Source organism: Apodemus sylvaticus, chromosome 21, assembly GCF_947179515.1.
Source record: "Apodemus sylvaticus chromosome 21, mApoSyl1.1, whole genome shotgun sequence".
Classification (NCBI taxonomy): Eukaryota; Metazoa; Chordata; class Mammalia; order Rodentia; family Muridae; genus Apodemus; species Apodemus sylvaticus.
The window spans coordinates 5354708-5475217 of NC_067492.1; the positions used below are offsets into that span (position 1 = coordinate 5354708).

Sequence of the window (120510 nt, forward strand, 5' to 3'; positions counted from 1 at the left end):
GGGAGGTTCAGAATTTTGCTTGGAGTTGCTGTATCCTTCCAGTCTACTTTATTAGAGAAATAATTAAGAGTTGTTTATACCAAGAGATGGTCTACATTGAAGTCCTCACTTATGTAGGCAAACAGTACAGATAGGTTAGGATAGAAGAATTGAGTTTATTTTCCATTTTCAGAAAAATGTGGTAATACTTTGTACCATATTGTATCAAACACACCTACAGTGTGTGTGCACCAGTCTTGGCGATACACAGCTGGGATCTCCGTCTTTGAGAGGCAGAGGAAGGAGGACTACTGTAAGGCCAGCTTGGTACACAGCAAGATCTCTCTTAAAAAAATAAAAAAAAAAAAAACTGGGAAAAAAATAAAATCGGGAATTCTGCTCTTTTTTTTTTTTTTTTTGTCCTCTTGCTTACACTCTCTTGGTTGCATGGAAGTCTGCTAAGTGTGTAGACTTACAATTTTGTCTTATTTCAAACTGATCTTTTAATAATGTAGATTAAAAGGACAGTCTGTACGTAGCCTTTCATGGTGCCATGTTTTAGTGGAATCCTTATTTTCTACACCAGCACACCTGTCACTGACACCCTGTCAAAAAGGAAAAGTGTCCACTATAGAATTTTGTAGAACTAAGGATTAAACCCAGAGTCTTGCTGATGCTAGCACCGCCTTACCCCTACCATGACATGTAACGGATACAGGTACTCTGTCCATTTGAGTCACTGGAGGACAATTTAGTTGATTGCAAGTATGTGTTTCTCTGTGGACCAGAATTTGTATTCGACGGTTATACTGTGGTAAGCAAAACTACCACCATCTCTAACCCAGAGATGGTTAAGTATCATCAGTAGTAGGGTTTCAAGCTGTCAGTGCAATACTCTATATGTATCCGTCAAACGGGACCCTGCCTCTCAGGGAAGCTGTTGGCTCTAGATTGGAGCATCCCTTTTTAGGAGAAGGCAGAAGTTCTCATGATCCTCTTCCGAGGTCATAAAGAAATAGTTGCTGGAGAGGGGTGCTGTAGCTGTCTACACACACTGCATAGAACTCCAGGGATGGCAGCTTTTGTGAAGTCTTCAGCTGGGCATGGTGGAGCACACCAGTAATCCCAACACTCAGGAGGCAGAGGCAGGCAGATTTCTTGAGCTCAGGGCTAGCCTGGTCTACACAGTGAGTTCCAGGTAACGAGGGTAACACAGACAAACCCTGTCTCAAACCAAAGAAAAAGAAAAGAAATCCTCTTTGGGGTGGGGTTTGGGTTGTAGCAGCTGCCCAAGTCACCCGTGCTCCTTTAAGTCACCTCTAAAACCTGTTCATCAAGTTGGACTTGAATAGCTTCTAGGCTGTCTCTGTTCTATCAGGGGTGAACAGAAGTAGACTTGCAGGAAGAGGCACCACACCTTAAAAAGTATGATTAACATTACTAAATGTTAACATAAAATCCTTTTAAGTTCTAATTTTGAGCACTCCTGTGCTCGTTTCGCTGTCAGTAAGAGATGTTAGGGTTAGGACAACTTGCCTTCCTTATTAAGAGCTGGTAGGCTCTTGACACCCATAGCTCCCTGTCAAACAGCCTGCAAGAGTTTGCTCATGCCAGTACTGCAGTTTTGAGCACATCACACACGCCTGAAGAAACCACACAACCACGGGTTCTTTGGCTCCTGAAGGTATAACACAATCCAGGACTTTGAAGTAGTCCTGGGGTTTTTGCTGTAATCAGATTCACTGAACTCCGGGTAATCCCAAGTCTCTCCACCTAGGTCAGGGTGAGGAACGCTCTGCCTAGTAGTAGCAGAGCCTCCTGGGTCTGATCTAAAAGAGTGCTGTGACTGGTACAAATACAAAGCTTCATTTGCATACACAGTCTCCTGTGGCTGGTGCAGTCACCTCAGGCTAGCTATATAAGCAGTCTATTCAGCTCACCTTGTTTGGTTTGGTTTGGTTTTTTGAGACAGGGTTTCTCTGTGTAGCCCTGGCTGTCCTGGAAGACCAGGCTAGCCTCCAACTCAGAAATCCACCTGCCTCTACCTCCCAAGTGCTGGGATTAAAGTGTGCGCCACCACTGCCCAGCTCTGCTCACTTGTTGGGCATGTTGCCTAAGAAGAGGCAACTGAACAGCTCTAAAGAGAGTGGGCGGGGCCGGGAGCCAGAAGGATGGCAGAGTTGGACTTGGTGGTGTGAGTTTATATAGTCCCAGCAGCCCAGAAGGCTGAGACAAAATTACCCAAGCTCAAAACCAGTCTAAAATAAAACACTGGAGAGATGGCTCAGTGATTTGGAGGGCTAATTACTAGCACCACATAATTACCTGTAACTCCAGGTCCAAGCACCTGACACTCTGGCCTCCCTGATCACCAAGCATGCGTGTGGTACAGACAGATATGCAGACAAAACATCCACATAAAAAGAATTAGATGCTAAAATTAAAAAAAAGTTAAAATTCCATTCTGCAAATGTTACGGAGCATAATGTGCCTCAGTGCTTAGCTGATTCAGGGGGATTACCACAAGTTTGAGGCCAGTCTGAGCTACGATGGGAGAGTCAGTCAACATCCAAAGGGGGTGGGAGGAGACAGCAGAGGGAGCAGAGAGCTGGTGTTAAAGATAGAAGGGAGTGAAGGGCACAGAGAGGAGCACTCAGCCTGGTTGCTGTAGAGTTTACGGGTCGGTCAGTGCTTTAGAGACAAGGGTGGCAGACAGTGTGGACCCGGGAGCTTCAACGCTATTAGCAACTATTTAGTGCTAAGGAAGGTTGAACTACTTCCTAAGTCTTCAGAAGAGCCTGTAACACTAGAACTAAGGGTCCTGTTCCCAAGGTCTGTGCAGAGCATAACACAAGAGGGCGCCATCTGTCCACAGTTTCCCTCTGCCAATCGCCACCGCTCGTCTGCTGGCAAATACTGAGTGAAGGACAAAAGCTACTCAAGAACCCCTCCAAGAATTCAAATTTGTAGGCAGTCTGGAAAGCAGTATGGTGTCACGACAAAAAGTACGGCCTGTGTACCTTATGGTGTTGAGTGTAAGCAAACAGACAAATTCCTGAACAGTGAGTCCATACAGAGTTCCGAATCAACACTGCGTTAGTTCCTTTTTCCATTGCTGTTAAAATGCCTTATTTTTGATACTAAAGATTCTTGCCATGCTTTGTGCATTTGTAGTGACCCTGACTAACCAGAAGGCAGAGAGCCAGCTGTCCTGGGGATCTAAATGCTCACAGGCCTTAAGAGAATCCACTCAGGAACACTGGATAAAACCTTTACTCAGCTCCAGCTGAAGAGGCTGTAGTGGCGCAGGAAGAGCAAACCAGTGCAGCGCCTGGCTCAGGGTGGTCGGGCCGTGCGGGGCCTGGCTCAGGGTGGTCAGGCAGTGCGGGGCCCATTCATACCCACTTGGGATCATGATTTCACTTGAGCAAATGCAGACACCTGTGTTTCTGTATCTGTGACACACAGCTCCTTGCTAAGCCATTGTCAAATAATTGTGATTGCAGCCGGGCAGTGGTGGCGCACGCCTGTAATCCCAGCACTCTGGGAGGCAGAGGCAGGCGGATTTCTGAGTTCGAGGCCAGCCTGGTCTATAGAGTGAGTTCCAGGACAGCCAGAGCTATACAGAGAAACCCTGTCTCGAAAAAAACCAAAACCAAAAAAAAAAAAAAAAAAAAAATTGTGATCGCAGGACTTGGGTCTGTCAGATGTCTGCGTGGTTGGACCTTGATGCACTCGATAAATGACGTTCATCTCAGGCTTCCATTTCCTCTCATGAGTTGCAAAGTGAACGCAGGCTCTCATTTCAAAAGCCTGTCTGGGAGTTCGAGGCCAGCCTGGTCTACAGAGTGAGTTCCAGGACAGCCAGGGCTACACAGAGAAACCCTTTTTCGAAAACAACAACAACAACAACAACAAAAACCCTGTCTGGGTCGTGTTGAATATCTCTGACATTAAGATCACTACCAGTGGGCATCTATTGTAACTCTTCCTTTGTTCTAGAATGTAGAAGTATACTTTCCTGACAGCAATGTAAACTGATTCCTGGATTTCCCGTGAGATAGCCCATGCCTGGTGACTGTTATGCTGCTGGTGCCACCTAACAGAGCACCTCATTGCCAGGTTTCCTCCACTGAAACTGATCTCACAGTTCCAGAGACTGTAGGTCCACCGTCAGCAAGTCTAGGGATGGCTTCTCTTGAAGCTGGGTTTGTAGATACCGCCTCCTCCCTAAACATGGCCATGCTTCTGGGTGTCTCATTACAGATGGTTGTAAGTCACCGTGTGGTTGCTGGGAATTGAACTCAGGACTTCTGGAAGAGCAGTCAGTGCTCTTAACCACTGAGCCATCTCTCCAGACCCTAGGTGTCTATTCTTATTTCCTCTTACATAGAGCTGGTTGTATTAGGCTAAGACCTGCTCAGATGTCTTTGTTTAATGTTAATTGTCTCATTAAAGCCTTATCTTCAAACAGTCCCATTCTAAGGAATTGTGGAGACTTAAGATTGCGACATGAAGCCAGGCTATGGTGGCGCACACCTGTAATCCCAGTACTCGGGGAGGCAGAGGCAGGCAGATACTCAAGGGTTGTGTGTATATGTGTGCAGTGTTGGGTTGAAGTCAGGTCCTTATATGTACTAGGCAGACACTATCAATGAGCTACATCCCTAGCCATTTATGTATTTGAGTTTTTAGATAAAGTCATACTGAATTGCCCAGGGTATATTTCCCTTGCAAGGCACTGAACTGGTGATCCTTCTGCCTCACATTCCTGGGCAATCACTGGCATTTACCACCAAATGGCACAGGGGCCCTTTAATCACCATTTCTATGCCTTAAAATGATAACATCCCCTGGTTCTGGAAAGACTCAGTGAAGCAGTATAGGGCAAAACCAGAACAGGGAAGGAGGAAGGGTTGGGTGGGAAAACGGGGAGGGAAGGGGGCTGATGGGACTTTCGGGGAGTGGGGGTCTAGAATAGGGGAAATCATTTGAAATGTAAATAAAAAATGTATCGAATAAAAATAAAAATGGTAACATCAGAGCTTTTGATAGCTTGTAATGTATGATAATCTCACAGTGAGGATATTGAAGTAGAATAAAATTTTAAAAATTACTAGATACCAGGGCTGGAGAGATGACTCAGCTGTTAAGAGCACTGATTGCTCTTCTGAAGGTTCTGAGTTCAAATCCCAGCACCCACATGGTGGCTCACAACCATCCATAGTGAGATCTGACTCTCTCTTCTGGTGTGTCTGAAGACAGCTACAGGGTACTTACAGAGTGAGGACCTGTCTTTAAAATAAGCAAGACAACTGAGAGGACCAGGCAGCAGTGGCAGCTGGGCTATAGCGGGCCTCCCTCCACAACTTGGGGCCTTCCGAGGCTTGAGGACAAACAGAGGCAGTACTCAGGGTTGTTTGGTTCGGGTTTTAAATGGCCCCAGAGAAGCTGGGCATAGGGACTCTTACCTGTGATCCTGGCATTTGGGAGGTGGAGGCAGGAGGGGAAAAAGTTCAAAGCCAGGTTGGAAAACACTTGAGTTTGAGACGAGGCTACATGGCACAGAGTTTCTGACTGGGGAAGAAGAACCCCCCAAAACTCCAGGCAAAATGATCACTGGGGTGTCTCGCTGTGAAGTCAGACAGACTCTTGCAGGCCTTCTAGGAAACGTGTGTTTGTCCTGCTGCTTGCAGCTGATTAGGTCACCTCCAGCTAAGAGAGAAAGATAAGGAAAGCGAACCGTGTGGTGGATGGTATTTCAGAGTTATCAGGCACTGCCATGTTGAAAGTTAACTAGGTTTGTATGTGATGTATGAGTTTACTGTATCTTCGAAGTAAAGATCTTTCCCAACTAAAATGTGAACAGCTTTCTCACGCCCAGCATCTGTTGGTCCCTCGTTTATTACTGAGTGACAAATCCTCCGTGCATCATGACTTCGTGTTTGCAGAGTCAGTCCTGCCCTGCTGACGTTCCCAATACTTAATTTGGTTAAAAAACTGTCAGCGTTTTTTAATTTCCTTTGGTTTTTGTTTTGTTTTGTCAAACAAGATTTCTCTGTGCAGCTCAGCCTAGCCTGGAACTCAGGCTGGGGTTGAACACACAGCAGTCTTCCAGCTTCAGCCTCCCGGTCCTGGTGTTGTAACTGTGAGCTACCGCACTCAGCTCCTAGTGTGATGTTATACAGTCCCATGGATACCAACCTCCCTTCTCTATCCTCAGTCCTAACACAATTGCCTGAAATTAAGAAAGATGCTGGCTTTAAATGAAAAAATGCACTCTTCATCGCATCAATTCACAGGCTGCACAGCTGCAGTTCCAACAGTCCAGAGGCAGCGGCCGGAGAGTCACTGAATCTGAGGACAGCCTGAGCTTACATAGGAGTCCAGGGCAGCCTGGACTGTACACGGAGATGCTGTCAAAACCCAAAACAGTAACTATAACTACATAGAGACATTCTGCCAAACAATAACAAAAACCAACAGTGACGCCATGTCTCAACAAACCACCACAATCCCCCCTAAACAACCCACCACCACAACAGCCGTGTGTCCATCGGGGGTTATTCTCAAGTGGTTTTCATATTTTGTTGGTTGTTTTTTAATAAGAGTGGTGTTGCTCCTTCCCTCCCTCCCTCCCCACCTCTCTCCTTGTCCCTCTCTTCCTCTCCCTGCCCCCAGCTCCCTCCCTGTCCCTCTGTCCCTCTCTCCTTTCTCCTCCTCCTCTTTGCCCTTCTTCCTCCCTGTTTGTGCCCTCTCTCTCATTCTTTCCTCCCCACCCCCTTTTCCTCCCCGTGGTGTGGTGACTTCCCTAGCCTTGGTCCTTGGGGCCAGTGAACTCACCAGAGAGCAACTTCCCAATAAGCCTGCCTTTAATATATTGCCTTGATAATCTGTCTTGAATTGGCTCATTTCACCAATGGAAAAATAGCCTATCCTACCACCAAAGGCCGCGTAATGAGACCTTAATACATTCCCCCAATAAGATGGGATTTGCGGAGTCCTGGGGCCACACCCTGCACTGGGTAAGGCACAGAGCTTCTAGCTCTCCTCAGGCCCTTTCCTTGCCCCTCTTTCATTTGCATTCCTGGATGTATACTTTAGGGCTGAGACTGGGACTTAGTGGTAGGACTTTTGCCCAATATGAATGAGGCATTGAATTCCATGCCCAGCAAAACACACACACACACACACACACACACACTAGTGGTGTTGATTTGTCAGAGGTTTTCAGATTTTATGGAAACAGTCATTATTTTCCATTCAAGTGCATTAAGATGATATATTAATGCATTTACAAATATCCAGTCACTTATTCCAGGATCAAATTATGTGTGTGTGGTGTGTGTGCACGTGAGCACAGCCCCCCACCCCCACCCCAGAGACTAAAGTTATCAGATTCCCTGGAGCTGCCATTACAGCAGTCCCGAGCTACCTGGTATGAATTCTGGGAACTCAAGAGCAACAGGATCTTCTTCATTTTTTTAAAGACAGTGTTTCACTATGTAATTCTGGCTGAACTAGAAGTCATTATGTAGACCAGGCTGGCCTTGAACTCAGATATCTACCCACCTCTGCCTCCCTGGTCCTGGGATTAAGGGGATGTGCCACCATGCCTATCGAGTGTGCCATCTATCTAGCTCTGAATGGTTTTTTATGTGAATCTCCCAAGTGCTGGGATTAAAGGCGTGCGCCACCACCGCCCGGCACAGTCAGTGCTCTTAACCACTGAGCCATCTCTCCATCTCCCATTTGTCTCCTTTTAAGTAAACCGCATCTGCAATCCCCGGGTTCCTAACTGGGAGTTAGCATTTCAACAGAGCCATCTGAAGGGACCAAATGTCAACCCTCCTGAGGAATGGCGAGACTATCAAAACCAGCAAAAACCGTGCTTCCTGATGGCCCGAGACTGCTGAGATAGGGCTCGAGCTGCAGCAGTCTTGGAGAGCAGTGTGGACCCAGAAGCTTCAAAGCAATTTCTTTCTGTTTTTTAAAGATTTGTTCATTTATTTTATGTATGTGAGCACACTGTCACTGACACACCAGAAGAGGGCATCAGATCTCATTACAGGTGGTTGTGAGCCACCATGTGGTTGCTGGAATTTGAACTCAGGACCCCTGGAACAGCAGTGCTCTTTACTGCTGAGCCATCTCTCCAGCCCCATTATTTGTTGAAATGCAGGGTCAAGTTAGTTTCTATACTCTTTTGCTTGTCTGGTTTGCTTCTACCAACTCAGGGTCTCAATGTGTAGCTGTCTGGCTTGAAACATGTACAAACCAGGCTGGCCTCGAACTCACAGAAACCCACCAGGCCCAACCCTAAGCTTGAGTGCTGGGGGACTCTGTACTTTAGCTTACGCACTTCTAAGTAGCCTGCTTCTTCCTTGTCAGCGTACAGTAGAGAATTTCTTGTGCTTCTATATAGGCCAAGAAAATTGTTGGGCCCATCCTTAAGGAGAACTAACACCCTCTTCTGGGGTGTCTGAAGAAAGCAACAGTGTTCTTACATATAATAAACAAATCTTTAAAAAAAAAAACCAAGTTTCTTAGAAGATTGTCCTACTTGCTGGGGTAATCCATGTCCTTCCTTCATTCCTCCCTTCCACAGGGTCTCACTGTGCATGTTCAAGTCAAAGATTTCTTTATGGGGATAATTATTTTCAGGATATTTCTCTGATTTTTATTTTTTTGTTCGTTCCATAGTTTTTTTCTTCATTATATCTTTACTGTGTGTGTGTGTATGTGCACTTGTGTGTTGTGTGTGTGTGCACTTGCCTGTGTGTGTGCACTTGTGAGGGTGTGAGTATGCTTTAGCATAGGTTGAAGAGCAAGCTGTTGGAGTCAGTCTTCTCCTGGCCCCTGTGGGTTCTGGGGACCCGGCTCAGGCTCAGCAGCACACACCTTAACTTACCAAGCCATTTCATAGGCCTTCATTTCCTTCTCTGATTTTGAGATGGAGTCTTGCTACATGTCTAGGTGGCCTACCATTCTCTATGTGGCCAGATTGGCTTTGAACTCATGTGATCTTCCTGGTTCAGCCTCCAGAGTGGCAGTACCTGTAGTCCCTGAACCCAGAAGACAGAAGCAGGAGGATCACTCAACAAACCCCTTACCCAAAACAAACAAACACAAAACAACAGTAACCAAAAACAAACAGAAACCCTTGGAGAGTTCAGTTCATGTAATCTGCAACTCTTGTTTTTTTTTATTGAGTCTGGTCCCAGAGAGTACTGACAGGACCTTGATAGGAGAGAGGAGATGACAGCTCTTCACTTCTGGCCCTCGTGGAAGCAAGTGCGTTCTAGAAAAGGGGAACAAGAAGAGGAAGAAGCTTAGACTTGGCTTAAAATGGTTTGATCTCAGGCTGAAGCAATGGCTCAGTGGTTAAGAGCACTGACTGCACTTCAAGAGGTCCCAGGTTCAGAGCCCAGCAACTGTGCCATCGCCACTGTGACTCCAGTTCCAGGAGATCCTGCACCCTACCTGGGCGCATGCAGTGCTCAGGCATAAATACGCTCAGGCAAAATACTCGTACAGGTCAAATAATAATTTTCAGAAAGTAGTTACTCCTGCCAGCCTGGAGAACCTCATTCCTGAATGCTGTTCTGCTGGGGTCCGAGAGGAAGGCACAGGAAGTGGAGCCTGGGAAGGGACCTGGGTCCTGTGAGCACAGCTGGGGTGGGGTTCATGTGGTGACTCCCTGGGGTTTAGAACTGCTGCACTGTCAGGAAGGACACTCTCAAGGAAACTCAACTCTTCTTGGGCCTCATGACTGGATTTTAAAGGACATGCCTGCTTTGCACATCTCTTAACTTCACATGTAGGTGAGGCTCTTGTGAAATCATAGAGATGCTGAAATCTCAGATCCTGACAAATATGGAAAATTCTTATATTCTTGTTATTTTTTTGGGCCTTTTGAGACAGGTTTAATTTTTCTATGTAGCCCTGGCTATCCTGGGACTCTCTATGTAGACCAGACTGGCTGGAACTCAAAAGAGGTCCACATCTACCTGCCTCTGCCTCCTGGGTGCCGGGATTAAAAAAGTATGTGCTCAGTGTCTGGGCCAGACATGGGGAATTCTCTAAGAGGAAAACAAAACAAAACAAAACAGAAAGCAGATAAACATACTACAACCAGCTGCTAACCGCTTGCTTCTCTCTCTCTCTCTCTCTTGCTTTTTTGTTGTTGTTGTTTTTGGTTTTTTGTTGTGTCCTTTATCTGTCTGAACTCAGGTAACCTGGTGCTCCTGAAGTGAACGCTGCATTACCCTCCCATTCCCTGTTTTAATAAATGACTTTTCCAGGGTTGGGGCTGGGGTTAAAAAAGAGGAAGAATCCTGCAAATTCGGAGACTCCTGCATTTCAAAGTCTGATGTTTTGTTCCTTGAGATTTCCCCCCTGCCTAATTCGTGTTGAGCTTTAGGAATATATTGTACTAAAATACTGATGTTGAGGTTGTTTTGCGACCTTCCCCCTGCCCTCTCCCCCCCTCCCCCTTTTAAAGATAGGGGCTCACTATGAAACTCTGGCTATCCGGGAACTCACTATATAGACCAGGCTGGCCTCGAACTCAGATCTGCCTGTCTTTGCCTCTCATGTGCTAGGATTAAAAGCGTGCGCCCGGCTAAACTCATACTCATTTAACCAGGGGCTCACTTGTACTTCGTTCTGTTTGAGTGAACAATCCAGGAGTCCACACACTCTCCCTCTTCCTCACCCCAGGCCTCCAGAGGATAGCCCCCCGCCCGCCGTCACTCGGGGCTCGCGGGGCCACTTCTACTCCCCAGGCCTCTGTGGCAGGCACCTCCTACATTGCACAGTCCTCCGAGATGAGGAGACTCCTCGGTCAGCCGACCGCACCAAGGCGTAATAACCCAAAGGTCTCAGGCGCTGTCCCTAATCTGCGACCTGAGTGCCGCGCGTGCGCACTCCGCCTGTGGCCGGCGAGAGAAAGGGCTCAGACGCTCCCAGGTTCACAAGTCGCAGAGGGCGCAGGAGCGCGAAAAAGCTTCCGCGCGCGGCTCGCGGGCGCAGGCGCTGGCGCTGGCGACTGCAGCTCAGACAAGGCACTGCCGGGGAGCTAGCGGCTGGTCGCCGCCCAGGGGTGGACCCTGCGCGGCGGAAGGCGCGGCCCGGGCGCCCGCCCGATGGGGCGGGAGGGGCGGGCCGCTGCTGCGTCCCCGCCCTGTGCTCGGGCCGGGCCGGGAGGGTCCCGGGGCGTGTGGCCGGGCCGGCTGGTGAGACAGTCCGGGCAGAAGCAGCAGCGCCATGCGCGCCCCTCCTGCCAGGGCGCTGCTGCTGATTCCGCGCCGGGGCCCTGCCGTGCGAGCGTGGGCCCCGGCCGTCTCCTCTCGGACATGGCTGGCTTCTGAATGGACCCCGCTCGTACGCGCGTGGACCTCTCTGATCCACGAGCCGAGCCCGGGCCTCCGCGTTCCCGCGCCCCTATCCGCGCTGCATGGCGGCGTGGGGCGGTGGGCCACCTTCTCGGGGGCCCGTAGGTGCTGCTGGGTTCTGGCAGGATCCCGGGCCGCGCATCCCCTGTTCACCAGGCTCCAGGGAGCAGCCGCCACCGGGGTGCGAGACCTTGGGAACGACTCGCGGCGGCGGCCGGCGGCGACCGGGCGCTCAGAAGCGTGGAAGCTCCTGGGGCTGGTGCGCCCCGAGCGCGGGAGGCTGTCAGGTAAGAATCGGGGGGCGACCAGTGGGCGGCGGGTGGGCCCCGGCCTGGCCTCGGCCTTGACAAGGGCGATCAGGTCTGCTGACACCTGTTGGAAGGCTATGGATGTCTTTTCCCAGCTGGCTGGCGCTCCCCATCTGAGGCTGTTACCAGAATATTTAAATTGGTCCCCATCAGCTGCTTTGGGACATTCTCTAAATAAGTTAGTTTCCTCCTTTAAAAAAAAAAAAACACCAGAAGTCTTGCCAAAATACCATGTCTACTTTTATATTATACATTAATTAATAATAATAATAATAATAATAATAATAATATCGCAAGGGTTACACAGTATCAAGAAACCACCAAAATTTCACAGAATAAAGCTGAGCACTGTGAACTTTGTGCTGGCTGTCACCTCCCTAAGTGATGACTTGGTCAAGACCAGGTATTGGCCACAGCATAAAGGAACTAGACAGTAACTCAGCTGGATCTGCAGATGGCTTTTAAAAAGAAACCAGAATTGGTTGGGTCTAAAGTAAATGACAATATTCAGTTACCCCCCCACCACCACCACCATGTCTGGCAGTCACTGCAGGCAAGACTGGTTGGAGCGAAGCCATACTGAGATCTAGAGCCCTGCATCTCCATTCCTCCTGTGAATATGGATTCTGCCCGCCTCCTGTGGGATCACCCTGGGAAGCTGACCTGAGTCCTGCTCCTTCTGGGAGTCCCTGCTTAGCAGGCAGGGAAATACTTGGATTAGAGATGAAATGGGATAGGCATGAAGGTTTTCCAAAAAGAAGGTGTTGTCATGCTGGCCAGTGGTGGCTCATAATACGGGGCACTTGGGAGGCAGAGGCAGGGGGATTTCTGAGTTCGGGGCCAGTCTGGTCTACAGGACAGCCAGGGCTACACAGAGAAACCCTGTCTTGAAAAAACTAAATCCAAAAAACTAAATATATATATATTGAAAAACAAAAACAAAAAAAGATGTGGAAACAGGCAGGACCTCAAGTTGGTTGTTGAGTCCCTTGCTGTACATATTACTCTCTTTGGGGGCAACTGGGCATGAAGCACAGGGATCTGTTATTTTACGAGTCTCAGGAAGCTGTTGTGACCGTAGTATAAGAAGACAGACTTACGATGGTTGTGGATTTCAATGGAAAAGGTTATTTTCTTCTCTGCTCTCTTGTAAGCTTTATTCCTCTGTTTTCTTTAATTTTTTAAAATGGATTATTTACTTTCATCATATGAACTTTTATTTTATTTTTGTTTTATTTTAGTTTTGGGTTTTTTGTTGTTGTTGTTGTTGGGTTTTTTTTTTTTTTTTTTTTTTTTTGGTTTTTTGTTTTTTTCAAGACAGGGTTTCTCTGTGTAGCCCTGGCTGTCCTGGAACTCACTCTGTAGACCAGGCTGGCCTCGAACTCAGAAATCCGCCTGCCTCTGCCTCCCAGAGTGCTGGGATTACAGGCGAGCGCCACCACCGCCCAGCTTTTTTTTTTTTTTTTTAATTTATTATATGTAAGTACACTGTAGCTGTCTTCAGACACCAGAAGAGGGCATCAGATCTCTTTATGGATGGTTGTGAGCCACCATGTGGATGCTGGGATTTGAACTCATAACCTTTGGAAGAACAGTCAGTGTTCTTACCCATTGAGCCATCTCTCCAGCCCCACCACCCAGCTTTGTTTTATTATATTATGTGCATTGATGTTTTGCCTGCACATATGTCTGTGTGAGGATGTTAGATCCCCTGGAACTGGAGTTACATGCAGTTTTGTTTTTGTTTTTGTTTCTTTTGAGACAGTGTTTCTCTGTGTAGCCCTGGCTGTCCCGGAACTCACTCTGTAGACCAGGCTGACCTTGGAATTCAGAAATCTGCCTGCCTCTGCCTCCCAAGTGCTGGGATTAAAGGCGTGCGCCCCCACTGCCCATTTTACATACAGTTTTGAGAGGCCATGTGAGTAGTAGGAATTGAACTCTGAACCCTGGGTCCTCTGGAAGAGCAGCCAGTATTCTTAACCAATGGACCACCTCTTCAGCCTCCTCCAGTGTATGTTATCAAGACAGGTATATGTAGTCCAGGTTAGCCTCAAACTCACTGTGTAGCTCAGAATGTCCTTGAACTCCTGATCCGCTTTGGTGTGAGCCACCAAACCCAGGTTTAAAAGATAGTGGGGAGGGAGGGCACAGGGAGGAGCAGGCTGTGCATGGAGGAGCCTGGAGACCTGGGCAACTGGAGTGTGCGCAGGCCGTGAGGGGCTGAGGCAGGAACCTAGGCTCCTGCTTCTGAAACTTCCGAAAGTTGTGGGGAGTCAGGCTTTGCGGGCGCCACTTAGCCCTTCCCTGTCTGCCTGTGCCTATTGTGTCTGACCTATCACCTGGCTCCACTTGTCCTGCCCTGCCAGCATGCTGTGGGGTCTGCATTAAGTAAGTCAGAACCAGAGCCTGTTTCCATCATCCGAGCTGTCAGTCTGCCTCACTGAAACTTCCGATGTGTGACCTGAGGGACAGACTCACTGCTGTGACAGGAAGGGTTTTGTTTCTGAGTCAGGGTCTTGCTCTGTAGTCCAGGCAGGCCTCCAGCTTGAGATCTCTTGCCTCAACCTCCCAAGTGCTGGGAAGTCTAAAGGCTTCCTGCGTAGGTAATAAATAGGTCTGTCTTCAGGAAGGCTGAAGAAGAGCTCTTAGATAGTTCATATTTTCTTCAGAAGTCATGGTAAGCCAGTGTGGATGTTGGTGCTGGTTGAGGTAAAGGGAGGTGGTGGCACTGTTAATTTATAATAGACCATGCTAAGGGTTGACACATCTCAGATGCTGAGGAAAACAGAGCCATTGCGTAGGTTTGCATCTGTCTGTCTGTCTGTTCAAACTGACAGCATTATTCCCTTGTCAGAGCAGGAGCCACCACGCTTGTCATCATTTCTTTAAAGATCCCGCCCCCCTCCCCCCCCCCCCTCCCCCCGCCAGCCAGGTGGTGGTGGCGCACGCCTGTAATCCCAGCACTCTGGGAGGTAGAGGCAGGCAGATTTCTGAGTTCGAGGCCAGCCTGATCTACAGAGTGAGTTCCAGGACAGTCAGGGCTACACAGAGAAACCCTGTCTTGAAAAAACCAAATCCAAACAAACAAACAAACAAAAGATCCCCCCCAAAAGCAGATCTCTCTCTCTCTCTCTCCTCCTTCACCCTCATTTTTCAAGACATTTCTCTGCATAGCCCTGACTCTTCTGGTGCTCACTCTGTAGACCTGGCTGGCTCCAAACTCAGAGATCCACCTGCTTCTGCCCCCTGAGTGCTTGGACTAAATTGTCCCATCACTCCTGGCAACAGATGTTAGTTCTCTAGTTTTAGAGAAAATGCACAACCCAAGACTGGGGTTTGTGTTTCAATACTAACCCTTCCTTCCCCCCTCTTCAGCAGTTTGTTCCCCAGAAGACTTTATAAAGTTATAGATCCAAAGCCTGGAGAGCAGGGCCTCCTATTGGAGATGTCTGCAGATGCTTGCCCAGAGCAGAAGCAGCGTGGTCACTCCTTGGCCTCCTGCTATCTCGGTATCACCAAGTCTGCAACGCTCTCCAGAGCCTCTCGGCACTAAGTGTGACTCTTATCGTTCTGTCCACCAGGGGCCTCAGCAGGTGCTGAGCCCAGGACCATCAGGAACATGCACAGAGCAGACAGGGTACTTACTCAGGCTTCCTGTGTGTTGGGCAGATAGCAGGTCAGGGTTCAGCTCTCCCAGTGAACAGTGGCCCCAAGATGAGAAGATAGCTAGAGTGCTGGGTCTCCTGGCTCACAGGGCGGACTCCTAGCTACACTATCGTTGTACTCTGTTCCCTTCACGTGTGCAGATGTCCAGGATGCGGGTGGCTGCCCTCCTGTTTCCTGGTAGGGGCTGATGATGGGCAATAATGACTGTTCTTAAAAGCTGGCAGAGCTTGTGGATGACCTTTGTACGTATGTCTATGGAAGGACCGTAGTTAAGTACATTGAGGAGGGATGGGGCTGCCTACCGCTGTTGCTTCCTGGTTCCCAGATGGAGGTTGGTCTGGCGGGACAGGTCTGAGGGGCAAGAGGCACAGCCTGTGATGTGGGGGCTGATCCAGGGATCGGATGTTCTCCTGTTTAGCTTTAGCCTAGACCCTTAGCCCCGATCCTCACTTCCTTCCCTCAGCCTAGAGTCGATCCCCCTCATCTCCTTCTGCCCTCTGCCCTGTCAAATCCACATCACCTCTGAAAACATCTCCCTGGCCCTGCAGATCCCAGCATGCCTGCAGACAGCTCTCACCCTCCTGAGGAAGCTGCCTTTTTTGTCTTTTTCCCTTCAGTCCCTGGTCTCTGAGACCGGACAGCTGAGTTACTTCTGAACAGAGCCAATTCACAGGTCATTTCTGAAATGATAGCTACCCGGGGCTGTGCCAGATGCCGTCTGTGTCTAATCTGCTTAAGGCGGCTTCAGGAGAAGATTCTGTTGTTATTGTTGTCTGTTTATTGTAGGAACATTTGAGGCACAGAGGAGTTGAGTGACTTGTATGGTCAGACATGTTGGTGGCAGAGCTGGGTTTTAGTCCTGTTTGTCTTCTCTTTAGAACCAGATTTCCTGACCCTCCTCAGCCTCGGACCTCCCAGACCTGGTGGAGACCTGAGGCCATCTGCACTTATAATTTCTGACCCCTCAGATCCCCATGACCACCGGGACTGAGCTGTATAAGGACAATAGACATTGAGTGTATCAGCCTGCAAACAGCCATAGAAGCTGCTAGGGCCTGCCAGGCCAGCAGCCGCTGCACTGCGGTGTGGAGGGAAGGTGGAGAAATCCAGGTTATAGTGTGCCGAGTAAGGTCTAGGATTTGGGTGGAACCCCATATGACAGATCCTTGATCCCAAGAATCCAGATGGCCAAAACCCATCTTATTTACATTCAGATTGTGATACAAAGGGGTAAAAACAGTAAATAACCCAGAGGTTGGAATACAACAGCTCAGTTGGCAGAGTGGTTAGCTCAGCCCACAGAAAGCCCAAGGTCTGATACCAGCACTGCATAAAACCTGGCATGTTGGCACACACCTCTAACCCTGGCATTCTCGAGTGGGAGGGGGAGGAAGAAGAAGTGCCAGCCCTGGCTGCAGTTATTTTGAGGTTATCTTAGGCTACATGAGGATAAAATATACATGGGCAAGTTGGGACTTAAGAGAAGAATCAATGGTTGAGGGTGTGCATTGCCCTCCAGAGGACCAGAGTTCAATTCCCAGCACCCACATCAGGCAGCTCACAAACACTTAAACTCCAGCTCCAAGGGACTCTGATACCTCTGGCCTCTGAAAACACCACACAGTCATGCATACACAGGGTTAAAAAATACGTGAATTGACCGGGCAGTGGTAACACACACCTTTAATCCCAGCACTCAGGAGGCAGAGGGGGGCACATCTCTGAGTTTGACACAGAGTAAGTTCCAGAACAGCAGAGAGATAAAACAAAATAAAAGTCCTAGTGTTTTATTGATGTGCAGAGATAGCATTTAACTGGGGCTGGTGCAGAGTTCAGAGGGTTAGATAGACTAGAAGCATGGCAGCCTCAGTCAGACATGGTGCTGGAGAAGGAGGTCAGAATTCTACAGCTGGATCCTCAGGCAGCAGGAAGTGACCGTGACACCCTGGCCAGGCTTGAGCCTCTGAGACCCCAAAGCCTGCCCCTTGTAACACACTTCCTCCAGCAAAGCCACACCTACTCTAACAAGGCCACACCTCCTAATAGTGCTACTCTCTATGGGCCTGTGGACGCCTTTTTTATTCAGACCACTACAATAAATAAATAAAAATCAATCAATCCATCAATCAATAAGGTCCACTGAGCTGGCTTAGCATTTGCTCTTGCAGAGGACCTGGGTGTAGTTCCTGGCATCCATGTGTGGCTCACCAACATGCATGACCCCTGATCTAGGAGATTCAACATGCACATGGCACCCACATAAGTACATGCAGGCGAAACATCCATACATGTAAAGAAAAATAAATCTTAAAATGTTGGGAATTGGGATTCTAATGCTTTGAGTCAATCCAGCCCCCCAAATTGGCAATCTGTGTGTCCAAATGCCTTGTCCCCAATTGGTTTTTGGTCGATCAATAAAGAGCCAATGGCCAGTGGCTGGGCAAGTAGACTGAGGCAGGACCTTTGGATCTTTGAGGCCTAGGAACTGGAATGTGTGTGTGTGTGTGTGTGTGTGTGTGTGTGTGTGTGTGTGTATGTGTGTGTGTGTGTGTGTGTGTGTGTGTGTATGTGTGTGTGTGTGTGTGTGTGTGTGTGTGTGCGCGCGCACGCGCGCGCGCACATGCACACCTGCCTTTCATTCTCAAATCCAGATTGCTCATGGATGGGTGCACATGTGGGACCTGCCGGGAGCCAAATCGGTAGAGCTAAATTCACGACTACATTAGAATTGTTTTTAAATAGTAGAATAAATTAATAAAAAAATATATGGACTATACTTGGATGAGTTTAGCCAAATAGACTCCTTCTCACCCCCCACCCCCAACAATCTCTCTCTCTCTCTTTTTTTTTCTTTTTTGGTTTTTCGAGACAGGGTTTCTCTGTGTAGCCCTGGCTGTCCTGGAACTCACTCTGTAGACCAGGCTGGCCTCAAACTCAGAAATCCGCCTGCCTCTGCCTTGCAGAGTGCTGGGATTACGGGCGTACGCCACCACTGCCCGGCAAACCTTGAGGTCTTGTTACTCCTCCACCTACCTCTGAGTGTCTGGTGTGACAGTGGGCATGCAGGTGCGACAACACCCCCGGTTTACGATTATGGGGTTTTTCTATTTTTCGTTGCTGTTGTTGTTGTTTTAACTCAAAAATTTTAAAATGATTTGTGTGTGTGTGTGCGCGCGCGCCTGTGCCTGGCTCTTTGCCGAGGTCAGGAGAGGGCATTGGATCCTCTGGAACTGGAGTCTCAGAAAGCTGTGAGCCGTCCGTTTGCCTTGACAGCTGGCATGTGAGCTCCCTGAGTGCCCAGGTCTGACCTTCCCTGTTGAGCTGGCAGAGGACTCTGCTCTGGTCATGCACTTTGCCGCTCCCTTGCTAAAGTCCAGTGCTCCTCCTTGCACTCAGCAAGCATTGGCTAAGCTCCTGCTGCGTGCTGCAGGTGAGGGCCGTGGGGTTACAGCGGCCAGCGAGACCGATGCAAACAGTGAGCCAGTGGCACACTTGCGGGCAGGGCAGGAGCAGGGTGAGGCCGCTCTGAAGAGCTGAGCCACGCCCCCCAGGCTCAGTCCTCTTGCTCTGCTGACTCACTGGTCCAGCCTCGGCACTGGGCACTTGGCCCAAGGAGACAGAAGCCCATCCTCTGCAGAGGGGCCAGCGAGCTCTTCCTGGGTTCACGGGCAGTCCTACCACAAACCAGCAAGGCTCCTAAGAGGTTTGTTATCCAAACTACCAGGGAAGCCCAGAGGAGGCAGACCTGCCCTGCGCCCAGTCACAGCACCCTCCTCAAAGGAGCCTGTCACCCTTCCAAGGATGTTCTGAGCTTGTGTAAACTCTGGAGACGAACAAAGAAGGAAGCGCTCTGCAGACGCTAATATTGTTATCTGGGACTTGTTCTTGTTTTTGGTTTCTCGAGACAGGGTTTCTCTGTGTAGCCCTGGCTTTCCTGGAACTCAATCTGTAGACCAGGCTGGCCTCGAACTCAGAAATCCACCTGCCTCTGCCTCCCAAGTGCTGGGATTAAAGGTGTGCGCCACCACAGCCTGGGACTTGTTCTTTAAACAGCCATTTGTCTTGTCTTGTCTTTGTCTGTCTGTCTGTCTGTCTCTGTCTCTTGTCTTTCTCTGCTTTAGCAGTACAGGGTATTAAACCTAGGATTTCACACACGTTAGACAAGTGCTCTTCCACTTAGTCACAATCATAGTCCTCTTTCTTTTGAGACAGTGTCTCGTTAACTTGCCTAGACTGGTCTTGAACTCACTCTGTAGCTGAGGTAGACCTGAACTTGTGATCCTCCTGGATATCATCAGCCCTGTGTCACCAGGCCCAGATCCCAATTGCTCAGTTGTTCTACACAGGTACCCAAAGAGTGACTTTGTTCCTTATACTGGTGGCTTAATATTTATAAATTCTTTATAGTAGGTTCGACTTACCCAATCTATGTGGGTGTTTAAGATATGGATTCTTTTGCTGATATAAGCAATGCTATAATCCCACATCCTTGGCTTTGGATTCCCACAGGGTGGAAGTAAAATCCTCAAGAGTCCAGTTACTATTCCCATTGCTGGTGGGAACTTGCTCCTTCCCCAGGGCACTATGTGCTCCCACCCATGTGAGTGCCTCCTTCCCACAGCTTCTCCATCATCAGGAGTAGAAAAAAATTGGCCATGTATGGTTTTATGTTCCTTAAAAGTAAAGGTGTGAGCTGGGCAGTGGTGGCGCACGCCTTTAATCCCAGCACTTGGGAGGCAGAGGCAGAGGCAGGCGAATTTCTGAGTTCAAGGCCAGCCTGGTCTACAGAGTGAGTTCTAGGACAGCCAGGGCTACACAGAAAAACCCTATCTTGAAAAAAACAAAACAAAACAAAGCAAAAAATGTAAAGGTGTGGTTGTCTGTGGTGTGTGTTCTTTATTTTTTGTAAGATTTATTTATTTATTTTATGTATAGGAGTGCACTGTAGCTGTATAGATGGTTGTGAGCCTCCGTGTGGTTGCTAAGAATTGAATTTTAGGACCTCTGCTTCTCTGGTCAACCCTACTCGCTCTGGTCACCCAGCTCACTCTGGTTAACCTTGCTTGCTCAGGCCCAAAGATTTATTTATTATTATAAATAAGTACACTGTAGCTGTCCTCAGACACACCAGAAGAGGGTGTCAGATTCCATTATGGATGGTTGTGAGCCACCATGTGGTCGCTGGGATTTGAACTCAGGACCTTCTAACTGGATTGTCCTTAGAATTTTTTGTTGTTTGTTTTAGTTATCTATGTAGCTAAAACTGGGGGCTTGAAACTTGTTGGGTAGAATAGGCTGGCCTTGAACTTAGAGATCTGCCTCTGTGCCCCAAGCGCTGGGATTACAGTTCTCACCACACATGGCTAGAACTTTCTAGTGAGCTTCTGCCCCCTTATCTATTGTTTACTGACATGGAGAATTATTCTCGGGATAACTGTCATTTCTTGCTTTATTCCCCAGAGCCATGATACTCGGAAGAGACACACTATGTGCAAGTGGTTCCCAGGGACTGCTCCCCAAAGCTTATGCAGAGAGAGCTTTGAAATACTGACAGTGAAGAACAGTAAGCCCGGGACAGTGACATGCACAATAATCCCAGCATCCAAGGATTAGTGTTCAAGGCCAACCTGAGCTAGCTACATAGTGAGTCCGAAGCCAGCCTGGGCTACAGAGTTAGACCTTGTCTCAGAAAGCTTCCCCGTCCTCACATACACAGAAGATAACTCTCCCTGGATCGTCTGCCCATCGAGCGAAGGTGTAGTTAGACGCCAAGGAGTTGAGAGCGAAGAAATGCAGGAGAGGCAGCCTCTGAAATGAGTCCGAATACCAGCAGGCAGGAGGGAGGCCATGGTGGCTGTGGGTCCTGCTCACAGGGAAGGAGCACAAACCATAACTTCCTTCTCTCTGTAGCTGCATGAGGCAGGAGCATGCATCCCCAACGGGCCCATTGGTGAGGGGGCGCGCCCAGCCCCTGAGGCCCGTGTGGGGCTGAGGCCCCGAGTGCTCGGTGCCCCCTGTGCCGTGCAGTGAGTCTGAGTGTCTCCTGTCTTCCAGCTGCAGTTGGCTTTCTGACCGTGTCCAGCGTCATCACCATGTCTGCTCCCTTCTTCCTGGGGAGGATCATTGATGTCATCTACACCAACCCGAGCGAGGACTATAGCGACAGCCTGACTCAGCTCTGTGGCGCGCTCACCTGTGTGTTCCTGTGCGGCGCTGCCGCCAATGGCATTCGTGTCTACCTCATGCAGTCATCAGGTCAGTCTCTCGTGAGGTGACAGAGGACCTGGGGTCGGGTCAGGGCGACATTCGGAGCTCCAGGCCACCTCTCTTCCTAATATTGCATTTGGCTCTCACATCCCACCAGGAAGTTGTGTAGTCATTCAGAACATTCTCTATTTTGTTTCAGTCAGGGTTGAGTGGGCAGCAGAAGCAAGAGCTGACTGCTCCATGCTGTTCTGTAGCCGCTGGGCTGGGAACTTGAGCTGCTTTCTTTTAGAGCGCCCGGAGTAGCCGCTGGAAACCCAGGACTGCAGTCCATGTCCGTGTGGCTAGTAAGATGGCGTCTGGGAGGTTAATCCCACTCCTGCTATTGCAATTCACACATTAGGGCAGCCAGTTACGAACAGATTGACGTTCCGGGTCTGTGACGCAGCTCCTCACATGTCAAGGACCATGTTAACCTTTTAAAGAATGGAAATACGTTTATTATTGTTATATGTTCACATACACGTGCAGGCTCGCATGTGCATGTGGTGAGGTCAGCTGCTCTGGAGCTGGTGCTCTCTGATCTTTATCTGGGTTTCTGGGTCCCATGTGATGCCTTAGGGCATCAGGTTTGTATGACGAGGACCTTCACCTGCTGGGTCTTCTCGCTGGCCACATGACTACCTTCATCACTGTGTCCTCTCTGTGCTCCCACAGTGTGCAGTTACTAACAGGGAATTACATACAGACACATACAGGTCAGGCCTGTGCCAGGATCCACGCAGCTGATATGCTCAGTCTACAAACTGGATTTGACAACAGGCTAAATAAACAGCTTGCTAATGGCTGTCCCCTCCCACTCCCCTTCCTCGTCCCCCCCCCCCCCCACCATGAGTGGCAGGTGGCTACAGTCACCGTTGGCTATTGTGTTTACTTTGCAGGTCAGAGCATTGTGAACAGGCTGCGCACCTCACTGTTCTCCTCGATTCTAAGGCAAGAGGTTGCTTTCTTCGACAAGACCCGCACGGGCGAATTGATTAACCGCCTCTCCTCAGATACCGCCCTCCTGGGGCGCTCCGTGACTGAGAACCTCTCTGATGGCCTGAGGGCTGTGGCCCAGGCCTCTGTTGGTGTTGGCATGATGGTATGTTAGCCTCTTCCCTTGGTGTTTTCTGTCAAGACCAGAAGTGGTGAGCATGAGAGGTTTGAGATATTGTCTTTTTTTTGTTGTTGTTTTTGTTTTTGTTTTTTGTTTTTCGAGACAGGGTTTCTCTGTGTGGTCCTGGCTGTCCTAAAACTTACTCTGTAGATCAGGCTGGCCTCAAACTCAGAAATCCGCCTGCCTCTGCCTCCCAAGTGCTGGGATTACAGGCATGTGCCACCACCGCCCAGCTTGTTTTTGTCATTTTTTTAAGCATATAGAATCAAGAACATTGCCCCAGTCTGTAGGGACAAAGGGATTGTCTCTCCTGGCCTGGCCTACACCTCTCTTGAGTAAGTATCAATTACAGAGTGGCTTTTCCTGAAGACCAGGGTGTGAAGACAGCCATTTGTGTCAGGCCAAGGAGCGTTCAAGAGGCGTTGACCTCACCTCTGGGCCCCTGCAAGGTAGCCTGTGTTCCACAGATGTCTTGCTTATCTCAGACAACTCAACCCGTCTCAGCTCACTCTCCAGGTAGTGTTTGTGCTCCATCCAGCCCCGCTGACCTGAGTAACTTGTGAGTGTGATTGTAATGTTCATGGGACAAGGTTAAAAGGCAAACAAGTGCCAGGGTTGTGATGGAGTTGGCAGAGCTCTTTCCCAGCATGCACCGAGCCCTGGGTTCCATGTCCAGTACACCTGGGACAGTGGCGTATGCCTGTAATACCAGAACTCAGCAGATAGAGGCAGGAGAACCAAAAATTGAGGGTCATTTTTGGCTATACAAGCTCATTTGACGCTAGCCTGGGTTGTATGAGATTGTGATAAAAAGCATCCGAAAACCAAGCCAAAACAAAGGGCAGGACATAAAAGAGGACTGCCAGTTAATCAGCAGAACTCCGGTTTGAGCGTACGGAATGCGATGAGCAGCCAGGCAGTCCACCTCCCAGCTTCACCGCTGCACTCTGGGAGGCCTTTGCCATTTATGTTGCTGTCTGTGCAGAGGAGATTGGGCAGGTTTTAGCAATGTGTTGAAGAATCGCTAGGACCATTTAAAACAATGGCCTCATTGCAGAACTGGGGAGGCCTGATCTAACTCATGAAGGTTCTGTTCTTCGAGCCACTGTTGAGGCTAAACTGACCAGAGCTGGTCCACCGGCTCTAGGCTGCTCAGCCCTGGAAACAGTCTCCGCAAAGTCCCAACCCCATGGCAGGTGTTAGGATTCCTGCTTCAGCTGCATATAACATGGGGTGCTTTGGTGACCTCTCCGACCTATAGATTTATGTGGAAAATTCTGGTCACTCGGGGCCTTAGGATGATTATACCCAGACATGGAACTCATGACGTGGATCATGATAAGGCTTGACCAGTGCATAGCACAGAAGGCCTTGTTCCACTCTGTCCCTCTCTCTGCAGTTGAAGATGTGGCCGGACATATTAGATCATACTAAAACTAGAGAGCACAGAGGCTGTGCTTCTTCCTGCTTTCCCCAGTGGGCTAGCCTCAGCCTCCTGGGTAGCATGCCCTCCTTGGGTTTTTGAGGCTGTTTGATTTTGATGCAGGGTCTCACTACATAGACCTGGTTGTCCCGGAACCCGCTATGTAGACCAGGCTAGCCTCCAACTCAGAGATTACCTGCCTCTGCTGGGATTAAAGATATTGGGTTTTGTGAGGATCAAACATGCCACGAAAACCCAACCCCAACGGGAGGCCTGGCTTGGAGACTGTCTTCCGGGCTGCACAGGGCAGCTCTGAGGAGGCCTTGCCACTTCAAGGAACAAACGTTCTTGACTTTTGTTCTTGACAGTTTTTTGTGTCACCAAGTCTGGCCACCTTCGTTCTGAGCGTGGTACCTCCCATCTCTGTCCTTGCTGTGTTTTATGGGCGATATCTACGGAAACTGTCCAAAGCCACCCAGGACTCATTGGCAGAAGCCACACAGGTACTGACCTGACCTTCCATGTGTGTGTTCCCTGGGTGTGGGGCTCAGAGCGGCAGGAGGTATGCTCCTTCCCAGCATCTCCAGGGAGCAAAACAAGCAGCAAAGTCCTTCCTTTCCCCCAGTGACCGTCAGGACAGACATGAGACACTTTACACCTTGCCAACCACTTACTCCAGGCTTTGTCCAATTCGCTGTGTTTCCCAGGCTGGCCCGGAACTCACGATATAGCCAGGGCTGGCCTTAGCTTCCCGAGTGCCAGCGCTACAGTTGTGAGACCTACACCTGGCTTGCGTCAATTTCCCACTGTTTTCTGTCACTGCTTCTGATAGGACAGAAAGCTAATATGACCAGCTCTGGTGGGACACACACACCTGTAAACCCAGCATTTGGAGCCTGAGGCAGGAGGATTATGAATTTGAGACTAGCCTAGGCTACCCCTCTAAACGTTTTCTTTGAACAAAAGACAAATATAGAAGCAAACGGAAGCTAACATGTTGGAGAAGTGTCGGGCTGGCACCATGCCTCCATTAGCTCCGTATCGGCAAGCACACAGTGTGGCACTGTCTTCTTTAAAAAGTATTTATTTCATAATTACATATATATGGGGAGGGTGTAGGTGTGTATATACCAATGCAGTTACCCTCAGAGGCCAGGAGAGGCTGTTTGGCCCCCTGGAGTGGGGAGCTGAGAGTTGTGAAGTTGATGAGTTCAGGCTCAGTTCCTCAGCAGGAACAGTGAATACCCTTCGTCTTCTCTCCAGCCCAGAAATTTATATTGTCTGACAGCAAAATGGATTCTTCTTTGTACTCTGCCATGTGATCTTACTTGACTGTGCCTCCTGGAAAGCCTTCCACTGGCAGAATGTTGAATAAGAACCACATTATAACTTCGCTGTCAATGAACAGTGTGACACTGTGTGTGTGTGTGTGTGCAGTGTGACCCTGTGTGTGTGCAGTGTGACCCTGTGTGTGTATGCAGTGTGATACTCTGTGTGTGTGTGTGCAGTGTGACACTGTGTGCAGTGTGACACTGTGTGTGTATGTAGTGTGACACTGTGTATGTGTGTGCAGTGTGACACTCTGTGTGTGTGTGTGTGTGTGTGTGTGTGTGTGTGTGTGTGAGAGAGAGAGAGAGAGAGAGTGTTTTATGTGCACCTCGTGTGCTTGACGCCGGTGAAGGAAAGAAGGTGTCAGATCCTCTAGAACTGGAGTAACGGGTGGTTGTGACCCACCACGTGGATGCTGAGATCCTCTGTGAGAGCAACAAGTGTCCCTAACTGCTAGGCCATCTTTCCAGCCCTCACCATGTGTTTGAATCCTCACAGCTAGCTGAGGAGCGAATCGGAAACATAAGAACCATCCGAGCTTTTGGGAAGGAGATGACAGAAGTGGAGAAGTACACCGGCCGAGCGGACCAGCTGCTGCAGCTGGCACAGAAGGAGGCCTTGGCACGGGCCGGCTTCTTTGGAGCAGTAAGTGGATCACCGTAAGCCATCCATGAGGTTGCAAGAGATTTTCATCCTGTGACTCTTGGCACAGTAGAAATGATTTTATTTCAATCCTAAGAATGACTTGGACTTTAAGCTATTTTTATGGCAGGAGAAGAAAGCAAGAGAGTGGAATCAGAGAGAAAGTAGCATGCGTGAGACCCGCTGCTGGCCCCCAGTGTGTGCCCGGCAGCCCTGAGGGCCGCTGACATCGAGTAGCTGTTCTCTGTGGACCTTAGGACTGGGCCACAACATGTGTTTACATGGGCTCTGACCCCTCAGATGTAACCTCATTTGCCCGATCCTGTCGAGGGTCACAGAACTTCAGTACACTCTAAAGTATAAGAAACTGGTTACAAAGTACTCAGGAACCCTGAATGGAAAACCACCCTGTGTGCTGGGCATACTCAGGAGCCTAAGACAGGCAGCTTATTATAAGTTTGAGGCCAGCCTGCTCTATGTAGTGAGAGCTTGGGGCAGCTTGGCATGGGTAGTAAGTTTGGGGCAGCCTTGTCTGTGTAGTGAACTTGGGGCAGCCTTGTCTGTGTAGTGAACTTGGGGCAGCCTTGTCTGTGTAGTGAACCTGGGGCAGCCTGGTCTGTGTAGTGAACGTGGGGCAGCCTGGTCTATGTAGTGAGCTTGGGGCAGCCTTGTCTGTGTAGTGAGTTTGGGATAGCCTGCTCTATGTAGTGAGCTTAGGACAGCCTGGTCTGTGTAGTGAGCTTGGGATAGCCTGGTCTATGTAGTGAACTTAGGGTAGCCTGGTCTGTGTAGTGATCTTGGTTCAGCCTGGACTACATAGTGAGACTGCCAACCACAAACAAACAAAAACCAGATAAAGAGAAAATGGAAACATCTTCGTCTAAACCTCAGAGGCTGTTTAATGGTCAGAGAAGCAGCTTTCAAAGGGGGTCTCACTAGGGACCAAAGTTCACAGAGACGGGGTTAGGGCTGCAGCTCCTGTAGAGGATGTCTCTTCAGAGCTACAAACATGGCAGACGGATTCTCGGCAGTCAGGCGGCCTCAGTGCTGCTCTCGGAGCTGAGTAGATTGGTGAATAGCTGAAGGAGTAGTGTCTAAGCTCCCTCTGGGATGCAAGTATTTCCTTCACTGCTCCAAATAGTTCAAAACCTTTCTGTGAGAAATTTTGTATATTAAAAGGGAGGCAGAGGCCTAGTTTATACTCTGGTCCCAAGGCCTTTGGTCACACTAACGTCTTCGTTTTCTTCCTCCTGTAGGCTGGGCTCTCGGGAAACCTGATTGTGCTGTCTGTCCTGTACAAAGGAGGCCTGCTGATGGGCAGCGCCCATATGACAGTGGGCGAGCTCTCTTCCTTCCTCATGTACGCTTTCTGGGTTGGATTGAGCATCGGAGGTATACCACATAAACAGGCTTTGAGGGTACACTTTGAAAAACAGGCCCCGCCGAACAGGCACGCTTTTACCGTGCCCAGTCTCTTAAGCAAAACTGAAGTCAGTGAGTGGCTGAGCTGGTTACCTGTTGGGAAATTTGGGGCCTTGTGTCCTTTGACAGCTTAGGACCACTGGGGAGCTGTGTTTCCCAGCCTGTGTTTACAGAATGTGCCTTCCTGTTCCCAGGGGTGCGGTAGGGGCCGAACATGATCGATAGCAGTACTGTGGAGACCTTGAGCCTGCATAGGGGGAGTCTCAGGTCACACATGCAGCTGCCCAGACTTTCAAGCTGTCTGTAGTCAGTCTGTCTTTCCTCTCACTCCTCAGAGTTAATAAAAAGTTTCTGTCATTTGTCTTTGACAGTTTCGTACCCTGTACCTAGGACATTCTGTCTCCCCTCACCCCTCGTCCTCTCTTTTCTTCTTCCCTGTCAGCTCCTCTTTGCAAATCTCTTCCCATGCTCATAGACTGTTTTGTGTCGCACTGAGTTTAACATGGACTGTCAGTATGGCTCTGAGTAACAGTTGTTGACAGATGAAGACAATGACCACCCCACCCTTTCCCAGCCTTTGTGGGTCACCAGCAGTTCAACAGTGAGTGGTAGGACCCTGTGGGCTCCTTTCTTGCCCATTGCAGGGCCAGTCTCTTGGGGCTGGTGTCTGCATCCATAGCTCTGGTGAGTTCCAGATGGCAGACTCACCATTCCACAGCTCCTCCCCTGTCTTTTTGCTCTGACATTCTTTTGATTCACTCTTTGGCGAATGTACCTGAGCCTTAGTGGAGGGAGGTGCTGTGAAAGCCCCAGCAATGGGCTGAGCTCTCAACTGGGTGTCTTGCTAACTTTTAGCAGCATGGCTGAGTCTCTCTATTTACTGCTGTTCACTACAAGGAGATATTTCTCTGGGAAGGCTGAGTTGGATTTACAGTCGGTCTAAGCACACATATTTACATGTTTTGAGAAATGTAAATGGTGTTTTTGTTTTAATTGAGAGTTTTACTGTACAGCACAGGCTAGCTCTGAAATCTCGTCTCTGTCCTGAGTACTGGGATTACAGGTGTGGGTCACCACATGCAGCTTTGGACTTTTTTTTTTTTTAAGCTGTCCTGGAACTCAAATGGCCTGGCGCTTACATGGGACTTAGAGTTCTTTTTAAAAGGCAACACTGTTGCATTTACAGTGATTGTCCCCACCTCAGAGTCAGCATCCTACCCTTTCCCTTTTTGCCAGAGTGGCCATTTGTTACACAGTTACCAAGCCTACATTGACACATTGTTATCAACCAAACTAACATTAGGGTTATTAGCTCTTGGTGACTAACATTAGGGTTAGCTCTCAGTCAGGGTTCCTGTTCCTGCACAAACATCATGACCAAGAAGCCAATTGTGGAGGAAAGGTTTATTGAGCTTACACTTCCACATTGCTGTTCATCACCAAAGGAGGTCGGGACTGGAACTCAAGCAGGTCAGGAAGCAGGAGCTGATGCAGAGGCCATGGAGGGATGTTCCTTACTGGCTTGCTTCCCCTGGCTTGCTCAGCCTGCTCTCTTATAGAACCCAAGGCTTCCAGCCCAGGGATGGCACCACCCACAAGGGGCCCTATCCCCTTGATCACTGAGCTGAGAGGCTGTAGGAGTCCTAGGTAAGAGGTAGAGCAGCTGACAGTCTCGGCCTCTTCAGTAAAGCAGTGGATTCCACATTGACAGCTGTGGTTGCTGCCTCCAGGACCCCCCCAGGACAGGAGGACCTGTGGCCTTTGTCAGCTGATGACAGGCTCTTTTTGTCTTCAGGTCTGAGTTCATTCTACTCCGAGCTGATGAAAGGCCTGGGTGCTGGCGGACGGCTCTGGGAGCTGATGGAGAGACAGCCGCGGCTGCCTTTTAATGGTGGGTATGCGGTGGGGCTATCCTTAGTTCTGACAGACTGGCATTCTGCCCTCTTCAGAGAGTGGGCCACTGCCAAGTTGCAGCTCCTGCTGCAAAACAGGGAGGTCGGGGTTCCCATGGGACCCTGATGTAGGGACACTTCAGGGGATGTTCTGGAGATGTGTGGCTGATGACGTGACATGCTGTGCATACACCTGCAGCCAGTCATTACCAACGAGGGCAGGACAGCAGCGAGCATGCCTGGTGTACATAGGAACACCAAGATGGCCTGACCGACTCTTCCTTAGCGATCCTGACATTTGTAAGAGGCTGGGGAAGGCGGAGATGAAAAAAATAGGCTTTACATTTCTTGGCACTGGAGGGTGATGCTGGTACTGATGGAGGCCCATCTCCTCCTCCTTGCCATCACCTTCTCTCAAGCCCTGGGCTTAGAGACCACCTGCAGGAGCTGTGGGCAGAGGGTGACCGTGAGCAACACCACTCAGCACTCAGAGGTGTCTGCATGTTGCTAGGCAGCTTACAGTGCTGCGAGCTTGATATTGCCCAGTATGATAAAAGCGAGGGCATGAAATCCAGTGATAAGTGGTGTGTGTGTTCCGTATCAGGCCAGGCTACACTGGGGCTAAGTAAACCTTTGACCCTCCTTAACCTTTGACTCTCCTTATTCTCCTGACTCTCATGCGTCCCATCACTGTGCTTTCAAATGTTTCTTTGGAGTAGATGAACTCTGCACAGAAGCCCCTTGAGCACAGGGTCACTGAGAGAAGTTATTGAGGTGGGCCAGACCAGAGCGTCAGTCTTCACTGACTGTGAAGCGCACTGTGCTTCACACTGCTCCCAAGACAAGGTGACACCTCAGGTCCGTAAGGTCACACACGACCTTACACGATAAGCCCAGCATCTAGGCCTGCCCCTCATAGCACCCTCCAGGAGCATCTGTTTCTGTTGCCTCCAGTCAGGCAAGGGAGACACACACAGGGAGACAGGTGCCTCCTGCCCTGAGCGCTGTTCTCACTTTGGCTTTCTGCATGCCCTCTTGTGTTTCAGAGGGGATGGTGTTAGATGAGAAAACCTTCCAGGGTGCCCTGGAATTCAGAAATGTGCACTTCTCGTACCCTGCTCGCCCAGAGGTGTCCGTGTTCCGGGATTTCAGTCTTTCCATCCCGTCTGGATCTGTCACAGCACTGGTTGGCCCTAGTGGTTCTGGGAAATCAACAGTGGTCTCGCTCCTGCTGCGGTTATATGACCCTGATTCTGGTAGGTGGCTAGTGACAGTGTGGGAAGAGGCATCCCTGAGCTGTCGGTGTCTTTTCTTTCTCCCACCCCATGCCTAGGAGAGACCACATCTGACAACACTTCCCCATGTTCCCACTCTTGGAAATGATCAGCAAGACTGCCCAGCAGTACCCAGGGCCTTCTGGTGCTAGCAGCCACAGGTGCTGTGGACTGTCCCATACCCACACTTGAACTCTGCCTTGACAGGTGCTGACTTGGCAATTCTGGATTTTGAGAGGCCTTCTGATGGCTTCTGCCTCAGGGCTGATCCTTGGCTATTTTTTAGAGCCTTCTGCCTCCATACCAGACTGTTTAAGTTTATTTTGTATGTTCTGCCTGCATGTGTGCCTGTAGACCTAGAGAGGGCACCAGACCTCATTACAGGTGGTTGTGAGTCACCATGTGGTTGCTGGGAATTAAACTCAGGCCTGTGGAAGAGCAGACAGTGCTCTTAACCGCTGAGCCATCTCTCCAGTCCCCTCCTTACTGCTTTTTGTTTGTTTGTTTGTTTGTTTGGTGGGTGGGTTGATTATGTTTAGTGAGGCAGGGTCTTCTCTCAAGCTCTAATTGGCGTGGGACCTACTGTTTAGGTAAAGTTTACCTCAAACTGTGGCAATCCTCCTGCCTCTGCCTCCTTAAGTGCTGGGATTCCAAGCATGTACTACTAGGCCCACTTCCTTAGTTGTTTTAGAAACAGCTAATACAGTGACCAGGGTCCATGCCCCTGTGTGACATTACTAACATTGCTCTCAACTCGTAGCATTCAAGATTCCCCCCTCCAACCCTCTTTTTACCTTTTCTTTTGAAACAGATTCTCACTATGTTGTTTTTTTTTTTTATTTATTTTATGTATATGAGTACACCGTTGCTCTCTTCAGACACACCAGAAGAGGGCACCAGATCCCATTACAGATGGTTGTGAGCTACCATGTGGTTGCTGGGAATTGAACTCAGGACCTCTGGGAGAGCAGTCAGTGCTCTTAAACACTGAGCCATCTCTCCAGTCCTCTCACTAAGTTTTGCAGGCTGATTTTAAACTTGTGACCCTTCAGCCTTAGCTTTCTGAGTAGCTGGAACTATAGGCCTGCGTCTACTGTGCTTGCTTGCTTGCTTGTAGTCAATCTGTTGTGTATTTTTATTGAATTCTGGTCCTTGCCTCTATGCAAACCCTCTATTTCCTGAGCCATCTCCCCAGCCCTCCTCCTCCTTGTCCTCCTTCTTCCTCTTTCTCTTCCTCTTCTTCCTCCTCTTTCTCCCAAGTGCTTGGATCAAAGGCATGCACCACCTTGCCTGGCTGTGGTTTTCAATAGGGTTATACCACCCTTTCAGAGCAAAAGTGTGGGTTTTTTTTTTTTTTTAATCTTTACCCCTTTTACTGCCTAGAGTACGTGAGCTTTGATTTTTGGACTTAGCAAGTATGGGACTGTCCCATCCATTCATGAGATATGTCTGTATGTGCACTGCTTCGCAGTCTTAGACGGGGCTGCTAAAGAGACTCCAGTTTAAACCTGCAGAGCATTTGTAGACCTCCATCCCTGAACCAGGCCTTCATGTTCTCTTCTGATACCAGCTGGTCAGGAGACTGTCGAGTCAGGAGGCTGCATCAGAACTGTTTGCCAGTACACGCTGTGTGTCCCCCTGTCCCACACACTTCTATTTGGAATCAAGGCTCTACATAAGATATCAGATTCGTGGGGCTGGAGAGATGGCCCAGCGGTTAAGAGCAGGACTACTTTTCCGAAGGTCTTGAGTTCAAATCCCAGCAACCATATGGTGGCTCACATATCTGTAACAAGATCTGATGCCCTCTTCTGGAGTGTCTGAAGACAGCTACAGTATACTCACATGTAATAAATAAATAAATCTTTAAAAAAACGATATCAGATTCGTGGGAAACCAACCTTGCTAGGTAGCCCAGCTTCCAGCACCCCAAACTCAGGAACAGGAAGGTGTGGCTGCAGCTAGGTTCGTATCCCCTAGGAGGGGGGTTCTAGCCTCAGACATCCCGGAAGGCTCCTGCTGCTCTGAAAGTCCCAGTCTTGTTGGATTTGGGTCCGTGTGGACACTATGGAAGTTAGTTTTCTTCAGGGGTTGGGACAGGACCTAGGCCCTTGGGTATGTTAGGTGAGCATTCCACCACTAGCTACACCCCAAGTCCTGACCATATGTTTCGTCTTTAAAGACTTCCCCAGGGATGTGGATCAACTGGTACTGCTTATTTAGTGTACATAAATATCTGGGTTTGATCCCAGTACAGCTTTAGGGGGAGAGGGGCCAAATACTGACACATTATTATTATTAAGTTGGAGATCATCCTTGGCTACATAGAGTTTGAAGTTGGCTAGACTACATGAGATCCTGTCTCAGTAAAGGAGGGAGGGAGCAGTGAATCTGGGATTTTCCCTCCTTTTTGGGTTCACTTTGGTTATCACCCTTGACCTGTGGTGACCTCTGCCTTCTCCCATCAGGAACAGTCAGTCTTGATGGCCATGACATTCGTCAGCTAAACCCCGTGTGGCTGAGATCCAAGATTGGGACAGTCAGTCAGGTAGGAAGACAGGCTTCCCCAGCGCTCATCTGTCGGGGGAGGGGCTGCTTTTCCTTCCCTTTCCCGCCATCTCCACACGCACACACACTCCACACAGACCCACTCCATACACACCCACTCTACACACACCCACAACAAACACCACTCCACACACACCTACTCCACCCATTCCACACACCTATTCCACACAGACCCACTCCATACACACTCACTCTACACACACCCACAACAAACACACCACTCCACACACACCCATTTCACACACACCCACTTCTCACACACACAGCATTCCACACACCATTACACACACACACACACACACACACACTTCACAGACACCTTTCCACACACACCCACTGCACACACCCACTCCACCCACTCCTAGGGACTCAACACACTTCAGTTGAAATGCTGACTTTTTTTTTTAAAGATTTATTTACTTTATGTATGTGAGTACCCTGTAGCTGTCTTCAGACACACCAGAAGAGGGCATCTGATCTCATTACAGATGGTTGTGAGTCAGTATGTGGTTGCTGGGATTTGAACTCAGGACCTCTGGAAGAGCAGACAGTGCTCTTAGCCACTGAGCCATCTCTCCAGCCCAAAATGCTGACTTTCTATTGAGAGCGAGACTGGTTTCTGTGCAGTAGTGGGGGCTTGAGGGAGGACCAGCAGAACCTTGCTGTCCTTCACAGTTCCCCTGCGTGGCCATAAGAAGCAAGCGTGCTTCCTTTTCACGGAGCGCCTTGCACAAGACTGTGTGGAGCAACGCCTGAATCACAGCCAGGGCCTCCGTGGACCCTGTGGTCACGCCCATGCCTCCTGTCCCCACACTGTGACGGGCACTTCCGCACTAGGATGGATAGATGGTACAGCCATGGGACTGACTAGACCTCAGCAGTGTGTGTCATGAGGGCAGAGGCGAGACTGAGCCGCTGTGCTGAGTGCGGCCCTGGCAATCAGGATGCTGTGGTGGTGTCTGCTTGGTTGTAAGAAAGCAATGGATGGACCTGGGCCCTTTGCCTGTAGTGGAAGGTAGGTAGTCACACTTGGGTCTTCCAGGCCTTGCTAGCCCTAGGGAAGCGGCTGAGATTTATAAGGTTGTCATGGGTCAGCAATTGTAGGCACCCATCTTGGGGTCTCCTTCCCACAGTGTGGTGAAGACAGCAGATCAAGTTGGTCGTCTTCATGGTAAACTGGGACCTTTTTGAAAAAATTACATTATTGTGTGTGTGTGTGTGTGCGCACGTGTGCATAACATGGTGTGCATGTGGAGGTCAGGTGACTACTTACAGGAATTGGCTCTCTCCTTTTACTGAACAGGTTCTAGGGCTGGAACTTACTGAAAGCTCATGTTCTCAGGCTTGACCACAGGCACCTTTTCCTCCTGAGACATTTGCCAGCCCCTAAACGGGAACTTTCAAAATCAGCTGCGTGAGGTTGTAGGAGAGTAAGACCTCCAGACAGGTCTGGTAGTGTGTGTCACTCTCGGCCAGCATCCTTGGAAGTTGTCTGAAGTTTCTGACAAATGCACTCTATTTCTGTTTTCAGGAGCCAGTCCTGTTTTCCTGCTCTGTCGCTGAAAACATTGCCTACGGTGCTGACAACCCCTCCTCAATCACAGCCCGGCAGGTGGAGAGGGCCGCAGAGGTGGCCAATGCCGCTGAGTTCATTCGTAGCTTCCCACAGGGCTTTGACACTGTGGTGGGGGAGAAGGGCACCCTCCTGTCCGGTGAGTGCTCCTCACATTGTCGAATTTGGTGTCTTACTCCTGCCAGTGCAGCAGAAACACTTGTCCCCGGATGTCCCCACGTGGTTCCCATTGCACTGTTGTTGATGCGTTTCTATCCTTGTGGCCTAAGAAAACCACCTCATCCTTTCTGAAAGGTTGTGTCTCCTTCACTGTGTACCCAGAACTTTCCCTGGGAATGCTGCCAGTTAGCTTGTGACAGCAAGCCTTTGAGTGCATCTGAGGAAGGATGCACTTTGCAACCTGAGGCTGTAGGGAATTAAAGAAAAGAGATGTGATGTAGTGGTCGATGAAGAAAACTGCCGGAGGGAAAGGATTATCCCAAAGAAACCAGCACAGAGAGTCATCGCAGACTGTGCTGTCGCTGTGAAGAGACACCATGACCAAGACAACTTTATAAAAAGGAAACATTTAATTTAGTTAGGGCTGGCTTATGGTTTCAGAGGGTAACTCATTATCATCATGGTGGGGAGCACGGCAGTAGGCAGGCAGCCATGGTGCTAGAGAAGGAATGCATTCTGATCCTAGGCGAGGGGGTTGGGGGAGAGAACAAGAACAAGAACAAGAAGGTCTTGTGTGGGCTTTTGAAAACTCAACTCCTACCCCCAGTAAGAAAGTCGTCCCACAAGGCCACACCTCCTAATGTAATCTTTCTCAAACAGTGCCACTCTCTGGTAACAAAGCTTTTTGGGTTTTTTGTTTTTGTTTTTGTTTTGTTGAGACAGGGTTTCTCTGTGTAGCCCTGGCTGTCTTGGAACTCACTCTGTAGACCAGGCTGGCCTCAAACTCAGGAATCTGCCTGCCTCCCAGGTGCTGGGATTAAAGGTGTGCGCCACCACTGCCCGGCATAACAAACCATTTAAACATTGCTTATGGGGACCATTTTTATTCATATTACCACAAAAGTGTTTTTATTTTCCAGTGAGGATCAGAGGCCAGTGCATTTTCCAGAAAGGGCAAAGAGTGGACACTTTGATGGACCGTTTTGTCATTTCTGCCAGATGAGATGCCCCTTTATTGTCTTTTATAGTGATAGGGAAACAGCCCTGGGCCTCAAGCACGGTTGGCGAGCATCTTCCAGGGAGCCGTACTCCAAGGCTGTGCTTGCTTCCTTAAAGCTCCTCTGAAAAATGTAAAGCCCCCCCCCCTTGACGTGAGGACTTTGTGAAGAGAGGCTGTGATCCTTGTGTGGCCTTTGGGCCAAGTGTATGAATGGCTTTGCTTCGGGGGGGGGGGCAGGGTTGGCCATTCCAGGACATCATCTTAGAATGCAGCAGACAACTGTGCATTTGCACGCCGTGGGCTCCACGTGCTCGGGAGGAAAAGGGAAGCCTGTTCCACCTGGCTGTGCTGCAGTGTGAAGTGGGACCTGAACCAGACCTAAAGGCAGGCACTTACTCAGTTAGACACAAACTTCTTTCAGTGCTAATGCTGAAACGTATTTCCTCTAGTGGTTCTAGCTCTCATCCTCTGAGGTGTCTGACGGCTAGACCTGGCAGTGGTCCTCCCCAGCTCTGAGGTTAGACCACAGAGGACAAATGAAGCAGCAAGATGGTGACCACTGGTTAAAAAGCAAACATCACGGGAGACTCGTGGCTGAGGGCTCATTTTTTTTTCAAGTCCCCTGCTCCCTTGGAATGATTTCTGCATGTTCTTATATCTTAACAGGGTTCTCATGTTTCAATTTTTAGTCAAGGAGGCACAGGCCCTTGGTCCCTTTTGTTTTTTTGAGGAAGAGTCTCATTGTACAGTCCAGGTTGGCTTTTAATCTTCCTGTCTTGCCCTTCAGAGTTCTAGGACTGTAGATATATACTGCTGCACGCAAATGCCTTTGCAGTTTGAAAGAAACAGACACTTTGTTATAGGTTTTCAGCATGCTACTTCATGTTGAGGACAGTATTCCAAGAGGCACTAGCTACTGCCACAGGACTTCACCCCAGGATACTCCAGGGACCCCTCTGGGCACTCAGCCACCTGCTGCAGAGGGCCAGGCAGGGGATTCCCTGCATCCCATGATGGCTCCATGTGAGTGCAGCACCTTAGCGCCTGCTGACTGCGTTGACGCCTTGATGAGTGGCAGCTACCTGGCATCACCGTGAATAAAGATGTCCTACCCACAGTCAGCTGGAAAGGATGCTGTTGGCACGACCCATGTAATGAGAAATGAGGGCAATCCTAGGGTCTGCCCTGAGTAACGACTGCTAGAGATTAACATGCCTGGTGCACTTAGGGGAGTCTTCTGTGAAGGAAATCCTCAGTATATGTCAGCTCTGGTAATTGCTTGCCTTGTAGTTTAGTAAGACAGGGTGTTTAAAAGCAAATTTGTGCCCATCCATTGTGACTAAGTGGAGGAAGATCCCGCCAAGTTGTCGCTTGTTTTATTGGAAATTTTCCAAAGCATTTTTGTTAAGCTTGCTTCTCTGTTTGTTTCTGTCAGGTGGGCAGAAGCAGAGGATCGCAATAGCCAGAGCTCTGCTGAAGGTAAGACAACCGCCTGCTGGTAACTTGCCAGGGCCCACTTCCGTTTTGTTTTTTGAGGAAGGGATATATGTGTGTGTGTGTGCGCACGCGCGCATGCATGTATGTCTGTGTGTTTGCGCATACACACACACACACACACACACATATATATACATATATACATACATACATATATATATTATGGATGTTTGAATATATAATATATATGGCTGACAGTCTGGTAAAATGCTGAGCTGGAGCTCTCTTGGTGGGGAGGCAGACACTGTGCTTTTGAGGAAGCAAAATCTCCCTTGTTACTCTCCTCAGTATATAGTGATATTTTTAAATATTATTCATTTATTTTTATGTGTATAATTACACTGTGGCTGTCTTCAGGTACACCAGAAGAGTTCAATTCCCAGCACACACATGGTGACTCACAAACATCTGTAATGGGATCTGATGCCCTCTTCTCCCCCCCGCCCCCCTCCGAGACAGGGTTTCTCTGTGTAGCCCTGGCTGTCCTGGCACTCGCTCTGTAGACCAGACTGGCCTCGAACTCAGAAATCTGCCTGCCTCTGCCTCCAGAGTGCTGGGATTACAGGCGTGCGCCACCACTGCCCGGCATGATGCCCTCTTCTGGTGTGTCTGAAGACAGCTACAGTGTGCTCACATACATAAAATAAATAATTCTTTTAAAAGTATAATAGTTATCTTTAAATGTTTTCATTACGTTTTATTATTTATCTTGGGTCGGGGTACACAAATGTCAGCAAACAACTTGTCAGGTCATTTCTCTCCTCCTGATGGTGTGGGGTCTGGGAGTCAGTTGAGGTTGTCATGCCTGGTGGTTAGCGCCTTTCCGTGCTGAGCTGTCTCAGCCATCTTCTCACCGTCCAGAGCTGTGTTCCCTGATAAGTCATTTCTCTTCTTCATTTTTCCTTTTTCAGAACCCCAAAATTCTTCTCCTTGATGAAGCAACCAGGTGAGGTTATCTCTGTGACCTATGTGACGATGTTAGTGCATCTTATGTGCATCTGTGTGTGTGTGGTGTGTGTGTGTGTGTGTGTGTTGTGTGGTGTGTGTGTGCAGGCCGTCTTGCGCGTCTTGGCAGCGTGTGCAAGCATGTAAGCAGCTCCGTGATCTCTGCTTCCTCTTGTGTGTGGCCTTGTCTGTCGCAGTGCCCTGGATGCTGAGAATGAGCACCTGGTCCAGGAGGCGCTGGACCGCCTGATGGACGGAAGAACCGTGCTGATCATAGCCCACCGCCTGTCCACCATTAAGAATGCCAATTTTGTCGCCGTCCTTGACCAAGGGAAGATCTGTGAACATGGGACACATGAAGAGCTGCTTTTGAAGCCCAATGGGCTTTACAGAAGACTGGTGAACAAGCAGAGTTTCGTGTCATATAATGGAGCAGAGCAGTTCCTGGAACCTGCGCGGGTGTAGCCTGAAGTCTAGGTATTGGGCAGCTGAAGCAGATGGTCTATGACTCCTTCATTGTGTACTTGTCAGTACCCTGTCTAAAGACAGACCAAGCAGCAGTTAGTGGTGGGCTGTCTGAGAGACCTTAAAACCGAACAGCATTGGAGAGGACAGATCTGAAGCCTGTGCGTATACTTCAGTAATTTGAAGTATGTCTCCTTTTGCAAAGAATGTACAATACCGTTCTATGATGATGTACCAGTCCTCCTGGATCTTTATTCACTTGTAAAATCGTAACTCTCTAAATGTCTAAAGCACTGAAGTGACTGCAGGTGTCCAGGGTTTGTTAGCCGAGCAGAACACCTCACTTCCTGTGTGTGCTGCCAGGGTCGAGTTGTTCTCAGGTGACAACTTTAAAAAGGGAATTAGAAACCAAAGGCCTAACTAAGCCGGTTTGCTAGTCACTGGGGCCCCTGAGGGAAAGTTTGCCTTGTCTGTCCCCCATTATCTTCAGGTGTCAGGGCTCTGGATCACCACAAGGCTGTACCTGTCAGAATGTGTAGTGCTCACCGTTTGGGCACTCAAAAGCCTGATGCATTTTTGCCAAAGGAAGAAGTCCCGTTCTGTAAACTGGAAAGCTTCTATTTTTTTATTACCTCATTTCATGATTCCTTTTGAGAAGCAAGATACAAATGACCAGACCTCACCCACGAGGTGAATGAGAACCCATGTCGCATTTGCTGAAGCATGCATTTTGAAAGAAAAAAAATATCCATTTTAAATATGTAATTCCCAAGTCTATTGTAGTTTTATATCTTAAACTTTTATTAATAAGGCTGGATCTGAATAATACAATTTTCAGCCTTGAGTGTGGTGGCCCTTGCAGAAGCAAGGCAGCAAAAGGCACCGCAGCCGCTGGGGCTCCATAGTTAGGATGCACGTTGCCCTGCCTGGTACTCTGAGTTCTGCCACCTTCAGAAGTCGACCTGCCCTGCCCTGCCAAGCACAAGAGAACCTCTAATGAGTGCCAGGGTGTGTGTGTGTGGGGGGGGATGAGACACCGCTGGGCCTGGGGGAGGGGGCTCTAGGGGACAGAGGCTCCTGAACTGTTTATTGTGTAGATGTGGATCCTGTGAAGGAACAACCTAAACCCAAGAGGGTAATTGTTGCAGCATTCAGTTCATGTTGAAGATTTCAACAGTCATGAAATAAGTGCTCTGGTTTCCAAAAAGAGAAGAGTATAGTGGCTCACCCCCTGCCCCAGCACTTGGGAAGCCAACCCTGTGTTACATAGTGAGTTTTAAGACCAGTCAGTGCCTAAGACTTTGTTTCAAACATTTGAAGAGTTTGGAAGTCCCACTCCACGGTGTACATGGAACCTGAATGTGGAGCCGCCCTTGCTCCTGTCCTTTGCCACCTACAGAGCCACAGCTCCTACAGCAATGACAGAGGCCAATGAATTTGCTCTCTCTCTCTCTTTTTTTTTTTTTTGTATCTGTGCTGTTAACTGGGTGTTGCCTCAGGAGGAAGTGCTTTTTTCTGCTAGTGATGTAGAGCCTGAGGCGTGGTGGTCCTGGGGTGGGTAGACAGCATGTCTGTGACAGTCAACTTCCACTGTCCATTGGCTCCGCCCCTCATAGGGTGTTCTCAGAACTCAGAGCAGCTGCAGATCAGGCTGGTGGGAAAGTATTACAAAGATTGAATTGAGTCATTGCATTTTATTTCTTAATATGTTTAACATTTTATATCAGATTAAAATTTATAGTGAACTTAATCCGTGTCTGTCCGTTATGATGCCGAGGTTGATCTAAGGATCCCCATGCATGCGAAGTGCTTTCTCACTGACTTACACCCCACACATGCTTAGTGCTTTCTCACTGACTTACACCCCACACATGCGAAGTGCTTTCTCACTGACTTACAGCCCACACATGCTAAGTGCTTTCCCACTGACTTACACCCCAAGCATGCTAAGTGCTTTCCCACTGACTTACACCCCAAGCATGCTAAGTGCTTTCCCACTGACTTACACCCCAAGCATGCTAAGTGCTATCCGACTTACATACATTCCTGCTTTAGCCTAATGGTTATCACTTCTTATAAAATTTTGTACATATTCACTTTAGATTCTTTTTTTAACCCCTGGTTTTTGAGACAGAGTTTCTCTTTGTATCCCTGGCTGTTCTGGAACTCCCTGTGTAGACCAGGCTGGCCTCTAACTCACCACTGACCCTGCTGCCACCACCCACATATTTAGTTCCTTAACAGAATTTACTATAGAGGCTAAAACTGTTTTTTTTTAAACCAGGCCAGCCTCGAACTCAGAAATCTGCATGCCTCAGCCTCCCAAGTGCTGGTATCAAAAGTGTGCGCCACCACTGCCTGACTTCGAAAAAACTTTTAGTCTAACATATCATATACATAGTCCCTGCCTTTCCTTACCTGAGACTCTTTTTTTTTTTTTTTTTTTTTTTTTTTTGGTTTTTTGGATTTGGTTGTTTTCGAGACAGGGTTTCTCTGTGTAGCCCTGGCTGTCCTGGAACTCACTCTGTAGACCAGGCTGGCCTCGAACTCAGAGATCCGCCTGCCTCTGCCTCCCAGAGTGCTGGGATTACAGGCATGAGCCACCACCGCCCGGCTCCTGACTCCTGAGACTCTTAATGTTCTCATGTGATTATTCTTTGGATTTTTTTTTTTTTTGAGACAGGGTTTTTCTGTGTAGTCCTGGAACTCACTCTGTAGACGAGGCTGGCCTCGAACTCAGAAATTGACCTGCCTCTGCCTCCCAAGTGCTGGGATTACAGGCGTGAGCCACCACCGCCCGGCTCCTGAGACTCTCAATGTTCTCATGTGATTATTATTAGTGTCTGTCCCCCTACTCCAGCCCCATTACTGCCCCACCATAAGCAAAGCGCTGTGGCAGGCAGAGTGTTTAGGGTCTGCCTTGTTTCCAGCATTCTGTACACGTCACATCTGGTGCTCTGGTAAATCCCACGATGTAGACAAACACTTAGGTCGCATGTACTCAGCGAGGGAGGCAGCTTTGGTTGTAAACTGGTTTGTCACTTGTCTTAGCCTCTCTTTGCTGTCATAGCATGACACAGGCAACTTCAGGGAGAAAGTTCCTTGCTATTCCCAAGGGATTCAGCCCCTCATGCCTGGGAGGGCACTGCTCAGGGTCGGGACAGCGGAGTGGCCCTCATCTTTCAGTGTTTGATCCTCTGTTATCAGGTGTAACTGCCTGCAGCAGTTACATCGAACGGGTCACCTGGAAGGAAAGCTGGGAATAAAAGAACAGGCTTGCGAGAGAAATGCAGAGCCAAGACAAGAGGTTTTCTGATCAAGACTCAAAGTTTAATGGATGGGGGGGGGGGCGTCCAAATATATAGGGGGCACGGGAAGAACCCTTCCCCCAAAGGCTGGAAACTCGCCATAGAACCGGTTAGGTTGCTTCGCAGGTGGCTAGAGTCTCTCAGGAAACTGCAGATCCTTGAAGAACAATGGTCTTCGGTCTGAGCAGTGCAGGCCATTGGTCTGAGCCTCCACCCTAGGTGGAGGGGATTATGGCTAACACAGGAGTTCCTGCTCAAAGACTGGGAGAGGAGCTTCACCTAGGTTAATGTCAAGTTTCCTGCCAGGTGACATAGCACCCCAATAAAGCTCTCTACAATCAGGTTGGCTGGTCCCAGAGCTCCAGGGTAGTGTCTTGACTGCATGCTACATGTTTGGCTTTTATTTTGGTGGGTTTTGCTTTTTAATATATGCAGGTGCTTTGTATGTATGCCAGCAGACCAGAAGGCATCAGATTGTGAGCTTCATTGTGTGTTTTGGGATTTGAACTTGGGACGTCTGGAAGAGCAGCCAGTGCTTTTAATTGCTGAGGCATTTCTTCAACCCCTTATTTGGGGTTTTAGAAAAAATGTTTTTTATGTGTCTGTGTGTATGCCATACCTGTGCAAGCCAGACAGTTATGCACACCTTTAATCCCAGCGATCCTCTGGAGGCAGGGTTTCTCTGTGTAGCCTGGGCTGTACTGGAACTTACTTTGTAGACCAGGCTGGCCTCAAACTCAAGAGATCCACTTGCCTCATAATCAGGTGTTGAAGACAATGTGAAGCATCTCTATATTCCCACACCTGGGATTAAAATGAAGACATATTCCCCTAGCATTTCTGTGTTTAAAGAAACCAAAATTTGCCTACACTCCATTTTGCCAGAATAAAGGCTCTGATACCATTGCACAAGTTTCTCCTGGACTGTGGACTGGAGGGCTGCTTTCTCTCATCCTTAGAGCAGGGGGCAGGGATGACTCCTCCTCTCTGTGGCCTCCCTCCCTGCCCCCTGTATACTACTATATTTACTTCTGACGTGCCTAACAAACTTGTGTCCATAATGGTCTCTCAGGTAATTGCATTTTGGGTTTTGTTTGTTGGTATTTGAGATGATGTCTCATGTAGCCCAGGTTGGCTTTGAACATCTTCTGGTCCTGCTGCCACACCTGCTCAAGTAGCTACTATTAAATGTCTTTCTAGCTATTACTACATATCTTGAATAGAGGGTGACTTAGTTATCTTTGTGATCAGCTTAACAAGTACAAAGTACACTTAAGGCTGTCTGGGCTAAAAAGAGGAGAATGTTTAAGTAAACACTGGCTAAATAAGTCTTAAGTGGGGAGAACTGGGTGCCCGTTCTTTTTTTATTTATTTTGGTTTTTCGAAACAGGGTTTTTCTGTGTAGTCCTGGCTGTCCTGGAACTCACTCTGTAGACCAGGCTGGCCTCGAACTCAGAAATCCACCTGCCTCTGCCTCCCAAGTGCTGGGATTACAGGCGTGCGCCACCACGCCCGACTGTGCCTGTTATTTATATTCCCCAAGATTACACTTGGGCTACTGGCAGTTATCTTGTATTTTCTTCCAGCTGAGAGAAATGAACAACTTTTTTTTTTGTTCTGCAGCTGCCTTTGGGTCCTACAGAGCCCAGGACATTTCCTCGTTATCTTACTGTGTACGCAGTAGGAGGTGGACAAAGTGGTGTCTGAAGAGGTTTGGCAGGGTCAGCTTTGTTCTTGTATCTTCAGGACCAAAGCCACCTTGGGCTCCACCCGACCTTGTCTCAAATACCAGAAATACTAAAACATAATTACTTGAGAGACCACTGTGGACACAAGAGGTCAGTTTTGCTGTCCACCCCTTGTATAAACCTCTGCAGAAGCTGGAATGGCTTTCTAGCACCTGTGAGCTGAACATTCCCTGTTTGGAGATGTTGAATTAGTGAGAATTAGGTAATACTACATTTATGGGTGTGAAAAAAAAAACCACAAAGACATGCTTAAGGAAAAAATACACTCTAAAAGAAAATCATTGTATGTATGGGGGTGCACTTCTTCAATCCTAGCACTTGGGAGGCAGAAGCAGGCAGATCTCTTGAGTTGGGGGCCAACCTGGTGAACAGTGAGTTCAGGACAGGCAAAGCTACATAGTGAGGTCCTATCTCCGAAATAATAATGAAGCCAAATGTGTGACTGGAGAGAAGGCTCGGTGGTTAAGAGTGCATGATACTTTTGCAGAGGATCCGAGTTCAATTCCCAGCACCCATATTAGGTGGCTCACAACCCCCTTGTAACTATTTCCAGAGTCCAATGCCCTCTTTCTGATCTTTTGGCGTTTGTTTCTCAGCAAAGATCAAAATTCCCCAAAGGAACTCTATGCCTCTATCAGCAGTAAGTAGTCTATGGATATCGAAGCCTCCTTTCCCCTCTAGCCTTTCTCTCCTAGTGTTGTGGGGTTGGAAGGGAAAGGTGGTAGAATAGGAACCTATAAAGTAGCCAAAAGTCCGGCTAACAATGGAGTCATAGTGGGACGCGATGAAAGAACTGAAAAGGAAAGGTCACACAAGCGACCTCACAAATTCAGCATGTAACCACTGGGCAATTATCAGCCCTGAATTTTTACAAACTCTAGTACAACTTTGGGTTTACCTTAGTTCATCGTTTAGTAGTGTGGGGAGCAGATTTGAAAAGACCCCCCCATACACACAATTGCGGCCCTCCAAAATAGCCACAGAGGACTAACAGAGCTGTGTGCACGCCTGCTACAGGGTTTCTACAAGGGTCTGGGACTTCAGGGGAAGGGATGAGAGTGAACATGCTTGGGGGCTTGGGCACAGTCATCTCCGAATCTCGGGCAGTAGGCCAGACCCATCAAAGTGCAAGCTGTGCCTGGAAAGCAAACAGTTGCGGCCCACAGCACAGCCCGCACATCCGGACGAAGTATAACCCTGAACCGATCTGAATTAGGTTGGGAAAAACTCTGAGCACACCGCCGAGGCACACAGAGTGCGACTTCCCCACCTCTGCCCACGGGCGCGTCCTTCCCCAGTCCACGTTCGCTGCGGAGGGTCAGCTCCAGCCAGAGATCCGCGCTTCTCGAGTTCTCGCTCCCGAGCACTCAAGCCACTTAGGTGAAACAGGTCTAGGACTCAAAATCGCTTGCCACGCCCCTCCCCGGTGCTGGATGGGACGTAATCACAAGCTCTTCCAGTTCCGACCCCGCCCTGCGTCTTGGTGCCGCTCTTAACGTCATTGCGACGCGCCTTCTTTTCCCGATTTGCTGAGCGCCTGTCTTACGTCATCTCTAGGCGCCTTCCCGCCCCTCTGGTGTTCAAGCTCCGGGCGCGCGAGGTTCTCGCTTTACGCCCTCGAGTGCAGCTTCCTCCACGGTCTGTGCAGACATGTTTCCAGCCGTATCCTCTCCGCGAACCCCGGGGCCAGGGACCCGACGGGGTCCGCTAGTCGGAATCGGGCCCGCGTCCACGCCTAGAGCGAGCAGGAGGGGTCTGTCTCTGGGATCTGCGGTGAGCTCTCCCGTGTTGTTCTCGCCGGTAGGCCGGCGCAGCTCAGTGAGCTCTAGGTAAGTGGGGGTTCGGCGATCAGCAGGATCAGCTCCAAAGCGGGCAGATGGAACCAGGCAGTGGGGTAAGCTGCCACAGAGTTGGAAAGTACTTCTAGTCATTCTTGCGCACTATTTCCGCTTGTAATGATGACCCTCGTTCTGCCTGTTTTTTTTTTTTTTTGTTGTTGTTGTTGTTGTTGTTAACTATTTACTGGATTCAAGAATTCACTCAGTCTCCGCGCTACAGAATAGAATGGAAGCACATTTTGAGCACTATCCAGGCAGTGTTTGTAAGGTAGGAACATACTTCGGATTATCGTAAAGATTAAAGCAAAGGTTATTTCTTTATTATGTTGACACAGGCAGGTAAGGAAAGCAGGCTAGTTTCGGGCTGCTGTTTGTTTAAAGCAGTAGTTTGACGCTGTGGCGTTTGACACGAGTAACGCATTTGGTCTGGTCTAATCATTTTGTGCTATAGTGTAGAAATGCAACCCGGAACTCAGTCCTACCCACTTTGGGACAGGCCATGGTATGTACCCTAGGCTGACTTTTGTTGCATTCCGCTCTTTAGATACTTATATTTCAAGAGTGCAGTAGCTTGTCTGGATACCATCATTTTGTTTAACAGTTCCACCTTTAAGTCAGGATCTTGGCATCCTTACCTTAGTCGCAGGATTCAGTATACAGATCTGACTCATGATAAGAGGCTACAAACACTGGCAAAAATGTTTTCTCAGTGCCCAGCAAATTCTATTACTACATACTGATTGGAAATTAAAGGACTTTGGGTCACAAAAATGTGATGTTGTGACTAGGTCACATAAAATCACTTTTCGGAGAGAGACAGAGACAGACAGACAGAGGGTGTGTGTTTCACTAAAGATGCTAGTGTGCTGCCCAATCCACATATCTAGTAGAATTGTTATCCTCCTCCATGTAATTAATACAAAAATCCAGAATCAGGCTACCTTTGTTCCAGATGGCTTTCTGGGATGGAAAGATGGCTATGGGATTAAGAGCACTTGCTGCTCTTGGAAAGGAGCTGAGCTCTCTTTCCAGCACCCGTGCTAGATGGCTTACACCCCTCTGTAACTCCAGCTGCAAGGGTTCCAATGCCCATGGCTTCTAGGCACCTGTTCTCAGGTGTGCGAACTCACACAAATATATATATAGTGAATTTCTTCTGCATTAAAACAGGAAATACTGAGTCTGACTGAGACTTATGGTCAAGATGTATGAACCTACAAGCCTTGTGATAATTCAGAGGGTAACTGTGATGCTGAGAGCGCATGTGGGACCCTCGTTTTTTTTTTTTTTGTTTGCTTGTTTGTTGAGATAGGGTTCTGGAACTATGTAGACCAGGCTAACCTCAAACATCACAGAGATCTGCCTCCTCTCTGTGCCTGGCTTTGACTTTTATTGTTTGAGAAATCTTTTGCAGTACTGACCTTAGAAGCAGAGGCACACTCACGCCTAATTTCTGAACTCAAATAATTCAGGCATGGTGGTTAGTTTTTTGTGGACACAAACTAGAATCATCTGAGTAGAGGGGAACTTAGTTAAGAAACCCCCACCCCAGAGATGGCAGTGGTTAAGAGCACCTGCTGTTCTTTCAGAGGGCCTATGTTCAGCACTCACATGGTGGCTCACGACCATTTGTAATGAGATCTGGTGCCCTCTTCTAGTGTGTCAGCAACAACTTACTCATATACATAAAATAAGTAAATCTTTAAAGAGAAGAAAATGACCTCACAGGCTTGCCTTCAGGAGTAATTTTCATGATTGGTGATTGATGTCAAAGGGCCTGGCCCATTGGGCAGTGCCATCCATTGGCAAGTGGCCCTGGAGTGTGTTAAGAAAGCAAACTGAGCAAGCCAATAAAGACCATTCGTCCATGGCCGCTGCTTCAGTTCCTGCCTCCAGGTTCCCGCCCTGGGTGATTTCCTGCAGTGACTTTCCTTGGTGATGGGTAGTGCCCTGGAAATAAAAGATGAAATAAACTCTTTCCTCCTTGAGTTGCTTTTGCTCATGGTCTATATCACAGCACTAGCAAACAAATTAAGACAGTTTTCATAAGTTCTGTTGAACAGTACAGTTAGTTACATGGTGCACACAAGCTGGTATCTTTCACTGTTACACCTCATTAGAGACAGTGCAAGTAGGTTCTTGAAGGTGAGCATGGTGGGAAATGTCAAGCTACAAGTAATCCTACACAGTCTCTTTCTTTAGAGGAACGCCTACTCGGATGTTCCCTCACCACTCCATATCAGAGTCTGTGAACTACGATGTGAGAGTGTTTGGATCGTCTCTGCCTGTTAAGATCATGGAAGCCCTGACGATGGCTGAGGGTAGGTGTCATCTTTTCATTTGTTCCCATGTTGGTCACATGCGATGACTTCTTGGCTTTGTCTGGTAGAGGAGTAGGCAGCCTGCTGAATTCTCCCCATCCCTGAGACATTGGTCTGTGAGGCTGAATTAGTCTTTCTAACATAGTCATATCAGTGATCAGTGATTCTAAGAACTGTGTGTAAACTTCAGTCCCTTATATCCCCAGTTTGGTGTTCACCAATGTATGTCGCTATGTGGGTGCTGGTAACCAAAGCCAGGTCCTCTGCAGGAGTAGTAATGCAGTTCCCTGTTTTGGTGACAAATGTGATAAAAAAGATATTGCCATAAGGAGATGAAATGACTTTTCATGGTCTGGATGTGGGGTTAACTGTATCCCTTATCCCCCAGCCGACGATCAGCTGTCTGTCCACATTGATGAAGGTGGGTGGGCCTGCCTGGTGTGCACAGAGAAGCTCCTCATTTGGAAGATTGGTATGTCGCCTGTCACTAAGGTAATGGCCCTTCAGATACCCAGTCAGGAAAGGGGGTCCCAGCTGGTTCTTTATTTGTACCTTTATCCTTTAAAGTTTACAAATGAGGCCAGTCAATCTGTGAAAACATTAAGAATTCAGGATATGGGGGCTAGTGAGATGGCTCAGTGGTGAAGAGTTCTTCTAGAGGTTCTGAGTTCAATTCCCAGCAACTGCATGGTGGCTTACCATCTATAGGAGGACCTCTTCTGGCATTGGATGTATATGTATCAAAGCACTCATACAGAAGGGGGGAGGGTGGGAAGGAGAAAATAAAGAAAAGCACCAGATTTTTAAATAAAGAAATAGAGAAATAAAGAAATAAAGAATTCAGGATAATGAAATAGTGAATGTACATTCAGTGTGTTGGAAAAAACTTCTCTTTTAATACTTTATTTTTATTGATGTCTTTAGGTTTTTTTTCTTCTCCAAAGACCCACTGCAGTCAAAATAAACAAACATGAGCTTGAGATACTTCTGTCTTTGAGCTCTGGATCATGTGTTGTTGTAGAAAATTTTAATCCCAATCCAGGGTTTCTACCCCACCTCTGACATTTAGTTCCTAGATGAAAGACACAACCTTTATATTTACAATGAGCCTTAACTAGCACTGCAGCTGGGCAGATATCTACCCTCTGTGGTATTAAAAATCTATTTTCTTATCGATAACCCCAAATTATAGCTTACTATGTACATCTGGCCTGCTCTTAACTCCGGTTGTCCTTGAAAGCCCTATGTGAGAAAGACAGACCTGTGTGCACATGCGTGTGCGTATATTCTCACATACTGGGGATATAGGTTCCTGTCCTGTAAGCTACTCTGGCAGTCCACCTCTTTCCTAGGGTAGCCACCCTCTTTGCCTCTAAAGACCCTGGGAAGGGCTTATAGAGATGGTTCAGTGGTTTGGCTTACTTGGTGTTCTTGCAGAAGTCCCCAGGTCAGTTCTCAGCAGCTACATGGTGCCTCAACTCTAATTCCAAAGGGATCCAGTACCTTCTTCTCGCCTCCACAGGCACCAGTGCCAGACATACCTGTGGTAGGCAAAATACTCATGTATAAAATTAATAATTTTAAAAAATTAAAACAAAGCAGCCCAGTGTGGGAGTGCATGCCTCTGTCCTGAGGCAGAGACAGGTCAGGTGGGTTTTTATGGGTTCAAGGTCAGCTTAGTCTACATAGTGAATTTCAGGACAACCAGGGAAAGAAGGAGTAAAGGGGGAAAGGGAAGGTGGGGGAGAGGGAGAGAGGAGGAAGAAGAGAAGGAAAAGGGAGGGAGGGAGAGAGAGAGAAGAAGGAAAGGAGAAGGGAAAAGGAGCTGATCCCGGAACGTCAGCGTCAGCACCGTATTCTCTCACACTAAACTCTCATTGTCTCCTCCTACTTTAAACTCCAAAATGATTAGCAGGTGGGGAGAGAAGGGGCCATGCCTTTGGCTAACATCAACTTTAAATACGAGTAGCTTAAGATGTAAGAGAAGAATTAATGCTGGCCTTTGATGTAGAGTAAATACAGACCTGCAGCTCCCGTTGTCCTTGTCCTCAGACAGGCTTGAGCTCTCGACCTTGATAAAGGAAACCATACCCAAGCCAACAGGCTCCTCCGCTATACCGAGAGCCTCTGTGTTATCCTTCCTCACCTAAAGGGCTTCCACCATTTAATAGTTTAAACAAAATCTGTATTATTTGCATTTACTAAAATCAGAGGCTTTGAGAACGTTCAGGAGCACAGTGCTGGGCAGTGCCTATAGAAGTCTAGCACTGGTACCGCCCACACAGCTCAGAGTGGAGCTTTGTGGTTGGATTGTAAGTTGGATTCGTAGGAAAATGACATCAGTTGCTAGGCTGACTTTGGGTGGCCAGCTCCCAACAGTGGGAGCATCGGTGAAGTGCGTAACATTTTCTTAGCCTCTTCTCAAGACCATCTCCCAGCTGTTGTCACCACCTGTGGGTCATCGTCCCATGTGAGTGTGGGCTCCTTCCTCACTGAATCTTGGTGTCTGCAGACTTGCCGCCTTCCCCGGCTACTCAGAAAGGATGTGTGGTTAGAAGTAGAAAGAGGGGGTGCTGCAGGCGTGCTGAGTCAGCAGAGGGAGCCGAGTGCTCAGCTGCAGGCCTAAGAAATAGTTTCCAGCCAGGCGTGGTGGCGCACACCTGTAATCCCAGCACTTGGGAGGCAGAGGCAGGTGCATTTCTGAGTTTGAGGCCAGCCTGGTCTACAGAGTGAGTTCCAGGACAGCCAGGGCTACACAGAGAAACCCTGTCTCGAAAATCCAAAAAGAAAAAAAAAGTAGTTTCAAGGAAACGGTGTAATTTCTCTCTGGCTGTAATGATTTTACATGTCAAATAAATTATTACCTCAGCTAGCAAAGTTTTGCAGGAAACCTGGCCACTTCCCCAGCCCAGTGTTTCTCAACCCACGGGTCTCATATCATATACATTTACATTATGATTTATAACAAAAGCAGACTTGTAGTTATGAAATAGCAATGGAATAATTTTATGGTTGGGGGTGTCTGCAGCATGGGGAACTGTATTAAAGGGTCACAGCAATAGGAAGCTTGGGAGCCGCTTGTAACAAGTAGAGTGCTTGGCCTGGCACAGCAAGCACAGACTAAGTCCTGTGAGGTCCATGTTAGCACCCGTGTGTCCCTGGCTTTGTTGTTGATCAACAAGAACTGAGAAAAGAAAGGATACTGTGGAGCAGTGTTCAGGACAGACCCGGGAAGTGTGCAGAAGGATTAAGGGGCCAGAATGAACAAACTGGGTTGGATGTAAAGGTTTTTCTATTTGGGTTTGCCTTGCAGTTGTCTGTCTGCAAAGAACTCCAGCTGCCCCCTAGCGATTTCCACTGGAGCGCTGACCTGGTAGCACTGTCTTACGCTGCAACCTCAGGTGATGTGCATTCTGTTCAGGTGGGTGACTTAAAGATGATTGAAGGGGCTGTCAGGTGGATGGGAGGTGCGGGGGGGGGGGGGGGGGTAAGAGCCACACCCAGCACCCATTTTGGTTGACTCATAATTGCATGCAACTCCAGTTCTAGGGGATCCGACCATCTTTGCTGACCTCTGCAGACACCTGCAGGCAGGCGGTGAACGTACAGACAAGCAGGCATACACGTATTTTTTAGAAATCTTTGTTTACAAAGCCGATCTAGAGCCTGGTGGAGGTGCACACTTTTTAATCCCACCATGAGGAGGTGGAGGCAGGCGGATCTCCATGAGGGCAGAGCCAGCCTGGCCTTGTCAGCTTCCAGGCGGGCTAGAACTAGACCAGGCAAGCTAATGTCTCAGACAAACAGTGCTTTCTGTAAAGTAAGATTATGAAGCAACAAGGTACAGACTGAGGGAATACTCATAAATCCAAGTTAAAACAGAGATGGCCCCGAGGTTAAGAGCACTTGTTGCTTCTGCAGAGGAACCCAATTTAATAGCCAGCAGCCACATGGTGACCCACAACCATCTGTAACTCCAGTCCCAGAGAACTGGATCCCCTCTGATTTCCACAGGCACCAGGCGTGGACATAATGCACATATGTCCATGCAGGCAAAACCACTCATATACATAAAATACATAAATGAAAGAAAGAGAAGAAAAAAATTAAAGCAGGGCAAAGTCCTCAGTAGACACAACTTTACCATAATCACGTGAGGAGCTGTTTGGCACTGTCAGCCATTAGAACAGCACACACAGCATCAGTGGGGCACGGCTGCACAGCTGTAGAATGGCTGATGAGCCTGACGCTGCAGACTCCGGTGCATGCTCTTACTCTAGGTTCCCAGGTTCGTTTTCTCTCCCCCCCTCCCCCAGCCCCCCTCTTGAAGGCATGGTTTCTCTGTGTAGCCTGGCTGTCCTGGAACTCACTCTGTACACCAGGCTGGCCTCACAGAAATCACCTGCCTCTGCTCCCCAGTGCTGCGATCTGTAACCTAGCTTCAGCTGAGGCTCCTCCATCTCCCTGCTCCCTCTCCCCACTTAACCCCTCCCACCCGCAGATCACATGTGTATTAGCAGCCTCATCACCCTCTACACTGCTTTTTTCTCTTCCCTTTTTAGTTTCCTGGCCTCTGTGCTGTGTGCACACCCATTGCCACATAAGTAAAAATATGTTACAAAAGCTAAGATTTACATGTGAGAGCAAACAGAGTGCTTTTCTTTCGAAGCCTGGATCTCTCAGTTAATAGAATAGTTTCAAGCTCTGTCCATCCACCTGCAAATCTTATAATTTTGATTGAGAAATGGAAAGTTAACACAAAGGTCACTTTGTTACAACAGTTTTATTTGCAGCCCTGGGGCTGGAAATGACCCCGTGGGTCCTTTGACAGACAGCTCAGTCACAGGTGCATGCAGTAACTCAGCTAAACCTCAGGGAGAGCTGAGGTGGAGAAGCACAGTTATGGTTCAGTCTGCTGCTGGCGCTCTCTGAGTTCTCACAGTGCCAGAAGTGTAGAGATGGAAACTGGTTCCTGGATAAACCCGGGGAAGGGCGGCCGTCGGGGTCTCATCCGGAGTGGGATGACAGGACTTTGTGTCCTTAGGATGGGTGCTAACACCATCTGCACACAGGGAGATTCACATGACAAAGGCAATTTTACTGTTGCTTATTTTTTAAAGAGTTTTGATGGGCATGGTTGCACACAGTTGTAATCCCAGCAGTTGAGATGCAGAGGCAAGCAGATCTCTGAGAGTTCAGGGCTTCAGAATGAGGCCTTCTCTAAAATAAATAATTAAATATATAAAATAACAAAACTGAACTTAAATTCTTGTTTTCATCAGTGTCTTAGGCTCCTGCTTATTAGGCCTTCTTGCATTGTTGCTGATGACTGTGGTTTTGTTTCAAGGCTGTTTCTGTCATGGTTGCTACCAAAGAGGGGTCCATCCGCTACTGGCCCAGTCTCGCTAGGGAAGACACCTACTCAGACACCTGTGTGGATTTGGGAGGCGAGAAGATGTGCAGGTTCCTGACAGCTGTGCAGGTGTGTATGGGGGAAGCTGAAGTGTGGGTGTGTAGGGAGGTCAGAAGCTGGGAGTGTGGGCTCTGAGCAGGTCTAGGGACCTGGGAGCCATCAGGGCCAGGCCAGGCAGAGAACAAGGTGAGGGCCATAGTGTGTCCTAGAGCAAGGGACAAGTCTTCGGACAATTACAAAGGCTCTGTTAGAAAGGCTTATGCAAGCTGGGTCTGGTGGTGCATAACATTAATCTCAGCACTTAGGAGGCAGAGGCAGGTAGATCTCTGAGTACCAGGACAGCCTGGGCTACATATAGAAACCCTGTCTTCCCCCTCCCTCCAAAAGAGGTGGGGAACTAATTCTCTTAGACACTATAAGAATACTTGCTGATATCTACTCTACAGTTAAAAGCAATGCAAGGCTGGCCTAGCAGGCACAGGATCCTTGATTCCATCCCTAGAACCACTTAAACCAGATGTAATGGCCCATGTCTGTGATCCCAGCATTCAGGAGGACAGGGAGTTCTGGGTCATCCTTGGCTACCTTGGTGAGTTCAAGGTTAGCTTGGAATGCATGAGGCTGCCTCAAAAGAAGAAGAAAAAGAAATATAACATTTGTTGAACATACCAGTAGTAAACCCTTCATTTAAAGCTCAGATTTTAAAGATGAAATTTATTTCTTCTGTAAGAGTATCTTTGTGTATTAATTAGTGAAAGGATTTGGTATTTATTCACAGGGAGGAAGTTTCATCCTGTCCTCCGTGGGGAGCCAGTTGATTCGATTGATTCCTGAAAGCTCAGGAAGGGTTCACCAGCACGTCCTGCCCCAGGGCCAAGGCATGCTCTCAGGGATTGGCCGCAGGGTTTCTTCCCTTTTTGGGATTCTGTCCCCTACTAGTGACCTCATGGTAAGTTTATAAAGAACTCCTTTGCACTAGGCTGAATGTTTCCCTCGACAGTGGTATTGCCTTTGTATGAATGTAAGCCACTGTGTTTCTGTTCTTGTACTTTTATGTGTATGACTGTTTGCCTGTATATATTCCCGGCTGCCACATGGTTGCCTGGTGCCTGCAAGAAGCCAGCAGAGAGCACCAGAGCCTTTGGAACTGGAGTTACAGCTATCTGTGAGCTGCCATGAGGGTGCTAGGAATTCAATTTGGGTCCTCTTGAAGAACAACAAGTTTCTCCAGCCCTGTTGTGAAAATGTTAAGGTTAAATTTGGCTGTGTATCTTCTCCCACTCCTCTGTCTGTGTGGCGTCTCCCCCTTTCCCCACTGCTGACCTGGCATGTAGGGGATGTAGGCCTAGAGGTGCCAGCTTCTCTGGTTCGTTCTCTTGTGAAGCAGAGCCCTTTCTTCAGTGAGCCGGAGGGTGAGGTAGTCACTCAGCACACTCCTGACCTCACTTGGCACTCTTCCCCTGAGTCATGTGTAAACACAGATTTACCATCTCTTCATCTCTGCTCCTGATAATGAAGCTGTCCCTTTTCTCAGGTGGCCTGGGTTTCCAACCTCCGTGATAGTCTCTGCTTCTCTCCGTTGCACATCAGTGGTTCTCCAGCTGTTTCTGGGTGTATCTTCAGCCACTGTTCTGTCAGTGTCCTGTTACACTCCTAATTACAGGCAGGGACAGCTTCACTATTGCTCTCTTGTGCCCTATAATAGGAGAAATGGAGACAATGGGGGGTTTAAACTAAAAATCATTGTGCACATAGCTTAACATCTGTTTTGTACCAAAGAGTCTACTCATGCAAACAATGACCATGTCTAATAAGTGTCTTTCTCCCTGCCTGATTCCCTTCAAGTTCTTCTCTCAAAAGCCATAGCCATTGTCTCCAGGACTTACTAAGTTTGTAAGCCACTCGAGCCTCTGTTGTGGCTTCTTTAAAGAGTTCTTATGTATTTTTCCAACGTAGTAAGACACTGGTTTTCTGAGGACTGTAACTTTCCTATCTCCCAACTCTGCTTTCCAATTCTGCTCTTCCCAGGCCTCTTCTTTGGAGAGTTGGTTTTGCTTTCAAGGTCTACTTCCTGCAGAGCCTGGGACAAGAATTATAGTCAGAAAGCTATAAAGCAAATGAAGTTGGAGTCGGTCTCAGCATGTCCCCTTTCTCTCTGCACAGCTGGCCAGTGTTCTGTGGGACAGAGAACGATCAAGTTTCTACACCCTGACCAGTTCAAACATCAGCAAATGGGAACTGGATGACTCTGCAGAGAAGCAGGCCCACAGTTGGGATCTGCACAGGACCCTGAAGGAGGGCATCACCGATGCCATTTGGGTAAGGATCAGCAGTGTCCACTTCTGGTTTGTGCATCACTCACGGTGTGTGACTGCTCGTTCTCTCTTTGTCTTTTGGTTACCTGAGACAGGGACTCACTCTGTGTAGCCCAGGCTGGTTGTGGACTCTTTAAGCCTCCTGCCTCAGCTTCCCAAGTGCTAGGACTGTAAGCGAGCTTCACCACAGCCAGCCCATCTGCCTCATTTATTTGAACACGGTTCCATGTAATAAGTAGATAGCCATTAAATAAGTATAAGTAGGTGTTCAATTCCTACCTCTAATAGGCCTCAGTGGTTAGCCTGTTGATTTATGAGGTGGCGAGATATAAGACAGTCTTGTGTAGCTCAGGCTGGCCTCAAACTCATTATGCAGTTGATCCTCCTGCCTCTGCCACCTATTCACTAGGAGTATAAGCATGTACCCAGCTGACCTAATGTTCTTTTAAAGACAGGATTTCACACTATGGCCCTGCCTCTCCTGGAATTCACTCTGTAGACTGAGGTGTCTTCAGTCTTACAGAGATCTGCCTATCTCTGCCTCTTAGGTCTAGTTTTTAAATGTTCATTCATTGCTCGTGGGCACGACATTTTGCCAGGTGCTGGGCACAGTAGTGGAAGAAAAGGCACAGTAATTACTGGGAGCTTACACTTTGGTGTTTCCATTTAGGGGTCTGAAAGTAACTATGAAGCTATTAAAGAAGGGGTCAGCATTCAGTATTTGGACTTGAAACAAAACTGGTAAGTATCTAACTTGTCCTAAAGAAGTTGGATAACAGGTTGACATCTTTGCTGTGCTGGTGATCTTCTGGTTACTGAGCCTCTGAGAGGTCTGTTTCTCAGGTAGTGAGGTTTGTTCATGTGGGAAATTGGAACATTCCTCAGCTATAAATAGTGTGTTCCTGCCCCATTGGACTCACATCCTCATGGCTTGCACAGCTGGCCCAGCTCTGTCTTTATTCCATCTTGTCCCGACCCTCAGGACAGCCATTCCTGGAACTACCTAAGAAGAGGGTGAAGGGGCAGAGACACAAGAGACGGACAGCAAGTCTAATCCCGATCAAGCTGTCAAAATTTTTATTTTACACAAGTCAATATAAAGGGACGCATACAAGGTTTGGGAGGGGTAAAGGGGGAACAATTTCAGGGGGTTGGCATCATTTCTAAGAAACAGTTTCTTATAATTTCTGGGTAAGGCTATTGCTGCTAGAATTTTGGCATGATAAAACGGGGTCATGAGGATTTGAGGTGGAAAGGGGTTGCTATAGTAACCTATCCACAGATGAACTTCAAAAGGAGGGGGTTTTGAGATTTACGTAGGAATGGTTCCTGGCATGAAGATCTAAGTGAGAATGACTCCTGGTATTGAGGTCTCCTGGCATTGAGATCCAGGTGCGGATGGCTCCTGGTATGAAGAGTTCTTGGCTTTGAGATCTAAGTGAGGATGGCTCCTGGCACCATCTCAGGGTGGTGCCAACACCCCCTCCTTTCTTTTGCCAGGGGAGTGCTGAACAGTGGTATCTTCGCTCTGTGGAGACATTGGTTCTCGTCACTGCCAGTGAAGGAGCTCTTGTGTCCCATGTTCAGTGATGAAGCTGTTGTAATGCGGCTGTGTCCTCCACTGCCAGGTAGACTCAGCCTGGTTACACATGGGTTGAGTTTCCTCTTAGCAGCAGTTCTCAGATCAATTTGTGGTCTCAGCACTCCGGAGCCTGGGGCAGGGGGTTTATGGTTCCTGGCCAGCCTGAGCCATATACAAGACTCTATTGAAAATAAACCAAGATGAAGACTTTTTTGTTTTCTTTTTTGAGACATGTTCTCACTATGTAGCCCTAGCTATCCTGGAGCTTCTTACTTTGTAGACCAGGCTGGCCTCAAACTCAGAGCTGCCTGCCTCTGCCTCCAGAGTGTTGGAATTAAAGGTGTGTGACACCACCATACCTGGACCATTGAAGACGTTTCATGTGTTTGAGTCGTGTTTACTGTGTTCTGGTTTTGGTGTGGCAGCCTTGTCCTTGTTTCTCAGAAGGGTCTTGAGTTGCCGCGATTAGGTGAGGTTATCTCTCTGGCACTGTCGAGTCTGTTAGCTTGTCTCAACAGGATCTGAAAACCTGTAAAAGTACCCAAGAGGGAAAAGTGATAGTATTATCTTAATTTCTACAAGCATTATTAAAGACCATATTGTTTTTGGGAATTTAGGGTGAGGCCTTTTCTGATTGAGAATGAGGATAAAGCATACATCAGAGTCACTGCCCCGAGACTCCACTCCTCTGTGTTCTGCTTTGACAAGTAGGAGCTTGGGAGACTCTAGCTCTTCGTCTCAGTGACTGTCCTCACTCAGGTCCGTGAGCTCTCCCTGATAGAGTGCGTGGGCTGCTTCTGTGTGAGAACGTTCTGTCCCTTGTTCTCACTGGCCCTTCCTGACCTTTCGCTGTTCTTCCACAGCTACAGCCCGAGTTCACATGCTCAGCAAGCAGGCTTAGGAGTTATTAGTGGGTTGTTATTGACAAAGTTCTGCTTTCTTCACTTTAGATGTAACAAGGTTAGCTTTGTTTTGTGACAGCTTTGTAGCACAAATTAGCCTTGGTCTTAGGGTTCTCCCAACTCAATCCCTAGAGCACTGGAACCCCAGCCATGGGCTATCATTCTTGGCTGAGATTTTCCCATCTTAAGTTTATTAATGTATAGATTTTTTTAATTAACTTAAAATTTTTTATTTCATATGCATTGCTGTTTTGCCTGCATGTATGGCTACGTGAGGACATCAGATTTTCTGGAACCAGAGCCACAAACAGCCCTGAGCTGCCATGTGGGTACTAGGAATTGAACCCAGGTCCTCCGCAAGAGAAACCAGTGTTCTCAGCAGCTAAACCATCTTTCCAGCCCCAGTGTGTAGATTTTTATATAACCTGTTTGTCAGCTTTTATTGATCTGCAGAATTGTGATTGGCTACTTACCATTTTCACTGCCTAAAATAACTTCATGGATTTTGGGGGATTTTGTGTTGGGGAGATTTGTTTTAAGACATGGGCTTACTGTGTAACTAGCCTGGACCTCACAGAGATCTTCCTGTCTTTACTTCCCAAGTGGAGTCTTTGTAGAGGTTTTTGTTTTGTTTTGTTTGTTTTTCTAAGATTTATAGCCTCTCTGTCTTTCTCTGTCTCTTTCTACACACACACACACACACACACACACACACACACACCTGCAGCTCTCAGAAAATATCATATCCCTTGAAGCTGGAGTTTCATGCTTGTGAGCCTCTGATGTGGGTGCTGGGAACTGATCTCAGGCCTCTGAAGAGTAACAAGTGCTCTCTTAGCGGTTGAGCGGTCTTTCTAGCACTAATATATCATATATATTATAAAATATATTATTTACATTTATATTATAAAAATTATAAATATATAAAAATTGTGTGTGTGTGTGTGTGTTTCCAAATTAGGATCATGGGTGAGAAAGTTGTGAGGGAATCCCAGCCCTAGGACCACTTCTTAAGAAGCCACCTCAGCAGCCCTGGGTAAACAAACAGGTGCTGCTTTATGGCATTCGATCACCGTGACCTGAGGAATGGACTATGCTAATTCCCAGACTAAAATTTTAAGTCAGGTTGATTGCCCTGTAAGTCACACATCGGTGATATTGAGTCATCTTGGTATGTAGTTCTGAGGTTTGGAGTTATTTGCTTGCTTCTTTGTGTGAGACAGGCCCAGGCTGGCCTTGAACTCCATTCTGTCTCTATGCCCCAAGTTACAGGTCTGTGCCGCCATCCATGCTTGATTTTAATTCTGTGAGTCCCTTGCTAAGTGCTTATAGTCCAGTCATCTTAACCATAGTCCTGGCATAGAACAGGATGAGTTGCTCAGGGCTAGAGCAGCATCTCCTTACATAAGGCAGAGTTTGAGCCTCACTATAGGTGGTGGTGAAGAGAAAGAGATCAACTTTCCTCCCTTTGTGCCCCTGACAGTTACTGATCCGTTCTTCAAAGTTCTGTCTTTTTCAGAATGCTGCATAAATGGACTCGTGCTGTATAATATAGCTTTAACATGGTGGATTTAAAATTGATTGAGAAATTTCTTCGTTTTCATTGCCAAATAGTATTCAAGAGAAAATATATGTAGATTATATAAGGATTTATCTGCTCTGCTCAGCAGTTGAAGACCTTGGGTTGTTTTCAGGTTGGCTACTGTAATAAAGTCACTGTAAACATTTGCATTAAGGTAATTGTGAGAATTTTCTTTTCTTCCCTTGGGTATTCAAATATCTAGGTTCAGGACGCTAGTTTGTATGGTGAGTGTGTATACTTTTGTAAAAATCTAGCATTACTGTTTACAAAGAAGCCTGCATTGTATAATGGCATATTCCTTTGGACCACCGTGAGTTTCAGGACAGCCCTGTCTCAAAACAAACAATAACAACAAAACCACAGACACCAAAGCCTCCTTTCTCTCCCCACTCCCCTTTTCTAGCGATGGGCTCCTGATTTTGGCAGCAGCATGGCACCTGGGAGACAACCCCTGTCTTGTCTATTACTCTGTGATCACAGTGGAAGACAACGGTAACCAGATGTCAGATGCAGTCACCGTGGAAGTGACTCAGTATAACCCACCTTTCCAGGTAAGTCAGATTACAAGGAGGCCACAGCACACCAGAGTCCTGTACAGCCATTGGTGTCTTTACGGTTCATTTGCAAGATTTGGAAATAGTTGTAGATATTTTTGCTTTTCGGTTTTTCATCTCACTCTCTGACCCAGTATGAAGTAAAGAAAGATGATACTTGGGGTTGGAGAGATGGCTCAGAGGTTAAGAGCACTGACTGCTCTTTCAGAGGTCCTGAGTTCAATTCCCAGCAACCACATGGTGGCTCACAACCATCTGTAATAAGATCTGATACTCTCTTCTGGTGTGTCTGAAGACAGCAGTGGTGGTGTACTCATATACATAAATCAATCAGTCAGTCAATCAGTAAATAAATAAATCATTTTTTTTAAAAAGATGGCACTGAAGGCAGCCCGGGCCAGTCCCCTGACACTTGTGCTGTCTGTCGCTCACTGTTGAGTGGAGGGAGTTTGATGGGGAGCGGCATGCTCTTAACACTTGGATTCAGGTTTTGGGGTGTGTATGTGTTGGTTTGTATTTGAGATAGGGTAACTGCGTAGTCTGGTCTGACTACATCGTCAAGATATTTCTGTCTCTTGTCTCCCAAGTTGTTGTTATAGGTGTGTGCCATTGTGTCTTCCTGGGATTCAGTCTTGAGACCTTTATATTATAAAGAAATCCATATACCTAGGGGATGACTGTGTTTTATGGACTCTACAAAGTAAGTCACCAGAAGACAGTGTCACTAGTGTTGAGTATATAAACAAACACGTTCTCTAATAACTAACAGTTTCCAGGGAAAGCCATGTCATTTAGCTGATATGGCATCTAATTCTCTTAAATCTTTACTTACTTGAGACAGAGTCTCGCTGTGTAGCTTGGCTTATCCTGGAATTCAGAGTGTTGCCTGCCTCTGCCCCTGGCGCTGGTGTTAGGGTGTGTAACCATGCCTGGCCCTTGCTTGTTTGCTTTTGGGGTCTCCATGTGAGTGCAGTGCTTGCAGAGAGCAGGGACATTGTATGTGCCTCTGGAGCTGGTCACAGTTGATTGTGAGCCATCCCCATCCCACAGCGATATGGGGACCAAGCACGACTCCTCTCTGAGAGCAGCCAGTGTCAACCACAGAGCCCTGTCTCCAGCTACTAAATCTTTATTCTTTTGTTTTTTTTGTTTTGTTTTGTTTTGTTTTGTTTTTGGGGTTTTTTTTTTTTTTTTGATTTTGGTTTTATTGAGACAGGGTTTCTCTGTGTAGCTCTGGCTGTCCTGGAACTCACTCTGTAGACCAGGCTGGCCTCGAACTCAGAAATCTGCCTGCCTCTGCCTCCCAGAGTGCTAAATCTTTATTCTTAATATACTTGGTTATCTGAATCCCATGAGAAAATCTGTTGTTCTTTGATTTCTAACAGGAATAAACTTACCATATGTTTCAGTTCAATATAACTGGAAATCATAGCTCAGTGTCATTTAACTTTTCACAGAGTGCCGAGGAATATAAAGAAAACAACTTGAGAATGGATGTCGTACAGCTGCACTTTAAGGAAGTGCTCCTAATATTGTTTTAGGGACTAGAGAGATGGCTCAGTGATGAGGAGCGTTTGACGCTCTTTTTTTTTTTTTTTTTTTTTTTGGATTTGGTTTTTTCGAGACAGGGTTTCTCTGTGTAGCCCTGGCTGTCCTGGAACTCACTCTGTAGACCAGGCTGGCCTTGAACTCAGAAATCCTCCTGCCTCTGCCTCCCAGAGTGCTGGGATTACAGGCGTGCGCCTCCACCACCCGGCACATCTGCCGCTCTTATGTCTAGTAAGTTTGTACTTGTATTTCTTCCTCTGATTTCATATGTGAACAGATAATTTCAAGGGTCTTGTATATCAGAGTGTGTTTGGGGGCCTCAGACTTGAACATGTTTGATGGTAGAACAAGAATAGCGTGGTGTGGTGGCACACGGTTATTAGGATGCACATGCCTTTCTAGAGACAGTAGGTCCCAGGAGGTTTAAGGGCAGCCAAGCACACAGAGCAAGTCTGTGTCTTCAGAAACAAAGGCCGGAACCAAAGCGTTATTTTCTGCATCTGCCAGTATAAAAATAACAAATTAGAGCTTTTAGTTTCTCATTTGTTGCAAACTTTCAGTTATAATCTTTTTGCTTAGTTGGTTGGCTTTTTGAGATAGGGTTTCTCTCTGTAGACCAGGCTGACCTGGAACTCACTTTGCAGACCAGACTGGCTTCAAACTCGGAGAGAGATCCTCTTGTCTCTGCCTCCCAAGTGTCCAGATTAAAGGTGTTTAATCCTGCCACCACACTTGGCTTATCTTAACTTCATAGCAGAGTTTTAAAATTTTGCTAATTGCTACCAGGCGGTGGTGGCACACTCTTTTAATCCCAGCACGTGGGAGGCAGAGGCAGGTGGATTTCTGAGTTCGAGGCTAGCCTGGTTTACAGAGTGAGTTCCAGGATAGCCAGGGCTATACAGAGAAACCCTGTCTCGGGGAGAAAAAAAAGATTTGCTAATTGCAACTCAACAAATATTTTTATATAAGATAAAATAATATCAATCCATTTGCCCTTGTAGCAAAATACCTAAGACTGGATAATTTATAAGTTCTGTAGGTTGGAGGTCCCAAGTAAAGGTTCTCGTGGCTGTGTTCCCCATTCTCACAGGCAGCACCTTTTTGGTGCACTTATTGAAGGTAAGCAGGCCCGCCCAGCAGAGCCCTCGCCAGCCTCCATGTTAGCAAGGTTAGCAGCTCAGCGTCTGAGCTCCAGAGGAGACAAGTATCCTGTGATAGCAGTGACTGTGAGCCTCCCGTCCTGTTTGTGAATCAACAGTACATAACTTTCACAAGGATAATCAGTGAATGAGAATTTTAGCATTTCTGTGGAATGGTGTCATATAAACATGGTTGTGAAAACCACACAGATATTTTTGTCTTAATTCTTACTAACTATAATCCTAAATTTACTGCTCAGTCTGAAGACCTGATTACATGTCGGCTGATGGTACCAAACTTTTCAAGCCAGATGACCTATCTTTACATGGAGAATGCTGTCTTCGTGTGCTCCACAGGGACTGGGAAGTTTTCTCTTCCTCAGGAGAAGATTGTCTTTGATACACAAGGTACGTTAAATGACAAGATGGTTCTTTCTTCGTTGAATTATATTTTGCCTTTGTCAAAATTCAGTCAATCCTATGCATATGGTACACTTGGACTCTTTTGTTCTACTTTTATGTGTATCTATTCATTCACCAATATTATCCAAGTTTCAGTAAGTCTTTTTAAATAAAGATTTGTTTATTTTATGTATGTGAGTACACTGTAGCTGTCTTCAGATGCACCAGAAGAGGGCATTTGATCCCATTACAGATGGTTGTGAGCCACCATGTGGTTGCTAGGAATTGAACTCAGGACGAAAAGCAGTCCGTGCTGTCAACTGCTGAGTCATCCCTCCAATAAATTCTTAAATTCAGGCACTTTGACCAACTCATTAGCCATTCTTGGTAGTTTCTCTTCTTTTATTGTATTGTTTTGCTTCTGGTTTGTTCCTGCCAGTTAGAAATGCTAATACTGTTTGAGCAGCTGAGTTCACAGCCATGCTGAATGCCCAAGCTGGGTAGAACTCCACAACTGTTTTCTTTACAGGCAAAATTAGCGTAAAAGATGTTTTTCTTTTCCTCAAAAGAGACCTCGGAAATAAGCACTAAGCCCGAGAGAAGTGAGAAGTGAGCTCCTCTTGGTTTGTGAGGCTCTTGCTCTGTGTTAACACTGTTCATACTCGTTTGTCCAGCCCTGGCAGGAAGAGTCCTGGGCGCGGCCTACAGCACAGTGCAGATACTGTCAGGCGGTACAGCCTCCTAGGCTGCTACAGAGGACAGAGTCTAGGCAGGGCCACATAGAGCTGCGTGGTGGTCCCATATTGTAGGCTGTTCCTAGGGCACAGAGCAGCCTGCCAACTGCCTGACTTGGCCCAACAGAGGCAGACCATTAGGCAAGAAGCAAGAGGGTGTCACAGGGCGGAGATGCTGTCATGAGTTTGCAGAATAAAGAATTTGGAAGAATCGAGGAGGGGCTTTGCACACTGTTCCCTTGCAGGGACAAGCTTTGGTTTGGTTTGTTCGTTGTTTTGGTTTTTTAAAGATTTTTTTATCTGCAGGAACAGGGGTACCAGTGGAAGCCAGAGATGGTGTAGTCCCTGGAGCTGGAGTTCAGGGTGTTGTAAGCCTCTCAGTGAGGTCACTAAGAATGGAACTCCAGCCTTCTGCAGAGACAGCAAGGGCTTTAACCAAGTCATTGCTCCTGCCCAGTTGTTTTTGTTTTTCAAGTGGAAAGGCAGTCTGATTCATGGAGTAGGAATAGGATCTTTACTTAAGTGTCATAAGCAAGAAAGGTGACAGGCCATCAGGGTAGTTGGGGTGCTAAATCTGAGGAATTCATCTCTGCAATCTTGGTGTATTTTTTTCTTAGGAGATGGCATTTTGGGCGCTGGCTCCTGTGGCGGTGTTCCTATCCTTTTCTCTAGGAACAGTGGTCTGGTGTCTGTCACTCCAAGGGAAAATATATCCCTGTTAGCAGAAGACCTGGAAGAGTCTTTGACCTCTTCAGTTGGTGGACGGGGCAGTGAGGTAAAGATCCAAAGATCAGTTCACATTTCCTTTATCAGCACCTTCGCACCAGAAGAGGCAGACTGTCTAGAGGTCTGGGAAATCCGGCTTCGGGTTCTCTTGTTCCCATCTCTCGGTCTTCTTTCCCAGAACAGCTGCGTGTAGGTGGCAGCCATTCCTTCTGCTCTTTGCTCTGTCTCTTTGCGTAAGGACGTGGAACAGCTCTTACTCCCTCCTCTCCTTTTTCTTTCCTAGGAGAGGGTGCAGGGCAATACTTGGGGTGGTTCCTGGGCCCACGGGACAGCGCCCATGGCATTGCGCACACTGTGCAGCCGTGGGATTCAGCAGCTCCTGAGGGTGCAGGTCGGGGAGTTTCCCGTCGTCACCTCAGGAAGATGGAGGCTTAGCCTGCTGTTTTCTTCTCTGTCCGGACCCTAAGGTCCTGTCCCCACCTATGCCAGGCAGACCTGTGTACCACCTCACGTAGATTCTGGGGAATCAAACTCAGGTAGACAAACTTGCATGTCTGTATTCACTGAGCCCTCCCAGTGACACCAGAGGATCAATTCTGAGAGTCTTTTTTTATTTTATTTATTTATTTATTTATTTTGGTTTTTTGGATTTGGTTTTCTTGAGACAGGGTTTCTCTGTGTAGCCCTGGCTGTCGTAGAACTCACTCTGTAGACCAGGCTGTCCTTGAACTCAGAAATCTGCCTGCCTCTGCTCCCCACATGCTGGGATCAAAGACGTGTGCCACCACTGCCGGGCGAATTCTGAGAGTCTTAATGAAAGATAACTTTTTCTGTAAGTTTGGTTTTTTTTTTTTTTTAAAGATTTATTTATTGTTATATCTAAGTACACTGTAGTTGTCTTCAGACACACCAGGAGGGGGCATCAGATCTCATTACAGATGGTTGTGAGCCACCATGTGGTTGCTGGGATTTGAACTCAGCACCTCTGGAAGAGCAGTCAGTGCTCTTAACCACTGAGGCATCTCTCCAGCCCAGTTTGGAGATTTTTAAACAAAAAATATTTCAGTCACAAAAGGCTAAAAATAATATTTACAGATTTTTTTCATTTAAGGATTATATGAAATATAGAAACATTTTTTAGGCAAATATTATTTTGACACTAATATAACCAACTGTGTTTCTTTCAACAAACTCCAAAGCTGCTAATATAGACAAATTAATTGATAGTTCATTTAAAAAAACTGCCCACTCTTGTATACTAATTCAGTAATCACAGAAGCTAGTAGAAAACTTTTAGTAATGCCATAGCAACTCATATTTGTGTAGTTTGTAGTATGTGATAATCTGAAATTTAATAAAAGAATATATTGCCTTATCTTGTAAAAAGAGAAAAAAGTTTGCAAAAATATTTTCATATTTGCCTAAAATGTCTCCTCTTCCACTGAACTACATGACAAATTCACATATTTGATTTTGTTCATCATAAGACACTGGCTTGTCTAACGTCTTTCAGACTGGTATTGAATTGTCTTCTTGCCTCATTCTCCTCTGGGTTGGAGTGACAGGCATGCGCTCCTGTGTCTAAACTTTGTGCAGACGGTTTTCATAATTAAAAGTTGAAGTGAATGAAGCCAGTCATGGTGGTACAGATCTTTAATACCAGCACTTGGGAGGCAAAGACAGGTGGAACTCTGTGAATTAGAGGCCAGCGTGGTCTAAGTAGAGAGTTCCAGGTCAGCCAAGGCTGCATAGTGAGACCCTGGATGCTGGAGAAATGGCTAAGCAATTAGAGCAGCTGCTGCTCTTGTTGAGGACCTGGGGTTGATCCTAGCACCCAAAAGTGGCTCAGAACCATTTCTAACTCTAGTTTCAAGATATCCTGTTCTCTCTTCTGGCCTTTGACAGCATCAGGTACAGCACACGAGTATACAGATATGCATGCAGTCAAACACTCATACACATAAAATAAAAACATTTTAAACAAAAAAGAAAATTGAAGTGACTTGGCAGTTTATATGGACTGTGGTGTATTTTAACTCCCATTGGTGGTCATGTGGCCGTGTAGTAAGTAGTACTTACCATGTTCCTGAATTCCTCTTAACACTGTTCCATTTCTTCTTAGTGCTCCTTAGACCTACCTATTCAGCCATGTCATTCCCTGTGTGCTAATGCCCATTGTGACAAGCATAGGACAGTTGGGACAGTTCTGAGTTACCCACCTTTCCTGCAGAGCTCTGCCTGGCCATCAGCAGTCGGCTCTGGGTGTGTGATCTGTCTATCGCAGGATCATCCTTCAATTCGAATGATCCTGTGCCTTCACTGCTAAGCGATAGCTTTTTTTCTTGGCAGAGTATGGTTTTTGAGACCACCACAAAAAATGAAACTGTAGCCCATGAAGACAAGACCAAACTGCTTAAAGCTGCATTTCTCCAGTACTGCAGGTATAGCACTTTATTTATTTATTCTTTTAAGATGTCTGTGTGTGTGTGTGTATGTGGGGTGTGTGTGTATGTGGGGTGTGTGTGTGTGTGTGTGTGTGTGTGTGTTTTCATAGAATCCACAAAAGGGTATCAAATTCTTGGAGCTGGAGTTATAGGCAATTGCGAGGCACCTGATAAGGGTGACGGGAACCAAGCCAGGTCCTCTGCAAGAGCCAGTGCTACTCCTGACCACCCCCACACATCCACACACCTCCCTGTTGCTCTGTAACTCAGGCTGGCCCTCCTGTCTTGTCCCTCTAGTGTTGGATTTGCAGCTCTGTGCTCAGCTCACACGGCACATTTTAAATCACAGCGTGTTGTAAATGGATTATCCTTAATGTAAATATTAGCGAAGTTAGTCCCCAATACCTACACAGAGAAACAAAGATTTAAAACTGCACCTCAGTAGCTGAGCAGTTAGTTAGATGATCTGTCTTGACCTTCTATGCTAACTTGGCTCCCTCCCAGCCCATCCTGGCCACTTGGATATTATTACTGATCTGGTTCTTTGGGCTTAGGTGTGTTTCCATGATCTTCCTCCGATGCCTTCCTCACAACTGCAGACCCTCCATCCTCCTCACTTACCTGAATATCTCTTTCTTCCCTCTCTCTTTCCTCTGGTCGGCAGACATCCCACCCTGTTCTCTGTTCTGCCCAGCCACTGGGCAGTCAGCATTTATTGACAAGGTAGAGAATGAATGGTAAGAATTGTTGACACAAACTTGAGATAGGAGATTCTTGGTATAAGTATTACAATGCCCTGTCCAGATTGAAACTTGATACGAGGGCAGAAAAAGCAGTTTTTGGTTAACCCAAGAGTAAGCCTCACACAATGTACAAAAACATAAGCTACAGCTCACCATTGTGTGGGACACAGTTTACTGATGCTTGCTTGTGCACTGGTGGGTAGGGTCAGAGGATGCTACTTCGAGGAAATTTTTCTGGGTACTGGGGTTCTATAAGGTTATCTGAATCTGACAGCCGACAGAGGCCCCACAGAGGTTGGGAGCATCGCATCTTAACACAGCCTTCATGGGAAACAGTGGCCATTAAAATCGGCAGTCCTGAAGACAGCGGGCAAGGTCTCCCTTATAAAGAATCAAAGCAGATGAGTTGCAGATTGAGTTAGATGGGGGTTAAAGAAGGATCTGTCTCCTTCAGTCAGGGTGTAGTTACCACAGAACCCAGTGGTTCTTCAGGCTTGCTGAGATTCTGCAGTTTGGCTGTTGGAGATCAGGTCAGTGGCAGTTGGCAAGTCCCAGCTGTGCTCTCATTGTGCCCGGGTTCCGACGTGGCCGTCTCTGTGTACGTCTCACATTTCTAGGGCCTTGGCAGCAGCTCCTCACTTCCTGTAGAGTATGATCGTTGCCTTGACATTTGAGACAGGTAACCAATGGGGGTATCTATTGAGCAGCACCCTGGCCTCTCCCACTAGAAGCCAGTACCACACTGTCCTTCCCCTGTTTAACCACATTGTCTCCAAACATTGTCACATAGTCCTGAGAGTCAAACATAACAGATAAAACTTTCAAGTGTTGTCTACTTTTTTAGCTTCATATTATTTGGTTTTCATTTTTCTTTATTCAAAAAACGTAAGTACAAAGTATTTTGTTGATGAGAGTTTGGGGAAGCATCTAAATTATTGGTTAGGTCTTGTGCAAGTAGATCCCTATAGCCTGTAGGAAGCCTGGGGCTTCAGCCCCAGTAGTCGACACCCCGAGATCACTTCAGCCCCTTTCATCCTGACCACATGTCCTTAGCACATGAGTCACGTACGCAAAGAGCTCCGGGAACTTGACCACCCCACTGTCTTACTGGCTGGCTGGGCTTGTTTGTGGAGTGCAGGATTCCTGATATACTGGAGTATGCTTGGTACAGTAGCCTTAGAACTGTGCCTTCTAGGTTTTAGGGCATGCGTGTACAGTGGTTCCCATTTTATTTTATTATCAGCACCTTTTCTGCCTGTTGCGTACTTTCCTTCATAGGCATGATTGATTTACATTTGAATAGAATTGGGAAAATCATGGCCATGCCTCACCTTCGAAGTGTGTCTCTTGCCAGAGCTGTGAAACTGTAGGTAGGATGGTTACTGATTTTGGCAGTTTGGTCCTTTGTAGGGTTGAGGAGAGGAGTGAAGGAGCAGTAATTTGCCTTGCACGTCTTGGTTTGGAAGGATGAGTTTTTAGCATTTATTGCCTCTCCTGCCAAGTTCTTAGGCCCTGACCTGTCATCCTCTCCCTCAGTGGTGCAGGATGGTGCACGCTCACTTGTGAGACTCCAAGCTTGTCAGTCTAACACTGCCTTGTTTATGGTCGGCTGGACTCCCTGTCCTGCCCACATGGGGGCACCACTAGACAGTGTAGTTTTTATTTATGGCCTTGTATTGCATGGTTCAGTCTTACTAGAGAGAGTTGGGTTATTTTATCTTGCACAGATTTTTAGTGATGGTCTTGTAGACTATACATAATAATTCAACTAGCAACTGTACCTTTTATTTTGGTTTCTTTTTTTTTTTTTTTTTGGATTCAGTTTTTTTCGAGACAGGGTTTCTCTGTGTAGCCCTGGCTGTCCTGGAACTCACTCTGTAGACCAGGCTGGCCTCGAACTCAGAAATCTGCCTGCCTCTGCCTCCCAGAGTGCTGGGATTACAGGCGTGCACCACCGCCGCCTGGCTTATTTTGGTTTCTTATGGCTACCATAAAATTACCATAAACTCTGGCTTATGGGGCTCCCACTGCAGGATGAGTAGGGCTGCACGCACCTGGAAAGCTTGCTGATGCTGCTTTTGTGTTTGCCTTTTCCCAGAGTTTCTTTTGAGGCAGCTCCTTATGTAGCCTAGGCTAGCCTAGGACTTGAGATCATCCTCCCTCAGCTGCCCCCCTAGTGCTGGGGTGTCAGACTTGTCTCATTACTCTCAGCACACGACTGTATAACAGCTGCAGGCACTGGAGATCATCTCATCCTCATCTTAACTAGTCTTTCCCAGATAGCGTGCACTGAGACTTCGGGTAGTTGGTGTGGGGTTGCCCACCCTTGCAGGCAGTTTGCGGTGTTTCCAGAGCAGGGTTCCCAGGTACAAAAGAGGCCTCAGCTTAAATAGTCTCAGGAAGTGTTGCTAGACCCAGTGCAGCTAGACCCTAGACCCTAGACCCACAGCTAGACCCAAGAGCTCTGCTTGTGAGTGGCTCAGGGCCAGGACCAGGAGTTTTAGGAAGTGGAACACTTCACAGTAAAAAGCATCATTCTTCTACTAGAGTTCTGAGTTACTACCAGATCCTTCTAACTTCCCATACTTGACAGAACTAGAGTGTTGCCTGCTCATCCCCTGGGGCCCTGGGGTTGTGTGCAGCCGTGCACAGTTTGCAGGGCTGTGCATGTTTAGATCTCTTTCATTCCTTCTCAGTGTAGGCCACATTTACCTTCCTCTTGGCCTGATTGGTATCTGGCTGTTTTCTCATGACTCTGTCCAGTTTACAAGAGTCCTATTTTTAGGGGCTCACTGTCCTTTAGGCTGTTGCTCTGTAACTTTTTCCTAAACTCTCTTAGGTGTACTGGCTGGTTTTGTGTCAACCTGACATAAGCTAAAATCATCAGAGAGGAAGGAGTCTCAGTTGAAGAAATGCTTCCATGAGATCTAGCTGTAAGGCATTTTCTCAATTAGTGATCAGTGGGGCCCAGCCCACTGTGAGGGGTTTTGTCCTGGTCTGGTAGTCCTGGGTTCTATAAGAAAGCAGGCTGAGCAAGCCATGGGGAGCACACCCTAGCTCAGACTCTAGGTGGCCTCTGTTCACACCTGATGCGGCTTCCTTGCTGACCACAGCATGCCTGTGGCTGGCTGACACCCACTTCATTCCCCTTGGCCTCTTCCCCCAGAGAGCTCGCCTTTCCTCTGAAGGGTTACTGTCCTTCCTTGTGCTTGCTGGTATATTAATTACTTTCCTCATAGTTGTGAACAAATACCTGCCAGTTTTGAAAAGGAAGGACTTAGAGCTGACAGTGACCGTCCCTCATAGGGAATGGTCACCACAGGGGAGGGTCACCACAGAGAATGGCGAGTGCGTTCCATCTGCAGTCAGGAAGCAGGGCAGAGATAGGCTTCTTTAGTTGCACTTCATGTTTTTACTTAGTTTGGCCGTTGACAGAGTCTTCCCACCTCAACTTAGAAAACTCCAGAGATTTGTCTTGAAGGTGATTCTAGAGCTTGTCGAGTTAACAGTTCTGACCTTCTGTGTCCGAGCCCTTGCCTGCAAATATTGAGTGGTTGAGTGGTCTGACTTATGCCATCGTGACTTTCTAAAGCCCAGGGCTGATCTCTGTGTCCCGGTCATTGTCTAGGGCCCACCCTGACAGGATCCAGTGTACTGATGAGTGTGTACCTGCACAGAAACTTTGTTCTTGTAATAGTGACAATCCTTTGGGCTGAAGCATGTATGTGACCTTAACCTCACTTAGCGTGTCTACGGGGAGCTCCTTAACCTCACTTAGTGTGTCTATGGGAAGCTTGAGAATGTTTCGCCTTCATGATACATTCATGTTCCATTCACTGCAGGAAAGATTTGGGCCGTGCTCAGATGATGGCTGATGAGCTGATTTCCTCTCACACTGACTTGGAGTCGGACTCTGAGCTAGACAAGGTGGTGACTCAGATCAGCGTGGACCTGATAGATGACTACCCAGCCTCAGACCCACGCTGGGCAGAGTCTGTACCCCAGGGTAAGTCCACCTGATTCATTATGGTGGAGGAATTAAAACGGAGCCCAGAGCGGAGAGGAGGGTTGGTTCCACGCCACATACTTTTAGTGTCTCAAGCAATTGACGGTAGCCTTCCCCCTGGGACGTTCTGACAAGGACCCCAAACACATGGCCTTGTGTGTCAGAGTAGAACGAGTCATGATTCTTAGCATTTTAATCTAAAACAGCTTGGTGGCTATGTTAGTCAGGGTTCTCTAGAAGAACAGAAACAGTAGAATGAGTAGGGACATGGAATTTACTAGAGTGCCTTACAAGCAGCAGTCCAGCAAGTCCACATGACTGGAAACTGACAGAAAGTTCAACAATTAGTAGTTGTTTAGTCCAGAAGGCTGGATGTCTCAACTGCTCTTCAGTATACATCAGAATCTCAAAGAAGGCTGGGCAGTGGTGGCGCACGCCTGTAATCCCAGCACTCTAGGAGCACTTCTGAGTTCGAGGCCAGCCTGGTCTACAGAGTGAGTTCCAGGACACCCAGGGCTATACAGAGAAACCCTGTCTCGAAAAAACCAAATCCAAAAAAACAAAACAAAACAGATTCTCAAAGAAGCCGGCTCTTGTGCCAGTGAAGGAGTGGCCCTGCCTGTGAGAGCAGGAGCAAGCAGGCCGAGAGCAAGCGTCAAGTCCCCTTGTCCTGACTTGGCTGCCATGACAGGGTATGGCCTTAGAATGGGTCTTCTGACCTCGGATGATCCAGATGTACGATGGACATTCCTACCAATCTCAAATGATCCAGTTAAATAAAGATCCCTCACAGGTGTGCCCAGGGGCTTACGTTTTTTGTTAATTCACATGTGTTCGAGTTGACAGCCAAGCTTAGCCATCACAGAGGTAACTTAGTAAGCCTTTGGTACTTACTTGCTCTAAAGTAAATCATTTCAGCACACGCTAAGCACTGGCTAGTAGGAGCTCCCAGGTGTTGGAGAAATTCTTGGTATTCGGAAGTATCCACCTCGCCTCCTCCAGCTGTCCCAGGTGACGACCCTTAGGCTGCTCTGCATTCTAGTTACTAGAAGGTGTCTCAGATTCAAGTTTCTCTCCACACCGAGATCTGTTTCCTCGATGTCTGCTGAGCCTTACCAGGGACTTAGGGATTCTCCTTTCTGCTTTCTTGGAGCCAAACCATCCCGTGGCACCCAGCGCACGTTTTTTGTTTTGAATAAGTACGATGTCAAGACTACTAGGTTTTTCTCTGAGTTTAAAGGCTCTTTTGACACAGGGTCTCACTTTGTAGTCTAGGATGTCCCAGAACTCACTATAGCCTGGACTAGCCTTGTAATCTGCTTCTGCTTTACCAAGAAGTCACATTATTAATGTCAGCCACTGCTGACTTACATATCCAGTTCTACAGCTCTGTGAGTGACGTACGTAACTTCTGCTAAGGATTGGTGCTCTGCTCTTTTAGATCCTCTTAGCTTGTTTCTTTCTGTCTGCTTCTCTTCTGAAAACAGTTTTGTATTCACACTCTGCTGCTGTGTTCCGACAGAGGCCCCTGGGCTGAGCAACACCTCACTGATCATTTTGCACCAGCTGGAGGACAAGATGAAAGCTCACAGCCTCTTGGTGGACTTCCTTCACCAAGTAAGCCTCAGCAGTGGGCTAAGGGGGGCTGGCCCTCTGGCCCTCATTCTGGGCATCCTGGAGGGACCTGGCTTATGTACTTATGCAGACATAATAGTTGCAGGGCCTGTGCCCACGTGGGTGTCAGAGGACAGCTCTCAGGAAGTGTTTCTTTCTGGTGATCAGACGGCGCCTTTACCCACTAAGCTATCTGACAGCCTAAGACCAGGAATTTGTAAAATCAGAATCTCATACAAACCTTTTTAACTCTTTTATGTAAAAACATGGATTTTTATACACTGATTCTGTATTGTCAGGAGGACCTTGACCATAACTAGATGGAAGGGATCAAGAAGCTATCTTTTTGCAGTCTGTGGAGGGCAGTCACACTGAAAGCCTGTGTGATAAGAGCTGGTGACAAGTGTGCACACACCTGCTTATCAGAAGCCACAGGCAGCCGGGGTGTGGGCACTCAGTGACTTGGAGGACTCAGTGGAGTCCCAGCTGCCAGCAGCTCTAGTTGTGTGTGCAAACCCGACACTGTTTATCTTCTGTTTGCACTCTTTTCTCTGTCTTGTAGGGGCCTTTTGTTTTGATTTTTAAAAACAAGGTCTCGCTGTGTAATCCTAGCTGTCTCAAAATTCACTGTATTGATAGGCTGGCCTAGAGACCCACCTACCTCTGCCTCCCGAGTGGTAGATTAAAGGAGTGAGCCATCATGCCCAGGTCATCTCCATAGCTTTGTCTCTGAGCAGGAAGCATTTGCTGTCACAACCAGGACATGGCAACAGCCCAGTGCTTTAAGGCAGTACTTTAGTATTTGACGCCACTCTCCGATTGTAATGGGGTAGGAAGTGATCTGTTGCCATGGCTGTGGACCCTGGTGTGTGCTGGAATGATCTTAGTACAGCTGCAGCTTTCCTCCGTGCTCCCTGAGCACTCCCTCACAGAGGAACTGCGCTTTTAACTTACCTTTGAAAGAACAGGGAAATAAGTTCAATTCATATAACGGTAACTTTTACTTTAAGAATCATCAGCCAGTCGTGGTAGCAGATGCCTTTAATCTCCCTACTCAGGGACAAAGGCAGTCAGATCTCTGAGTTCAAAGCCAGCCTGGTCTACGCAGTGAATTCTATCACAAAAGAAAAGAAAGAAAGAAAAGAAAAAGCCATGGCGTGGAACAAGCAGGTAGAATGGAGACGCATGGCTGCCATGAAACGCCGGCTGCTAAAGTCGTCTGTCGTGTGCGAAGTCAAGGCGCAGCCTCAAAAGTGGCCTGAGCCCTGTGTTTTGGGGGAATTAACAGTTTGCTTAAGAGGGGTTATTTTGTTTGCTTTGGGCTTAGGGTTTATGTAGCCTGGAATATGTAACCAAAGCCAGCTCCTGATCTGACATTTACGGCTGAGCCATCTTGCTGCACTCCCACACACCCCCTTGTGTTTTTTAAAAGTTGCCTGCTATGGCGTACAGAGGCAGAGGAAGCGGTGAGGGTAGGGGAGATCAGGTCACCTGTTATCGAAGAAATGCTGCTTAAGTGTGGAAAGCGGATCATCCTTACTCCATGAGTCTTGGCTGCTTTCTAGTTCCAGTTACTGTAATGTTTGATATAGAAACTAGATCCTGGCAGTCCACAGGAACAGGGCTCCTCCTTCTAAAGTCAGGGCTCTGGCGATCACCCCACAAGACGGTCATTCCAAGTCTTCGTATCCCAGAGGTCCCTAGTCCAGGGTAGTAATCCAGGCACAAATCAGAACAGCCATTTGATCTTCGCGCTACCTAACCAGTGGTTTGAGACGTGTGACAGTGAGGTGACTGCCGTGCAGGGAGCACCGGGAACAGTGTCACCCAGAGGAGGTGACATTGCAGGGGGAGCTCCTGGGAGAATATGGCCACATTCTCTGAGTGCCGCCTGAGAACACGTGCTTGTTTTACTCTGTTTTTGCGAGGTCGGCTTGTTTAGACGCCTGGGCTCTTACCCAGTCAGAGGGACACCGATGAGCACCCGACTGCTGCTCTGTGAGCATGCCGAGAAGCTGGCAGCCGCCATCACGCTCAAGAACCACCACTCTCGGCTGCCAGACCTGGTGAATGCGGCCATCCTGCTTGCCCTGAACAAGAGGGAGTGCGAGGTGCCTGCCAGCCTGACTCCTGCCGATGTCTTCTTTCGCGAGGTCAGCTGCGCCCTAGTGCTTGCCCCCTGTGCCTTCGCTGAGCTGTGCTGTGTGTGGACATTCTGGGCGGGGCAAAGTGTTTAAGGTCTCATTGCCATGTTTGCTGTGTTTGCTCCCTGCCTTTCGGACGTTGTTACTCGGTGTCCTCTTCACTGCCTGCCCTCCAGGAGGGAGTACAGTTGATGGAGAAAGGGGCTCCCCCATGACCATCAAGGAAGCGGCCTTGTTCAGTAGGCTCTGGGGTAAAGAGTTGAGGCATTCTGCACATAGCAGGTTGGAGCAGCTGCTCTGCAGCCTGCTGACGGTTTCACTTGGTGAAAGACCAGCCTCTTTTTATTTAAAAAAAAAAAAAGCAACAAACAAAACTTTTTCACACATTTGTGAGTGAGTGAGTGTGTGTGTGTGTGTGTTTATACATATATAGGTTTGTGTGCCACATTTGACTCATGTGTGGAGGTCAGAGAACAACTTTGAGAAGTGCTCTTCTGTCATGCGGTTCGCAGGAGTCAGTCTTATCAAACGCCATGGCAGTAGACAGCCTTAGCTGCTAAGTCGTCTCATTGGCTCAAGACCAAGCTTCTGCGCAGCTGACTGTAGCCCGGCGACCTCCCCTCAGCCTTCTTTCTGGAGTGGTGCTTCATCCTGTCCGCTTGCATGTAGCTGCGGCACGTTCCTAGAGTGCTAATAATGTCAAGGGAGGCTTGCTCAGCTCAGCATCAAGGGATGTTTGCATTGGCAGCCCTGCAGACAAAGGGGCAGGCCTGTTGGAGCGGCCCCACCTGGGCACTGACTCGCTTTGGGAAGAGCCCAGGTCCATTCAAGGCTTCATTAAAGCAGTACTAACCACTCCTTTGGGCTGATGCACAGCTTAGCAGCTCTGTTTGCACCACTAGAGACTGGTGAGAGCGTGGAGTCTCCATTGGCTTTTGTTAGATGCTCATCCTTGAGGTCTGCTGGGAGCTTGGGTCAGATCCCCCCCCCCACACATACCTCCCCCAAATCTAAAAGTCCTGTATATAGAGTGACATAGGATAAAAGCTACACCATCCTGTAGTGTGCTGTAAATCACATCTAGGTTCCATTTATTAGCTAGAGTGACAGTAACTAGCAAGTATGGAGACTGACTTTCTTGCTTTTACATTTACTTTCATCATTGTGTTAATGTTGCCTTCTGTTGAATGATGGAAAGGTACAGCTTACGGGGTAGGCCCTGCTATCCCTGAGAGCCTAATGCTGTGACTGTCGCCCTCAGGTGTCCCAGGTGGACACAATCTGCGAGTGCCTCCTGGAACATGAGGAACAAGTCCTGCGTGATGTCGCATTGGTCTCTCAGGAGTGGGCCGATGTGGCCATTGATGTCAATACGGTCCTCAAGGTACTGTACATGACAGCAGTGTCAACAAACCACCATCCAGGATAGGGACAAGAAAGTGGTTTTCCTAACCCTGCTATGTGTTGCCTGTGCTGGTGAGATTACAGCTGTTTGTTAAATTCAGAAACGCTAAAGCAGCCTATATTTTATGAACTAATACTTTTTTTTTAGTGGTTCCTTTGTGCACACCAATGGGTTTCTATAATTTTGAGTTTGTGTTTGGTGAAGTATTCTTTGAAGAATATTTTCTTTTTTTCTAACATCCTTGCAGAGGTGTTGCTAATGTCCTGCCAATGTCCTTTCATTTCTCTGGCCTGGAACTCCTAGCCCAGGCTCAGCCTTCCAATGAGCTGGGACGTGGACACACTACTACATCTACCTTCTGCCTTTTAACTGCTCAAAGTTTGATACTCAGATTATTTCCTAAGGGGTTTCATTCTGTTTTTCCTATTAAACTTAATAGTGCTATTGGGGTTTTTTTGTTTTTTGGTTGTTTTTTTTTTTTTTTTTTGAGATTTATTTACTTTTTATGAATGTGAGCACACTGTCATTCTCTTCAGACACAACAGAAGGAGGGCATCAGATCCCTTTTTAGACAGTTGTAAGCCACCATGTGGTTGCTGGGAATTGAACTCAGGACGTCTGGAAGAGCAGCCAGTGCTCTTAACCACTGAGCCATCTCTCCAGCCCTATAGTGCTATTTTTGTCTGCTTTGGTTACTTTAGTTTTCTGAAATGAAGTTAAAATGTGGAGTAAAACAAATTTTTGAAAGCTGATAGAACCACAAGTGCTGTGTGTTTTCTTACTTGTAGGCTGGTGTTGCAGGTCTCCTGAGGCACGGCACACCACAGAGAGAGGAACTGAACTGTACTAACAACTTATTGCTTCCGGGTGTGATGATGCATTTCATTTTCCCAGGACATGCTCCAGGCTGCCACTCATTACCGTCTAAACAAAAGCTCTCTGTACAGTCAAGAAGAGCCACTAGGAAAGGAGCCGGAGTATGTGCCGTGGACAGGTACTGTCCTGCTCAGACCACGCCCTGTAGTCTGCCATGCTTGTGCTGTGTCAGTCCTAGGGCTGGCTGGTGGGGGAGACGAAAGGGCAGTTTAACAGATGTCTCTAGACTCACAGGTCCCTTGGGTGGGTGGGGTGGTTTTTGTTTTTAAGACAGGGTTTCTCCTGGCTGTCCTGGAACTCACTCTGTAGACCAGGCTGGCCTCACTCAGAGCTCTCCCTCCCAAGTGCTGGGACTGAATGTGTAGGCCTCCACTGCTTATCTCGGCTGTACTTGTTGATTCCATTCTGCTACTTCTCTATCTGAGTGGTTTATGATGCACCTGCTAGAGGAGCAAGGGGTGCTTTAGCAGGTGATGACGTTGGAGGACGAGGCTGCTTCGTGCGCACATCACAAAGTAAGTGGAGTAGTTGCAAGAACTGAGAAGGAAGCAGGACCACATGGACCTGTGCAAGGAAATCTCCACTGGGAGAAAGATGGGGTTCACACAGCACGTATCACCTGAACACTGCTTTGTCTTAGAGCAGTGAAGAAACCTGCTTTTCAGGTAGTTGGTCTTTTCTCTTACCACCATGGAACCCATTCTTAGAAAATTACTTTGGCCTTTACAGCCACAAGTGGTCCATCCGGTATCCGCACAGCAGTCATGCGCCAACATGGGATCATCCTGAAGACGGTGTACCCTCAGGCTGACAGCAGCCTCCGCAGCGTTGTGATGGAGCAGCTTGTGGCGCTAATTGACTGCTTCCTGGACAGTTACGTTTCCCAACTGAAGTCTCTAGAGAAATCCAGTGACCAAGAAAGATACAGCAGTCTGGAAGTGGAATACCTGCAGAAACGATCGGAACTCCTCTCTCCCCTTCGTGAGTATCTGAGAGTCAGCCGTGGCTGTGGGCTGCATGCACACTGGGTGGAGGTTGGAAGCTCCCACAATGCAATAGGTGCAGTTCATCTGCCTGTGACCAAGACATAGCCAGGCACATTTGGAGAGCTTGCTTTATTCATGTCGTCCAGCTTTTTAAAGTTATTCTCATACAAACACCACAGGAGGTTCAATTGATTGAAAAGAAATCAGTCAATGAAGCTGTGCAGATGCCCTGAGCCATGGAGTTGAGCATGCTGGCTGCTGGGTGGCAGTTTCCAGCACTTGAGAGGCTGGTTCAGAAAAAAGAATTCAGGCCTTCATATGAACAACTGGTTTTAGAACAGAGCCTGATGGTTGTTGGTGAAGGGCACAGGTGCACAGTGCGGGCACAGGCGCACCATGCAACTGTTGAGCAGATAACAGTTTCCTTTTATAGCCAGATGAGGAAAGTTTGTTCTGCTAGTGAGTGGTGGGGTCTCTTTTGGGGAGCCAGCAATGGATTCAGGCTTGCGTTTGCCTCTTAGGAAAGTTTAGGTGGATCATTAATGGGCACAGTTCATGTTGCATCATCTCTTTCTCCTGAAGTCACGCTAGGCCAGTACCAATGGGCAGCTTCTCTGGCAGAGAAGTATTGTGACTTTGATATCCTGGTTCAGATGTGTGAGCAGACAGACAACCAGGCCCGACTCCAGCGCTACATGACCCAGTTCGCTGACCAGGTAACCATACTGGGGTGTGTGGAGGTGGGGTTAGCATGCCACACTGTCTAAGGCTTTCCCTTTCCAGAAAGCTGTGGTGGCTTTAAGATGAGGAATGAGTGAGGGGGGAAAATGACAGATTTTCACGTTACATTGTCTTGTCGGGCAAACTCATCTTTATGTAAATAGATTGTGTTAGTTACCTTTCTATTGCTGTGATACAGCAGCATCACCAAGGCAACTCAGAGAGGAGTTTGAGTTTACATTTCCAGAGGCTTACAGTCTGTATGGTGGAGCAGTGCATGGCCTTAGAAAGCGGAGGGCTCACATCTTAACCTCCAGCAGAGAGGGCAAACCAGAAATGGGTTGAGTCTTTACATTCTCAGGCCATCCTGTGTTGTGAAAAACATTTTTATAAATCCTGATGTGGGGTTCCTTCTTGCCTCAAACCACAAGTTGCCCAGCTATTGTGTTGCCTAAGGCATATTTAAAAATGAAGAACTAAAGCCAGGCATTGGTGGCGCACGCCTTTAATCTTAGCACTTGGGAGGCAGAGGCAGGCGGATTTCTGAGTTCGAGGCCAGCCTGCTCTACAGAGTGAGTTCCAGGACAACCAGGGGTACACAGAGAAACCCTTTCTCAAAAAAAAAACAAAAAAAAAAAAACCAAACAACAACAACAAAAATGAAGAACTACCGTGGACTAGGTGGCCAAGAGAATCTGTCCCAGAGTGATCATAGAAATTAGTAAGTAGTAACTTGGAGTTATCTGTAGGAAAGTGGATTCTAACAGCAAGGAGGGTGGGCGGTTGGTTGCCCAGCTGTTGTGCTGCCCCAGGCATATGTGAAAATGTAAAGGCTGCGTGTATCTTTCATCCAGGAACATAAATAGTCTAAGGTGGGAAGGATCCCTATGCCAGGAGTTTTTAAAATATTCTTCACAGCAATCCCCAGTGACATACTTCCTTCACCAAGCCACAGCTCCGAGACCTCCTCAAACAGTGCCACTGACTGGGGCCAGGTGTCCAGACTGCCGCAGAAACAAGCACTGGGAGCTTTACTGGCCTTGCGGAAGATTACACTGTCGCTTTGGGGAGTTGATTTTGTTTTGTAAGGCATGATCTGTGTCTCCTGAGTGCTAGAGTTACAGGCACCAGGCTTGGCTAACTTCTGAATCTCTTCTCTCCTGAAGTGTAACAAGACCTCGTAGGTGCAGGGAGACTTGGAGCAGCACCCTCACAGGCGGGGAGCTTGGACAGGCTCCTGTGTCAGCAGTTTTGATGCCAGCTTTCTGTTTTTAGACAAAGTTTTGATGCCTGATGCTGCCAGGGTGATTTGATTGTCCCTTACATAGCTACTTTGTCCCATGAATTAACCTTATAAAAGCCTATCCCTTCTACTATTAAAGAAATTGTGTATAAAATTCAGACCACCACTTCAGAACCAGTGGTTATAAGCAGTTGTCAATGGTTTGAGGAAGAAAACGGGTTTTGTTTTTCAAATAAGATCTCCTGTCTAGCCTGGAGCTGCTTTTGTAGACTAAGCCTTGAACTCAACTGAGATCCACCTGTCCTTCCCTTTGAAGTGCTGGGATTAAAACCACAGCCTATCTGAAAACAGGTGGGGTTTCTGTTGTTTCTCTGTAGCCCTGGAGATCCAGCCAACTCTGCCTCCTGAGTGCTGGGATTAAATGCGTGCCACCACCACCACCTACCTGGCTGAAAACAGGTTTTAATGTAACTGAGTTCCAGTACTAACTTCTGGCGGTGTGTGGTGTGCGTGTGCTCATGAAGACCAAGTGTCAGTCCCGCAGTCATCAGCTCTGAGCCGCTCCTTTGCTCTTGTCTTTAGTTGTTTCCTTTGATGTTAGTGAGTGTTGTGCCTGCTGTGTGTACATGTGCAGCCTGTGCACGCCCGGTACCTGGGAAGTCCCAGGGGACTGTACCTGCTGCTGCTCGTGAGCCGCCATGTAGGTTCTGAAACCTAAACCAGGTCCTCTGGGAGAGCAGCACTGTGCTCCTTGCTGCTGAGTCGTCTCTCCAGCCCTATGCCAGTGCTTCTTAGCAGGCTTGTCACGAGATGGCGGGTTCAGGAGTGGAAGTGCACTGTCCATGTGGGTGGGCGCCGACCGTATGGAATGTGTGTTTTGTTTTGCCTTTTTTTTTTTTTTTTTTTTTTTTGGTTTTTTCGAGACAGGGTTTCTCTGTGTAGCCCCTGACTGTCCTGGAACTCACTCTGTAGACCAGGCTGGCCTCGAACTCAGAAATCGCCTGCCTCTGCCTCCCAGAGTGCTGGGATTACAGGCGTGGGCCACCACCGCCCGGCTTTGTTTTGCTTTTTAATTAAACACATATGGATGTTTTGCCTGCATTCGTGTCTAGACGCCATATGCATGCCTGGAAGAAGCCAGAAGAGGGTGTTGGATCACCAGGAGCTGATTAAATATAGTTGTGAGCCACCACGTGGGCCCTGGAAGTTGAGCTTGGGTCCTCTGTAAGGGCAGCCAGTGATTTAAATGCTGAACTGTCTCTGCAGCACCAATACTTGTATTTTGTCAATACAGGAATTACATGCTTAAAGATTCTGTTTGGGGAACTGCAAGGTGGCTTAGCACCTGATGCCCTCAGTCAGATCCTAGAGCCTAAGTGGTGGGAAGAGAGCCAGTTCCCAAGTTGTCCTCTGACCTCCATGCCTGTCATGGCACATGTGGGCACTCACACACATAAACATGGCAAATGTGGGCACTCACACGCATAAACAAGTGGGGAAAGTTGGAGGGCTTCTGTTTGGAGGTTTCAATAGGACTGGGTATTTTATATTTATAAAGCTGTTTTACTAACTATTGCTACATTCTTGGTCTGTTCTTTGTAGAATTTTTCAGACTTTCTGTTTCGTTGGTACCTGGAAAAAGGAAAACGAGGCAAATTGTTGTCTCAGCCCATTTCTCAGCATGGACAGTTGGCAAACTTTTTGCAAGCCCATGAGCATCTCAGTTGGTTACATGAAATTAATAGCCATGAATTAGAAAAGGTAAGATGGCTTGGTTATGAGGAGCCGCTGGTTAACTGCAGTTTAAGTATTTTTAATTAATTTTAGTTTTAATAATTAAAGTATTGTTTATAGCCATACAGCTGATAGACAGCATCTGGACTTTTCTCATTGGAGACAAGGCCTCTATTATGTAGCCCCCAGCTAATCTGGAATTGTTGTAGGCCACACTGGCCTCAAAAGTCATATGCTTTCTGTCTTAACTTGCTTTCTGTTGCAGTGATAAACACTGTGACCAAGAACAACTTAGGGAAGACAAGGTTTATTTGGCTTACACATCCTAATCACAGAGATCACTAAAGGACGTCAGGACAGGAGCTCCAGCAGAAGCAGAGGCAGGAACCATGGAGGGCAGTTGCTTGCTCACTTGTCCTCGGGCTCACATTCAGTTTCCCGTCATAGCCCAGGCCCATCTGCCCGGGGTAACGCCGCCCGTGGTGGGCCCTCCTCCCAAGTTAGCAGAGAAAATGTCCACACAGACAGGCCCACAGGCCAGGCTGCAAGAGAGGTGATCACTCAATTGAGAGTTTGTCTTCCCAGATATGTCTGGGTTTGTGTCCAGTTGACAACTCACCAGCATGCCTCCTGTTCTCGCTCATCGTTGGAATAATATTCTTCCAATATTTTATTAATTACATAAGATGATTATATATTTTTTCTTGCTAATGACTTCTAATGAAAATTCAAACCATGGGGCCTGTGAAGATGACTTAATCAGTAAAGTGCTTGCTGTACAAACAGAAAGGTCATAGTTAGGACCCTGAGTTAGGACCCTTATAAGAAGCCAGCCCTACAGTGCACGCCATGATTTCCTGGTGAAAAGGCAGAGATAGGAAGATCCCCAGAGCTCACTGGGCAGCCAGCCTCAGCCCATGAGCTCCACATTCAGGGAGAGACCCTGTCTTGTAACGGAAGCTGGAGAGTAACCAATGATGCTGCTGAGCAGCTCTGACCTGTGCGCACAAGCAAGAACCCGTGCACCACACTCAGAGCAGGAGAGCAGTGCGTATCGCAGTGTGTCCCTGACAGGGTGCTAAGTGAGTGCACAGTCGGAGTGGAGCGCCTACTTCTGCGTCTCCCTTCTCGTGCTTGCCGTGTCAGCTCGAGGTCTCCCACAGTGTGTCACTGGAGCTTGACACTGATTGCAGCTCCATTCGCTGACAGCTCTCCTGCTTTGTTTATTGTAGGCTCATACAACACTGCTAGGTTTGGCAAATATGGAAACTCGTTACTTTGCAAAGAAAAAAACCCTTCTTGGCTTGAGTAAACTGGCAGCGTTAGCTTCAGACCTTTCAGAGGACACGCTGCAAGAGAAGATCGAAGGTAAGGGGTCCGAATGAGAAGGCACCCGGGTCAGTTGCCCTGTGTCTGCCTGGACTCACTCCAGCTCCGTGGGATGCAGCTGCCTGCCTTACTTTACGGTTCAGTCATGAACCTGGAGTCATTAGTCCATCATTCTGCTGAGCAGGTGGAAACAAGAGGACCCAGGGGCCAGCTGGCCAGCAGGTCTAGACACACGTGAGCTCTGGGTTGGTGTTTGTTTGTTTGCTTGTTTGTTTAAAGAAACCCTGTCTAAAAAATAAGATAGAGAGTGGAGAAGACAGCCATTTCAGCCTCTGGCTTCTACATGTGCAGAAGCTAAGCCATTGAGTCAGGGGCTGAGGAGAAGATGATCCTGTGCTTTTCCGTCAGCACACAGACCTCTCAGCTCAGACACGCCCATGCTTCACACTTTTGAAGTGCTGTGACATGGTCGTGTCACCAGCTCACATGTCCCTTAGCCAGTGCTTAGCCTGCCCCTGTGTCTCATCACAAGGGAGCAGCACACCATATACACGCCAGCCTGTACTTTCACTCTTCAGTTGTCAGTACTGTGAAGACAGAGGGTCACCCCTCAACCAAACCGCTGTGAGGAGTATTTTGGGAACACCTAGGAAACTTGAACTTTTTTTTTCCTTGAAATAAGGTCTCACTATGAAGCCCAGGCTGGCATTGAACTTACAGTCTTCCTGTATCGGCCCCCTGAATGCTGTGAGTGGACATATTTAATATTAGATGATATTGCGATAAGCTTGTTAATTTTTAAAGGCTACAGAATGCTGTTTGTGATTAGATGTCCTTTCTTCCCCCTTGTTTATTTGTTTGTTTTATTTTTTAAGATCTGTTTGTGTTATGTATGTAAAAACACTGTGACTCTCTTCAGACACCAGAATAGGGCACCAGATCCCCTTACAGATGAGATGGTTGTGTGTCACCATGTGGCTGCTGGGAATTGAACTCAGGACCTCTAGAAGTGCATCCAGTGCTCTTAACTGCTGAGCCATTTCTCCAACCCTTGGTTTTTTGGTTTAATTTTTGTTGTTGTTGTTTTTGTTGTTGTTTTGAGACAAGGTTTTTCTGTGTAGTTCTGACTGTCCTAGAACTTGATATAGACCAGGCTGGCCTGGAACTCTGAGATCTTCCTGCCTCTGCCTCCCTAGCTGGAATTAAAAACTATATCCTTATCCTTAGGGATGCCTCTTGAAGTACTTAGAATTTAAATGTCATGAATCCTGTAGCCTCCCTGTGATAGAAAGCGGGGAGGGGAAGAGATGGAGGAGGAGAGCCAGGCCTGGCGTGTGCCGAGATCCCTGCACCTTGGAGGCTAAAGCGGAAGAACTGAAGTTTTAAGACCAACCCTGGCTACGTAGGGAATTGAAGGCCAGCCTGGACTGTAATTTTTTTTAAGATTTATTTATTGTTATATGTAAGATCACTGTAGCTGTCTTCAGACACACCAGAAGAGGATGTCAGATCCCATTACAGATAGTTGTGAGCTAGCATGTGGTTGCTAGGACCTTGGGAAGAACAGTCAGTGTTCTTAAATGCTGAGCCATCTCACCAGCGTTCCCCCACCCCCCATTATTTTTTGAAAGAGCTAGAGTTGGGCACTTATAATCCCACTAGGAGGTGGAAGCTGGCAAATTTCAGTCTTAAAAGTTGATTTTAGTTCTGTGAGTAATTTCTATGGAAAAATTTAAATTGTGGGGAAGGGGTGGGGTGGATTGGAGGGTCCCACTTGCTGAAGGAACTGCTGTGGTTTTGGTTTGGTTTTCCCCGCTGGAAGTCTGGCACATTGCTGCTGTGGTGGGTGTGCAGCAGTGCATCCTTGCACTGTGCTGAGGGCTGGGACCTATCCATCCAGAGGACTGTTCTCACCTGTTGGTCAAGGGCGCTTGTTTACCAGCGTTGTTGGTTCTCTCTGAGATGCTGTGGTTTCTGAATAATGCTGCCACACTCTTTCACTGAGCTGCCCTGAGGAGGGGCCTGTAGCTGGGCGCCAACCTCCTGAAGAAGCGTTCTCTCTCGGCAGATACTTTCTGCTGCTGTGGTCTTGAATCAAACAGTAAATCTGTTGTCAGCAATGAAGAATAAGCTGTTAAAGGCAAACCGTCTGGAGCCTGGGGTAGTGGTGACTTGCTTTTAGAGCAGTTTAGTGCGGGTTGGCTTTAATTTGCATTTCAGTGGTGATGGCAGAAGTGAAATCCCCTTTGTGTCCTTCTTCACCAGCCATGGCTGAGCAAGAGCGCTTCCTGCTGCACCAGGAGACCCTGCCAGAGCAGCTGCTGGCCGAGAGACAGCTGAGTCTGGGTGCAATGCCTGTGTTGACCGCACCTCAGCTCATCAGTGTAAGTGTCATAGGTGTCACAGCCGTGTCCTGTGTCCTCACCCAGAATAAGCTTGCGTTTGTGAGGCATTTAGTGGAGAGATGTAAGACGAGGCTGTACATGCCGATATTTTATGGAGAGTGATGCCAGGCTTGCTCAGGCACACCGTCCATCTCGGGCTGGAGACATGGCTCAGTGGTTAAGAGCGCTGACTGCTCTTCTTTAGGTCCTGAGTTCAGTTCCCAGCAACCACATGGTGGCTCACAACCATCTGGGATCTGACACCCTCTTCTGGTGTGTCTGAAGACAGCTACAGTGTACTTACATATAATAAATAAATAAATCTTTAAAAAAAAAATAAAAAATGCTCCCCAGTTTCAAAGTTGGAGGCAAAGGGGATTTTGCAAAACATTATAATTTAAGCTTCTGTGGTAGCAAAAACTAAGAAATTGTTAAAGAATTATATACAGTTTTAAAACATGAAATTTGTCTTATGACATATAATGCTAGCAGAAGGAGATAGAAAAAACTCATATTGGTAATTTTAATCAAAAAAAAATTTAGAGCTGGGCAGTGGTGGCTCATGCCTTTAATCCCGGCACTTAGGAGGCAGGGGCAGGCGGATTTCTGAGTTTGAGGCCAGCCTGGTCTACAGAGTGAGTTCCAGGACAGCCAGGGCTATACAGAGAAACCCTGTCTCGAAAAAAACAAAAAACAAAACAAAAAAAAAGCATGGCAGGATTTTGAGTAACATGTATAGTCATCTGTAATACACAGAGAGACAGGATCACACAGGTGTTTGGTCACCTCTACAGCGTCAAGCACTAGAACCCAGGGCCGCACGTGCTGGGCAGGTGCTCACCACAAACCAGCCAGGCTGGTGTAGCATTCCAGAAGCCAAACGCCATGTGGCCCTGTGAGCTCAGGGGCAGGAATTGCATGTCAAAGCCTGTACGTGAAAGCCTACGAGAAAGCCTGTGCTATATTCTGGATCTAAGAACGTAGCGTTTTCGTCACTTTTTAAACATGTATATTGCATTATACAAATTAACTTTTGGCTTAGAACATTTATTGTTCGACAATTTTCTATAGACAGAATATAGCTCCCAAATGTGGCATTGTATACATGTAGATTATGTGAAAGAAAATAATGATTTATTTTCTCCTTAAAATGTTGTGGGTGATCTGCCTTGGACTTGTTACAGCTGTATATCTGTGAAGAAAACAGAAGAGCCAATGAGTATGATTTCAAGAAAGCTTTGGACTTACTGGAGTACATTGATGAGGTATGAAATCACTCTAGCTGGGTAGAGCAGCATACACCTTTTTTTTTTTCTTTTTTTTTTTTCCTCTGAGACAGGGTTTCTCTGTGTAGCCCTGGCTGTCCTGGAACTCACTCTGTAGACCAAGCTGGCCTCGAACTCAGAAATCTGCCTGCCTCTGCCTCCCAGAGTGCTGGGATTACAGGCGTGCGCTACCACTGACCAGCACAGCAGCAGACACCTTTAATCTCAGCACTGTAGACACAGAGGCAGCTGGATCTCTGAGTTGGAGGACAGCCTGGTCTACAGAGCAATTTCCAGGACAGGCAGGGCTACATAGTAACACCCTGTCTTGAAAAACTGACAAAAGAGAAAGGTTAAAAGAGAGAGAAAGAGGGGGCTGGGGAGATGGCTCAGCGGTTAAGAGCATTGACTGCTCTCTGAAGGTCCTGAGTTCAAATCCCAGCAACCATATGGTGGCTCACAACCATCCATAAAGAAATCTGATGCCCTCTTCTGGAGTGTCTGAAGACAGCTACAGTGTACTTATATATGATAAATAGATAAATATTTAAAAAGAGAGAGAAAACACCGTTTCAGGCATCTACATAGGCATGAGAAGATGCCAACATGGGAAGATTTAAGTTTGGGTAAGAGCTTAAAGTTGTTTACGAAGGTAGACATCCATCCAGACTGTTACACGAGCTGACAGGAAACACATTTCCAGTTGGCTTTTCCTGTACAAATGGAAAAAAATTAGGGATGGGTTATTTATGTGTTTGTGTGTGGAGAGCAGCTTTCCAGAGTTCTCTCCTCCTTACCAGGTGGGTTCCCAGGAGTGAATTCAGGTCATCCGGCTTTGTGCCAAGTGCCCTTACCCGCGGAGCACGGGTCTTCTTTAGTGGGCACCTGACGGAGGCTGCCCTTCAGCTTTCGAGGTCAGAAGGCAGGAGGCTGGGGTTGTTTCTTGGGTGTGTAGTGATGCTTGATGGGTTTCAAAGTCATGGTGATAACTTTCTCACACCATTTTCTGTTGAGGGATTCCCTTTTTTAATGCGTATGAGTGTTTGCCTGCATTGGTTAACGTGCACCATGTGTGTGCCATGCCTACAGAGGCCCGAAGAGCCTGTCAGGTTCCTTGAAACTGTATTTACCGACAGCTGTGACCTCAGTGTGGGTGGGACAAGGCAAATCCCTTCTCCTGTGAGAGCAGAAAGTGCTGTTGATTGCTGGCTCATCCCTCCAGCTGTTTGGAGACTTGGGGTTATTTTGGTTTTTATTTTGTTTTGTTTTTGAGATAAGGTACAGGTATAATAGGAACCCTCTTACTTAAAAGGCCTCCACGCCCCACTGCTGGGTCACAGGTGTGAGGTGTATTCCCCATGCCTGGCTGTGTAACCATTGTTTTTATTCTGTGTGTACACATCTGTGTGCTTGGGTGTGGAGGTCAGAGGGCAGCCTTGGGTGTCATCCTCAGGAGCACCATCCGCACATCCGCAGGGATCACAGATGTGCCCCCTCACCCTGGGGCCAGATCCTATGTGCAAGGCGACACTTTACTGTCTAAGATTTTCCTGCCTGACCCTTTGTTGTCATCTTAACCTGTAAGTTCCTGATGAACTCAGTGATCTGAAAGCAGCACAGATGTCAGCAGAACTAACACTTCAGAGACAGGGTAAAGCGAGCTGTAGTCACAGCGAGCATCCTGCCGCCTGTGCAGAGAACCCACGCCCAGCTCACCACCGCCTGTCACTCCACTTTCAGGAGATCCTGTGCCCTCTTCTGGCCTCCGTGGGCATCATGCATGTATACAGTGCATTTATATACATAGAAGCAAAATATTCATAAACATAAATAAATTTCATAGATGGTGATGGTTATGAATTAATGTAGAACAACAGTGCTAATTAGGGGTTAATGTTAATTGTTAATTAACAGTATAATTAAATCTTTAATGTACATTTTATTCTAAAGCCAAGCTTTAATCACGTTCTGTTTTGCTGTGAAGGAAGAAGATGTGAGCATTGACGACCTGAAGCTGGAGATCCTGTGCAGAGCACTGCAGAGAGATGAGTAAGTCCTCGCTCTCTCGAGTACCAGGCCAGGTCCACGGGCGGAGCTGACCCCAGCTGAGCTGTGACGTGGTACACAGGATGGCTCATGTGCTTCTGGGTATTTCAGTGTTGCGCAGAGCACACTGGGTTCACTTCTCTTGAAAGAACCCATTTGTGGGTTCTTTGTGCATTTCCCATCATGCACCCCAGTCCTGTTCATCTCCCCATCCCATCATAGCCTCCCTTTGCCCTTGCACCCCCCCAATGAAAAACACACAAACAACAAAAACATATGAAAGCTATAGTATGTCACAGTGTGTCGCACGGTATGTCCCTTGACCACACATGTTCACTTGCTGTGTTCATTGCAGTGAGTCATGATCTGGCTCCAGATCTCTGGCTTCTGTGATGTCATCAGTACTGGGTCTTTACTGGACTACTCCTGGTTCTCCTGTTGTTGCCCTGTGTCGAGGAGGCCCTGCAGCTTTGGATGAGCAGGACTGGTCCGTACACACTTCTCAACTATTTGAAGATTATGTAGAATTTTGGGGTGGTCCAGTCTGAGCCCTGAAGCTGGGCCTGGGTGGTAACTGAGTTGGTCAGTGCACTCACTACCAGAGCAAACCTCCCAGCACTGCTCCAGCCAGGCCACCCAGTGCCACTGTCAGCCAGAGGCAAGGTCAGCTGTCATGCCCTCGGGCTGGGGCTGACTCACCTGCATGCCCTCCAGAGCCAGTTCCACTCTGCTGCCCAGTCAAGGCAGGGAACCACTCTGAAGGGTTACCGCTGGGGGTGGGGCGGGGAGTGCTGGGCCAGCTTTCCCTCTCTGCCCTGGACTGGCTCTCCTATGCTGCTGAGGCAAACTGCAAGGCAGGCTGTCCTGAGTGAGGCCAGGACCAGCTCCCCAGCTCTCAGAGACACACTGTAATTTTGATGAGAACGCCTGTCCTGGTTGAAAATGTTTAACCATTGTATGTGGGTGTGGTAGAGGTCAGAGAGTAACTTTAGAGCATTTCTCTCCTTCCCTTCCTTTACCTGGTATCAGACTTGGGGCATCAGACATGCATGGCAGACATGTCTGCGCACTAAGCCATCTTGCCAGCCCTGATCCTAGCTTCTAGTCTGGGTTTTAGATTGGCTGTGGCTTGTGTACATGCAGCACCAGAAAGCAGTGATGGGGCGCTCATGTGCCACTGGGAAGAAAGCCTGACATAGTCCACTCAGGATCAGGAAAGGCAGAAATGCTGAGGGCCGTTGATACTGCTGTGCTTGGGAAGCCAGCATTTTAGGATGTGTTACTTGAAGCATTTTCTTTAGAAAGATGCCTCATAACAAGTATGATGATAACACACCTGCAATTCTAGTAGCGCCTGAGAGAAGAGGCATGAGGATAAAGAGTTTGGGGCCAGCCTGCACTACATAGCAAAATGCTGTGTCCAAAAAGCAAAACAAAACAAACAAAAGTCTTTTTAAAGCTTCTGTGGTAGTGGCACTGATGGCATGCGCTGCCAGTGTGGCTCAGGCCGGTACAAATCTGGACAGGTCCCAGTTACAGTCCATCTCGTGACATTCAATCCCATCATCCCACTGCCACCGGGAGAAGGCCATAGTAGCAAACAAAAACTACGTGTCTCAGCTGCCATGATGATTCCATTTCCCTTGTGATTGATTGTCTTTTTCAGCTGGTCTGGTTCAGACGGCAAAGATGACCCAATAGAAGTGTCTAAAGACAGTGTGTTTGTAAAGATCTTGCAGAAACTTATAAAAGACGGTAAGTACTTTATTAACTACTAGAGATTAAATATTGCAGCCGAACTTGGTGGAGTACACCTTTAATCCCAGCTTGGGGAGTGGGGGTGCGCGGAGGCAGGCAGATCTCTGTGTTTGAGGCCGGCCTGGTCTACAAAGTGAATTCCAAGACAATTAAAGCCGTTACATGGAAAAGTTGCTAGTTGGTTTTGGATATCATGGGAATTGTGTGTTGCCAGCACGACCTTTGCCAGGGGTCAGATGAGTCTGAATCATGTGCAGGTTGAGCATTGATCTCAATGCAGCTGCTTCTCTGCTCTGGGCCCTGGAGACCCAGGGTTAACAAACAAGGTTCAGGTGAAGTTCTCCACCCCATGACGCAGACCCTGGTTGTAACAGCAAAAGTTTATGACTAGAGTAATTACCTGTTGACTCCTGCAAGTGTGAAATGAGAGATAGACTTTTTGGTGTATTCCCTCCTGAGCTGCTCAAGAATAAATGACAAGAGAGCCGGAGAAATGGCTTGGCAGTTAACAGTGCTTCCTACTCTTCGGAGGATGGGTATTTAGTTCCTAGGTTCTATGCCAGGCAGCTCACAACTGCCTGAACCTCCAGTTCCTTAGTAAGCAGCACCCACCCTGGCCGCCATTGTCACACACATGACATATGAAAGGAAGCAAGTGCTGCTGGGCCATCTCAGCTGTGGGGACACCAGAGCTGAGGGCTCTGTCGCCAGACAACCCATACGGTGGAAGGAAACACCCGACTCCCAGAAGTTGTCTTCTGACCTCCACACACACTAACAGTGCGTGCAATAGGGCTGGTGAGTTGGGTCTTCAGTTGGGCACTCTTGTTCTCTCCCAGCCCACACGGTAGCTAATTCACAAGTGTCGGTGACTCCAGTCTCAGGAGATCTCAAGTCCTTGCCTTTGCAGGCACCAGGCACATATGTATTCACACTTGCAGGCAGAGCACTCAGACATATAAAGTAAATCTAAATAACTTAAGAGATAGATTTTAAAGAAACTATAATTTAAAAATTGGGGCTAGAGAGATGGCTAAACAGGAGCACTTCTGTTGTTCCCAAGAAGCTGGATTTGATTCCCAGCAACCACACAGTGGCTCACAACCGTCTGTACCTCCATTTCCAGGGGATAGAACACCTGGCCTCTGAGAACAGCAGGCAGATGTGTGGTGCACACACACAGACATACAGGCAAAATACTCGTGCGTAATGATATCAAAATACATAAAGATTTTTAAAAATGAAATTGCTTACTTACATCCATTTTAGACATTAAGACTAAAATTCAATTTAGAAAAAAACTAAGAACTGAGTATGCCTGTGTCTAAAGCAGTGAGAAGATCGCATTTGCTTTGGGGAAGACAAGTCTTTAAAAGACCTCCGCCTTTCTGTTGTATACTGGGAGCTTATCACATGCAGACTATCAGAATGGTGTACACCGGCAGGTGTGATCGTACAAAATTAGTAGATCACACCAGGGTAGGTGCCTGGTCCAGCAGTGCGCAGAGCAGCCGGCCGGCCTGCCTGCCTCTGGTGAGTCTTCCCAGATCCAGAGATGCTGTATTTGAAACATCCAGTGGACAAATGGAGCCTGCGTCCAGCGACCCTGCTCAATGGCTAAGAATGGCAATCACACGCCCCCAGCATTCTCTGTGCCCACGATGCACAGTGTATCATGTGAGCTACATAGAACACTCCTGCCCCTGCCTGGCACACAGGTGCTCCGTAGGCCTTTTGGGTTTTGATGACAATGAATTGTTTAACTTATAACAAATACAAATACAAAAAGGTGATGCTAGATACATCAAGAATGCTTTTACTAGACAAGTGCCTCCTCTCAAGAATATTTTCTTTAAAACCAGAGTCAGGCCTGGCATGATGGTACATGCCTTTAATCCCAGCACTCGGGAAGAAGAGGCAGGCGGATGTCAGTGAGCACAAGTCCAGAACATCCAGGTCTACAGAGAAAAACCCTGCCTCAAAAAAAACAACAGCAGCAAAGAGAGCAGCATAACAAATGATATGACCTTGCTCATTTTAGGTCTTGTCCCATTTTGTCAGATGAGGTCACATGCAGTGTTGTAGTTGTGTGGCACAGTAGTACCCTGGATGCTGCTCCTTCCCGTCTTTCCTGATCCCACTGTCTGATGCCTGACCTCAGTTGAAATGCTGGTGTGTGTGTGTGTTCATTACTTTGGGACAGAGGCTCACTTGGCTGTCAGGTTCAAGGGACCCTCCTTCAGCATCCTGAGTACTGGGAGGACAGGCACCTGGTTAAGTTATAACACCACTGCAGGACTGTGCTAGCTTTGTGACAGTGTTTTTATTAAATGATTCCTCTAATAGGGCAACATAGAAATGACTATTGGTTGAAAACTTACATATTGAAGAAATGTAGGGGAAAAAAAAAGACAATTTCAGATTCTACTGAAGATTTCCTCTGGGGCAAGCTGCTGTGACCAATGAGGACCTGTAGGGCTCTGAAGAGGCTGCCATCCCCTGAGGGAGGAGGCTGCGGGGGTGGGCGGGGGTGGGCGTGCTTGCTCAGTGAATGGGCCGGACTGGCTGCTTATCTGCTGAGGAGCCTCGGGATCTGAAGTGACTTTGTCTTCTGTTTGCAGGCATCCAGCTTTCCGAGTACCTGCCGGAGGTGAAGGACCTACTGCAGGCAGAGCAGCTGGGGAACCTCAGGGCCAATTCTTACTTTGAGTTTGTTCTAAAAGCAAATTATGAGTATTATGTCCAAGGACAGATGTGACATTTGGGGAAATGGTTGTTTCTAAAATTTGTATAAATATTTGTTATAAAAAAAAATATTGAGGCCAAAAAACTTAGGTCTTGATCAACTTGAAGTCTGTTTATCTGTGGCAGCCAGGTTTTCCATGCTTTGTGGGAGCTAGGATAGAAAAGGAGGTGTGACCCTAATGTTCTTCGTCAACTGTACGGTGTTTCCTCCTCCTCCTCTTCTACTTGAAGTCGCCCTTGCTTCTGTGCTGCTGCCCTTCTCCAACCTCCCTCCGCCCAATGAGGCAGCAAAACAAAGCAGGTTGCCCCGCCCCCAACTGGTTATCCAATACCAGCCCTGAAATAATATAAGAATGTATTTAATAGTTTATATACAAGTAACATTTTATGATCTGAGCAGGTTGTGTCTATTTATTTGGGTCAACAATTTAAAAAAGCCCTGAGGGGCTGGTGAGATGGCTCAGTGGTTAAGAACACTGACTGTTCTTCCTAAGGTCCTGAGTTCAAATCCCAGCAACCACATGGTGGCTCATAACCATCTGTAATGAGATCTGACGCCCTCTTCTGGTGTGTTTTAAGAGAGCTACAGTGTACTTACATATAATAAATAAATAAATCTTTAAAAATAAAAAATAAAAATAAAAAATAAAAAAGCCCTGAGTTTGAGAGAGCAGGGCAGCAGAGTGATGATGAGTGTTGGAGAGGGCAAGGGAAGGGGAACGTGAGACGCTTGAGATGCTGCCCTCCGATGTGGTACTGGGAAGTCTGGGAAGCTGACCTCTCTTAGTCAGAGCCCGAGGGAAGGACCTACTTAGCAAAATACAGGTGAGATTTTAGGGGACTGGAGCACTGACTGTTCTTCCAAAGGTCCTGAGTTCAAATCCCAGTAACCACATGATGGCTCAGAACCATCCATAATGAGATCTGACGCCCTCTTCTGGTGTGTCTGAAGATAGCTAGTGTACTTATGTATAATAATAAATACATTTTTGGGCAGAGCGAGCAGAGGTCCTGAACTCAATTCCCAGCATCCATATGATGGCTCACATCTGTACATCTACAGTGTACTCATACGTAAAATAAATAAATCTTGAAAAAAAAGTGAGATTTTTACTGACTTACACTGTGTCCTAGAAACCAAAACACCAGGTCTAACTCAGAGTTGACAGCTGGTAACTCACTGGAAATGTTCCTTACTTTCTACATTGATTTAAAAATTAAAAGCATAAGCTAGAGAGATGGCTCCATGGTCAAGAGCACTCACTGGCTGTTCTTCCAGAGGACCTGAGTTCAATTCCCAGCAAACAGGATGGCTCACAACCATCTGTAATAGGATCCAGGTCCTCATTTGCTGTGTCTGAAGACAGTGACAGTGTACTCACATATATAAAGTAAATCTTTTTTTTTTTTTTTTTTTGGTTTTTTTCAAGACAGGGTTTCTCTGTATAGCCCTGGTTGTCCTGGAACTCACTGTGTAGACCACAACTCAGAAATCCGCCTGCTTCTGCCTGCCAGAGTGCTGGGATTACAGGCGTGTGCCACTACTGTCTATTTAGCACTACTGTGCTAAAATAAATCTTTTTTTTTAAAAAAAAGATAAACATTAAAAGCCTAAAAACCCAGTAAGATAGGGGTCTCACTATATAATTCTGGCTGACCTGGAATTCACTATTGTAGACCAGGGTGGCCTCACAGATCCACCTGCCTCCTGGGATTAAAGGTGTGGGCCACCACACCCATCAATCACGGCTGAGTTGATGAAAGTGTTTAGTAAGATGTTTTGTGGCTTTCTGAGATATCAGTAAGTTGTCACTGCTACCAAGTATGGTACTGGCACTGGCTGTGATCTCAGTACTGACTCAAACATAGGATGGTTTCTAATCTCACCATGGACAGTCCCTTTACAAGCACTGTGACGCCAAGGCTGCTCTGCCCAGAGATGTTGTTCTGGGAGCTTTGGCCGTGGCCTGCCTGCCTGAAAGAGTGAGCTAAACCTTATGTCAACCACTGCAGCTCCAGAATGGTTGACATTCAAACTTGTTCCAACAGCAAAAATGAAATTAAGACTTTCCGTTTTGGATATCTTTCCCTCCTAAGTTTTAAAATCTGGGCACATAACCCATCCCTGAAGAATTAATGATTTGTTTCTAAGTAGCTAAGACTGTTCCCTGGTACCCAGTGACATTCCTCTTGGGACCCTTGTTGGCCTATCATCCGTTAGTTCAGCACAAACTAGTTAGGACTGGGAATGACAGCAGCCACCCTTGTCCCTGAGGTGAGTCAGTCAAGACCTGGGTAGGACAAGCACACTTGCTGCAAACCCCTGCCTGGAAAGGGCCCTGGCAACCTGTGGAGCAGAGGGCATGGTTTTAGTGTTTCATCCTCTTGACTGGCTGCTTTGGGGAGGGCCGGGGGTCGCACTTTATTTATTTTATATATAAAGCCACAGAACATCTCATGGCCCCACATTCTGCCAGCTTCCAGGCTAACTGCAGCCCTACTGTGGCTTCCACCACCCGCTCCAGGCCTCAGAGTGACATGGTAATCGTGTATAAAATGCAATATGTGCTGAACAAACATATGGTGTGTGCATATGTGGTATGTTTATCATGTGTATGATACAATATGTGTATGTTTTTAAAATGTACATATATACACATTGTATAAAATAAACTTGAGGTAAGGTGTCGTCCTATGCAGCCCTGGGTGGTCTCAAACTCTCAGTCTCTGCCTCAGCCTCCCAAGTGATAAAACTGTGAGTATGCACACTAGCCCCGGCTAGAACAATTTTTTTAAGGCGTGTGAAGCATGACATTCAGCTCATATCCAAAATAAACACAAGTGGCTGGTTGACCTGGAAGCCCTGGCCTCTGTTTTGAAGTGAGCTGCAGTAGACCGCCTTGTGTAGTATATGGGAACAGTGAGTACTTTGCACACACCTCTTCTGTTCTCAGAGGAGCTTTTCCAGTTTTCCCTCACGGCTAGGATGGCAGATCCCTGTATGGATCTGCATTTTGATGTACCATTGCCTTAATAAAAACAAGGCTTTCTTTTTTGTCTGTCTTTTACTCATAAGAACCAGCTCCTTGGGCTCAGCCGGTAAGCACTGCGAGCTGGGCAACCTGATTCAGTCCCCAGAGTCATGAGTGGAGTGGGAAGACCAACTCCACAGAGCTGTCCTGCGACATGCGTGCCCTCCCTGTGAGGCTCTCTGGTTCCAGAGCTGCTACAGGGTTGGAAGGGTGCAGCCGACCTGTGCTGCTGCCCACCGGGGAGGGCAGACTGGTGCTAATAGAAGCCTTTGCTGCAACAGAGGGCTGGGGAATTGCAGTGTTGTCTGTTAGCTGTCCTATTTGCTTGTGGTAGATACCACAGGGACTAACAGGATGTGAGGGGTGAAGGGGCAAAGGAGAGACAGAAGAGGGGTGGATGTGTCGCATGGTGGTCTAAGTGCCCTGCATACAAGCATTTAGGGCACCAGCAGGAAGATGGTTAGAGCCTATCCAGGATTCCAGAGAATAACTGTCAGGAGAGGAAAGTGCGCCAAGGTTAGAGGCCATCTGCCCTGCTCAGCTGCCTGCTGCTGCGCCAGGTGTGGGGCAGCGGGTTTCCTGTAGGTCGCAGGCGGACCGTGTTCACAGTCCACTTTGAATGCGCTGACTGTCCTGCAAAGCTGACACACCTGCACAGTGAGACAGGCAAGAGCTTCCCTGAGCAGGCGTGCCGGAGTCCGCGGCAGCACACAGCCGGGTCCCGCTGAGGTCCAGACATCGGGACAATTCTCCCTACATCCATGACCCAAATAAAAGCACTCCCCAAAGCTGAACATAGCATGCGTTTGCTGTTTGCTTCTTTCTAAGAGTTCGGTCGTCCTGGCATGGCATAGGCAAGGCCACAGAGCCGATGGCAGTCAGGCAGTGCAGCCCAGGTTTGGGAAGCGCTAGCTGTGGGGAGCCTGGAGTCGCTGTGGGGCCTCGGCTCCCAGAGGCTCTGCACCTGTCCCAGCTGCTAAGTTCCACTCCAAATGGGAACAGCTATTTTGGGAGCCCTTAAGCCATCAGAAAAGTGAATGGCTCCATGGCGGCTGGGCTCGGATGCACCCTGGCAAAGCATGGCGCCTGGCTGGTCACAACGCTCTCACCCCCACCCACCTCCTATAAGTAGCTCCTTCTAGAAACCCAAAGGCAGATCCCCATCTATCAGCAGTATAAATAGAACCCACGCAGGCCTGGCAGGTGGTGGCCCCAAGGTAGATGGGAAGCAGCCTGGCTGCCGGACATCACCCTCTAAATATAAAGATGAGTCTGCCCGGGAGGAGCCGCCCCGGGCTCCAGTGTAAGGTCTTAGTGCTCCTTAGAAGGTATAGTCCTCACCACCTCTCTGCCTCAGCCCCTCTAGGTTGGAACAGTTCCAGGTATGACCCTCCTTTCAGACCCAGGGCAGGGGAGCTCAGTGCCACCAAAGAAGGGCTATCATTCGTTCAGCCTAGCCAGCTGGATGATGGATTCACACACACACACACACACACATACACACACACACACACACACACACAGAGAGAGAGAGAGAGAGAGAGAGAGAGAGAGACCCTTCCATTCCTTTCCAGAGTACACTGTAGAATGCAGGGACAGCTCTAATGCCCTGGCCTCCTATTCCGTGCGCCAGGGCCACACAGTCCCCATGCCTCCTCCCACTGCCTCCTCCCCTTCTTCCACCAGTTGTCTGCCCAGCGACAGCTGCGTGTCCTACACTGAGTGACAGCATGTCGGGGTGAATGGGGGTGATGTGTGTCAGATCTCTGGATTGGGGAGCTTTGAGGTGGAAAACAATATGAAGTTCAAGTGTGGGGGTTGTTTTCCATCCCTACCTGGGGCCCATGACCCCTCCCAGCTCACCTGACATCAGGGCTCCCTTCCCCGGCTTAAGCGTCAGGGCTTGGTAGTCTGAGTTAAGAAGCCATAAATGGGGTGCACTGTGGCAGGTCAGCAATCCTGTACCCAGGTGGGTAGATCTGGGGAGACCTTTGAAACAGGTAAAACTTGGGAAGTGCAGACCAGGGGATCTGCTAAACAGTGACCTTTGGCCCAGCCCAGCCCTTCAGCGAGCCTTGGAGTCAGTTGGGAGGGGCAGGCAGCTGGGGATACTCTCCATATAAGGTCTGGTCCGGTCCTGGCTACCTGGGCCAGGGCCAGTCCTCTCCTTCTTTGGTCAGTGCAGGAGACCCAGGCGGGGACCCAGGCGGGGACCCAGCCTAAGGAAGGGACTCTAGTGCCTGACACCCAAATATGGCTTGGGAAGGGCAGCAACATTCCTTCGGGGCGGTGTGGAGGGAGCTCCCGGGACTATATAAAAACCTGAGCAAGGGGACAGACGGTCACACGGACGTGAAGCCTCACTTCCTACCCTCGGCACCCAGGGCCAGAGTCAGAGCAGCAGGTAGGGTGGACGTGGGGAGGGTGACCTGGAGGGCCACCAGAGACAGCTGCTGAGCCTTGGGCCTGTATTTAGCACTGAGTTTTTGGAAATTTCTCCAAACTCATATTCAGCCCATTTGGACTGCTGACTGGGCATTTAGGGGTCTGACATCTGTCCGTTACCACCCGCAGACTCCTCCCTCCCCTCTCACTGGGGACTAAACCCAAGTCCTTCTGCGAGAGAACAAGCCAGTACTTTCCTACTGAGCCGCTCACCAGCCCCTGGTTGGTTGAGGTTTCTCTCCCTGAATTCTACTCTTCCCGCTTTCCATCCCTCTTTCCTTCCTTTTCCCTCTTTCTCTGCTGGGATCAAATCTGGGCTCTTGTGGTGCAAGAGGGTGGCTGGATCTCCCACAGGGCTGCACCCCAGCCCCTGGGTGACTGGTCTGAGATGAGTTTGGAGAGAGTCAAGCATAGTCTTGGTCCTGGGGCAACTCCCTCTGAGCTCAAGGCTCTTCTAGCGGGCAGCAAGCCTGGCTGCTCCCCTCTGAAATGGGAGACAAGTGGAAGGGTTCCTTTTGACTTTGGAATGCTGAGAGTGTCCAAACGGGCAGCTTTTCCATAGTTGGGACAATATCACTCTTCCCTGGGCAGAATCCTCAACCCTCTCACAGGACAGGCAGGTGGAGAGTGTGGCCTCCTTCACAGATGAGATTGTGAGCAGAGAGCATAGCACTAGTGCAAGCTGTGGTGTGTGTGCCGCGGCCTACAGTGAGTGTGGAGGGTCTGCACGCCTAGTTGGAGGACTTAGTGTGGTCCACAGACTGCTTCCCATCGCGAAAGCATGGCCTTGACTGGAAGAGCATCCTCTGGCCCTGTGCAAGGAAGGGGGTGGGAGAACGGAGTTTCTGAATCTCCCAAGTGAAGATGGGTTAACCTCCATCACATATCACAATGCTCAACACCTTGTCTTTGCAGAAACTAGACACCATGTGCGACGAAGATGAGACCACCGCTCTTGTGTGTGACAATGGCTCTGGCCTGGTGAAAGCTGGCTTTGCCGGGGATGATGCCCCCAGGGCTGTGTTCCCATCCATCGTGGGCCGACCCCGTCACCAGGTCAGCCTGCTGGCAGGAAGGATGGGTTCCGAATCCAGCCAATGTTCTCCTCGACCCCCACCCCCCCCAGCCGTAGTAACAAGTGTCTGATGTCTCCACCTGCAGGGTGTCATGGTAGGTATGGGTCAGAAGGACTCCTACGTGGGTGACGAGGCCCAGAGCAAGCGAGGTATCCTGACCCTGAAGTACCCCATTGAGCATGGCATCATCACCAACTGGGACGACATGGAGAAGATCTGGCACCACACCTTCTACAATGAGCTTCGTGTGGCCCCTGAGGAGCACCCGACCCTGCTCACCGAGGCCCCCCTGAACCCCAAAGCTAACAGGGAGAAGATGACTCAAATCATGTTTGAGACCTTCAACGTGCCTGCCATGTATGTGGCCATCCAGGCGGTGCTGTCCCTCTATGCCTCCGGCCGTACCACCGGTAAGTGCTCACGTGTGGCCCCCTCTGTCCGCTGTCTCTGCTCTCTCTGCCGGTCCCCTCCACTCACACACCGCCCCTCCCCTGCACAGGCATCGTGTTGGATTCTGGGGACGGTGTCACCCACAACGTGCCCATCTATGAGGGTTATGCCCTGCCACACGCCATCATGCGTCTGGACCTGGCTGGTCGCGACCTCACTGACTACCTGATGAAAATCCTCACCGAGCGTGGCTATTCCTTCGTGACCACAGGTGCGTGCTCCTGATGCCTGCTGAGGGTGGCCCGGCAGAGGGTGAGCGCACGCCCTGGCCTTTGCTCTGAGGCCTCCTTCTTACTGCTTCTGCTCCTGCAGCTGAACGTGAGATTGTGCGCGACATCAAAGAGAAGCTGTGCTATGTGGCCCTGGACTTCGAGAATGAGATGGCCACCGCTGCCTCTTCCTCCTCCCTGGAGAAGAGCTATGAGCTGCCCGACGGGCAGGTCATCACCATCGGCAACGAGCGCTTCCGTTGCCCGGAGACGCTCTTCCAGCCTTCCTTTATCGGTGAGCCGCTCGCTCCGCTGATGCGATGCGCGGGGATCAGTTTTCCCTCACCCCACGCCTCAGAGTCCGGGGTCTCCGCCCGCCCGTGCCCTTAGTCTGACTGTGGTTGCTCACATCGCCTCTCCCTCGGGCCCCAGGTATGGAGTCTGCGGGGATCCACGAGACCACCTACAACAGCATCATGAAGTGCGACATCGATATCAGGAAGGACCTGTACGCCAACAACGTCATGTCAGGGGGCACCACCATGTACCCTGGTATCGCTGACCGCATGCAGAAGGAGATCACAGCTCTGGCTCCCAGCACCATGAAGATCAAGGTGGATGACGTGCCTGGTATGGGCGGAGTCCGGGGGCGGGGGGAACACGCAGGCACCTGACACTCTTGTCTTGCAGATCATCGCCCCCCCTGAGCGCAAGTACTCAGTGTGGATCGGTGGCTCCATCCTGGCCTCGCTGTCCACCTTCCAGCAGATGTGGATCACCAAGCAGGAGTACGACGAGGCCGGTCCCTCCATTGTGCATCGCAAATGCTTCTAGGCGCACCCGCGTCTGCGTACGCGCTCTCTCCTCAGGACGACAATCGACAATCGTGATGTGGTTGCAGGGTGGCCCCATCCTCCTCCGTGGCTCCATCGCCGCCACTGCAGCCGGCGCCTGTTTTTTGCCGTGTACATAAGTTGATTCGTTTTACCTCATTTTGTTATTTTTCAAACAAAGCCCTGTGGAAGGAAATGGAAAACTTGAAGCATTAAAGCCAGCCATTCTGTTTTTCTCCAATAAAGTGTGCGTTGTCTTTATTTACTGGGAGTAGGCAGGCAGTGGGCAGGCGAAGGACCCGTCTCTGCCTCTCACGGCTCACAGACTCGGTGAACTCATTAGGAAACGAAATTAGGAAGTCAGGATTCTCACCCAAACCCCGTAGTTTTTCCTTCTAGATCACAGCCATTCCTCTTTTAGGGCTTATAAGTGGCTTGCCTGGTCCCTGGCTGCTTGGCAAAAGTATCTTCCCCTTTAAGAGACTTGGCCACTGCTGGCTGTGAATCGGCGGGCGCTGGCCGTGGTGCTGCCCGAAGCGCCTCTCGCCAAGGCTGGAAATAAGATCCTCTAGTCTAGCTAGTGTGTAATGAGAACCGGCACCATCTCTTCCTTTCCATCAAATGCTGGTGGCACAGAGAAGCGCTCTTCTTGCAGAGCTGTGAGGAAGCTACCAGGGAGGGAGGACAAGGAAGGATATGGGCTACCCAGAAAGGAAGCACCTCACAGAGTCCCAGGCTGGCAGCCAGGCTCACAGGAGACAAGCACAAGAACTGGTCACCTCTGACCAGCTTAAAAATCCAACCCAGTGCCGCAAGCATCTAGGACAACACACAACCACTGAGTTACATCCCAAACGGTTTAGAGATACAAACCACGACCGTTTGAAATCCTCCAGGAGAGAGCCACACCAGCTTTTATCTATTTCTTAGACATGATCTCGTATGTAGTATAAGCCAGCCTTGAACCCTCAGTCACCCTTCCTCCCCAGTCCCTCTATAGTTGGCATCCCACTAGTATCACCAGACCCAGATTTCTAGCCTGTTAAAAGGATCTTACTATTCCCAGTCAATATTTCCAAGGGCAGTGGTCTAAATAAAACAGAAGCCAACTCAAGGAAGGAAACGGGCTCACGTAGAAGCGTGTTCACAGACAGGCTTGACTATGTCATTGCTATCTGCCACAAAGCTGAGGGCTTTCTTCCTCTTCCTTTCCTATTGGCAAGCTCCAGAAATTTCCAAGGACCCCAGGGCACTGTTCAGAAGAACTGACTTCTAAATACAGCTTCAGATTTTATTACAATGAGCACATGGCACCAGACTTACTGGAAACCACCTGGTTGTTCTACTCAGCATGGAGGAAAGTTCAAGATGAACCAATTTCTAGCCTTATATGGGAACCCAGGTTGTACTGATGATATTAACTGTGAATAGGAATGTCTGGCCTGTTGATACCCAGTGCTGACACATCTGAACAAACCTCATCAACTGCCTGAATAATTTGCACAGCAAATCACCCAGGAAAGCCTCAGTAGCCTCTAAGCTAGCTGCCACATTGAGCGTGCTGGGGGCAGAGACTTAAATATGAACATAGTAGAGTAATGACCTATCTCTCCTACAGTGGCAGTCAGTAAGCAACTCAAGACACTTTGAAGCTGACAGAAGTTTGAACTCTGAAATAGAATCACTTCCCTGAGTACCAGTCAGAGTCTGAGACTCACTTTACCACCGAGAAGAGGACAAAAATTGTGAGCTGTGTAATTTCACTCAAGACATACCAAGCCTAAAGTTTCCTTTCTTTTCCTGATATTTTTCTGAAAAGGAGCAAGTGATACATTTTGTTAAGCATTCCGCATCTTTTCAGGCTCTTAGAGAAAGTTGTTGATATCTGACAAGCCATTATAAAGGAGGCCTGAAATTTCAGTGTAGCCCATTGAGTGGGAAGGATGAGAGGATCGGAGCAAACCGAGAACCTAGAACACACAAATGTTCCTTCTGGGCAGGGAGAGACGCAACCATCCTCACTGCTAACTGTTACCTCATCCCCACTGAGCAAGAGTTTTTGTTAAAGAGCTGCTTAGAGAATCAGATGGAAGTCCCTAAATTTAGGGAACAAAGATGAGAGAAAAAAAATGTCCCCAGCACAAAAAAAACCATACACACACACACACACACACACACACACACACACACGCGCGCGCGCGCGCGCGCGCGCGCGCGCGCGCACGGAAGGGGGCAAGGCTGAATTTGGTAGCACATGCTAGTAATCCCAACACTAGGAAGATAAATGAACTTAAAATCATCCTAAGGACTGGAGAGATGGCTCAGCAGTTAAGAGCACTGACTGCTCTTCCAAAAGTACAATTCCCAGCAACAACATGGTGGCTCACAACCATCTGTCATGGGATCTGACACCCTCTTCTGGTGTGTCTGAAGAAAGTAATGGTGTACTCATATACATGAAATAAATAAATAAATCTTAAAAAAATAAAAAATAAAGTCATTCTAGGCTCTACAGTAAGTTTGAGGTCAGGCTGGTCAACATGAATGAAACCCTGCATCAACACAAAACAATATAGCAAGCTACAAAACAGGCCACACCACACCAGCACACACACATGCACAAAGAGGGAAAGAGAGAGAGGAAATTTACTGCGAGCTGTGCATTTCAGTGTGCACTCAGAGGACTGCTCTCTCCCCTTGGGGCTCTAGCTTAGCAGAGGAAGGAGCAGCAGCAGTATTAGGAAACCAATGTGGGGCAGGAGAGGTGGCTCAGCGGTTAAGAGCACTGACTGCTCTTCCGAAGGACCAGAGTCAAATCCTAGCAACTACATGGTGGCTCACAGCCATCGGTAACAAGATCTGATGCCCTCTTCTGGAGTGTTTGAAGACAGCTACAGTGTACTTACATTAAATAAATAAATAAATCTAAAAGAAAGAAAGAAAGAAAGAAAGAAAGAAAGAAAGAAAGAAAGAAAGAAAGAAAGAAAGAAAGACACCAATGTGTAGGAACTGTGGGCGTGACAACAGGCCAGATGAGAAATGACAGAACACAGCCCCCCAAGTCTTAAGAAGTGTCATGTCCTTCATTGCTTCTGTGAAGCGCTGCTCAGCTCTCCTTGGAGTCTGGGGGCTTTATCCCAAACTCTGCTGTTCTCTGGCTTGTCTGTTGTTGTTTTGCCAAAGATAAAGGATGACCTTGAACTTCTGATGGAGATGATCAGATTGGGTGGTCAGGGCTACAGGGGTGCTCCTGTACACCTCGTTTATGGAGCACCCAGGGTAGAACCAGTGCTATGATATGATATGATATATGATGTGATGTGATGTGATGTGGTGTGGTGTGGTGTGATGTGATGTGATGTGATGTGATGTGATATGATATGATATATGATGTGATGTGATATGATGTGATATGATATGGTATGGTATGATATGATATGATGATATGGTATTATGATATGGTATGTTGTAGTGTGGTGTGGTATAGTGTGATGTGATATGGTATAGTATGGTATGAGATGAGATGATGATATGATATATGATATGATGTGATGTGATATGATATGATATGATGATATGGTATGGTATGATATGATACGATATGATATGATGATATGGTATGATATGATATGGTATGGTGTAGTGTGGTGTGGTATGGTGTGGTGTGGTGTGGTGTGGTGTAGTGTGGTGTGGTGTGGTGTAGTGTGATGTGATATGTATGGTATGGTATGAGATGAGATGAGATGACATATGATATGATATGATGTGATATCATATGATATGGTATGGTATGATATGATATGACATGACATGATATGATATGACATGCAAGTATTCCACCAGCCGAGGCCCAGTCCCAGCCCTGCTGCTGCGTTCCAAGCCACTGTCCTGGACAGGTGCCCAGGAGGACAACACCAGCTGGAAGGCCGGGGGCCTGGAGGCCCTGCAGATTAAAGGTGACCCATAACATGTCCGCAGAACAACTGAACCGTGAAAAAACAAAACAAAACGAGATGAAGGGCAAATGGACAAAGGAATTAGGTCAAAGTGACAAATCACCACGAAGCTTCTATGGGGAGCATGAGGGCTGCGGTTTGTGGAGTTTTTACCTTTTCTACCCCCATTCTTCCATGTTTCTTCCTGCAGATACATGTCATGTTAGTATTAAAATATTAAGGTGAAATGAAAAACCAATAGGTAGGTGTACTGGCTGGTTTTGTGTCAACTTGACCCAAGCTGGAGTTACCACAGAGAAAGGAGCTTCAGTTGGGGAAGTGCCTCCGTGAGATCCAGCTGGGGGGCATTTTCTCAATTAGTGATCAAAGGGGAGGGCCTCTTGTGGGTGGAGCCATCCCTGGGCTGGTAGTCCTGGGTTCTATAAGAGAGCAGGCTGAGCAAGACAGGGGAAGCAAGCCAGTAAGTTACATCCCTCCATGGCCTCTACACCAACTCCTGCCTCCAAATTCCTGCCCAGTGTGAGTTCCAGTCCTGACTTCCCTTGGTGATGAACAGCAATGTGGAAGTGTAAGCTGAATAAACCCTTTCCTCCCCAACGTGCTTCTTGGTCATGATGTTTGTGCAGGAATACAAACCCCTACTGAGACAGCCTGTTAAGAGAAAACTCCTAGTCAAGAGAATAGAATCTCTGGGCTTGGTGCAGACATTCCAATGGGACCGGGTCAGTCTCCTGCCAAGGACCCACCCCTAGGAAAGCAGGCTTCCAGTAAACCAGGCCAATAAATAAATGGGATAATTAATCCCTTATGGTAGAGCCTAACTCAGGGCTTACTGAGTGAACTTGTTTAGTGAACAAGCCACTAAAGAGACACTCTACTCCCTCCCTAGAGGAGTTTTTCACTCCAAGATATGATAGGAAAAGAAAAGATCAAACTCCTTTTTAATGATTTGAAGAAAAATGTTTTTTAAAAAATGTGGGCTTTCTAAGAAACATTAAATACTAGTATTTTCTATCAAACACAATAGAACTTGCATTTAGGACAGGGAATTTAAATCTTTTATCTCCTCTACCTTGTAAGGCTTTGTACAAGTGTTTTCTTCCTTCCTTCCTTCCTTCCTTCCTTCCTTCCTTCCTTCCTACCTTCCTTCCTTCCTTTCTTCCTTCCTTTTTTTTTCTGAAACAGGGTTTCTCTGTGTAGCCCTGGTTGTCCTGGAATTCCCTTTGTAAACCAGACTGGCCTTAAACTCAGAGATCCACCTCTATGCAAATGTTTTATTCTTCCCATAGGATAAAGGTTGGAAATGCTGGTTCTGAAGTCAGCAAGGAAGCAACAATGAGTCAAATTAGCGTTGCTGCAAGGCCAAGATGGCTGTCCTCCCACACGCTCCCCAGCCTATCCCGACGGCTACTGGAAGGCGCCGCACACCATCATCGGGGTAGGTCTTTCCCACGTCTGTAGAAGAATTTTAATCCAGCAGCATAGCTGCTCTGGCATGAGATCACATCCGAAGACCGTGTAGGTCTGTGTGATCTGGCTGGAATAGACACAACCTTAACACAACCCTTCAATCCCAAACAACAACGGTAAAACTAGCTTGTAGAAGGAAGCAGCCATATTTGAAAGAATTGAGGGACAGACAAAATGGTGATTCAGAGAAAGATGTGCCAGAATGAGTCAGAAAGAGGTTATACCCAACTCTCATGAGGACAGGAAGGAGAGGCTACGTAAGAGTTGCACAGGGTCAGGCGGTGGTAGCGGCTCACGCCTGCAGTCCCAGCACTCTGGGAGGCAGAGGCAGGCGGATTTCTGAGTTTGAGGCCAGCCTGGTCTACAGAGTGAGTTCCAGGACATCCAGGGCTACACAGAGAAACCCTGTCTCGAAAAACCAAATGCCCCCCCCCTAAAAAAAAAAAAGAGCCTCACAGGGAGAGTGGAGTTTGAGTTCAGGCAAGACAGTTCAGTTGAGGGTGTGCAGTGAATGGACTTGAGTTTTTTTCGTGAGTTCGTGCAGAGACTATTGAAGCCAGAGAGTGAAGGGGAGCCAGAAGATTAGAACATATTGCTAGAATTAGCATGAGGCCAAGAGAGAGAAGCCAGATTGACTCAGTCAGCTTGGACAGGAATTTGGGCCAGAACAGCTGAGTTGAACCAGCCAGCCGGAGTTCAGAAAGAGCTAGAAAGGCTGAGCTTATTCAGCAGTAGGTCTCTGAGACGACAATTACATCTGGAGAATAAAAGTTAAATTTATACATATCAGGCCAAAGAGACAGCTCGGCCGTTAGAAGCAATGACTGCTCTCCCAGAGCTCCTGAGTTCAATTCCCAGCAACCACAGGGTGGCTCACAACCATTTGTAATGAGATCAGATGTCCTCTTCTGGTGTGTCTGAAGATAGTGACGGTGTATTCAAATATATAAAAATAAATAAATCTTTAAAAAAATTATACACGTCAATCAAACCAACCTCAGACACTTACCCTATCTAGATGATTCTAATTTGTGGCAAGTTGACATTAAAGCCAACCACAATGGGAGGCCTGGGTTGGATGCAGGAGGAACACCTGCATGGGGTGACTTGCTGCTCTGAGTTCTGTGATTGATTAGAGAGGAAGGAGAGAAGCTCAGGGGCTGTGTGCATCACAGCTGGTAAATTATGCACAGCAGGGAGTTAAGGAGAAGGGTTCTTCCCCAGAGTCCCTCAAAGACTCCTCCCCCACCCCCACCCCCTGCCCTGCACTTCTTACTCCTTCAGAAGGTACTAGACATCTGTCTTCCCTCTCTCCATCACAAGGCATTATAGATAAAGTGACAGGATTGAACATCTCCAGAAAAGAATAAATGCTTACAAGGTACTTGCCTGAGATCAGAACTTTCTAATCTTTTGTTCGTTTGTTTGTTTGTTTTATTTGTTTTTTTCCAGACAGGGTTTCTCTGTGTAGCCCTGGCTGTCCAGGAACTCACTCTGTAGACCAGGCTGGCCTCGAACTCAGAAATCCACTTGCCTCTGCCCTCCCAAGTGCTGGGATTAAAGGCGTGCATCACCACTGCCCAACTTTTTTTTTTTTAAGATTTATTTATTTTATGTATACAAGTACACCATTGCTCTCTTCAGACACACCAGAAGAGGGTGTCAGCCCATTACAGATGGTTGTGAGCCACAACGAGGTTGCTGGGAATCAAACTCAGGACCTCTGGAAGAGCAGTCGGTGTTTTTTTTTTTTTTTTTTTTGTTTTTTTTGTTTTTTTTTTTTTTTTTTTGGTTTTTTGGATTTGGGTTTTTTTCGAGACAGGGTTTCTCTGTATAGCCCTGGCTATCCTGGAACTCACTCTTGTAGACCAGGCTGGCCTCGAACTCAGAAATTCGCCTGCCTCTGCCTCCCAGAGTGCTGGGATTACAGGCGTACGCCACCACTGGCAGTCGGTGTTCTTAACCACTGAGTCATCTCTCCAGCCCCAAGCTTTCTAATCTTCATTCCAGCTTCTAGTGCTCAACCCAGGCCAGGCAGGGAAGAAACCTAGGACTCGGGTTCCTTAAGGTCCAGGCAGGGTTAGTGAGCTCCCAGGAGTTCCCAGGCAGACCAAGGAGACAACAGAGGGAGAGGGTCTTGTTCTGCCCCCACTGTGCCGACCCTGCCCTACAAAGAAGGGATTTGGGAGAGGGACCACAGTCCCTCAGAAATCACATAAGGCATGTGTGGTGATAGCCACCTGTAATCTCAGTACCCAGGAAGCAGAAGGCAGGCAGACCTTTGGGAGACGAACCACCACCCTGGTCTACATAGAGCGTTCTAGACCATCCAGAGCTACAGAGTAAGAACTTGCCTCAAAACAAGCAAACAAACAAATACATAAGAAGAAGAAAGGAATCCCATAAGGTCACTCATATGCCAGGGTAGGTGAGGCCTGAGAGTCCCCACCTTTCTCTTCAGATCCAGGTGAGGTTGTCTCCTTCCTGCTGTACTGAGGTGATACTGGCGATCAGCCAGGCTCTGGGGGGGGGGGGGAAATAATGGGGCCATTTTGGTTTTCTTTTCTTTTTTTTCTTTTTAAAGATTTATTTCTTTATTACATGTAAGTGCACTATAGCTGTCTTCAGACACACCAGAAGAGGGCATCAGATCTCATTACAGATGGTTGTGAGCCACCACGTGGTTCCTGGGATTTGAACCCAGGACCTTTAGAAGAGCAGTCTTAACCGCTGAGCCAGCTCTCCAGCTCTCCCATGGTTCTTATGATGTAGAAACTGTGTGTGCGCAGCAGTGATGCTTACACAACGGGGCAGCCACTCTCAGCACCTTCCTAAACCCCACATCTTCCCCAGCTACAACCTTCCCCCAAGCCCAGCCATGGCCTTGCAGGAGCCTCCCCTCCCAACCTGTCAACTCCTGGCTCTGAGAACCTCTTCCCCACCACTTTGGCTGGGTCTAACCCTTTTTCCTTTGCAGTCTGTGTAGAGCCTTCGAACTGATGAAGATGCACCTCCCTTCTAGGCAGATCAGCGTCCTGGGGAGGAATGCATTTTCTGGTCCCTATTGTTTCTCCTCCAGTGCACAGCAGCTACTTTGTAACAGTTGCTATCTCCAGATGCATCCATTCTCTTGTAAATAGCACAACTTCACTCTTCTTTCTGGCTAAATCCCCACTCTTGTGTATGCCCTGCTTTCCTTGCCTTTCCTGATGATGGATAGCTACCAGGGTTGGTGCCATAGCTTAGCTATTGTGAAGTGTTGCAGAGCATGGATGTGCAGGGGTGTCTGTGCTTTGCTTACTTGGAGCCCTTCCGTGAATCCCCAAAAGTGTAAGTGAGACTGTCCAACAGAGCATAGGGGACTAACTGGAGTAGGGAGGAGAGAGGAGAGAGGGAGGGAGGAAGGGTGGGTGGAGGAGATATACAACACACATTATATGTGCAAATGTCCTTAGGTAGCCCTGTTCCCTATGCAGGGAACAGAACACAAATTGGAAAGCCAAAATGGAGGCTGGAGAGATGGCTCAGTGGTTAAGAGCACTGACTGGTCTTCCAGAGGACTGGGGTTTGGTCCCTGCATCCAATCATCTGACAGAACACTAAATAAACAAGTAAACAATAAATAAATACAATGGGAAATCACTGGTCTGTTTCAACCACAACAAGACCTTGTGTGGGGGAGGGGAGGGGTGCGGCCTGGGCCCCTTGGGTGACACATGACTTGGCTCTAAGTCTTTTCATTTCCCTCCAGGCCATTGGTGCCTTGGGGCTAGCAGGGAGGTTCTGTAGAACTGGAATTAAAATGTGCTGTGCAGGACTTGGAAGAGTCCCGGAGGGCGAGAGCCCCTGCTGCCCGGTGCCCTCCTATCTGTGCACCAGCTAACAGTCCTGCCTGACCCTTAGTCCGCTCTGGAGACCCTGCTCTGTGAGGGGTAGAGGGAGGAGAGGGAAGGGAATGGGGGTGAGGAGATGAGAGCCCAAGGTACAGGAGAGGGACAGCAAAGGGAAGGGAGGGTGCTGGTTGGGAGGGGAGCTTGAAGGGGGTGGGGGTGGGGTGGCGGGAGGGAGGGAGGAGCCGGGCAGCAGCTGTCTACAGAGCCATCCTCAGTGAGTCACTGAGCAGCGCCCACTGCCTGCTTCTATTTTTATACCAGCGCCTGCTCACATCTTGCGTCAAATAAGCCTTCCAGTTGGTGGAGGGGAATCTGATGGCGGAGGGCAAGGCTGAGGGAGTCATTTGAAAGTCTATGCAGGAATCTCAGAGCACTTCCTGTTATTAGGAGCTCCTTAGTTGGTGCTTTAGGTCTCAGCCCTGCAGGGCCAAGGAGCTACAGGCCCTTGGCTGCATTAGAGGCTCTGGGAACAGAGTAGAGAATTCACAAGCGCAGCAGCAGGCTGGGGTACCACAGACAGAAGGCCCGGGGCTGCCATTCTGGGGAGAATGACAGCGTGCACAGATAAGTCCGTCCTTAGGCTTCCACTCTCTCTTCTGTAAAGACCATACTGAGTGGGGCGTTGTCAACCCCAGAGACAGATCCCAGGCGAGGTGGGGGCTACAAGCATCTCCTCGCCATGCTCTGGGGAGGTGGATGGTTAAAGTGACTGCGTGTCCCGCACACATCCCCGGGCTAGACACTGGCCGCCGGCTTGTGGAGCTCGTGGGGAAGAGTCAAAGCCTGTTGGTCTGTCTTCAGGAAGAATCCCCACATTCAAAAAAAAATGGCTCCCCGCACACTGAAGCTTTCTAAGAGCACTCTCTCCCAGGCACAGGTCCTGCTTCCGGAGGCTTCTGGCAGCCGCTGACCTCTCTTCCACACCGCCTGGCCCCAGCAGGAAGCAGAGGACACTGACAAGCCTGGTCAGCGCTGTGGCTTACCTCAGGCCAGTGAGCACAGCCTAAAATGGAAGCCCGGGACTGAGAGCAGCTTTGGTAGACACTTCTCAAGAGTCCAGAGATCCAGGGTTCAGGTTTTGATTCCCAGTGCGAAGCGACCCTGCTTCAAGCCTCTAAACACTCTCCTTGAGACGCCAGATCGCCAATCTCTGATCCACTTTGGGAAAGTAGAGACCAAGTAACACCACCACCTCACACCAGGCCCAGCCCAGGGAAGCATCTCTGATTGTGTGACTGGGGTAAAGGGACTGTCCCTCTGGAAGCTGCCCCCTGGGGAAACGAGTTTCCAAGAGTCCTACTTAGTGGATACAGAGAGCAAGTGGAGCAGGATCATAGATACTATGTATCAAGGCGTCTCCGCCTGCAGCTTCTCCCTGAGTCAGGCGATCTCGAGCTGACTGCTGGGATGGTGGGGCTTTAGGTGGTGCCTTTCCCATGAGGGATGCAGGGTGCCATCAGACCTTGGGCAGGTCTTCTGAGTACATATGACCTCCTTTGTTCATGTTGTCACGCCCTAAGTGGCGTCCCCTTCCCCGTGTGCAGTGCCCCTGTGAGCTCAGCTCTGCCGGGTGGCTGGGCAGCACTGCTGTGACAGCTGAACGCATGCCGGCCATTCCCGCCAGCAGGTTCATGCTCTCGATATAGGCCTGGTTGGCCCTGAGCAGCCGTGCTGCCTGAGGCGAACCAGGGGGCAAGCCAAGGCAGGCCTCGGCTTTCTTCCTGTCCTTGCATGGCTAGGGCCTGTGGCTGCCTTCTGATTTGTGTGTATTATTAGGTCTTAGGAACTCCACAGCTTGGAGAGCCCAGAGACATGGGGGTAGGCTAAGGTGGGGTGTTCATTATAGAGACTATCTCAGAACCGGAACTTGCTCAGGGTCCTCAAGTGCTGCAGGAAGCCAGACCCAGGGTCTCCAGAAAGAAGGGATACCTGACTTTTTATTTGTTTGTTTGTTCGTTTGTTTGTAGACTCCCACAAGACTCTGCCTTGCTTACCTGAGTGTTCCCAACTCCTGGTGACTCTTCCCATTCTGTAAATTAACTTGGTGGGAGCCTGACCGGGGCCTTCTTACTCTCCCCACTTGGTTACATGAGTGTATCTATCAGGGTGGTCACTGTAACTCAACTAGAGGTGCTAATTTTGGAAACAGGAGGTAGTTCAGTGGGGTTCGGGTAAGGCGGGCCCTACCATGCTCCCTGCCAAGGGCTTGTTAGCTGAGCTTGGGCTAGGAGGAGTGTATGCTGTAGTCCACTATTTGGAGGAATGGGGAGAGGCGACAGAAAATGACAGGCATCTTCCCAAGTGCACCTGTCTCCCTTCACTCACACAGGCAAGAGGAGCCTGCGGCAGGCCTGGGCCTCAGAGCCAGCTCCATGAACAGGAGACCTCAAAACCGGCCTTGACTGAGAGTCTGCAGCCCTCGCTGCCTTCAAGGGTCTGCTTGAGTTTGTGGTCCTTGGCCCAGCTGGAATACTTCAGGAAGCAGTTTGCCAGCTGCTGCAAAGCAGGGGGCAGCTTGGTACCACCCTCCAGGTCCTCCAGTGGGGACCCCACGTCCAGTCCAATGGTTGGCTGCTAGCATCTGCCTCTGTATTTCTAAGGCTGTGGCAGGGCCCCTCCGGACACAACCATGGCCTGCTCCTTTTGGTATACACTTCTTGTCGACCATAGTAGTGACTGTTTATAGGATGAATCCCCAGGTAGGGCAGTCTCTGGGTGGCCTTTACTTCAGTCTCTGCTCCACACATTGTCTCCCTTATTGCTCCTGTGAGTATTTTGTTTCCTTTATCAGAGGAACCAAAGCACCCTCACTTAAGTCTTCCTTCCTTCTTGAGCTTCCTGTGCTGGGTGAATTGTAACTTGTCTATTTTGGGCTTTTGGGTTAATATCTGCTTATTAGTGAGTGCATACCATGTGCAGTCTTTTGTGATTGGGTTACCTCGCTCAGGATGACACTTTCTAGTTCCATCCATTTGCCTAAGAATTTCAAGAATTCATTGTGTTTAATAGCTGAATAGTACTCCATTGTGTATATGTACCACAGTTTCTGTATCCATACCTCTGTTGAAGGACATCTGGGTTCTTTCCAGCTTCTGGCTATTATAAATAAGGCAGCTATGAACATAGTGGAGCATGTGTCCTTATTACATGTAGGAGCATCTTCTGGGTACATACTATGTCTAATTTTCTGAGGAACCACCAAACTGATTTCCAGAGTGGTTATACCAGCTTGCAATCCCACCAACAATGGAGGAGTGTTCTTCTTTCTCCACATCCTCTCCAGCATCTGCTGTCCCCCTGAGTTTTTCATCCTAGCCATTCTGACAGGCGTAAGGTGGAATCTCAGTGTTGTTTTGATTTGCATTTCCCTGATAACTAAGGATGCTGAACATTTTTTTAGGTGCTTTAGAGCCATTTGAGTTTCCTCAGTTGAGAATTCCCTGTTTACCTCTGTACCCCATTTTTTAATAGGTTATTTGACTCTCTGGAGACTAACTTCTTGAGTTCTTTGTATACATTGGATATTAGCCCTCTATCAGATGTAGGCTTAGTAAAGATCTTTTCCCAATTTGTTGGTAGTTGTTTTGTCCTATTGACTGTGTCCTTTGCCTTACAGAAGCTTTGCAGTTTTATGAGGTCCCATTTGTCGATTCTTGTTCTTAAAGCATAAGCCCTTGGTCGTCTGTTCAGGAACTTTCCCCCTGTGCCCGTGTGTTCAAGATTCATCCCCACTTTCTCCTCTATAAGCTTCAGTGTGTCTGGTTTTATGTGTAGATCCTTGATCCTCTTGGACTTGAGCTTTGTACAAGGAAACCACATACTCTTCCCAGTGTCTCCTGTGAGACCACGTACCCTTCCCAGTGAGTTGCCCAGGAGCCTACAGCTGTTAGGCAGCCTCTCTGGTGTTCTCTTTGTTGTGTGTGATGCTGCCTGTCCCCCAGAGCCGCGCCCCGCCCGTGGCTCATCTGCAGTGTAAGGCAGCAAGCACTGTCATCTCCAAGATGGCTTCCGTCTGGCTTGAAATTCTGTCCACAATGATTACGCAGCACTTCTACCGTCTGTTCCCTAAAGCTGTCGTCCCTTGCTGGTCTTGGCAGATGTGAAAACACCAGGAGGTGCCTTTTGCAGCTGGGGTTGTTCCCACAAATTTTGTAGTGGGGAGACTCCAGCCACTCTGGACATGGACACATACTGCAATGGAGTCACTATTGTATCTAGACATTTTACCATCCATGAACTGGGCAGGAGGCAGTGGTAAAAGAGGCTGGACCCTTGGTTGCCAGCATCTGGGCTGAAGAGGCCGGAGAAAGGGCACAGGCAGAGGGCACTGTGAAGCCTGGGTCCCGTCCTGTCATGGTGCTCCAGTTCTTCCCACCTCCAGAGAGATGTGCTTTGCACACCAACGCCTCCTGCTCTGGGAAGCCACGCAGGACTCCATGGACACTGGCACTCCGCTGTGCTGCGGCAGAACCCTAACCGCTTCTCGCTCTTCAATAATTTTGACAGCACCAAAGTTTTTGGTCAAATATTTTCATTTCAATTTGGTTTGATTTAATTTTAAGATAGATCTCATGTTGCCTAGGCTAGCTTCCAACTCAATATGTAGCTGAGGATAGCCTTGAGAACTCATGCTCCTCCTCCTGTCTCCCGGGGCTAGGATTACATCCATGAGTTGCTATGCTTGGCTCCTGGTCGGATATTTTATGGAAATGGTCTTCAATTCTCTGACATTATCGTCTAAGAACAAACATGGAAGTGACAACGTGACTTCATGTTGAGTAACATGGGCACGCCTGGGAAGTCACCCTCACCGCATGGTGTATGTGTATAACATGGGCACGCCTGGGAAGTCATCCTCACTGTGTGGTGTATGTGTATAACATGGGCACGCCTGGGAAGTCACCCTCACCGCGTGGTGTATGTGTATATTGCCTGCTGGGTCGTTCCTGCTAAATTACCTTAAACCTGCAATTTCCTCTGGAGCCCAGGATTCTTGGAAATAGGCCCCACCTCCTGGAGGAGGGAGACCTCACCTGTGTTATCCAGAACCTGGGATGGGGTGGCCCTCTCAGCCACTGATAAACTTAACCAATCGTCATTCATATCGTGTACACTCACACATAAGTATTTATTGTTGGAATATGTCCCCTTTCTGCCCATTCCCCTTCCTAGCATGGACCAAATCTACAAAGCAACAGGAACCTGCAGGGAAGGGTGTGTGTGTGTGTGTTTTAATGGTTGTTGTAACAGATGCACATCACCCCAGGTAGTTAGCATATAGATTACAGCTGGGCCTCCGCCACTTGCCTGTCAAAGTCACCAGTGGGCTTCTTGGCCCCTTTGGGAGGGAGCAGGCTCACTCCTCACCCCCCCCCCCTCCTCTGGAGTTCCTGTGAATTCTCCTTTGAAGGAAGAACCTCTGTCTGGGCATTTAGAGCATCTTCGTTTCCTAGCTATCAGGTGTCTGTGGCATCCTATGACGGATGGGCTCTAGGCAACCTAATGATTTGCTTTGACACGTGGGCTTTTCCTTTCTGAGAATCTGTCTCCAGGGAAGCAGCTTCTCCGGGGCTGGGCTGCAGTCCAGCTCCTGTGTGCACGTGTCTGTGAGCGTGCATGCTCCATGTGTTCCAAGCCTCTCCAGAAATAGACAGCTAAGTCTTCAGCAGGATTGAGGAATCTAACCCCCTCCACACACAATACACACACACACACACACACACACACACACACACACACAACCCACACACAACCCAAATAACAAACTCATAGCCTTAGCAGTTCTTGTGTACCATGGCTTGTTCAAGACTGAGCCAGAAGTCATCTTTGACACAGACCCTCTTGCCGTCCAGAGCAGGAGACCCTGGAACCTGCAGATATGGCCAGGAGCAGGGAGCTGCTACACTAAACCCTGCAGGCCAGACTGAGCTCCCCAGAGCCTGGGATGTTACCTTTGAAGTGGACCAGGCATCCCTGAACATGCCATTGGAGACCTGCTGGGCAGAAGTCATTATTCTGCTTACAAACGACACTGCCTGTTCTCCTTCCTTTCTCTTTTCGGCCCTCTGTGTGCACCTCTTATGTATCTCAAGCTGGCCTTGAACTCACTACTTAGACCAAGGATGACCTTGAACCTTTTTGGTTTTGAGTCTCACTCTGCAGCGGGCCTGGAACTTGCTATCACCACGTTGGTTTATTTAGTGCTGTGGATCCGTACAGTGCTAATGCAAGCAAGCACTCTACCAACTGTGGTCAGCAACTTTCATTTCTTTTCCCAGAGTTTGGCAGAAGACCAGGGCCAGGCCCCTGACTGGCCATTCCTAAATCCCATGATCTCTCTCAAGATTAGTTTTTCTTTTGTAAGAGAAAACTACAGTGTTACCGAGTACCACAGAGTAAGACGCTCCAAATGCGCTGGGATATATGTGAGCCCTTGTGCCGCCTGGAAGGCTTACATCTGGCACTTGGCTCTTGCCTCAAGTTCAAGTCAGTCTTGCTTACAGTAGCTTGAGTCTGCCCTCCACACACCTCCTGATGGTCAACTGATCACCCACAAAAAGGCCAGAGAAAGGAGGAACGGCGTTTTCGACAAATGGGTTGAGGGTGGCTGGGTCTCTCCATGCTGAAGAACAAAGCTGGGCTCTTCTGTGGCACTGGGCGTGGGACCTGGGACCTTTTGCTTGCTGAGCAAGCTTTCGGTCACTGAGCTATCCCCAGCTCCTCTTTATTTAATGACCAGGCTATCCTTGAACATACTCTGTAGCCTTGGCCAGTTTTGTTTGCTTTTTAGTACAAAAACACTTACTGTATGGTGTTTTACCTGTGTCTATATGTGTGTCACATCCATGCAATATCCTTAGAGGCAACGCATTCTTTTTTTTTTTTAATATTTATTTATTTTATTTATATGAGTACATGGTAGCTGTCTTCAGACACACCAGAAGAGGGCATCAGATCCCATTACAGATGGTTGTGAGCCACCATGTGGTTGCTGGGAATTGAACTCAGGACCTCTGGCAGAGCAGTCAGTGCTCTTCACCACTGAGCCATCTCTCCAGCTCCGAGGCAAGGCATTCTTGAGGTCCTGAATTCCATCCATATGGGGCAGGAAGAGGGGGACCATGCGTTGGTGCCACCATGAACATTTGAATCAGGTCATGGCCGAGGCTGTGGGCTGCTCCCTGTTGAGCCCTGATGAAAAGCTCAACAGGTTGTAGATCTGAGGGGACTTTTTTGACCAGAGGACAGAGGCAAGAGTGTGTCGTCTTGGAGAGACTTCTATACCCTGTCACCTCATGTTCTCATATCCCCAGGTCATGTCCACAGAGCCTCAGGATGTTATCTCCTCAGTCGGAGTGCAGGTAGCATGAGTCTCTGCATTATTCCCTAGGGGTGAAGGCCCTATAGCCCTCCCATAGCTGTGGCAGTGTAAGAAGCAAGGGCCACATTCTGTGTGGGTCTGAATAGCTGCTTCTTGGAGTCACAGACTTTAAGACAGTGCCAATTCCCAGGCTACTGGGGTCCTGAGTCGAAAAGTATAACCATGTTTTCTTCCTCTTTTTTCTCCTCTTCCTCCTCCTCCTCCCCTCCTCCTTTTCTCCTCCCCTTCCTCCTCCTCCCCCTCCTCCTTCTTCTCCCCTTCCTCCCCCTCCCCTCCTCCTTCTCTCCTTCTTTCCTTCTCCCCTCCCCCTTCTCCTCCTCCTCCTCCCCCAGTCAGCATATTTTGCTGTGAAGGAGTCACAGCAGGGGGAAGGCTGTGCTTTCACTAGAGGATGCTATTTATCCACTGGGTTTTTCTGGACCAGGTCTCTACTCAGAAACGATGCTTGTGCGAATTCCTGTAGAATCAACCTCCTGCCTGTGTAATTCTCCACACAGGTCTAATGTGTCCCTGGCATTTTCCCAAACATAGATAAATTCTCAGCTGTGGAACCACAAGTGACTTCTGGGACCAGAAAAAATAAGCCAGATGGGCTGCCAGCTGCTGGCTGCAGAAAAATAGAAGTGTTAAAATAAGGGCTGATGGGCAGGAGGGGCAAGGACCAGACTTTGCTGGCTGCTGACAGCTCTCAATATTTAGAAATCTGAATTTATTGCACTGGGCAGTGGTGGTAGGTGCCTTTAATCCCAGCACTTAGAAGGCAGAGGCAGGAGAGGATCTCTGAGGTCAAGGCCAGCCTGGTCCACAGAGTGAGTTGTTTCTTCTTCTTCTTCTTCTTCTTCTTCTTCTTCTTCTTCTTCTTCTTCTTCTTCTTCTTCTTCTTCTTCTTCTTCTTCTTCTTCTCCTCCTCCTCCTCCTCCTCCTCCTTTTCCTCCTTTTCCTCCTCCTCCTCCTTTTCCTCCTTTCCTCCTCCTCCTCCTCCTTCCTTCTCCTTCCTTCTCCTTCTTCTTCATCTTCATAGGTTTTGAGACAGGGTCTTTCTATAATGGAGCTCTGGCTGCCCTGGAACTCACTCTGTAGACCAGGCTGGCCTTGAACTCACAGAGATCCACCTGCCTCTGCCTCTGCCTCCTGAGTGCTGGGACTAAAGGCGTGCTCCACTGACCATCTTCTCCTTACTTTTTGACCCAGGGTCTTACTATGTAGCCCTAGTTGGCCTGTTACCTACAATACAGCCCACACTGGGTTCAATGTCATGGCAATTCTCCTGCCTCAGCCTTCTGAGTGCTGGAACTACAAGTGAGTGCCAC

The 120510-nt window shown here is 48.2% G+C and overlaps 3 protein-coding genes across 4 annotated transcripts; all 3 read left to right on the top strand.

Annotated features, from left to right (window-relative positions):
• Positions 1–11047: 11047 nt before the first annotated feature.
• Positions 11048–40651, top strand: Abcb10 (ATP binding cassette subfamily B member 10). 2 transcript variants are annotated; one of them, XM_052166691.1, is made up of 13 exons: positions 11048–11662; positions 21404–21604; positions 22495–22697; positions 24504–24638; positions 25963–26109; positions 27363–27498; positions 29324–29419; positions 30467–30676; positions 33163–33242; positions 34794–34974; positions 37430–37473; positions 38403–38437; positions 38634–40651. In XM_052166691.1, exons 1-13 carry the CDS (start codon positions 11248–11250, stop codon positions 38899–38901), a joined length of 2151 nt encoding a protein of 716 aa, XP_052022651.1. In that variant the 5' UTR covers positions 11048–11247; the 3' UTR covers positions 38902–40651. The 2 variants fall into 2 exon arrangements, with proteins under 2 accessions (XP_052022651.1, XP_052022652.1); XM_052166692.1 differs by lacking the exon at positions 30467–30676.
• Positions 40652–45505: 4854 nt separating this feature from the next.
• Positions 45506–94851, top strand: Nup133 (nucleoporin 133). The gene is made up of 26 exons (XM_052166693.1): positions 45506–45786; positions 47998–48116; positions 48505–48608; positions 51430–51537; positions 53464–53598; positions 54308–54478; positions 55693–55848; positions 56515–56585; positions 60314–60461; positions 63412–63559; positions 64905–65062; positions 67363–67454; positions 72043–72206; positions 73729–73823; positions 75749–75973; positions 77226–77348; positions 78264–78363; positions 78975–79226; positions 79814–79947; positions 82797–82955; positions 84161–84296; positions 86523–86641; positions 87826–87906; positions 89891–89955; positions 91619–91707; positions 94332–94851. Exons 1-26 carry the CDS (start codon positions 45608–45610, stop codon positions 94466–94468), a joined length of 3468 nt encoding a protein of 1155 aa, XP_052022653.1. The 5' UTR covers positions 45506–45607; the 3' UTR covers positions 94469–94851.
• A 5953-nt stretch (positions 94852–100804) lies between these two features.
• On the top strand, positions 100805–102689 carry Acta1 (actin alpha 1, skeletal muscle). The gene is made up of 6 exons (XM_052166694.1): positions 100805–100988; positions 101094–101418; positions 101508–101669; positions 101771–101962; positions 102100–102281; positions 102358–102689. Exons 1-6 carry the CDS (start codon positions 100824–100826, stop codon positions 102499–102501), a joined length of 1170 nt encoding a protein of 389 aa, XP_052022654.1. The 5' UTR covers positions 100805–100823; the 3' UTR covers positions 102502–102689.
• The last annotated feature ends 17821 nt before the right edge of the window (positions 102690–120510 follow it).

Coding starts and splice junctions, on each gene's coding strand:
- Abcb10 (XM_052166691.1), top strand. CDS start 11,248: ATGCGCGCCCCTCCTGCCAGGGCGCTGCTGCTGATTCCGCGCCGGGGC. Junction 11,663..21,403: donor CGAGCGCGGGAGGCTGTCAG/GTAAGAATCGGG, acceptor CCTGTCTTCCAG/CTGCAGTTGGCTTTCTGACC. Junction 34,975..37,429: donor GAAGGGCACCCTCCTGTCCG/GTGAGTGCTCCT, acceptor TGTTTCTGTCAG/GTGGGCAGAAGCAGAGGATC.
- Nup133 (XM_052166693.1), top strand. CDS start 45,608: ATGTTTCCAGCCGTATCCTCTCCGCGAACCCCGGGGCCAGGGACCCGA. Junction 48,609..51,429: donor GTATGTCGCCTGTCACTAAG/GTAATGGCCCTT, acceptor TTTGCCTTGCAG/TTGTCTGTCTGCAAAGAACT. Junction 73,824..75,748: donor TGGTGGACTTCCTTCACCAA/GTAAGCCTCAGC, acceptor TGTTTTTGCGAG/GTCGGCTTGTTTAGACGCCT.
- Acta1 (XM_052166694.1), top strand. CDS start 100,824: ATGCTCAACACCTTGTCTTTGCAGAAACTAGACACCATGTGCGACGAA. Junction 101,419..101,507: donor TGCCTCCGGCCGTACCACCG/GTAAGTGCTCAC, acceptor TCCCCTGCACAG/GCATCGTGTTGGATTCTGGG. Junction 101,670..101,770: donor CTATTCCTTCGTGACCACAG/GTGCGTGCTCCT, acceptor CTGCTCCTGCAG/CTGAACGTGAGATTGTGCGC.